At 50.4% G+C, this 142,568-nt stretch overlaps 2 protein-coding genes across 2 annotated transcripts in view; both read right to left on the minus strand.

Annotated features, from left to right (window-relative positions):
* The window catches only part of ALKBH3 (alkB homolog 3, alpha-ketoglutarate dependent dioxygenase), a 30,505-nt gene extending 21,418 nt beyond the window's left edge, over nucleotides 1-9,087 (minus strand). Inside the window, exons 1-5 of the mRNA XM_054400656.1 lie at nucleotides 9,018-9,087; nucleotides 7,623-7,735; nucleotides 4,052-4,086; nucleotides 3,279-3,326; nucleotides 2,333-2,436 (exon numbers count right to left, since the gene is read on the minus strand). Coding sequence (XP_054256631.1) covers nucleotides 2,333-2,436; nucleotides 3,279-3,326; nucleotides 4,052-4,086; nucleotides 7,623-7,735; nucleotides 9,018-9,087 — 370 coding nt within the window. The remainder of the gene's footprint in view (nucleotides 1-2,332; nucleotides 2,437-3,278; nucleotides 3,327-4,051; nucleotides 4,087-7,622; nucleotides 7,736-9,017) is intronic.
* Nucleotides 9,088-13,435: 4,348 nt separating this feature from the next.
* Nucleotides 13,436-112,255, minus strand: HSD17B12 (hydroxysteroid 17-beta dehydrogenase 12). Its single transcript, XM_054400273.1, is given in 12 exon segments — nucleotides 13,436-14,025; nucleotides 16,456-16,605; nucleotides 20,012-20,077; nucleotides 25,675-25,756; nucleotides 33,413-33,447; nucleotides 47,019-47,063; nucleotides 48,399-48,463; nucleotides 55,028-55,138; nucleotides 63,225-63,300; nucleotides 65,039-65,085; nucleotides 111,749-111,922; nucleotides 111,925-112,255. Coding segments are annotated over 12 exon segments (1,287 nt in total). The 3' UTR covers nucleotides 13,436-13,920.
* Nucleotides 112,256-142,568: the final 30,313 nt, after the last annotated feature.

The following is a 142,568-nucleotide window of genomic DNA, read 5'->3' on the forward strand; positions in this document are numbered from 1 at the left end:
GACCTAAGGTGAGCAGCCTCTTCAATTTCTTCAGCCTTTCTGAATGATTCAGGGATCTCCAAGGTCTTTTCCAACCAAAACAATTCTATGCTGAGCTCAAGCAGCATACAGCAAAGACTGGGAGTACCCAAAAGCAAGCTGGGTGGTGTGGTTGACATGCTGGAGGGATAGGAGGTCATCCAGAGGGACCTGAACAGGCTTGAGAAGTAGGCCAAGGAACTCAGGAAGTTCAGCAAAACCAAGCATAAGGTGCTGCAGGTGAGCTGGGGCGATCCCAAGCACAAATCCAGGCTGGGTGGAGAATGAATAGAGAGTGGTGCTGAGGAGACGGACTTGGGGGTGCTGGGTGAGAAGAAGCTCAACATGAGCTGGCACATGCTGGTCCCCAGCAGCCTGGGCAGCAGGTAGAGGGAGAGGATTCTGCCCCCCTGCTCTGCTGAGACCTCACCTGCAGTGCTGGGGCCAGCTCTGGAGTCCTCAGCACAGCACAGACAGGGACCTGTTGGAGCAGGGCCAGAGGAGGCCACAGCAATGCTGGAAGCTCTCTGCTGTGAGGCCAGGCTGAGAGAGTTGGGGTTGTTCAGCCTGGAGAAGAGAAGGCTCCAGGGAGATTTAGGGAAGCCTTCCAGTACCTGAAAGAGGATCCAGAGAACTGGAGAGGGACTTCTTACAAAGGTGTGGAGTGACAGGACGAGGGCTGATGGCTTCAACCTGGGAGAAGCTGGATTTAGATCAGACATCAGGAAGAAATTCTTCCTCATGAGGGTGATGAGAGACTGAAACATTGCCCAGAGAAGAGAAGTTGTGGAGGCTCCAAGCCTGGCAACGTTTGAAGCCAGGCTGGATGAGGCCTTGAGCAACCTGGGCTAGAAGAAGGTGTCCCTGCTTATGGCAGGGGGGCTGGAACTGGATGTCTTTAAGATCCCTTCCAACCCAAACCATTCTGTGATTCTGGTTTGGTTTATATTCTCTTGGCAAGATGTGGATACTGGGAAAGGTGAAGTGGAAAGCACTGCAGCACCCAAGAACATCAGAGAAGCAGAAAGACAGAAGGCTGGACAAAGGAATATTTTGTGTGTGCTCTGTGGTGGAACACAAACACCAAGTTCAAAGCACTTCCCACTTTCTGGAAAAGACCATTTCTCAATGGTCTTATAAACAGAGATGTTGAAGACATTTTCCAGCCCTGTCCCATAACTACCTCTGAAACTTTATCTTCCATCCAGCTGAAGGAGAAAATGAGATGGAACAGGTGCCCCTTAGTGAACAAACCCAGAACAGCAGCCTCTTGCCTTACTGCATGCTGCAAGCAATAAGCAAACCCAAGGGAAAAGAAACAGGATCTGCTGGGATTGGAGGTGAGAGAGGCAAGAAGTATTCCTGGTGACAACAAAAAAAAAAAAAAAAACACCAAGCCTCCAAGAACAGAGAGTTTGGAGCATCACTGGGAGACTGTGTGAAGGGAATGGGGCACAGATGTGGGCTAATAAAAAAAAAAAAAAAAGAGGGAGAAAAGGAACTGGGGGTGACAGGGGCAGTAAAATCAAATGGGTTTAAGACAAGTGTTTAGCAGGAAAGGAAACCTGGAAGGAAATTTGAAAGAGTGGCAATAGAATCAGTCAGGGTTGGAAGGGACCACAAGGATCATCCAGTTCCAACCCCCCTGCCATGGGCAGGGACACCTCACACTAGATCAGGCTGGCCAGAGCCTCATCCAGCCTGGCCTTAAACACCTCCAGGGATGGAGCCTCAACCACCTCCCTGGACAAGCCATTCCAGGCTCTCACCACTCTCATGGGGAAGAACTTCTTCCTTACCTCCAGTCTTAATCTCCCCACTTCCAGCTTTATTCCATTCCCCCTCAGTCCTGTCACTACCTGAGATCAAAAGTCCCTCCCCAGCTTTCTTGGAGCCTCCTTCAGATCCTGGAAGGCCACAAGAAGGTCTCCTGGGAGCCTTCTCCTCTCCAGACTGAACAGCCCCAACTCTCTCAGTCTGTCTCCAGAGCAGAGCAGCTCCAGCCCTCTGCTCATCCTGGTGGCCCTTCTCTGGACACCATGTCCAACATGTCCATATCCCTCTTGTAACAGGGGCTCCAGAACTGGATGCAGTACTCCAGGTGTGGTCTGAGCAGAGTGGAGCAGAGGGGGAGAATCACCTCCCTCAACCTGCTGGCCACACTTCTCTTGATGCAGCTCAGGATAAAAACCAAAACTAAGAAACAAACAAAACAACAACAACAAACCAAAAAAACAATAACAACAAAAAACAAAGGATGGAGATGGAAAAAACCTAGGAATGGGCTGGAGAAGTTGGCCTGCATGCTCCTTACCCTGCCTGATGTGGGTTCGCTGCCCCCAGGGGAGGTCGTGCAGGAGCTGTTCAAACATCCAGTCTGCCTGTTCTGAGTCAAGAAAGCCAGGGATCAAATGAACCCTAAGGAAAAGATCATAGAGTTGTTTGGCTTGGAAAAGACCTCCAAGATCATCCAGTCCAACCATCAACCCCACACCACCATGGCCATCAAACCCTGTCCCACAGTGCCATGGCCACACAAGTCTTGAACACCTCCAGGGATGGGGACTCCACCACCTCCCTGGGCAGCCTCTTCCAATCCCTGACCACTTTTGCAGCCAAGAAATTGTTCCCAATCTCTAACCAAAACCTCCCCTGGCACAATTTCAGACCCTTTCCCCTTATTCTGTCACCTGAAGCTAAGGAGAAAAGACCAATCCCCACCCCACTGCAACCTCCCTTCAGGGAGCTGTAGAGAGCAATGAGGTCTCTCCTCAGCCTCCTCTTCTCCAGTCTAAACACCCCCAGTTCCCTCAGCTGCTCCTCCCCAGCCCTGTTCTCCAGACCCTTCCTCAGCTTCATTGCCCTTCTCTGGACCTGCTCCAGCCTCTCAATGCCCTTCTTGGAGTGAGGAGCCCAAAACTGAACCCTGTACTCAAGGTGCAGCCTCACCAGTGCTGAGTACAGGGGGACAATCCCTGCCCTGGGACTGGCCACCCTATTGCTGATCCATACCAGGATCCTGGTAGCCCTCTTGACAACCTGCTGGCTCACCTTCAGCCAGCTGCAAACCAACTCCCTCAGCTCCTCTTCTGCCAGGCAGCTTTCCAGCCACCCTCCCCCAAGCCTGGAGGGGTCATGGGGTTGTTGTAAGCCAAGTGCAGGAGTCAGCACTTGACTTTGCTGCCCAAACTCTCGGAAGAGACTCAAAAGTGTTACTGTGTGGCTCTGCAACAGCAGACACCAAGCTTCCATCCACTTACCTGGAAATGCCAGAGGGTGTTTTGCTGAGCTCATACACACCAGGCTTGCTGGGGGTGGAGAAAGGAAAGAGCCATCAGAGGGACAAGGAACAAGAGGTTATCTCACACTGAGCAGCATGGAATAGATTTGCTGTGAGCCTTGCTGAGGGAGGGCTGAGGGAGGGGAGGGAGAGCTAAGGGAGGGGAGGGAGGGGTAAGGGAGGGGAGGCAGAGCTGAGGGAGGGGAGGGAGGGGAGGGAGGGGAGGGAGAGCTAAGGGAGGGAGGGCTGAGAGAGGGCTGAGGGAGGGGAGGGAGGGCTAAGGGAGGGCTGAGGGAAGGGAGGGAGAGCTGAGGGAGGGGAGGGAGAGCTGAGGGAGGGGAGGGAGAGCTAAGGGAGGGGAGGGAGAGCTAAGGGAGGGGAGGGAGAGCTAAGGGAGGGGAAGGAGGGCAAGGAAGGGAAGGGAGAAGAGGGGACAAAGTGGACTGATGACAAAGGGGGGATGACAAAGGAGGAGACAACAGAGTTGTGGGGACACAAAAGGGAAAAAAAGGTAGGGGCAGAGTGAGGCAATAATGTTCTGGAGACACAGATCAGAGTAAGGCAGGAAGGGGTGGTAGGAGCATAGGAGTGTGTGTGGCACTTCCTACCTCTCACTCTCCTCTCCCCACAGGCCCCTTTCAAACAGTTTTAGGGCTCTAGGGGTGCCAAGGGGTGTCAGAGGGAAATCTAAAGGAGGCACTAAGCCCCAAGAGGGAGAAACAGGAAGGGCAGTGAAGCTGGCACCACACTCACTCTATCACGCCTGCCTCTGGAACTCTGCGCTCCACCTGCAAGGCAAGGTGGCAAACATTCAACACAGAGCACTGGGCATGCTGGAGTCCAGCAGAATTAGTCTCTAGTGGTTCTACATAAGCACATGCTGCAGGGTCAAGGAGAATAACACAGCTCTGGGCAGCTGGTGAAGACTACCAAACCCACCAGCCCTCTCCATGCCCCAGAAACTCCCAGCTGCAACCACACCACTGCAGCTGCTTTGAACAACCAACTGCCCCCTTCCCCCCTCTAAAGGACATTTGCTTCTAGAGCCTTTGGATTGGGGCACTCCTCCTCAGTCAGCAACTGCAACCGAAAAAAATCTTCTTATTCTGAACAGCCGGAGGTGAAAACAAAACAAAACAAAACAGAAAAAAACCACCAAACACCCAAATCTAGAGCAGATAGGAAAAGGGATGAACAAATCCCAGACAATGAGCAGCCCCAGAGGGGATCTGATCAATGTTCAGCAAGAGCTAAAGGGCAGGAGGATGGGGCCAGATTCTTCTCAGTGGGTACAAACTGGAATCCAGGAGGATCCATCCGAACAGGAGACAAAACTGCTTTGCTGTGAGGGTGCTGGAACCCTAGAGCAGGCTGCCCAGAGAGGTTGTGGAGTCTCCTTGCCTGGAGAGAGCCTGGCCATTGAGATCCTGGGCAAGCTGCTGTGGGTGCCCTGCTTTAGCAGTGGGGGTTGGAGCTAGGCAAGCTCTATAGTTATCAAGGCTCTACCACAAAGAGAACCTTTCCAGACCATCTGCAAGCCTTCCAAACCAAGAAAACAGCCTTTCAAACACTTCTGTCTTAGAAAGTGTTACTTTTTTTTTTTTTTTTACCCAAACAAGGACCTGCAGAGAGCACAAGATGCTTCATCTGCTGAGGAGACACAAAGCAGAAGCTGTAAAGCAAACCCCATGTGACAAATAAGGAGAAAGCAGAGCTCAAATCCTGTTTTGGGACTCTGCATAGTTCTGAATATTGAGGAGAAAATACTCTTCAGGCTTTCTGAAGGGAGGCTGTAGCCAGGTGGGGGTTGGGTTCTTCTCACAGGCAAGCAGGGACAGAAGGAGAGAACACAGTCTCAAGCTGCACCAGGGGAGGTTTGGGCTGGAGGTGAGGAAGAAATTCTTCCCAGACAGAGAGATTGGCCATTGGGATGTGCTGCCCAGGGAAGTGGTGGAGTCAGCATCCCTGGAAGTGTTTAAAACCAGCCTGAATGAGGCACTCAGTGTCATGGTTGAGTTGATTGGATGGTGTTGGGTGATAGGTTGGACTTGATGATCTCTGAGGTCTTTTCCAACCTGGTTAACTCTGTGATTCTGAAAAGCAAAGAACTTGTGACCGAGGACACAGTGAAGACTCAAGAGGCTGAACAATGAGAATGAGAGTTCCTGCTTGCCACACAGGCAAGAGAGTTACAAGCTCTTGCTTGGTGAAAGCCCGAAGTTCAGCTCTGCTGGGTTTTGAGTTTGTTTTAAAGCTATAATCTCCAAGCCTGAACCTCTCTTGTCTTTGATACATGATCTGTGATTCTCAAGAATCAAGAAGGCTGGAGAGACCTCAAGGATCATCGAGTCCAACCTGTCACCCTAAACCTCATGACTATCTAAACCATGGCACCAAGTGCCACGTCCAATCCCCTCTTGAACACCTCCAGGGATGGTGACTCCACCACCTCCCTGGGCAGCCCATTCCAATGGCCAACCACTCTCTCTGGGAGGAACTTTCTCCTCACCTCCAGCCTAAACCTCCCCTGGTGCAGCTTGAGACTGTGTCCTCTTGTTCTGGTGCTGGTTGCCTGGGAGAAGAGCCCAACCCCCTCCTGGCTACAACCTCCCTTCAGGTAGTTGTAGAGAGCAATGAGGTCTGCCCTGAGCCTTCTCTTCTCCAGGCTAAACACCCCCAGCTCCCTCAGCCTCTCCTCATAGGGCTTGTGCTCAAGGCCTCTCCCCAGCCTCGTTGCCCTTCTCTGGACATGCTCCAGCAATTCAACATCTTTCCTAAACTGAGGGGCCCAGAACTGGACACAGTACTCAAGGTGTGGCCTAACCAGTGCTGTGTACAGGGGTACAATGACCTCCCTGCTCCTGCTGGCCACACTATGCCTGATGCAGGCCAGGATGCCATTGGCTCTCTTGGCCACCTGGGCACACTGCTGGCTCATGTTCAGGTGCCTGTCCCCCAGTACCCCCAGGTCCCTTTCTGCCTGGCTGCTCTCCAGCCACTCTGACCCCAGCCTGTAGCTCTGCATGGGGTTGTTGTGGCCGAAGTGCAGCACCTGGCACTTGGACTTGTTGAATGCCATCCTGTTGGACTCTGCCCATCTGTCCAGCCTGGCAAGGTCCCTCTGCAGAGCCCTTCTACCCTCTAACAGATCAACACCTGCTCCCAGCTTGGTGTCATCTGCAAATTTACTGATGATGGACTCAATCCCCTCATCCAGATCATCAATAAAGATATTGAACAGGATGGGGCCCAGCACTGATCCCTGGGGGACACCACTAGTGACAGGCTGCCAGCTGGCATGTGGCACCATTCACCACCACTCTCTGGGCTCGGCCCTCCAGCCAGTTCCTAACCCAGCACAGAGTGCTGCTGTCCAAGCCACAGGCTGACAGCTTGGCCAGGAGTTTGCTGTGGGGGACAGTGTCAAAGGCCTTGCTGAAGTCCAGGTAGACTACATCCACAGCCTTTCCCACGTCCACCAGGCGGGTCACCTGATCATAGAAGGAGATCAGGTTGGTGAGGCAGGACCTGCCCTTCCTAAATCCATGTTGGCTGGGCCTGATTCCTTGGCTATCCTTCAGGTGTGCAGTGATTGCCCCCAAGACAATCTGCTCCATGATTTTCCCTGGCACTGAGGTCAGGCTGACAGGCCTGTAGTTCCCAGGTTCTTCTGTACGTCCCTTCTTGTGGATGGGTGTCACATTGGCCAGTTTCCAGTCTTCTGGGACCTCTCCAGTGAGCCAGGACTGGTGGAAAATGATGGACAGAGGCTTGGCCAGCTCATCTGCCAGCTCTTTCAGCACCCTAGGATGAATCCCGTCAGGTCCCATGGACTTGTGAATATCCAAGTGACTCAACAAGTCTCGAACTAATTCCACATGGATTTCAGGAGTACAACACTGCTCCTTGACCCCATCGACCAGCTCAGGAGGCCAGTTATCCTGAAGTCCTCCTGCCTTACTGTTGAAAATGGAGGCAAAGAAGGTATTTAGAATCTCAGCCTTCTCCTCATCCTTAGTTACAATGTTACCCTCCACGTCCAATAAAGAGTGGAGGCTCCTCTTGCCCCTCTTTTTAGCATTAATATATTTATAAAAATGCTTTTTGTTGTCCTTCACAGAAGCGGCCAGTTTGATTTCTAACTGTGCTTTTGTCTCTCTAATTTTTCTTCTACATGATCTAACAACATCCTTAAACATATCACTAGTTGCCTCCCCCGCTTTCCAAAGGCGATAAACCCTCTTTTTTTCCCTTAAATCCTTGTCATTTGAAGGTTAGTAAAAGATGAGGCACTGCCAGTCACAGTGTCCTTTTTATTTTTTACCTCTGATGGCTTCTCAAAGACAAATTGCTCTTGAGAGTGAGGCTGATCTTTCCTCATCCATGCTGGTGTGGTACCTGCAGGGCAAAGGTTGCTGGTCACTGCTCCCTTAGGTGCTAAAGCAAAAAGAAAAACAAAACCAAACCAAGGATGACATAAAACAGAATTTCACCATAAAAAAAAAAACAAACAACCAAAACCCACAGACCAACACCCCCAAGTCCTTTCCCACCAGGCAGTTTCCAACCACACTTCCCCATGTCTGACACTTTGATCCCAAAGGACAGAATCATAGAATGGTTTGGATTAGAAGTGACCTCCAAAGGTCATCCAGTTCAACCCCCTGCAGTCAGCAGGGACATCCTCCACTAGAGCAGGTTGCTCAGAGCCTTCTTGAACCTGACCTTGAATATCCTCAACTATCTCCCTGGGCAACCCATTGCAGTGTTCCACCAGCCTCGTGGTGCAGAACTTGGTCCTAACATCCAATCTAAATCTTCTCTTTTCTAAGCACAGCATTTAGGATCTTTCCAGTCTACCACAACTCCAGCAGTTCTATCACATGCCAGCAGAAATTTCCACCACAAGCAGCTTAACTTCTGGGTTTTTTTGGGGGAAAGAAAAAGACAATTCTCTGGTCAAAACAAAACAAAACAGCTTGTATTGAAAATACAGCTTGCTGTTCAATATCTTTTCCTGTTCAGTATCTTTATTCCTGTTCAATATCTTTATTGATGATCTGGCTGAGGGGCTTGAGTGCAGCATCAGTAAGTTGGCAGATGACCCCAAGTTGGGGGCAGGAGGTGACCTGTTGGAGAGTAGGAGGCTCTGCAGAGGGACCTTGCCAGGCTGGACAGATGGGCAGAGTCCAACAGGATGGCATTTAACAAGTCCAAGTGCCAGGTGCTGCACTTTGGCTGCAACAACCCCATGCAGTGCTACAGGCTGGGGTCAGAGTGGCTGGAGAGCAGCCAGATGGAAAGGGACCTGGGGGTACTGGGTGACAGCAGCTGAACAGGAGCCAGCAGTGTGCCCAGGGGGCCAAGAAGGCCAATGGCATCCTGGCCTGCATCAGCAAGAGTGTGGCCAGCAGGAGCAGGGAAGTCATTCTGCCCTGTGCTCAGCTCTGGTTAGACCACACCTTGAGTGCTGTGTCCAGTTCTGGGCTCCTCAGTTCAAGAAAGATGTTGAGATGCTGGAACATGTCCAGGGAAGGGCAGCAAGGCTGGGGAGGGGTCTGGAGCACAGCCCTGTGAGGAGAGGCTGAGGGAGCTGAATGCGGCAGCCAGCGGACCCGGCCGGACAGCTTCCCGTTCCCTCCGGGGATGGGCTGCCCAGCACCGGCCCCTCCGGCACGCCGCGGCAGCCCCGCGGGCTGCCGATGCTTACCCGCCGTGCCCGCGGGCCGTGCCGCCGGGGCGTTGGCCCAGCCGCCCTGCACCCGAGCCCGCCGCCGCCTCTCCGCCATGGCGCCGCCTCGGCGCCCGCCCGGACCCTGTGCGCCGCCCGCCCGGTTCCGCCGGCAGCGCGGCCAAGCGCCGCGGGTTCCGCGCCTCTGCCCCTCACGGCGGCCGGTACCGGCTTCTGCACCCCACTGCTCACTGCCCCCCGGGCTCCGTGAGCACCTGAAGGTTAGAGCACAGAATCGATCTGGTTGGCAGAGATGTTTAAATCATCGAGTCTAGCTCTTAGCCCAGCACCGGCCAGGTCACCACTGAGCCATGGCCCTCAGCACCACGGCTTTGAAACACCTCCAGGGATGGGGACTCCACCACAGAATCACAGAATCAACCAGTGTGGACAAGACCTCAGAGATCATCAAGTCCAACCTATTACCTAATACCTAACACCTGACAACTAAACCATGGCTCCAAGGGCCACATCCAAGCTGGTTTTGAACACCTCCAGGGATGGTGACTCCACCACCTCCCTGGGCAGCACATCCCAATGGCCAATTACTCTTTCTGGGAAGAAATTTCTCCTCACCTCCAGCCTAAACTTCCCCTGGTGCAGCTTGAGACTGTGTCCTCTCCTTCTGTCCCTGCTTGCCTGGGAGAAGAGCCCAACCCCCACCTGGCTACAGCCTCCCTTCAGGCAGTTGTAGAGAGCAATGAGGTCTGCCCTGAGCCTCCTCTTCTCCAGGCTAAACACCCCCAGCTCCCTCAGCCTCTCCTCACAGGGCTGTGCTCCAGACCCCTCCCCAGCTTTGTTGCCCTTCTCTGGACACCTTCAAGTATCTCAATGTCCTTCTTGAACTGAGGAGCCCAGAACTGGACACAGTGTGGCCTAACCAGAGCTGAGCACAGGGCAGAATGACTTCCCTGCTCCTGCTGGCCACACTCTTGCTGATGCAGGCCAGGATGCCATTGGCCTTCTTGGCCACCTGGGCACACTGCTGGCTCCTCTTCAGCTGCTCTCACCCAGCAACCCCAGGTCCCTTTCCACCTGGCTGCTCTCCAGCCACTCTGACCCCAGCCTGTAGCACTGCCTGGGGTTGTTGTGGCCAAGTGCAGCACCTGGCACTTGGACTTGTTGAATGCCATCCTGTTAGACCCTGCCCATCTGTCCAGCCTGTCTGCACGGCACTGAGGAACAGGACTTGGAGGGTTATCTCTGGTGTTTCAGAGAAGCAGTCAGCGGCCTGGACCTGGTTTAGGGCTGAGTTACTGCTTGTTACTGGGGAGAAGACACCAACCCCCATCAGGCTGAACAACCCCAGGGCAAAGTATGGGTACATGAATAAATGTGTCATGGAGGAGTTGTGCTGGTCTGAAGCTTCTGTCACGATTTTCCAAGAGTGACCTGAATTTAGTTATTAATGATCACTTAAACCCTTTGCATTTAAGCTGCTCACTTAAAGCATGGTGCCAGCAGAAGCTTAGGGTGCAGGTAGCTGAACAAACAGGAGGAGGAACTCAAGTGTGGAGCTGCAGAAGGTGAGCTGTGTGATGCCTCTCTCTCTCTGCACCAGGCACAGCACAGGCTTGCTCTGTTCAGCTAAGCTGGCTTGGATTTCCTACAGGGTGGAAGAAGCAGCACAAATGAAGCTTCCACTGTGCTGAGCTCTCTGGTAGCACCTTCTAACAGTCTGCTCAGGCCCTAACTGGCCTGAAGCTTTTGAAACTGCTTCTGCTTTCCACCTACCTCTAAATTACATCTCTGGTTCTGTAGATCAGAGCATGCTTTAGGCTGGAAGAGACCTTTAAGAGCAATTTCACCCAGCACTGCCAAGTCCACCACTAAACCATCTCCCTCAGCACCATTTCTACACATTTTAAATCCCTCCAGGGGTTGGGACTCCATCAATTCCCTAGGCAGCCTGTTCCAGGGCTTGACAACCCTTTTGGGAAGAAATTGTTCCTCATGTCCAACCTGTATCTTCCCTGGGGCAACTTGAGGCCATTTCCTCTTATCCTATGGCTTGTCAGTTCAGAGAAGAGCCCAACCCCCACCTCACTGCAACCTCCTTTCAGGGAGCTGCAGAGAGCAATGAGCTTCAGCCTTCTTTTCTCCAGACTAAACACCCCCAGTTCCCTCAGCTGCTCCTCACCAGCCCTGTTCTCCAGACCCTTCCCCAGCTTTGTTGTCCTTCTCTGGACCTGCTGCAGCCCCTCAATGTCCTTCTAGGAGTGAAGGCTCCAAAACTAAACCAGTATTTGAGTTATGGCCTCACCAGTGCTGAGTACAGGGGGATGATCCCTCACCTGGTCCTGCTGGCCACACTCCTACTGATCCAGGCCAGGATGCTTGTGGCCTTCTTGGCCACCTGGGTACACGCTGGTTCATCTTCAGCCAGCTGTTGATGAATACCTCCAGGTCCTTTTCCACCAGGCAGTTTCCAGCCACTTTGCCCCAAGCCTGTAGCATTCATGGGGTTGTTGTGACCCAAGTGCAGGACCTGGCACTTGGCCTGTCATGCCCCTGACTCAAGACAGATTTACAGCTGAAAGTACATTCACATCCACTCATCCCTTTCCTGGTTTCATGGCTGGTTTGGAAGATGCCATGGTTAGAGTGTGGTAAGGATAAGCAGGACTGTCTTTGGCAAATTGAAGGTTTATTGTCAAAATTTGGCTGCTTTGGCCAGGAGGCCTCTTTGAATAACACAGACTCACACAATGGTCCGGGGAGGTGGTTGAGGCCCCATCCATGGAGGTGTTTAAGGCCAGGCTGGATGAGGCTCTGGCCAGCCTGATGTAGTGTGAGGTGTCCCTGCCCATGGCAGGGGGGTTGGAACTGGCTGATCCTTGTGGTCCCTTCCAACCCTGACTGATTCTATGATTCTATGATTCTAATGCCAGGTTGGAAGGGACCCCAAGGATCACCTGTTCCAACCTTTGGAACTTGCTGTGTAAGTCAGATAGCTACTTCCCCACGTGTGCAGAGCAGCAACATGGATTTGCCAAGTCACAGGTAATGAGGGAAACCAGAACTAGCTCCCCTCCAGCTCTCAGCCCAGGCACAGGGTGCAGCACATGGCAGCAGCCCTCAGTGGTGCTGGGCGTTACCCACAGGCACTGTGCTGAGCTGTTTCTCCTTCCTTCAGTCCTAGGCTGTTCCTGGGCGAAGCAGGTGTCACTGGAGTATGGCTGGCCTTGACTCTCTCTCATGGTTGTGGCACAGGGAGGGTCTGTGACTATAAAAGAGATAAACAGCCAGGAAAAGAGGTTAATAAAAGCTTGGGTTTAGCAAGTAAAAGTCCAGCAGTTTTCACTGTGTGATTATATGGGATAAAGGACAATCAGGAGTAGGCAAAGGAAGGAAAAACCCCAACAGATTCAATATATTCAGAGTAAATTCCATTTTATTTGTTTGACAAAGTCAGAAACACACAGGTTTAGTCTGATAGCTTCCACATCAGATCCTGAGCAAACTGAACCAAGTGCTCCTACAGAACTAACACCACTGACTTCACCATCCCTGCTCCAAAACATCAAGAACATGACTGGGATAGGATCTGCCTCTCAGATTTGATCAGCACCATTGCATCGGTATTCAGGTTTTTGTCAATGTACAGAAACATTAGCACCCCCCTCCCCCCCACCTCCCCTAACCCCCCTTTCCTCTAAATCACCTCTTCTGCTTCCAAACCAGAGCTTGAAATGAATTCTTTTGAGGACAGAAAGCAACCTGCCACTCTTCAAGCAGAGGAAGTCACAGCAGAAAACACAGGGAGCTGCTTGCGGTTTGGTTGGTGGACTTTGTGTTGATTAAAAAAAGAAATGTTAGAGACCACAACATTTAATAGGCAAACAGAGACAGCAGCAGCTCAGATTTCTCATGTACTCTTGAGATCCCTGTTCTCCTGGAGCTGAGGAAACTTCTGGAGGACTGCATTTTGGAACAGAACCAAACAAATCAGGTCGAGACATGGAAAAAAACCATCAGTGAAAGATGTTCGAAGTTGGGGTCTCATTTTTAAAGCTGTCTCAAATATTCCTGTTTCAAAGGGCCTCAGCAAAGATAGATACCTCAGCAAGAAGTTTGAGTGACTCATTTCCAGCTCTGCATTTAAAGGGCTCACCACAGTGGCCAGCAAGGTGACACAGAAGGGGTGACATTTATCTACATCGTGGTATCCACCACCTAAGCAAGGAAAAGCAGGCACTGAGCTTGTAAAAACATTATTATTATTACAGACTGTGAAGATTACAGAGGAATGAAAAGTTAGAATCCAGGTACATATTTTTGTGGTGATGTTATTTTATGTAGATATTTATAGATGAGGTTTGGGTTTGGTTTTTTATTTTTTTTGGCCAGTTTGCCCCTCGAGTTCATACCCCCCCCCCAAAAACCACCCTGGGAAAGCACTCATGAGATGCTTGACAAGGCAGGATCCCTGCAGGTAACCCAGGTGGCAAGGTGGGAAGAAGTAATCCTCTGTCAGCAGTGCTGGGTTACCTTGGTGAAGATACTCCCTTCCCACTCCTGCCCAGGAAAGTGAGAAAACTGCCACTTTCCTACCCCTCTCCCACAGGCAGGATGCAGAGATGCGATGGACACTCTACAGGCAAGCTGAGAGCAATGTCTGATCAAAGTCCTTGGTGAGCATTTCTTACAGCAGTGTGATTTTAGCCCAAAGCACTTCACCCCCACCCCCTAACTTGGATTAGCTATGAACAAAGGAAGTCTGTTTTGAAATCACTGTTAGAAGTCAATGGCCTCCTTTCACTTCTATCCTCCTGTTTTGCTTGTTAGAAGGTACACCTATGATTGAAGATGGTTAAAGCATTAGGGTCGACTTGGTGCTGCAGCTCTGCAACTTGCAGGACTCCCAGGAGGCTTCCAAGCTGCCTCCAACTTACTTCTCCTTCTTTTTTTTCAAGTAACGAGCTCGGAGTTGTTTGTTTGTTTTCATGAGTAAGTTAATGGCAGTAGAAGAAGGGAGAAGAGAGAAGATCCAGCCCTGAAAACAAAACAAAAACAACAAAATGAGGAGAGAAAAAGTCTCAGCCTTTTAGAGCCTGTGCTAAGTGAAATTTAACAGTTGGCAGCACACACAAATATTTCCAAGTCACAATTAGAAGAGTTTGAACTGGAGCAGGGGAGATTTAGGCTGGACACCAGGAAGAAGTTCTTCACAATGAAGGTAAGTGAAATACTGCAACAAGGTTGCCCAGAGCTGTGGTGGAGGCCTCACCTCTGGAGACATTCAAGGTCAGGCTTGATGGGGCCCTGAGCAGCCTGATCTAGCTGGAAATGTCCCTGCTCACTGCAGGAAGGTTGGGCAAGATAACTGTCCTGAAGGGTCAAACCCCCAAAGATGCCCTAGCCCCCAATGGGGTTGTTCTGCCTGGAGAAGGCTCCAGGGAGACCCCCTGGTGGCCTTTCAGGACTTAAAGGAGCTGATCAGAAAGCTGGGGACAGACTGCTGAGCATGGCCTGTTGTGACAGACCAGGAGGTGACGGGTTTGAAACTAAAAGAGGGAGAATGAGGCTGGATAGAACAAAGAAATTGCTTGTGCTGAGGGTGGTGAGACCCTGGGGCAGATTGTCCAGAGAGATGGTAGAAGCCCCATCCCTGGAACCATTCCAGGTCAGGCTGTTTGTGGCTCTGAACAACCTGTTCTAGTTGCAGATGTCCCTGCTGACTGCAGAGCTGTGGGACTAGATGACCTTGAAAGGTTCCTTCCCACCCAAACCATTGTAATATTAATACTAAGAATGATTCTTTACTCTTCCCTAACAGACACACCCAAAGGCCACCGTGGCTCCTTGTCATAGTTTGAGGCAGATGTATTAAAAAAAAAAAAAGAAACCCAAAAAATAAAAAACGTAAGAGTTGAGTCCACCAACTGGACCAGAAAGGTCCAGGAGGTGGACCCTGGAAAACTGTAACTTTGTTACTCAATCCCATAATTCTCTTTATAAGCTAGCAGCAAGGCTAACTCACCCTTTAGTCTTCCCTTCCCTTCAGTTCTCTGGGAGGAGTCCCTTATCTGGTAAACCATGGGGGAGGAGGCCTGTCTGTGGCCTGCAGAGGCCTGACTGATTTTCTCCTCCACAATTATGGCCTGCTTAGGCCAGGGAGACAATGAGAAGGGGTAGAAAATGAGCACTAGGGGTTGTGGTTTCCTCTGGTTGGGGAGAAGGCTTTTGGTTGGTTTCCATGTATCCTGTATACCACAGGCTCACAGGATGTTAGGGGTTGGAAGGGACCTTTGAAGATCATCAAGTCCAACCCCCCTGCCAGAGCAGGAGCAGAGAATCCAGCACAGGTCACACAGGAACACATCCAGACAGGGCTGCAAAGGCTCCAGAGAAGGAGACTCCACAACCTCTCTGGGCAGCCTGTTCCAGTGCTCTGGGACCCTCACAGTGAAGAAGTTCCTCCTCATGTTGAGGTGGAACCTCCTGTGCTGTACTATATATATCCACTGCCCTTGTCCTACCCCAGGGTGTAACTGAGCAGAGCCTTTCCTTCCCTCTTGACCCCCAGCCCTCACATATTTATAAACATTTATCAAATGCCCCCTCAGTCTTCTCTTCTCCAGACTGAACAGCCCCAGGGCTTTCAGCCTCTCTTCACCAGGCAGTGCTCCAGTCCCTTCAGCATCCTTGTGGCCCTCCCCTGGACTCTCATGAGTAGGGGAGCTTTGAGTGTGTGTCTACCCTTGAAAAATGACCCTAATCCAGTTGTGATTGGAGCCAAAAGAGTACAGGAGAAGCAGGGAAAGGACATGAGCTAAAACCTGGCCACTCAGTTTGGCTTTTTAGGAGTGGACTCAAATCTGAGTTCAATTCAAATGAGGTCTCTTAAAGATAGGAAAGATACTCCTGGAGTGTGGAACCAGAGGGGGAGAGGACAGGTTAAATGGCTGAGGAACTAGAGATGTCCCTCAATCATCCTGGTAGCTTTCTGTTGGACTCTCTCCAGCAGATCCCTGTCCCTCTTGAAACGGGGAGCCCAGAACTGGATGCAATGCTCCACGTGAGGTCTCAGCAGGGCAGAGGAGAGGGGGAGGAGAACCTCCCTGGCTCTGCTGGACACGCTCCTCTGAATGCACCCCAGGACCCCATTGGCCTTCTTGGCCACCAGGGCACATTGCTGACCCATGGAGAACTTGCTGTCCACCAGCACTCCCAGGTCCTTTCTCCACAGGGCTCTCCTCTCTTTTCCTGTATATTTTTGAATGTAACTCTGTATAGTCATGAGGTTTAAGGTGACAGGTTGGACTTGATGATCTTTGAGGTCTCTTCCAACCTTCTTGATTCCATGATTTCTCTCCAAGTCACCGAGAGCCTCTTAATTTATACTTCCTTTGGGAGTAAAATAATTTCTGTCTGCTCTCCAAACGAAGACAGACTCCTTCCCAGCTTCCCCCTGCTGACTTACCATGAGTGCATGGGGCAGGCACCCGTTGGTCTGGGTCTGCAGGCCCACGGTGCCCAGAGCAGCTCTGACGTAGGTCTCAGCACTGGGCTTGTCGAAGGTCGGCTTGCGGATCTTGGACATCTTTGTGGCCACAAAATAGGGGAGAACACTCTGCAGGGTTGGAAAGGAAAGGTTCACATGAGAGCAAGGAATGCATTCAAACCCCACTTACAGGGCCACCAAGGAACTAGAATCAGATAAGCTGTAGGCTGATTTCAAGCTCAGAGTGGCTGCCTTCTCAGTTCTGATCCGAGGCAACAAAACCACTTCTAAGGGGCGGTGCTTCTCTGCTGCAAGCCCTCAGATTCACCTGGGATGGTGGGGAAGAACCTGAAAGATGGCTGGAGGCAGATGGGGTTTGTTCTCTTCTCCCAGCTATCAAGCTGAGATGATAGGATGAGAGGAAACAGCCTCAGGTTGTACCAAGGAAGGTTTAGGTTGAACATGAGGAACAATTTCTTCCCTGAGAGTCTTGTCCAGTCATGGAAGAGGTTACTCAGGGCAGTGGTGGAGTCCCCATCCCTGCAGGGGTTTCAAAGCCATGCAAGATGTGGTGCTGAGGGACATGGCTTAGTGGTAGACTTGGAAGTGTTGGGTTAATGGCTGGACTGAATGATCTTAAAGGTCTTCAGGTCCTTTCTGCCTTCCACACAGCAGGGCTCTGCAGATATTGGCATGGTGAAAGCTAACTGTTTAAATAGTGATCTCAGCTGGAAGTGCAAAATGAGTGACACTTGTGAAGGTCACAGAGAGGAACTTCAAACAATCCAAGGGGGATGTGAAGGGCTTGAAGGAAATACATCAGCTAGTCTTCACAGGAAGGTACTTGCAATATTCATTAGTGGTTCATAGTGGCTTAGGCTGGAAGAAGCTGCCAAGGACACAGACTGCAGTGAAATTAGCATAACAAATGGAAGCTGTGACAGCTATTGGCCATCAGGCCCACACCACTCAGGGTGGAGAGCCACTGTCCACATTCAGGGGCAAAAAAAAAAAAGCGGTGCTGCCAGGAAGTCAGTACCCACAGCCAGCATGGGCCTTAAAACAAGACAGCCTCTGAACTGTGGGTACAGAATGCCAGATGGCAATCTTGTCTTTTTGACAAGAGCTGGCTTGGTGGCCACACCCAAAGGGTGGCTGTCATTGGGTTCATGGCCAAGTGGAGGCCAGGGACAAGTGGAGTCCTTCAGGAATCAGTCCTGGGACCAGGCTTGTTTAACATCTTTGTTGGTGACATGGACAGTGGCAATGAGGAACCCCCAGCAGGTTTGCTGATGACACCAAGCTGTGTGGTGCAGCTGACAGGCTGGAGGGAAGGGATCCATCCAGAGGGACCTGGACAGGCTGCAGAGGTGAGCCCATGACAACCTCATGAGGTTCAACAAGACCAAGGGCAAGGTCCTGCAGCTGGGTCAGGGCAATCCCAAGCACTGATATAGGCTGGGCAGGGAATGGCTGGGGAGCAGCTCTGAAGAAAAGGCCTTGGGGGTGCTGGGGGAGGAGAAGCTCACCAGGAGCCAGCAGTGAGCACTTGCAGCCCAGAGAGCCAAGCAGAGCCTGGGCTGCAGCAAGAGAAGTGTGGCCAGCAGGGCCAGGGAGGGGATTCTCCCCCTCTGCTCCACTCTGCTCAGACCCCACCTGGAGCTCTGGGTCCAGTTCTGGAGCCTCTGTTCCAGGAAGGATCTGGAGGTACTGGAAGGTGTCCAGAGAAGGGCCATGAGGATGAGCAGAGGGCTGGAGCTGCTCTGCTCTGGAGACAGACTGAGAGAGTTGGGGTTGTTCAGTCTGGAGAAGAGAAGGCTCCCAGGAGACCTTCTTGTGGCCTTCCAGGATCTGAAGGGGGCTCCAAGAAAGCTGGGGAGGGACTTTTGAGGGCATCAGGGAGTGACAGGACTGAGGGGAGTGGAGCAAAACTAGAAGTGGGTAGATTCAGATTGGATGTGAGGAAGAAATTGTTCCCCATGAGGGTGGTGAGAGACTGGCAGAGGTTGCCCAGGGAGGTGGTGGAAGCCTCATCCCTGGAGGTTTTTGCAGCCAGGCTGGATGTGGCTGTGAGCAACCTGCTGTAGTGTGAGGTGTCCCTGCCCATGGCAGGGGGGTTGGAACTGGCTGAGCCTTGAGGTCCCTTCCAGCCCTGCCAATTCTATGATTCTATGACATTTACAAAGAAGTGAAGACACCGAGAACTTATTTCTAGCTTTTCATACCCCAAAAGTAGGAAATCTTTCCCATAGTCTGTAATTTCATACAATGTTTGCAACCAAAGCTGGAGATTCTGGACATGTTCTGGAAGGAAACGTTAAGAGTGGTGATAGTAAAGTAAAATTCCACCAAGCTGGGACTTGGTTTGCTTTTATGCAATCAAAAACACTGGAAGGTAAACAAATGAGAGGGGAAAAAAAGCCCAACAAGACTCATTAGTAATTGGGCTGAAGCCAACAGGATGAAGTTCAACAAGGCCAAGTGCCAGGTCACAACAATCCCATGAAGGCTCCAGGCTTGGGGCAGACGGGCTGGAAGCTGCCCAGTGGAAAAGGAACTGGGTGTGCTGGTTGCCAGCTGGCTGAAAATGAGCCAGCAACATGCCCAGGTTCAGTTTTGGGCTCCTCACTCCAAGAAGGACATTGAGGGACTGGAGCAGGTACAGAGAAGGGCTAACAAAGCTGGGGAAGAGTATGGAGAACAGGGCTGGTGAGGAGCACCTGAAGGAGCTGAGGTTGTTTAGCCTGGGAAAGGCTGAGGGGAGACCTTCTTGCTCTCTCCAACTCCCTGAAAGGAAGCTGGAGCCAGGTGGGGTTGGTGTCTTCTCCCAAGGAATAAGCATAAAAGGAAAAGGCCTCAGCTTGCACCAGGGGGAATTTAAGGTTGGACATTAGGAGAAACTTCCTCACTGAAAGGCTTCTCAAATACTGGACCAAGTTTCCCAGGGAGGTGGTTGAATCCCCATCCCTGGAGATGTTTAAAGACACAGAGACGAGGGCTGTGGTTTAGCACCAGCCATTGGCAGAATGGTTGGGCTTGATGATCTGAAAGGTCTCTTCCAAATGAAAGGATTCTAATGTGGAAACTCAATGCTAAATCAAATGAACTCAAGACCATTACACACAAAGAGGTCTTTGAGGCCTCTGCTGGTTGCTGCTGCGGGGCTTCCACTAGCAGGTGATTCCCTAATGCTGCTGCTGTCCCTCCTCTTTTGGGCAGCCACCTATGGAATCTCTCTGTACAAAACACTCTCCCAAAGTGCATTCCAGCAGTTGGAAGTTGTATAAATACCTGTTCCACAGAGTTGCACACAAGCTTTATGGAGTAATTTCTACTGAAAGGTTCAATTATTCCCCCTCCCACCCCCCAAAAAAAAACCCCACCCCACCAAATTGTGTTTTCTGAGTAGCTTAAGCAAGCTGCTAATGGGATTAGAGGAAATCCTTCAATTTAGCCTGTGTCACACATTCCTAAGTGAAGGTTGCTTTGGTTACCAGGGCACAAATGTTGCTGTGGTAACCAAGACTCTACTCACCTGCACAAAGATGCCTTTGCTCTTGTATTCTGCGTGGAGGCCTCGGGAGAAGTAATCCACAAAAGCCTGGAGAGAAAAGAAAGTGGGAAAGTGGAGTTTGCAGCTTTGGGAAGGGTACTTGAAATAACTCTTCAGAGCTCCAGATTGACGTGAAAAACCTTTACAAGCAACTCTGCACCCCTCACAGCACAGAAAAAGTTTTTCCTCGTGTTCAGATGGAAGCTCCTGGGTTCCAGTTTGTGCCACAGGGGAAGAAAAAGCAACTTGCAGTTTTCCAAATGAGTTTTGATTCATGAGGAATTTCTTTCAAGACAAGTTGGCTTTTCTACCCCCAGATGCTCAAGGTCCTTAACAACCTTTAAACTTGAAGCAGGCTTTAGAATGCTCTCTAAGACTCTAAATTCAGATTATTGCCCCATATAAGCAGAGAAGAAGATAAAGAAAATGTCCTCTCCTTGGCTATCAAATAATAAACCCAGATACTGAAGACATGGGGAGGGAGAGTAATCATAGAATGGGTTAGAAGGGAGCTCTGAAGGTCATCCAGTCCAACCCCCCTACAGGCAGCAGGGACATCCTCAACTAAATCAGAGCCCTGTCGAGCCTGACCTTGAGTATCTCCAAGGTTTGGGCCTCAACCACCTCCCTGAGCAACCTGTTCCAGTGTTCCACCACCCTCCTAATAAAGAACTTGTTCCTCACATCCAATCTCAATCTGCTCTGCTCTCATTTCAAACCATTGTCCCTGGTCCTGTCCCTGCAGGCCTTTGCAAACAGTCTCTCTGCAGCCTTCCTGTAGCCCCCTTCAGGTCCTGGCAGGCTGCTCTTAGGTCTGCCTGGAGCCTTCTCTTCTCCAGGCTGAACACCCCCAGCTCCCTCAGCCTATCCTCCTAGCAGAGCTACTCACAGCTGCTGATCATCTTTGTGCCCCTCCTCTGGAGCCTCTCCATCAGGTCCATGTCTTTCTTGTTTTGAGGGCTCCAGAGGTAGACACAGCACTGCAGGTGAGGTCTCAGCAGGGCAGAGTAGAGGGGCAGGATCCCCCTCCTCTTTCCATCTCTGGCCATGCTGCTCTGGATGCAGCCCAGGCTGCCACTGGCCTTTGGGGCTGCAAGTGCCTATTGCTGGCTCATGTCCAGCTTCTCTCCCACCAGCTCCCTGAAGTCCTGCAGGGCTGCCCTCAGTTTCATCACCCTCCAGCCTATGATATTTCACTTGCCACTGATGTTAATGCAGGGGGATTGGTAAAGCTGTCAATAACCAGGACTGTGATTCCTCTAAGTGTCTTATTTCACAGGGAATTCTCCAGGGGAAGGTTAAAGAGTTGGACTGAGTCTGTTCCTGGTAATTAGCCAAAGCCATTGACCTAGACCTGAAGGATACTATGCTTTAAAACCTCTCTACATAGATGAGGAGAGGGAAAAAAAAAAAATGCCCAACCCTAAAAATTGCAGATCCAGTCTTTCTACAGCTCCATTAGGAGAGTCACTTTCATGCTTACTAACCTTTCTGTGCCAGAAGATGAGCAGTGCTGAATACAGACAGATTATTTTTTACCTGTAACTAAGTTTTCTAGAGGGAGGGGAAGAAATACTTGAGATTCTCACCAAAAAAAAATAGGGGAAAAAAAAAGAAAAGAAAGAAAGACTAAACCAAAGCAGTGTCAGGTGGATTGTCACTAAAATCAAGAGCTCAGTTCATTCCATAAGGGCACCACCACAATAAAGTGACCTTGTGTATTAAAACTAAGAGCCATGCTCCCAGGAAGCAGCTATTCAAGAGCAAATTTGATCAGCTAAAGCAAATTTCAGGCTTTTGGGGCTTCTAAACTGAAATATTCCCTCCTTTAGAGTGAAGCAAAGAGTGTGCATTGATTCTTATCTGGAAAGATGAGGAGACCATGAAGATGATCAGAGGGCTGGGAGAGTTGAGGATGTTCAGCCTAGTGAAGAAAAGGCTCCAGGAGACCTTAAAGCAGCCTTCCAGTATCTGAAGGGGGCTACAGGAGAGCTGGGGAGGGACTTTTGACAAGGGTTTGGAGTGATAGGTCAAGAGGCAATGGCTTTTACCTGGAAGAGGGAAGATTTAGCTTGGAGATTAGGAAGAAATTCTTTACAGTGAGGGTGGTGAGACACTGGGACAGGTTTGCCCAAAGAGGTTGTAGATGTCCCCTCCCTGGAGGTGTTCAAGGCCAGGTTGGATGAGGCCTCGAGTGACCTGGGCTAGTGGAAGGTGTCCCTGCCCACAGCAAGGAGGAGTGGAATTAGATGATCTTTAAGGTCCCTTCCAACCCAACCATTCTATGATTCCATGAATCTATGTCACGGAGAGTCTGGAGGAAATATAGGTCTGTTCTGACATGAATGATACCATGGAAGGTTTCTTCATCCTGGGGAGGTTCTGCTCAGACTCTAAATCCTTGAAATATTTAAAGTAATTAGCTACTGTGACTGAAAAAAAAACAAACTGTAGTGCCACATTACTGTTTTAATTCCACTGTGAATGTCTCTTGCAGTTACTTTTATCCTGTACTTCAGTTCCATCCTCTGCATCTAGACTTTGTCTTTCTGGTGTTAACTGGAAATCCTTTAGGGGAACATCTGAGAAAGATACTCTAAGTATCTTTGGTACAAAAATAAGCTGCAGACAAGACAAAAACTGTCCCAGTGAACTAAAACCACAGCTGCTAAATGTAACATGAAATATATCTAGCTCTAGAGTAGCAACTGATGGGTTGGTATAATAAACCACTCTGTTGTAGAAGCAGACTGGAAACTTCACAAAGTCACAGAATGGTTTAGGTTGGAAAGGACCCTGAAGATCATCTAGTTCCCAACCCCCTGCAAAGGGCAGGGACACCTCCTACCAGAGACCAGGTTGCTCAAGGCCTCATCCAACCTGGCCTTGGACACCTCCAGGGAGGTGGCATCCACAACCTCCCTGGGTAACCTCTTCCAGTGCTTCACCACTCTCACTGGAAAGAATTTCTTCCTAGTATCTAACTTTAGTAAAAGGCTAAGTGGGGAGCATCTTAATGAACTAAAAATGGGCACAGGGGAGAAAGAAGCAAGGACAAGCAGCAAAAGAGAAACACATAAACCATTTCAGGGTACTTGGGAATAAAATCTGAGCTAGGAAAAGACTATCAAGTGGCACTAAGGATCCTACAGTAGCTTCAAGAGGAATTTCAGAGATAATGGAGGTCTGTTGATGGATGAAGAAGACTACCTAGAGATAAGGGATAGGAAGAGGTTAAGCTATTCACTCTGCATGCACCACTTTGGTTTGACCCAAGGGATAGGCAGAGGCAGCACCAAGCGGGCACTGCTCAGAAAAGATGGATGTGTTCAGAGCCATGGAGCCACCATGGATTCACTCAAGAGCACTGCAAGAACTAGTCTGGATGGAAGTCTGCTGCCTGTGATGGCTGAAGAGCTATGGAAGCTAGGGGAGGGCTTGCACAAGTGGAAGAAGGTTAACACAGCCCTCCTTGAAAAGGCCATGATGATCAGTTTCTGGGAAGATTCTGGAAACTTCCCTCTTGGAATTCATTTCCAAGCATGTAAAGGAGAGAACTGGACAAGGTTTGCCCCCAGCAAATTCCTTTCTACCATGGAGTGGACAAGTTTTGTAAGTCAGAATGGTTTGACTTGGAAGGGACCTTAAATGTCACCTAGTACCAACCCCCCTGCCATGGGCAGGGACACCTCCCACCAGCCCAGCTTGCTCAAGGCCTCATCCAAGCTGGCCTTGAACACCTGCAGGGAGGAGGCATCCGCAGCCTCCCTGGGCAACCTGTGCCAGTGTCTCCCCACCCCCACTGTCAAGAATTTCTTCCTAATCTCCAGTCTAAATCTCCCCTCTTTCAGCTCAAAGCCACTATTCTCTTGTCCTATCATCACAAGCCCCTGCCAGAAGTCCCTCCACCCCAGATAAGGCAATCATTTGACAGCCAAGCAGGTACATGCTGAAATGACAAACTACTGGCCAGACTGAAAAGTGGCTGGACCACCAGGCTAAAATGATGAATAGCTTGACATCAAGCAGAGAACCCTACAGATCAACACCAAGGCTCATATTGTTCAGTGTCTCCTCTCAGGCACCTACATGATGACATAAAGCACACCCTCTGCACATCTCAGAGGATGCTGGATGGAGCAGAAGACAGGACAGAGCTTCAGTCCAGAGAGACCCTCATAAATTGCTTAACCATCATGGCATATCTCAGCTGGCACAGGGAGAAGTGGAAAGTTCTACAGAGTGGCACAAGGTCATGTCTTCATTTTGGTTGAGTAGCAGCCCTGCTGCAAAGGACCTGGGATTTGTGGTGGCTGCCAGGGTGAAGAGAAGCCAATAATAGGCTCACTGCAAGCACAACAGTTGACCAACTTGGCTATGGTAGCAGCAGGGTATGCTCAGCAGATGAGAGGAAGTTGGCTTGGTGGCAGTGACAAGGCCCTAGAGCTCCATCCATTCTCTTACCACAAATTAAAGAATCTCAGTGTGGTAAGGGGTTGGAAGAGACCTCTGGAGATCACCCAGTCCAACCCCCCTGCTAAAGCAGGGCACCCACAGCTTGCCCAGGATCACAATGGCCAGGGGGAGTTGGAATCTCTGCAGGGAAGGAGACTCCACAACTTCTCTGGGCAGCCTGCTCCACCAGGGCTCAGCATCTTCAAAGCCTTTTTTTTTTTTTTTTTTTTTTTTACTCTCTCCAGTAGTTCCCTGTCTCTCTTAAACTGGGTCCAGGACTCCAGGTGTGGCTTCACAGGGCAGCAAAGGGGGAAGAAAACCTCCCTTGACCACACTCTTCTTAATGCCAGGAGACCATTGGGCTTTTTGTCCACAAGGGCACATTGATGGCTTGTGGTGAAATCGTTACCCACCAGCACTCCCAGGTCCTTCTCCACACAGCTGCTTCCCAGCAGGTCATCCCTTAACCTGTACTGCTGCAGGGGGTGATTCCTCCCCAGGTGCAGGACTCCATACTTGCCCTTGTCAGACTTCATGAGGTTCCCTCCACCCAGCTCTCCAGCCTGGCCAGGTCTGGCTGAATGGCTACACAACCTGATGGGATGTCAGCCACTCCTCCCAGTTTGGTAGCACCAACAAACTGGCTGAGGGTCCACTCTGTCCCCTCATCCAGGTCACTGATGAAGATGTTGAGTAAGACTAGACCCAGTCTTGACCCCTGGGGAACACAATGCTAAACTTAAAGCAATTCATAAAGAAGGAGGACAAATGTTTGCTGCCAGCAAGCACTAGAAGCATCCTACTTCAATAAATCCACATAGATACAATACTGAAGATCCACAGCTTCAGCAAGATGAGGGGAAAAAAAGGTTTCAAAGTCAGAAAAAGGAAGTGTCTTGAACTCATTTGTCCTTCCTCAGCCTCACACTGAGCTTGCCTGGAACACCACCATCCTTTACCACATCAAAGCAGACTGCACAACACAAAAATATTTGTTTCCATGCCAGTAGAACCCTTGCACTGACTTTTCTCCTGACTTTCCAAATTCCACTACTGGAAAACTTTTAAGCTGGAAGCTGGACTACTTTTAGTTCATGAAAGCACCACTAGATGGACACCAAAACACTTCTTCCTGCGGTGCTGGCTTAAGTGTGCCACTCGATTTCAGCATGGAGAACACCACCCCTTACCTTGGTTGCAGAGTAAAGAGTCAGCAGTGGAGTTGGATACATCCCAGCAGCTGAGGCAATATTCAGGATGACTCCTTTGGATCTGAAAGGCAATGGAGACAACATCAAATCAAGGAAACATCTTGCACGGTCCAGAAAATTACTGCTTGCATGGTCTAGAAAATTACTGCAAGCCTCCAGAATACCCTGAGGAAGAAAACCCAGCTCCATGAAAAAATACACTTGGATATGTAGTGCTGAGGGAGATGGTTCAGTGGTGGACTTGGTGGTGTTGGGTTAAAGGGATCATCCCCCTGTACTCAGCACTGGTGAGGCCATAACTCAAATACTGGTTTAGTTTTGGAGCCTTCACTCCTAGAAGGACATTGAGGGGCTGCAGCAGGTCCAGAGAAGAACAACAAAGCTGGGGAAGGGTCTGGAGAACAGGGCTGGTGAGGAGCAGCTGAGGGAACTGGGGGTGTTTAGTCTGGAGAAAAGAAGGCTGAAGGGAGACCTCATTGCTCTCTGCAGCTCCCTGAAAGGAGGTTGCAGTGAGGTGGGGGTTGGGCTCTTCTCTGAACTGACAAGCCATATGATAAGAGGAAATGGCCTCAAGTTGCCCCAGGGAAGATACAGGTTGGACATGAGGAACAATTTCTTCCCAAAAGGGTTGTCAAGCCCTGGAACAGGCTGCCTAGGGAAGTGATGGAGTCCCAACCCCTGGAGGGATTTAAAATGTGTAGAAATGGTGCTGAGGGAGATGGTTTAGTGGTGGACTTGGCAGTGTTGGGTGAAATTGCTCTTAAAGGTCTCTTCCAGCCTAAAGCATGCTCTGATCTACAGAACCAGAGATGTAATTTAGAGGTAGGTGGAAAGCAGAAGCAGTTTCAAAAGCTTCAGGCCAGTTAGGGGCCTGAGCAGACTGTTAGAAGGTGCTACCAGAGAGCTCAGCACAGTGGAAGCTTCATTTGTGCTGCTTCTTCCACCCTGTAGGAAATCCAAGCCAGCTTAGCTGAACAGAGCAAGCCTGTGCTGTGCCTGGTGCAGAGAGAGAGAGGCATCACACAGCTCACCTTCTGCAGCTCCACACCTGAGTTCCTCCTCCTGTTTGTTCAGCTACCTGCACCCTAAGCTTCTGCTGGCACCATGCTTTAAGTGAGCAGCTTAAATGCAAAGGGTTTAAGTGATCATTAATAACTAAATTCAGGTCACTCTTGGAAAATCATGACAGAAGCTTCAGACCAGCACAGCTCCTGCCCTGACACAAGTGTGAATGAAACATGTGACTGATCCAGCTCTAGAAATGAGATCACAGAAACTGTTTCAGTTGGAAAAGACCTCCAAGATCAAGTCCAGTCATCAAGCCAACACCACCATGGCCACTAAACCATGTCCCAAAGTGCCATGGCCACACATTTCCTGACCACCTCTAGGGATGGTGACTTCACTACCTCCCTGGGCAGCTGGTTGCAAGGGGATAAGGTGACAGAAAAGAATCATTTCAGTCATTGAGGATTTCAAACACTTCTGCCAGAGTGTTGGTTAGGAGTGGTCACAGGTGGTGAAATAAAGCAGCAATGGAGATCAAAATACTTAGTAAGGCAAAAATAAGAGCACCAATTCAGCCTGAAATGTTCACAACAGCAGGCAGTGGGTGCCAGAACCTTTTTTCCTATCAAGGCTGGGGGTGCTTCTGGTTATTTACTGCTGAGCTCAAATGAGGGTTTGCATTGGAATGAGCATTCAAACAGCTTTTAGGAGATCACCAGACTAGAGAGCATTGTAAGGAACTTTTTCATGAGGTCAGACTGCTATGTGAACAGACTACAGTATCTCAGCATGGTGGGGGTTGGAAGGGACCTCTGGATAATCCAGTCCAACCCCCCTGCTAAAGCAGGGCACCCACAGAGCTTGCCCAGCAGCACAATGGCCAGGGGGGGTTGGAATCTCTCCAGACAAGGAGACTCCACAACCTCTCTGGGCAGCCTGCTCCAGGGCTCCAGCACCCTCACAACAAAGAAGTTTCTCCTCATGTTCAGGTGGAACCTCCTTGGTTCCAGTTTGTGCCCAGTGCCCCTTGTCCTGTCACTGGGCACCACTGAAAAGAACCTGGCTCCATCCTTTTGCCCCCTACCCTTTAGCTCTTGCTGAGCATTGAGAAGGTCCCCTCTGGGGCTGCTCTTCTCCAGGGTTCTCAGCCTTTCCTCCTCACAGAGATGCTGCAGTCCCCTTAGCCTCCACTGGACCCTCTCCAATAGTTCCCTGTCTCTCTTCAAACTGGAGAGCCCAGAACTGAGCACAAGACTTGAGATGTGAATGCAGCATGGAATGGCATCCAGAATGCCAGAGGCAGCCTGTTCCAAAGTCTCACCACTCTCCTGCTGAACAACTTTTTCCTCAGATCCAGACCAACCCTACTCTCCCTCAGCCTCAAACCATTCCCCTTTGCCCTGTCTCTAAATACCCTTATGAAAAGTCCTTCTGCAGCCTTACTACACTTTCCCTTCAGGTACTGGAAGGCAGCTATGATGTCCCCCTAGAGGCTTCTCTTCTCCAGACTGAACAACCCCACCTCCCTCAGCCTGTCCTCACAGCAGAGGTGGCTCCAGCCCTTGGATCAACTCCAGACAAAAGGGAAACACTTACAGCTACTCCAGTTACAATTTTCCCTCTTGGAGGAACCACACAAAAACACTTTTTGGGGGGAAGGAGCTAAGGAATGACATGAGCATCAGTGCAGCAGAAAGAAATTTGCATTCCACCTAACTGAACTGTGCAGTTAACAGGGAAAAAAAAAAAACAAAACACCAAACCACATCAAGTTGGTTAAGATGAAGAGATCCAGGCCCACACCCTCACACCTCCCCATCATTCTACCTTAAGTGGTCCAGAGCTGGAGAAGGCTATATTTAGCCATCTCCCTGTTGCTGTGGCAACCAGAGCCTGCTCCAGTTGCACACCAAGTAGAAAGAGGGAGCTTCCTCTCTAATGTCATTATGCACTTGCTACTTCCCTGGCCATAAATACCAGAGTTTGATATCTGTCTAGAAACCATCAACTCATTTGGGTGGTTGTTGTTCCCAAAGATCATAGAATCATAGAATTGTCAGGGTTGGAAGGGACCTCAAGGCTCAGCCAGTTCCAACCCCCCTGCCATGGGCAGGGACACCTCACACTACAGCAGGTTGCTCACAGCCACATCCAGCCTGGCTGCAAAAACCTCCAGGGATGAGGCTTCCACCACCTCCCTGGGCAACCTCTGCCAGTCTCTCACCACCCTCATGGGGAACAACTCTTCCTCTAACATCCAATCTGCATCTACCCATTTCTTTTTTTTTTTCCATCCCCCCAGTCCTATCACTCCCTGACACCCTCAAAAGTCCCTCCCCAGCTTTCTTGTAGACCCCTTCAGATCCTGGAAGGCCACAAGAAGGTCTCCTGGGAGCCTTCTCTTCTCTAGACTGAACAGCCCCAACTCTCTCAGTCTGTCCTCACAGGATCATGAAGCCTGAGGTTTTCTCATTTGGGTGATTCTCCCTTCTTAGACAGACACCAGGAGGCTGAAAACATAGAAAGGAACTGCTGATGGAAGTGGAATAGGGAGCTGCAGGTGATGAACTGTCACTTGAAATGTTCAGAGCAGAGAAGAGGATCCATGGCAGAACATCTAAACAGCATTCCAAGAGGTGGCATTCAGCTAAGGCTGCCATGTTTATGACAAATAAAAACTAAGAGGCACAGCAAGATGCAGGGGTGGCTTCTCCTCACAGACCTGCATGCAAAACACACAAAGTCGGCTCTCCTTCTGTGTGTCTTGTAACATATCATCACCAAACCAGCATTCCAAGAAAGACTACAGCTAGCTGTGCAACACTACAGCGTGCTATAGGTCCCCAGGTGGCCAAGAAGTAAACAACATCCTGGTTTGGATCAGGATTAGTGTGCCCAGCAAGGCCAGAAAAGTGATTGTCCCCTTGTGCTCTGCACTGGTGAGGCCACATCTCAAATACTGTGTTCAGTTTGGGGCCTCTCACTCCAAGAAGGACACTGAGGGACTGGAGCAGGCCTAGAGAAGGGCAACAAAGCTGGGGAAGGGTCTGGAGAACAGGGCTGGAGAGGCACAGCTGAGGGAGCTGGGATTGTTTAGACTGGAGAAGAGGAAGCTGAGGGCAGACCTCATTGCTCTCTAGAGCTCCCTGAAAGGAGGCTGGAGCCTAGGTGGGGGTTGGTCTCTTCTCCCTGTAACAATTGATAGGACAAGAGGAAATGGCCTCAAGTTGCACCAGGGGAGGTTTTGATTGGATATGAGCAAACATTTCTTCACTGAAAGAGTGGTCAAGTCCTGGCCCAGGCTGCCCAGGGCAGTGGTGGATTCCCCATCCCTGGAAGTGTTAAAACAGAACATCTAGAAGCAGTGCTGAGGGACATGACCTAGGCAGTGTTGGGTTAATGGTTGGCCATGATGATCTTAAAGGTCTCTTCCTACTTAAATGATTCTGTGGTTTAGTGGTGGACTTGACAGGGTTAGGTTACCAGTTGGCCATCTTGGCCATCTTTTCCAACCTTGCTAATTCGAGCATCCATCTCCTCAACACTCCTTGAACACATGAGGAGTAAGGACAGCATTCTCAGTCCAGTTTTATTCTCAGAGCCTGGAGCCCTTTTTCTTAACCTAGTCCCAAGGAAGATATTTATGAACTGGCCCAAAGAGCAGCTGAATACAGCAACCATTCATCCACACCCTTGGACCTGCTGGACATCCATGTCCTCCTGTGGTTACAGGCTCTTAGCTGTGTTAATGGGCTGTGAGCTATGACTAGGCAAGAGCTAGCAGCTCCTGGCACTGCAAACCCAACTGACTTCATGAAACCAAACAGAAAGTGGAAGCCATTTCCCTAGGACAGGAACCAAGGTCCTCCTGCAAATGGAAAGGACACTTATAGAGTGGCTCCTTATGCACAGGAAGAAGTTCAGCATCTGTGCTATTTTTATTCTTTTTTTTTAACCACTCTTAATCTTTTCTTTCCAAGCTGCTTCTTGAACATCTGTCCTTGAGATGATTTTGGACAAAGAAGAGACTGAGGTGAGATGTTAGAGCTTCAAGGTTCCAAAAACTGGTAATAAACCAACATCAAAGTCTTGGAAATCAGCATGGCTTTGATCCTATTGACATCTTTAGAGGGTTTCACAAAAAGCAGGTCCCTTTACCTATCAATAAGAGCATATAAGAAAGGAGCAACTTCTGACTTACAAATCATGAGTAGCTACCAGCACTGCACTATAATCCTCTACTCCAGTTTTATTTAGGCATATCACACCCCCACCACAGAGCTCTGTCTTCAGTCACCTTTTCTAAGCCAAGTTTCTTTAGCTGAAATAAACTCATTGTTATCTCCTGATTGTTTAGCTCCCAACCACCCTCATGTGCCAGACACTGACCCTCATACTGCCCACTAGCTCTGACAGGTTGGACTCACAAGGAAACTTTGTTTTAGATGGGAAACATTTCCTCTGCACAGAATCACAGAGTAGGAGGGGGTTGGAAGGGACCTCTGGAACTCATCCAGTCCAACCCCCTGCTAAAGCAGGGCACCCACAGCAGCTTGCCCAGGATCACAATGGCCGGGGGGGGTTGGAATCTCTGTAGACAAGGAGACTTCACAACCTCTCTGGGCAGCCTGCTCCAGGCCTCCAGCACCTTCATGCCAAAGAATTTTCTCTTCCTGTTCAGATAGAACCTCCTGGGTTCCAGTTTGTGTCTACTGCCCCTTGTCCTGTCTCTGGGCACCACTGAAAAGAGCCTGGCTCCAGCCTCTTGCCCCCCACCCTTTATCTCTTGCTGAGCATTGCTCAGATCCCCTCTGGGGCTGCTCTTCTCCAGGCTCACCAGCCCCAGGGCTCTCAGCCTTTCCTGCTCACAGAGATGCTCCAGGCCCCTCAGCACCTCTGCACCCTCCACTGGAGTCTCTCCAGTAGTTCCCTGTCTCTCTTGAAACTGGGGAGCCCAGAACTGAGGAAAGGATTTCAGATGTGAACGGAGTATGGAATGGCATCCAGAATGCCGGATGAAAATGCAGTGTCAAAGCAGAGAGAATTAATCACAAACCTCACAGGGCTCTAAACCAGCTACTGGCTCCCTGGAAAACCTGACCTTCAACCTAAGATCACCCAAAGTGGTCCCAAAGTTCCATGTTCTATACAGCATTTCAAGCAGAGCAATGGGGTTTGCTCCACAAGAGGAGATGGACAGAAGTCTGGATAGTTAACACAGAAGGAGGACACAGAAGTGATGGAGCATGTCCAGAAAAGGACAAGCCTCATGAAGGGTCAAGAGCACAAGTCTTATGCAGAGCAGCTGAAGGAGCTGGGGGTGTTCAGTCTGGAGAAAAGGAGGTTGAGGGGAGACCTTCTGGCTCTCTACAGCTCCCTGAAGGGAGGCTGGAGTGAGGAGGGGGCAGCCTCTTCTCCCTGGTACCAAGTGACAGGAGCAGAGGAAATGGATGCAAGCTGCACCAGGGCAGGTTTAGGCTGAATATTAGGACATATTTCTTCACTGAAAGGGTTCTCAAACATTGGAATGGTCTGCCCAGGGCAGTGGTGGAGTCACCATCCCCAGGGGTGTTCAAACAACCTGTGGACCTGGTGCTTAGGGACATGGAGCTTTCCTGTGAAGAGAGGCTGAGAGACCTGCTGTTTAGTCTGGAGAAGACAAGGCTGAGAGGGGATTTTATTAATGTCTGCAAACATCTGAGGGGTGGGTGTCAAGATGAAGGTGCCAATCTCTTTTTGGTGGTGCCCAGTGATAGGACAAGGAGCAATAGCTATAAACTGAAACACAGCAAGCTCTACCTCAACCTGAGGAGAGATCTCTTCACTGTGAGGGTGACAGAGCCCTGGAGCAGGCTGCCCAGAGGGGCTGTGAAGTCTCCTTCCCTGGAGACTTTCAAGACCCACCTGGACATGTTCCTGTGTGTCCTGCCCTAGGTGATCCTGCTTTGGCAGATAGGTTGAACTTGATTTCCAGAGGTCCCTTCCAACCCCTAACATTCTATGGTTTAGCAGTGACCTTGCAGTGCTGGGTCAAAGGCTGGATTAGATGATCTTGAAGGTCTCTTCCACCCAAAGATATTCTGTGATTCTTTGACATCAGCTAGAAACCAGCCTGCAGAGAGCACATGGAACCTCTGCAGCACTTTTTCACCTGGGAGCTAGCCAGGAATCCAGCACACATCTTGTGAGGCGACAGCAGCGTGTATTTATTTTGAAGAGCTGGTCTCTGCTTCTGCAAGCCACCACAGACTTTTCCTCACTATACCTCCTACTGTCTAATGAGAAGAGAATCTTTTGCATCCATTTTCCCTTCCCCTGACTTAGAGGAATAGCCTTCAGAAGGTTATTCCCAGGCACTGTAACCACCCCCTCAGAATAGCAGGTTGTTCAGTTAGCACCGATGAGTCAGACAGGCTTTTTAATTCTCTTCTAAAAGGAATCACCACAACAGTGGGGAAAGGGAGAGGAGGGGGGGGAGTGGAAAGAGAAAAAGGGAATCGAGTGGAAGAAGGCTTCCACCGGCTGATGATTCATGCACCAGCAGCGTGACTCACCCAGCATTACCCTGCCACTAAAAGATGGGAGACTGGGCTGATTAGTCAGAGTAATGAATTTTTCAAGAAAGGATTCTCCCCTATAAATAATGATGACTTTGTCTGGGGGGGGAGGTGGTGGTGATGGTGATGGTGGTGGTGGTGGTGTGACTCACCTTTCCAGCATGCCGGGCAGCACCAATCGTGTCATCTGCAAAACAAAACAAAACAAAACAAAAAAAAAAAGAGAAAAAAACATTAAAAATAAAAAAAAGCCAAAAAAAAAAAATACAACCAGAAAACATTGACAATGGCTGAGAAGGCAGTGAGCAGACAGAAGGGAGGGAAGCCTCCCTTTCCTCCCAGGAGCAGCTGCCGCCCCCTCGGCCGCAGCCCAGGCTCAGGGAAGCAGAGCCCATACTTTGCGTGGGCAGTTTATTTTTATTCTACCTGGATAGCTGGGCTCTGTCAAGTGCTGTGTGAGCTCAGTGTGGGGAGCCCAGCCAGCTCCTGCAGCAGCTACAAGGAGAGGAAATAAAGAAGCACCTCTGAGGAACACCAAAACATCAGAGTACTATGGTCTGAGCATGATCCTTCTCTCCCCGCAATGAGAAGGCTGCCTCCTTCTAGGGGCTGCTTCCCCACGAGGCCTTGCTCAGGCCAGCCTAGGCAGGAACCCTCGCCCAGGGCCACCTCAGGGCCACCTAGGCAGGAACCCTCGCCCAGGGCCACCTAGGCAGGAAGCCTCGCCCAGGGCCACCTAGGCAGGAAGCCTCGCCCAGGGCCACCTAGGCAGGAAGCCTCGCCCAGGGCCACCTAGGCAGGAAGCCTCGCCCAGGGCCACCTAGGCAGGAAGCCTTGCTCAGGGCAGCCTAAGTGCCACCTAGGCAGGAGGCCTTGCTCAGGGCAGCCTAAGTGCCACCTAGGCAGGAGGCCTTGCTCAGGGCAGCCTAAGGGCCACCTAGGCAGGAGGCCTTGCTCAGGGCAGCCTAAGGGCCACCTAGGCAGGAGGCCTTGCTCAGGGCAGCCTAAGGGCCACCTAGGCGGGAGGCCTTGCTCAGGGCAGCCTAAGGGCCACCTAGGCGGGAGGCCTTGCTCAGGGCAGCCTAAGGGCCACCTAGGCGGGAGCCTTGCTCAGGGCAGCCTAAGGGCCACCTTGGCAAGAAGCCTTGCTCAGGGCCGCCTAAGGGCCACCTTGGCAAGAAGCCTTGCTCAGGGCCACCTAGACAGGAAGCCTTGCTCAAGGCCACCTAAGGGCCACCTAGACAGGAAGCCTTGCTCAAGGCCACCTAAGGGCCACCTAGACAGGAAGCCTTGCTCAAGGCCACCTAAGGGCCACCTAGACAGGAAGCCTTGCTCAAGGCCACCTAAGGGCCACCTAGACAGGAAGCCTTGCTCAAGGCCACCTAAGGGCCACCTAGACAGGAAGCCTTGCTCAAGGCCACCTAAGGGCCACCTAGACAGGAAGCCTTGCTCAAGGCCACCTAAGGGCCACCTAGACAGGAAGCCTTGCTCAAGGCCACCTAAGGGCCACCTAGACAGGAAGCCTTGCTCAGGGCTGACTAAATTTACCACCTTTGCCAAGGCTCAAGACAACATCCAAGACATTTCAGTTAAGCCAAGCTGCTGATTTTAAGCTAGAAATAAATGGTGGAGCAAGAAGAGCACTGAACAGAAGGAGTGAAGATCAGTTTCCTATAGTGTATTACCTACAGAATACTTTAAAGAGCCCAAAACATTTTTTTGCTCATTGCACAGATGTTTTCACACTGAAGAATCACAGACTTGGGGAGGGAAGTGGGTGGGTTTGGAAGGGACCTCTGGAGCTCACCCAGTCCAACCCTCCTGCTAAAGCAGAGCACCCACAGCAACTTGCCCAGGATCACAAGGGCCAGGTGAGTTTGGAGACTCTGCAGGGAAGGAGACTTCACCTCTCTGGGCAGGCTGCTCCAGGGCTCCAGCACCTTCACAGAAAACAAGTTTCTCTTCATGTTTAGGTGGAACTTCTTGTGCTCCAGTTCATGCCCACTGCCCTTTGTCCTGTCACTGGGCACCACTGAAGAGTCTGGCCCCATCCTCTTGACCCCACCCTTTAGCTTGATAAGCAAGGTAAGAACCTACATGAAGAAAGCAGCCTAGCAAACCTCCTCACAGCTCTGAAAGCTCCTGCTTTAATTTCAACTTCGGATAACCTAATTTACAAGCTGGTTGAGGGATTCTCCAGAGCAAAAAATCCTCAAACAAGCTTCCCAGTTGCACAGAGAGCAGCTCTGATAACAGAAACACATTAAGCACTGCTCTGAACTCTGGCAAATTGCATCACAGAATCACAGAATGTGAGGGGTTGGAAGGGACCTCTGGAGATCATCAAGTCCAATCCCCCTGCCAAGGCAGGATCACCTAGAGAAGGTTGCACAGGAACACATCCAGGCAGCTTTTCAATGTCTCTAGGGATGGAGATGTTATTAGCTTGTTAATTAGTGCACAATTAGTGCATTAATTTTCCTACTACTAATTACAGTCTCACAGAAGCATTCAGTTTGGAAAAGCCCCTCAGGATCACCAAGTCCAACTGATAACCCTACACCATAACCCCAAGCACCACATCCAAACCGCCTTTAAACACAGCCAGGATTGGGGACTCTACCACCTCCCTGGGCAGCACATTTCGATTCCTGACCACCCTTCCCCTGAAATTTTTTTTCCTATTGTCCAGTCTAAACCTCCCCTGGTACAGCTTGAGGCCATTCCCTCTTGTTCTATCACTAGCTACCCTGTGAGAAGAGATCAGCACCAACCTCTCTACAATGTCCTTTTCAGGTAGTTGTAGATGCCAGGAGGTCTCCCCTCAGCCTCCTCTGTTTCACACTAACCATCCCCAGCTCCTTCAGTCTCTCTCCATCAGATTTCTTCTCCAGGCCCTTCCCAGCTTCCTTGCCCTCCTCTGCCCTGGCTCCAGCACCTCCACATCTCTCTTGGATTGAGGTGCCCAAACCTGGACACAATACTTGAGGTGTGGCCTCCCCAGAGCTGAGTACAAGAGGACAATCCCCTCCCTGTTAGTACCACCCTAAAATACAGTTTAAATCCCAAAGAGCTTGTGTTATCACCCTGCCCCAGACCAAATCTGTTAAGAAATGTCACACCACTGACACCAATGACAGATCAGAGAAGGAAAAGAAATTATTTCATGGTGTTCGAAAGCAGATTTGAGAGCACAGTGAGAAGGGTCCCAAAATGATATGGGACTGATCCCACATGACCTGGAGAGCCTAATGAGACTAGCACGGGAGTTAAAAAATCTCACTGCCCAAAATGAGCAGATTCCCAGTCAGGGTTTGGCTTCTTTGGTTTGTTTTTGTTTTCTTTTAAGACTAAGAAGTCAAATTCAGTATTCAGAGTTGGTAACTATCAGCAACACGAAGAGATCTGAAGCAACTTCAAGGACCCCACTGATGTTCAAGTCTAAGGATGCCTGAGCTTTTTCATAGAATCAAAGAACCATTTTGGTTGGAAGAGATCTTTAAGATCTTCAAGTCCAACCACTAACCCAACAGTGCCAGGTCACCACCAAAACCCTCAGCATCACATCAACATAGTTTTAGAAATCCCTCCAGGGATGGTGACTCTACCACTGTCCTGGGTAGCCTGGGCCAGGGCTTGACAACCCTCTCAGGGAAGAAATTGTTCCTCATGTCCAACTTAAAACACTTTTTTGGGGCTAGTTAGTCTTGAGAAGAGCAGACTGAGAGGGGATCTGATCCATGTGTATAAATATCTGAGGGGTGGGTGTCAAGTGGAGGGGGCCAGGCTCTTTCAGGTGGTTCACACTGATAAGCCAAGGAACAGGTTAAAACTTGAATGTAGAAGATTTCAGCTCAACATGAGGAGAAACTTCTTCACTGTGAGGGTGACAGAGCACTGGAACAGGCTGCCTAGGGAGGTTGTGGAGTCTCCTTCTCTTGGAGAAGAGACCAACCTCCACCTGGCTCCAACCTCCTTCAGGGAGTTCTAGAGAGCAACGAAGTCATCCCTCAGCATCCTTTTGTCCAGACTAAACAACCCCAGTTCCCTCAGCCACTCTTTACAGGACTTGATCTCCAGATCCTTTACCAGCTTCACTGCCTTTCTCTGGACCTGCTCCAGCACCTCAATGTCCTTCTTGGAGTGAGGGGCCCAAAGCTGAACCCAGGATTCAAGGTGTGGCCTCAAAAGTGCTGCATAAAGGAGAAAAGGTCATTTTCCTGGTCCTGCTGGCCACACTATTGCTGATCCAAGCCAGGATGCTGGTGGCCTTCTTGGCCACCCAGGCACATCCTGGCTCATCTTCAGCTGACTGTTGATCAACACAGGTCAACTTTCCAGCCACTGTGCCCCAGAACTGCAGTGTTCATGGAGTTGTTCTGACCCAAGTGCAGCTCCCAGCACTTTACCTTGTTGAACTTCATCCCATCGATCCAGGTCCCTCTACAGAGCCTCTAAACTCTCCAGCAGAGCAACACTCCCCACCAAATTGGTGTCATAAGCAAACTAGCTGAGGAAGCCTTTGATCCCACAAACTATCAGTAAAGACATGAAAGAGCACTGGCCCCAGCACTGAATCCTGGGGAACACTCCTGGGGACCTGTCACCAACTGGATTTAACTGCATTCCCCACCACTCTTTGGACCCAGACATTTCTTTACCCACCCGAGTATCCCTGTTGTGATATGCACTCAGACTCACAGTTCCAAAAGGTATCACCTGTAATTAAAGCTCTCCAAGTACAACAAAGGATGAAGCTAGAGAACTTGGACGAGGTTTCTGCTTTGTGATGCCACTGAGAAGCTTCTTTCAGATCTCATTCATGGATCTGGGGTGAAATTCTAACAACTGCCAACAAGCTGCCTTTTAAAGGTCAGCAATTCCCTGTGGTGCAGCCACTCAGGTACAAACCCATCACTGCTTCTCTCAGCTAACTCACAGTGCCTGGGCAGAGGACTGGCACAAGTTCACAGCTAGTTTAACAATTAGTTAACTCACACCCTGCCCACTCACAGAATCACAGAATCAACCAGGTTGGAAGAGACCTCCAAGATCATCAAGTCCAACCAATCACCCAACCCTATCTAGTCAACCAGTCCATGGCACTGAGTGCCTCATCCAGGCTTTTCTTAAACACCTCCAGGGACGTCGACCCCACCACCTCCCTGGGCAGCACATTCCAGTGGCCAATCTCTCTTTCTGGGAAGAACTTCTTAAGATCAAGCCTAAACCTCCCACTGCACACTTGCAACAGTCCCTGGTTGCCTGGGAGAAGAGCCCAACCCCCACCTGGCTACAACCTCCCTTCAGGCAGTTGTAGAGAGCAATGAGGTCTGCCCTGAGCCTCCTCTTCTCCAGGCTAAACACCCCCAGCTCCCTCAGCCTCTCCTCACAGGGCTGTGCTCCAGACCCCTCCCCAGCCTTGCTGCCCTTCTCTGGACACCTGCCAGCATCTCATCATCTTTCTTGAATTGAGGGGCCCAGAACTGGACACAGCACTCAAGGTGAGGCCTAGCCAGAGCTGAGCACAGGGCAGAATGACTTCCCTGCTCCTGCTGGCCACACTCTTGCTGATGCAGGCCAGGATGCCATTGGCCTTCTTGGCCACCTGGGCACACTGCTGGCTCCTCTTCAGCTGCTGTCCACCAGTACCCCCAGGTCCCTCTCTGCCTGGCTGCTCTCCAGCCACTCTGTCCCCAGCCTGTAGCACTGCCTGGGGTTGTTGTGGCCAAGTGCAGAACCTGGCACTTGGACTTGTTGAATGCCATCATGTTGGACTCTGCCCATCTGTCCAGCCTGTCAAGGTCCCTCTGCAGAGCCCTCCTAACCTCTAACAGATCACCTCCTGCCCCCAACTTGGTGTCATCTGCAAATTCACTGATGATGGACTCAATCCCCTCATCCAGCTCATCAATAAAGATATTGAACAGGATGGGGCCCAGCACTGATCCCTGGGGGACACCACCAGTGACAGGCTGCCAGCTGGATGTGGCACCATTCACCACCACTCTCTGGGCTCGGCCCTCCAACCAGTTCCTAACCCAGCGCAGAGTGCTCCGGTCCAGGCCATGGGCTGATAGCTTGGCCAGGAGTTACGGGGGACGGTGTCAAAGGCCTTGCTGAAGTCCAGGTAGACTACATCCACAGCCTGAAGACCTTACTTGAGAAGAACTAAGGAGCTGGACTCACTCACTGGTAGTTAAACTGATGCTGAAACCTCTTCTCAGCCTCTGTTATTAAGCTTTTTTTTTTTTTTTTTAAAGCATCTCTCCTGAAACAGTAACCTCAGGCAGCTCATACTCCAAGATCACAGAATCACAGATTCATAGAATGGTTTGGGATGTAAGGGACCTTAAAGATCACCTAGTTCCAACCTCCCCACCATGGGCCCTAGGAACACCTACCACTAGACCAGGTTGCTCAAGGCCTTGTCCAGCCTGGAAAGGTAGGAGCTGGAAGCGACCTCCAGAGATCGAGTTGAACCCCCCTGTCAAAGCAGGTCACACAGGAACACATCCAGACAGGTCTTGGAAGTCTCCAGAGAAGGAGACTCCACAACCTCCCTGGGCAGCCTGCTCCAGGCATCTAGCAGCCTCACAGTGAAGAAGTTTTTCCTCATACTGAGGTGGAACTTCCTGGGTTCCAGTTTCTGCCCATTGCCCCTTGTCCTATCACAGGACACCATTAAAAAGAGACTGGCAACTTCTTCTTGACACAAGATGATCAAGAAGGATAGACAGCTGTAAAAACTGGCCTGATGTCAACTAAACAGACAAATCATCCAGAGTAATCCCTGAGGCAAGGTCAGTAACCAGAATGGGACACAAGGGATACAGAGGAAGCTCCAAAGGTAGTGTCCTGCAAGCCCTGCTCATTGTCAGTGACTAGGAACAGGCTGCCCAGGTTGGTGGTGGAGTCCCCATCCCTGGAGGTGTTCAAGAAACCTGAGACCATGGCACTTTGGGACATGGTTTGATGGCCATGGTGGTGTTGGGTTGATGGTTGGACTGGATGATCTTAGAGGTCTTTTCCATCATTCTATGATTCTCCTTGGAACAACAGCTTCAGGGAAGGAAGTTTTTCCCATTTAGAACTGCAAACTTCTGGAGTTACAAAGGAAAGCACCCAAAATAAGCATCTTTCCCCCACCCTGCCCTTTACCTAGGAAAAAGACTACACAAATAAATCTGAACTCTCCTCCCAAGGTGTGGAATACAGATTTGTCTCAAGCACCAAACTACACAATTCCACAAAAACTCCACCATTCCCCAAACTTCCCCAAGCCTCTTTAATACCAATGCCCTGACTACTGCTGCAAAAGATTTCACAGAATCACAGAATCAACCAGCTTGGAAAAAAACCTTAGAGACCATTAAGTCCAACCTATTACCTAATACCTCCTGACAACTAAATCATGGCTCCAAGTGCCACATCCAAGCTTTTTTTTGAACATCTGGATGTGCTGGAAGGTGTCCAGAGAAGGGCCATGAGGATGAGCAGAGGGCTGGAACACCTCTCGTATGAGGACAGACTAAAAGAGTTGGGGCTGTGCAGTCTGGAGAAGGCTCCCAGGAGGCCTTCTTGTGGCCTTCCAGGATCTGAAGGGGACTCCAAGAAAGCTGGGGAGGGACTTTTGAGGGTGTCAGGGAGTGATAGGACTGGGGGGATGGAGCAAAACTAGAAGTGGGGAGATTCAGATTGGATGTTAGGAAGAAATTGTTCCCCATGAGGGTGGTGAGAGACTGGCAGAGGTTGCCCAGGGAGGTGGTGGAAGCCTCATCCCTGGATGTTTTTGCAGCCAGGCTGGATGTGGCTCTGAGCAACCTGATGAAGTGTGAGGTGTCCCTGCCCATGGCCGGGGGGTTGGAGCTGGATGATCCTTGAGGTCCCTTCCAGCCCTGCCAAATCTATGATTCTGTGACCTCCAGGGATGGTGACTCTACCACCTCCCTGGGCAGCACATCCCAATGGCCAATTACTCTTTCTGGGAAGAACTTCCTCCTCACCTCCAGCCTAAACCTCCCCTGGTGCAGCTTGAGACTGTGTCCTCTCCTTCTGCTGCTGGTTGCCTGGGAGCAGGTCCCAACCCCCACCTGGCTACAACCTCCCTTCAGGCAGTTGTAGAGAGCAATGAGGTCTGCCCTGAGCCTCCTCCTCTCCAGGCTAAACACCCCCAGCTCCCTCAGCCTCTCCTCACAGGGCTGTGCTCCAGACCCCTCCCCAGCCTCGTTGCCCTTCTCTGAACACATTCAAGTATTTCTCACAGCTACACTCTCCTTGTCCCGGCTTCCCACGGCTGCATATTCTTGGGTTCAAAGTCAGCAAGGTGGGAAACAGCAGCATTTAATTTCTCCCTCTGGACCATCTGAGTGATGATCATGACCACCTTCACAGAACACTTGCTTCTCTTCCAAGCATTGCCAACTGTCCTTCTCTGTTATAAACTCTGATTATGTACTTTGCTAAATCATCACCCCCTTTAGCTTAGGACTTTGGATGGAAAGAAACCTCCTGAGCAGATTGGAATGCACCTATGGAGTGATCTCTTCTCCAAGACCCAGAGAATTATGTTCCACTTACTGTGGCCCTCCCCAGTACACAGCAACTACAAAAATTCACATAGGGTTCTAGGAGGACACAAGACCTATCACCTGATTTCTGGTCAGGGACCTTCACAAATGAAGGAAGGTGCTCAGGGCATTTCCTACCGGGTCCTGGTCAGAGCTTGGACAGAACTAATCCTGCCCAGAGATTTGACTTCTCAGCTCAGGCTCTGCTCACTGAGGGCACTTGCTGAAGCTCAGGGCAGCTTTGCACAGCCAGGAGCTGCTTCTAGCAGGGAGAAGCTGATGAGGAGAGCTCCTGCCAAGGGCTGGGCTGCAGAAAGGCTCTGCCTGAGCCTTGCTCCTCTGCAGACCAAGGGCACTGCCACAGCTTGGGATGCAGGAAGGCAGAGGTGGCAGCTGTGGGGAGGAGCAGACAGAAGAGGTGACCCTGAACTGCCCACCAAGGGATTGCATCCATGGATGGCATCTTCAGGAGAAAGCTGAGGGATCACCAGGGTCAGGTCTCTTCTTCACTAGCTGATGTCCCTGGAGGACTCTCTTGATCCATGGCCCTATATTCCTAAATTCAACTCCATATTCCAGCTCCTGAATTGAGCCCCCATCTGCTCCTGATTCTGGTCTGGGACTTCCCCAGTGCCTGCCCCCAGCATCAGTGGTGCCAGTAGTGACATCATTGCCATCAGAGGTTGGGTTCCATGTTGGTTTGTGTCTCTTTGTCTCTGTGCCATTGGATCGTTCTCATTTCCATCCCAGCTGATTCAGTTTCTTTCCCAGCCCATCAGTCTCTATCCCTCCTTCCCTTTCTCTTCCCATTGGGAAGGCAGAGGGAGTCACAGAGAGCCTCTGGCACTTGTTTGGTGGCCAGCCCAGCCCTGATCTTTGACATACTGGCTTTCAGGATTACTGCTACTCAGGGTTTTCACAGAGTCCCAGCATGGTGGGGGGCTAGAAGGTACCTCTGGAGATCATCCAGTCCAGCCCCCCTGCTAAAGCAGGGCACCCACAGCAGCTTGCCCAGGACCACAATGTCCAGGTGGGCTTGAAACCTCTCCAGAGAAGGAGACTCCACAACCTGCTCCAGGGTTCCAGCACCCCCAAACCAAAGTTTTTTCTCAGACACTTTTCCCCTTTCTATGCAGAGGTGTGCCAAAAATATCTCCTCTGTTTCTCAAACACTAATTTCTTGTCCCCCTTTCAATTTTATATCAGCTGTGGGGTTTTTTTGTTGTAGGGTTTTGGGATGTTTTCTCCTGAACTCACAGGTTCATACTCTATAGGTGGAGTTTCCTCTTGCCCTGCCTGTGATTGACAACTCAGTATAATTCACCTCAGAGGACAGCTGACACTGGATCTCTCAGTTCACCATGAAGTATTTCTGTATTTTGGAGTCCTAAGCAACTTAGAAGCTGCTCAAACAGGATGATGATGAAAATCCTTGACCTTGCAGGTCTATTATCCCTTCCTATTTGACATTCAGTACATGGTTAAGTAAGGTGATCCAAGATGAAGACTGGCACAGACACAAAGCATGTACATGTGTGTCACTCACTGTCCCCTTCCCACTCTTAATGCCAGTTTCCAACACAAGCCTGCTCTGAAAGCCTGAAGTTTACATCCTCCCACAAGAAAAAAAGCTTGCAAACCACTTCAGCTCCTTGCTTAATCAACTGCTAAGCCAACACTCCCTCAACTATTAAGCCCTACTCCTTCTTCAGCAGAACACAGGTCTATGCCTCCCTCCCAATGCAGTCAGCAGATGGTGATGCTGCAGACAGGAACAAGGTACTTGTGGTCCTCATAGCCCAAGGACCTCCTGCAGCCTCCAAAAGAGAAAGAAAGGCTTCCAGAAGTTGGTGAAACTATTCCCTGTGCTCATTTCCTGCCCATTTTTTTCTCCCAGACATCATAAACTCATGGAATGGGTTTGGGTTGGAAAGGACCTTGAAAGCTCATCTAGTCCAACCCACACACACACACAAGCCAAATCCTGGGCTTTCAGGACATTAATCCAACAACCAAATCAAGTTTAATTGCTTTCCAGAGTGAAATCAAAGGCTGTAGCATAGAGAGGAGAAAGGATACAAGAAGATGCAGTTGATTGCCACAGTACCATAGTACATTAGAGGTTGGAAGGGACCTCCAGAGGTAATCCAGTCCAAGCCCCCCTGCCAGAGCAGGAGCACCCAGGGCAGTCTGCACAGGAATGCATCCAGGTGGGGTTGGAAAGGCTCCAGAGAAGGAGACTTCACAACCCCCCTGGGCAGCCTGCTCCAGGGCTCTGGCACCCTCACTGGAAAGAAGTTTCTCCTCATGTTGAGCTGAAACCTTCTCTGTTCCAGTTTGTCTCCATTATTCCTTGGCTTATTGCTGTGCACCACCCACAGGAGCCTGGCCCCCTCCACTTGCCCCCCAGCCCTCAGCTCTTGATAGACATTGATCAGATCCCTCTCAGCCTTCTCTTCTCCACACTAAACAGCCCCAGGGCTCTCAGGCTCTCTTCCCAGGGGAGATGCTCAAGTCCCCTAAGCATCCTCCTGCCTCTCCCTTGGACTCTCTCCAGCAGGTCTCTGTCTCTCTTGAACTGGGGAGCCCAAAACTGGACACAGGATTGCAGGTGAGGTCTCAGCAGGGTAGAGTAGAGGGGGAGAAAAACCTCCCTAGCCCTGCTGGCCACACTTTTCTTGATTAAGGAACTACAGATGGAAACTATAAAGAGCAATGAGAATTTGGGCTCTTCAACACTTGCTGGTTAGTGACAAACCCCAGAGCTTTTGACCTGGTTCTTTATTCCATCTCAGAAATATGTTTAGTTTGTGTCTTAAAATGAGACATCAACAAAAGGAACTGTAACACAAAGCCACATTACCTCAGCTGTCACTAAGAAAAGTTCTGCTTTTCAAATCCCTCCAGAAGCATAAGATGAGATTCTGACAGGAACCATGACACTTCCCCATCCTACCTCGTCTTCTTCCTCATTTATCTGTCAACTCAGGCCTTACATAAGGCTCTAATAACTCTCAAGCTTCCCTGAGAAGACACCACCACAAACTCTTCATTGTATTTATGGCATTATCAAGACCCAAGGCACTTCTTGGTTTGTGGATTGCATGAAGTTGGGGTCTTACCTCTCAGTGCATCCCTTCTGACATGCTCATAGCCCCTAGGAAATCCAAGGAGCTGACCAGACAAAGGATCAGAGAATCACAGAATGGTTTGGGCAGGAAGGGACCTTTAAAAAGGTCATCTAGTCCACCCCCTGTGCAGTCAGCAGAGACATCTGCAACTAGAGCAGGTTGCTCAGAGCCCCTGACAACATCACTTGAAATGGTTCCAGGGATGGGGCTTCTACCACCTCTCTGGGCAACCAGGGCCATGGTCTCACCAACCTCAGCATAAAACATTTCTTCCTTCTCTCTAGCCTGAATCTCCTTCTTCTAGTTTAAAACCATCACCCCTTATCCTGTCATGACACATCCTCCTATAAAGTCTATCCCCATATTTCTGATCAGCCTCTTGAAGCAGTGAAAGGCCACCAGAAGGTCTCCCTGAAGCCTTCTTTGTACTCCATGCTGAACAACCCCAACTCTCCCAGCCTGGCCTCACAGAAGAAGGGTTCCATGTAAGAGCAGACAGAGGAGCTGGAGGTACTGTGAGCAAAGCCAGAATGGGCACTTGCAAAACCAGCTGCTGCCTCTCCTCTGCCTTCACCTTTTCAGCAGACCTTCATCCCCTTTGTTTAAGAAATCCCTGCTGTCTTCCTTCCCAAACTTTACAGTTTTCATCAGGTCAGAAAGAAGAATATTACTATTAAAGAGAGAGAGCATAAGAGATGCTATCAACCTAAAATACTGAACTAAATACAGGTTTATACCACAAAAAGAACAGAATTCCAGCATGGTGAGGGTTGGAAGAGACCTCAGGAGATCATCCAGTCCTGCTATAGAGCAGGGGCACCCACAGCAGCTTGCCCAGGATCACACTGTACAGGTGGATTTGGAATCCCTCCAGCCAAGGAGATTCCACTACCTCTCTGGGCAGCCTTCTGCAGGGCTCCAGCACCCTCAGAGCAAAAGATTTTCTCTCATGTTTAGGTAGCAATTTATGTGGGAAAAAAAAAGACCAAAACAAAACAAACCACCAAACACCATACAGCCTTTCCCTAAAATTATTTGTTTCCTCTCATGACTTGCAGATGGCACATCCCTCTAATGTGTTCCTCTCCCCAAACCAGCAAGCATCTGGCACATTGACTGTTTAATTACACAACAGGCTTGTGCAGGAGGAAACATTTTCAAGCCAGGAAAAGCTTCTGCTCAACCTCTTGATTGTACCCAGCAGCATGAACTGCTCAGGGTCATGAAAGTTTTCAAGCAAAAGGAAAAAAAAAAAAAAAAACCAACCAGACAAAAAAACCCAAAACCTCACTATTAACAGCCACTGAGAAGATCACCCCTAAGTTTTTGTGTGCATCTGTGGAACTTTTGGTGCACACCCAGTTAAAGCAGACCTCAAATGTTACTCTACTGTACCATGTTCAGAAGCAGGTATTTAAGTAGCTCACCTGTAACTTTCCTGTCCTAAGCAAATGCTCCCAGGCAGACTGACACCCCCAAGCCCTCCCAAAATTCTTTCATCACCGACTGGTGCACTCCCTCTGCTGGCACAGCACAGATGTGGCACCTAGGCAGAGGCATTCTGGTAACACTCATCACAGAATCTCAGAACCTTAAGGCTAGGAAGGCACCTCCAGAGATCAGCCAGTCCAAGCCCCCTGCCACAGCAGGGGCACCCAGGGGCAGGTCACAGAGGAACACATCCAGGCAGAGAAGGAGACTCCACAACCTCTCTGGGCAGCCTGCCCCAGGGCTGCAGCACCCTCACAAAAAAGAGGGCTTGCCTCATGTGTTCAGATGGAACCTCCTGGGTTCCAGTTAGTGCCCATGTTCAGGTGAAACCTCCTGACTTCCAGTTTGTGCTCATTGCTCCTTGTCCTGGTGCTGGGCACCACTGAAAAAGAGTCTGGTCCCCATCCTCTTGTCCCCTGCCATAACCTCTGGGTTACTCTACAACAACAGAAAAATGAACCTAAGGTCCAACAGAAAAAAGTAATTCTTTCAGAAAATTAAATATTAATTGCTTACTGGTTTGGAATTAAGACAAGAAGAATAAGTGTTGGTAACAAGGTGCTTACCTTACAAACAGACATGATGTTTATGTTGATCATCTGGTCAATTGTCTGCAAGAAAATGAAATTTCAAGGGTTATTTATCAGGATTTACCTATACCTTTTGGGCTTAAGTGCCAGGAAAAACTCAGCCTGGCACTAAGACAACCACCTTGACTCCTCCTCTTACTGCTTAAGTACCAGGAACAGTGACAGAGCTTCAAAGCAAAGTCTGTGAACTGCTCTGGGCTAAGTTCTATCTCTGATGAGGGACCCACACTAAGGACAGCACAGATGTATCACAAAGACACTGGATTTCCTAACACTATTTGGAGTATTTAAACCTGGATAAATTCTGATCCTTCAGGAATATTTAATTGAATGCCTGTATTTTGCTCTTCAGTTTGTAACTCGTTTAACGAGTTTATTCATCATGTGGGTTTGTTTGTTTTTTTTTTTTTTTTTTTTTGCTAGATATTAAAGCTTAAAGGTGAAGAAAAATCCCATCACATTTATCAACATTTTAGCAGAAAGCAGGGGGTTTGGAAATGAACTCATGATGGAAACGGTCCATCACCAGAAAAAAAACACAAAACCACAGTGGACCCAGGGATCTACAGGGGGTATGGAAAGAACCTCATGCAGTGAGAAATGGTTCATCATCAAAAACCACAAAAGCACAGAGGATCCAGTGAGCTACAGAGGGTATGGAAAGAACCTCATGCAGTGAAATGGTTCATCATCAGAAAACACAAAACCACCATGGATCCAGTGAGCTACAAGGGTTTGGAAATAACTTCATGTAGTGAAAAGGTTCATCATCAGAAAAAAAAAAAAAAAACAACACAGTGGACCCAGTGAGCTAGAAGGGTTTGGAAACAACTTCATGCAGTGAAATGGTTCAACCTCATGCAGTGAAATGGTTCATCAACAGAGTTTTCAGTGTACACAATGCAACCAAGTTTGTCCTTACATCACAAGCTCCCTAAAATGGTCATATTTCTGTTTCACAACAACGATATGCAGCTTCTCTCCATGAACTTGCTTCCTCCCTTCCCTTTAGTCATTTCAAAACCCCCTCCATAAGCTAAAGCTGGCAGTGAACAACCAGATGAGATCATGGACAGGGATGGAATTCAGATAGCGACTGCCTGAAACAGAAATATAAAACGAAGAGGCAGGGAAGAGCAGGTAAAAAAAACCACCCAAAAAGATAAAGCCAAGACTGCCCTCACCTGCACTGTGTTATATTGGTTGTGTAAAGCCCTCAGGCTTTTGGAACCCTCATTCTAACCAGCAAACCCTGTTGTGTGGGTACATTAAACACACCTAAACACTTTTCCCATCTTCATTAAGTATTTAGTGCTGACAATGAGGACACAACAAGTTACCAGATAAAGCACTTACCTTATCCAGGTCTGGAACATCAAGAAAATATTCAGGATAGCCATAGGATATTCCCACATTGTTGACTGAAAGGAAAAGCACATTTTAGTTAGATCAATTTGGATGCCACCTCATTTCTCATCTTCTGATTAAGGACAGTTTTCAAGCCATACTCTTATAATGGGGATTTAAAATATTAACCCCTTCAGCCAAGTTTCTTTAACTGGTGTAATACTCAGGGGTGGAAGGGGAGAATACACAAAATATTTTAAATGTGTAAATGTTGATTCTGAAGTGGTTAAAAGCTGACAGATTGGGCACATCTTATCCATCTCTGTAGAGACAGAATTGTTGTGGTTGGAAAAGACCTTTCTAACATCATCGAGTCCAACCATCCACCCAACACCACCATGACCATTAAACCATGTACCCCAGTGCCATGTCCACACTTTTCTTGAATACCTCCAGGGATGGAGACTTCACCACCTTCCTGGGCAGCCTGTTCCTCATCTCCAACCTAAACCTCCCTGGCACAATTTCAGGCTATTTTCTGTTGTACTCTCACCTGATACTAGGGAGAAGAGACCAACCCCACCTCACTGTAAGCTCCTTTCAGGATGTGGTAGAGAGCAATGAGGCTCCTCACAGCCTCTTCTCCCTCTTTCAGAGCTGCCAGTAAACACCTTGCCAGCGTATGGGCAGCACTGCTGCAGCACCAAGCTCTACAACCCTGCAGAAATCAGGTGTGAAACCAAAGAGCAGACCTCGGTGCCTGGCAGGACATGACACGAAACTAACGTTTCTTTTGGGGTTTGATAAATAAAGTGCAAAAATAAGATACAAAAAACCCTACAAACAAGCAGAAAACAAACAAACAAACAAACAAACAAAAAAAAAACCCAAACAAACAACCACCACCAAATAATCTTCTGGTAAGTCTTCCCCATATTCCTCCAGTCCAGTCACTCCCTTCCCTGGGTGTATGGAAGACTGCAAGTCACCAGTGGCTTCGGGACAAGCCCCACGACTCTGTTGCTCAGCACCGACAGAGGAAAGCAACAAGCTTCAGGGAAGTGGAGGAGGCTGCGAGCCCGACCCGCCCGCCCGAAGGCTGCGAGGGGCCCAGCAAGGCCAGCGGAGCGGCCTAGGCGGCGGCTGGCAAGGGAAGAAGCCCAGAAGAGCCTGCCGTGCCGTGGGGAGGGCAGAGGAGAAGAGAGGAGCGGAGCGGAGGAGCCTGTCCCGCCCAGAGGAGAGGAGCGGAGCGGCTCGGAGGCGCCTGGCTCGACCCGCCTGGCCCGCCGAGAGGAGAAGAGAGGAATGACCCAGAGGGGTCTGGTCCCATAGTGGGGACAGGAGCGGCCCGGAGAGGTCTGTCCCATCGAGGGGAGAGGAGAGGAATGACCCAGAGGGGTCTGGTCCCATAGTGGGGACAGGAGCGGCCCGGAGAGGTCTGTCCCATCGAGGGGACAGGAGCTGCTCGGAGGAGCCCGTCCCACCGAGGGGAGAGGAGAGGAATGACCCAGAGGGGTCTGGTCCCATCGAGGGGTCTGGTCCCATCGAGGGGACAGGAGCGGCCCGGAGAGGTCTGTCCCATCGAGGGGAGAGGAGCTGCTCGGAGGAGCCCGTCCCGCCGAGGGGAGAGGAGCTGCTCGGAGGGGAGGGGTCTGGCCCGGCGCGGCAGTGGGGAAAGGAGCAGCCCGGGCCGCCGGTCGGTCGGTAGATGGCAGCAGGAGCCCGGTGCTCGGCGGCTCGGTGCGGGAGGGAGCCCTGGCGAGGCTGGCTCCCCGCAGCACGGAGCCGGTGCTAGAAGGAGATGCTGCTCTGCTCCCAGGCACCGGGCACAGGGAGCTCCACCTGCGCTCCTCTGCCACCAACCCCACCTCGGCAAAAATCTTTCCCCCTTGTCGGCGGGGAAAATGAAGCGGGGAGAACGAATTAATCACTTAAACCTCCTGTTTTTTGAAGAAGGTTTTGTTTCTCAGCCATAAAACCCATCCTCAAATCCCAACACAAGTTAAGGGAAAACTTCCAAACCCGTCAGAAAACGGCCTCAAACTTGATAAAGCATCTTGAGACGGAGGCAAAAAAAAACAAAACCAAACCCCAAACAATAAAATAAAAGGCAAGCAAATGGGATCTCCGTTTCCTAAGTGTCTGTTGTTCATCTTACGCAAGTGAATCGTGTGACATTTGGTTGCTGTGGCAACATTTTACATTTATATAGTGTCTTACACCCCAGAGAATCCCAAAAGTGCAGCTCAGCCTCACTGCACACCTTCAGGGCAGGAGTCTGTCTCCACTGGGGTAAAAAAAAAAAAAAAAAACAAAACAAAACACAAACCCCAAAATCACACCCTCAGAGGATCCTTGATGCCTTTAAATAAACCCAATCAAGTAGCCCCTACACCTGTGCCTAAAAGTCGCTTTAGCACCCAGCCTGAAAGGTATTTTGCTATCAATGGAGATGGAGGAACAGGCAGGAGAGAATTGAGCCAAGTGCAGCAACTTCATGCAAGAGATTCCCTCGAACCGACAGGTCCTTTAAGTCCAGATCTTCGTGTATTTATGGAAGCAGTTCATTAGTCATGTTATGTGCTTGCAGCTTGCTTTTTTTTTTTTTTTTTTTTTTTTTTTTTTTTTTTTACTTTTAGATAACCTTTAAAAATGCAGGAATGGAGGGGAACGGGGAGCTGGCAAATCCCCAGCAGACATTTGCTACATTTAATAAGTTTTAAAGTGCCAGAGCAAGCCAGATTTTCTTTCTTTTCATCCTACAAAAAACTTTTTTTTTTTTTTTTTAAAGTCTCTCTCTCTGGAAAGGATTCTGGCTATGAGCTGTGGTTTAGGATCAACTTTGGTTATTCTTTTCCAAATGTAGAATCTTTCTATGACTCAAAGGGACTATCAGAATACTCCCAGCCCTTCCTCCAGGCTGGGTCTCAGGTATGTTACCCTTCCACTTTCAGCAATCAGATTATATTTTGCAGCATCTTGGACATGAAAAGAAAACAAACAGAAAAAGGCATTTTCAGTTTGCACAGAACTGGAGAAGACCTCTACGATCCTCAAGTCCAACCTTTAGGCACATTTTAACTAGAGAAAAAAAGAAGGCAAAACAGTCTGGATAACAACAAGGTAAGAGACTGTCCAGCTCAAAACTCCTTGGGAGAATTCCCAGTGATTTGGAGAAGCAAACCAAGCAAGAGGGAGAGTTCCCACCTCTGCTTGTTTAACATATTGCTGTAGCTAGCACATGTTGGAAGTCACTGACAGACGCTGTTTTGAACACACAGCAAAACATTATGCAAACTCTTTTAGCCTTCCTACGTGGGTGAGAAGCAGCTTCCAAATAAGAAGTTTACAAGGATTTCAATCTGTAAGTACTTTAGCCAGACTCTCTGCAATTATAGCACCAGAAGCTCAAATCTGCAGCAGTACACATGGAGACTTCTGTGGCTCCTAAGTTTAAACACCAAACAATAGGCATCCGTCACTGGCTGTGCTACCAACATTTCTCACACCTCTTCTACATGAGACCCCAAAAAAGAGCATTTAGTGAAACCTGAGACTTCACCCCTGTCATATTAACACTTCTCAAAAGGAAAAAGCTTTTTTTCACTGTGTGAGGGTGTGAGAGCACTGGAGCAGGCTGCCCAGAGCAGTTGTGGCATCTCCTTCTCTGGAGACATTCAAAACCTGCCTGGACTGCATTCCTGTGTGATCCTGCTCCAGCAGGGGTGGGTTGGACTAGATGATCATTCAAGATCCCTTCCAACCCTAGCATTCTTTGATTCTCATACTTACTGTTCCAGATGAGACAAAGAACACTTAATGGAACCTGAGACCTCATCCCTTATGGCTGCTCTTAGGCTGGACAAGGCCTTGAGCAACTTGATCTAGTGGAAGGTGTCCCTGCCTTCCAGGAAGGGAGGGAGGAGGGCTGGACCTAGGCAGGGAAGGAGGGCTGGACCTAGGTGATCTTTAAGGTCCCTTCCAGACCAAACCATTCTATGATTCCATGATTTTGAACCCATGTTTTCCCCTCACAACAGACAAGAAAAAAAAAAAAAACAAAACAGATCAGCAAAAGCAGTATTCTGGATTGCAACAAATTAATTAAAAAAAATTACAATTTAAGGCAATTAATTTCATTCTTTACTGCCTTAAAAAAATATCAAATAAAGATAGAGCCTTTCTGGAGTAGGCATAGAATGGTTTGGGTTGGAAGGGACCTCCAAAGCTCATCCAGTCTGACCTCCCTGCACTCAGCAGAGACAGCCCCAACTAACTAGCTCAGGTTGCCCAGGGCCTCATTGAGCTTCACCTTGAATATCTCAAGGGATGGAGCTTCAACCACCTCCTCTGTGTTGAAACATTCCATTGGCAAGTGGTTTCTATGAACAGAGCTAGAACTGGGGGAAAGAAAACAACCCAGGCAGCATGTCACCTGATGACATAGAGCATGAGATTTCCTAAAACTCTGAGTGCTAAGTCAGAAAAAAGACTTCTGCAAACCTTGCACTGGCTGCAAGGAGGGGGCTCAGCTAGCAAACAAACAACTCCAGAGCATTTGGTTGCTATTTTTACCCTGGTTTTAGTCAGGGTGCTCACGTAAATGAAAAGCAAGAGCTAGGCTGTGCCTGAGGAATGTGCTCCTTTCCCTGTAATCAGCTTAGGCAAAAACTGGAGACACCTTTGCTGCTTTAAGCACCCACTTTGAGTAGAGCCAGGCTGTTGTGACTTGGTTCACCATCACCCTCTCACAAGCTACGAAATAACAGTACCCAGTCCACTTTGGATACATCCCTCACCCAGTAAGAAGGTCCCAGGCTCACAGGATGTTAGGGGTTGGAAGGGATCTGTGGAGATCATCAAGTTCAACCCCCCTGCGAAAGCAGGACCAGAGAATCCAGCACAGGTCACACAGGAATGCATCCAGACGGGGCTTGAAAATCTCCAGAGGAGGCTCCACAACCTCTCTGGGCAGCCTGTTCCAGTGCTTTGTGACCCTCACAGTGAAGAAGTTCCTCCTCATGTTGAGGTGGAACCTCCTGTACTGTAATTTATATCCACTGCCCCTTGTCCTATCCCAGAGTGCAACTGAGCAGAGCCTTTCCTTTCCTCTTGACACCCAGCCCTCAGATATTTATAAACATTTAATAAAATCCCCTCTCAGTCTTCTCTTCTCCAGACTAAGGTGTTTTGAGACATTTGAGTGTTACTCCATCCTGCATTGATCTCTCTGTGGCAGGCAGCTTGCAAGTCTCACATTCCTTGAGCTGATTTTACCAGGACAGGTTACAGTGGGTGCTCATTTTTAATAGCTCAACATCTGGGGAATTTATTCCCTTCAAAAATAAGGAAGCATCTTTTGTCACAACCACTCTTACCCCAAACACCTTCTTGGCACTTGGGGTTACTTCCAACTGAGCTGAATTTTTAGAGCACTTAAATACTGGAAGTAATGGGAGTTGTACAGACCCCAAACTGTGATATTTATTAGAGAACAGTTTGAGCTTTATCCTTTTTATGTTATTTCTTGAGCTGAGTTTTCAATAGACACTGTTTCCTCAGGCATTATGTGCAGACATCATGCAAGATTTACCTATTAGCAATATTCATGTCAGCATGTGGATAACAAATCTGAGTTCTGGCTCCAATTACTGTACTTTAGGTGAGCAAGGTGAGTTTTGCAGTGAGAAATACTTCATCAGATGATAGCAGATGTCTGAGCAGCTCTGTAATTTCACACCTTATGTTTAGCCATCACAGGTGAAGGTGGTGAGAGAGTGGAATGTCCTGGATGTGGATGCCCCCTCCCTGGAGGTGTTCAAGGCCAGGTTGGATGAGGCATTGAGCAACCTGGACTAGTGGCAGGGGATGGAACTGGATGATCTTTAAGGTCCCTTCCAACCCAACCCCATTCTATAATTCTATGAAAGCAGCAGAAAACTGCTAAGCAACTGCCTTTACCCCACTGTGCAGTAACAGAGTCAGGTTTTTACGACTCAGGTAAGTGGCTGTTAGGTTTTTAAACTCTCCCTTCAAGACCTTTGGAAATCACCTCAGTTTTGCATTCAACAAAGAAACTGCATGGATCACCTCGTGCCCTCTCCACACCAGCTCCATACACTCCTGTGGCATCGCATCCTCAAGCACATCACATAGCTCCCACCTCAGCTTACCACCACCACCAGAACACACCCAAACCTGGGCAAAGCAGGAGCCAGTTCCTCAATGCTGCATCACAATGATTCAATTTCAACTGCTCTGTAATTAAAAGTTAATGGTTTTCCCACAGGGCTCTACTCTGCTAAACTGGATCTAAGTGTCTGGAGCTTGCTCAAGGTTCTGAGACAGCATTAGGTCATAAACTAAAGAGCCTTTAGCAATCACAGGACAACACATTGAAAGCAGTCATCACGATTCCTAGAGCGCAGGCACACACAAGCTCTATCCTGCGTGGGGCCATCAATGACAACAACAACAAAAACCTCACATTGAGCTAAAAAAAACCCAAAACTGAGCATGCAGCAAGATGGCTTTAGCCAGGCCAAGTGTTCACCTTTGTGAATTGCTTCTGATAAACTTCAAGCTGGGCAAAAGTTGATGGACCATGAGAAAAAGGTCTAGAAAGATCAGCTACCAACCTAACACACCGATCTCCAGGCCTTCCAGTCCTGCTTTGATTCTGCTGTAAATGTCTCCTCTCTCCCCAAAGTCTGCCACGATCACTTTGGTCTCCACTTTGTACTTCTCCCCTAGAAAACAAAACCAAAATCCAAGTTTTTTGATGGTTTCAAAGAGCTGAATTATCATTCCAGACATTAAAGACAGATCAGTCATGGAATCATAGGTTCTATGGGTCAAGGAAAATAGTTGAATTATCAGTCAGAAGCTAAGAATACTTCAGTTATTAGTTTACAAAACATTAAGTAGCTGATGTTACACCTTAAGATTTCCACCTTTGTGAGAGGAATCCCTGAATTTTCAACTTAACTTGCACCAGAAGGTTGTGGTATTAAGCTGCTTGGTTGTGGTATTAAGCTGCTTCTGGTGAGAACAAACTCTCAAGTGATTGAAAACATTTTGTTTAGCCTGGAGAAGAGCAGCCCCAGAGGGGATCTGATCAATGCTCAGCAAGAGATAAAGGGTGGGGAGCAAGAAAATGGGGCCAGATTCTTGTCAGTGCTGCCCAGCAACAGGACAAGGGGCAAGGGGAACCAACTGGAACCCAGGAGGTTCCATCTGAACATCAGGAGAGACAGTGAGGGTGCTGGAGCCCTGGAGCAGGCTGCCCAGGGAGGTTGTGGAGTCTCCTTCTCTGAAGAGATTCCAAACACCCCCTGGCCATTGTGATCCTGGGCAAAGGTGCTGTGGGTGCCCTGCTGTAGCAGGAGGGTTAGACTGGATGATCTCCAGAAGTCCCTCCCAACACCTCCCATCCCATGCTGTGGGGTACGCAAAACAATTCCTTGTTGCCCTCTTTTTCCCTGGCACCTTCTCACTCCTGGTGCCAGAAAACTATTTTGAATATTTAGCATTTGCAACATAAAAAAAAAAACCAAGAAGGGAACACGTGGGGGAAGAAGAGGAGCAGAGCTTCAAGTTTAATCATGCCAAAACCATTCTGACGTGCTGTCATCTCCATCCTCAACAGCAAAGCTACACCGAGCCAACTGCATTTTGAAGTAGGAAGCCAGCTTTTAAAAATACTTCGTGCAAGAAGCAAATTCTGCTTCCAGGATGCTAAATTCACAGATTCACAGCTTAATTACAACCAACTCAAACCAGCACAAAGTCCCCTCAGACTTCAAAGGAGCAGAAGGGCAGCTCAGCATCGAAGCGTATCTGTTGTGGCAGGGTGGGAGGTGAGCGCGGCACTCCTCAGGGCACCTCTAGGCAGCCCAAGGAGGATTTCACAGCACTTTGCCCCCTTGCTTTTCCCCCACAACCCCCTGAGCCATTCATAAAAACCAGTGCAAGGAGAAAGAATCATTCACAAAAAAAGATCAGAAGCAGCCTGATTCCCATGATGCTCCTTCCCATTCAAGGCAAAGCCGCGACTCCCATGATCCCGCCATCCATTCATGCAGAATCATGAATCCGCTGTGAACTCGCTGCCTCCCTTCCCCCCCCTTTAATGGCAGAGGAAATTAGTTCTCCTCTTTTTTTTTTTTTATCTCCCACCCCCCAACCTCTCCCCCTCCTCCTTCTCCTCATCTCTCCTGAACAGCTGCATTGTTTCCAAATCCCCCCGAGAGATGTTGCTATGTCAAACCACGACGTAAATAGCATTAAGCCCCTACTGCAGCAGCCAGCCTTGTGATCGCGTCAGAAGAAAATCAAGTTCAACGTGGAGAGGAGAGGAGAGGGAGGGAGGAGGGGGTTTGAGTTGAAACAGTCTATTTTTGGCCACAGCTGCTCTAATATTTAACATCCACACTCGAGTTCTTACAGGACAGCGAATTAAAGGCAGCCTTAGAGGCATAACTAATACGCGTGAGCGGGCTGGGCGGGCAGAGCCCGGGTTGCACACTGCCACACACGTGCTGGGTTTGAGGCATTTTGGGGCTTTTTTTTTTTTTTTTTTTTAGAGGGGGAAGAGGGGAGGGACCCACACACAAATCTGCAGATTTCTCCTTGCCACACAGATGCCTGGGGAAATGGGAGTTGGTGTAAAGATCCAAACTCCATCCTGACAGCTATGCTCAGGCACTTTTAGAACCCAGCGCTCCTCATGGAATCATAGAATCGTTAGGGTTGGAAGGGACCTCAAGGCTCAGCCAGTTCCAACCCCCCTGCCATGGTGGTCAGGGACACCTCACACTACAGCAGGTTGCTCACAGCCACATCCAGCCTGGCTGCAAAAACCTCCAGGGATGAGGCTTCCACCACCTCCCTGGGAAACCTCTGCCAGTCTCTCACCACCCTCATGGGAAACAACTTCTTCCTCACATCCAGTCTGAATCTCCCCACTTCTACTTTTGCTCCATTCCCCCCAGTCCTATCACTCCTTGACACCCTCAAAAGTCCCTCCCCAGCTTTCTTGGAACCCCTTTCAGATCCTGGAAGGCCACAGGAAGGTCTCCTGGGAGCCTTCTCTTCTCCAGACTGAACCATCTCAACTCTCTCAGTCTCTCCTCACAGCAGAGGAGCTCCAGCCCTCTGCTCATCCTCATGGCCCTTCTCTGGACACCTGCCAGCACCTCCAGATCCTTCCTGGAACAGAGGCTCCAGAACTGGACCCAGAGCTCCAGGTGGGGTCTGAGCAGAGTGGAGCAGAGGGGGAGAATCCCCTCCCTGGCCCTGCTGGCCACACTTCTCTTGCTGCAGCCCAGGCTCTGCTTGGCTCTCTGGGCTGCAAGTGCTCACTGCTGGCTCCTGGTGAGCTTCTCCTCCACCAGCAGCCCCAAGGCCTTTTCTTCAGGGCTGCTCTGAAGCCAGTCCCTGCCCTTCATTAAGGCTGTTAGCAATCGATCCCTCAAAGCCTTCTGAAATCACCACAGGGATGCAGAAAGGACAAGGACAGGGAGGAAAAAAAAAAATAACAAACCAAGAAGATAAACCCTAATACTATAAAGAGATACAAACCACAAAGCCCTCACATCACTGTTCATATAAAACCCTCCTTGAAGGGTTTTTACCCTTCAGAGCAGTGAAAACACAAGAGATCCCAAGTCTAAACATGACAGCTACCAGTTTATCATGTATTATAAAATGGTTTGGAGTTTGGAAGGAACCACAAGGATAATCCAGTTCCAACTCCCCTGCCAGGGACACCTCACACCAGACCAGGTTTCTCAAGACCTGGAAGCCTTAGCAGAGAGCTGTCACATTTCATAGAATCATTAAGATTGGGCAAGATCTTTAAGGGCATCGAGTCCAACCATAACCCAACTGCCACCACCACTAAACTATATCCTGAAGCACCACATCTACAGACTTCTTGAACACCTCCAGAGATGCTGACTTACCCCAGCAGATGCCACTTGCTGCCCAAACCCTTCCTCTCAATTTCACAGAATCATTGTGGTTGGAAGGGACCTCCAGAGCTCATCCAGTCCAACCCCCCTGCCAGAGCAGGAGCACCTAGAGCAGATCACACAGGAACACAGCCAGGTGAGTTTGGAATATCTCCAGGGAAGGAGATTCCACAACCTCCCTGGGCAGCCTCTTCCAGGCTTCTGTCACCCTCACAGGGAAAAGGTTTTCCCTCCTGTTTCCATGGAACTTCCTCTGTCTCAGCTTCCACCACTGCCCCTTATACTGGCATTGGGCATCACCCAGCAGAGCCTGGCTCCAGCCTCTGGGCACTCCCCCTGCACATCTTCATCACCAGCAATGAGGTCACCCTCAGGCTCCTCCTCTCCAAGCTACAGAGCCCTCAGCTCCCTCAGGCTCTCCTCCTAAGGAAGATCTTCCACTCCCTTCAGCATCTTTGTGGCTCTGTGCTGGACTCTCTCAAGCAGTTCCCTGAGGTCCTTCTTGAACTGAGGGGCCCAGAACTGGACACAATACTCCAGATGAGACCACACTGAAAAAGTCTTCTGAGGTCTTGGACAACTTTTAATTCATCTGCTAAACTTTGTTGCTCAAACTGAGCAGCAAGTTCAGAGCACCTGCCCTCCCTCCAGCATCACTGCAGCCAGGACCATGTGCACACACACAAAAATCCCAGATCCAGGTCAGCTGGCACCAAGCATTCCAAAGCATTCCACCAGCATCTCAGTGCTGTCCTTGTGATGGTGGTTATGCAACTGGCAGTTTGTGCATAGATACCACTCCTAGCACAAGCACATCCTAGGAGCACAGGACAGGCTTCTTCTGAAACACAATGACCATGCCAGTGCTGTGTGTGACTGCATCTGCAGGGCTTTGAAAAACTCGCTCCAAACCTCATGGTTTTCCTGATGAAAACAGGAAAATGGCTGGACTGGAATGAATTTGTAGCTCGAAGAGGCCAGTAGAGAACACACTGTGACAGTTGTTAGCTTCTGGAGCCCTCAACACAGGAAGGACTTGGATATCAGGTAGTGATAGAACTAGGGGGAACGGGACAAAGCTGGAAGTGGGGAGATTCAGACAGGATGTGAGGAAGAAGTTCTTCCCCATGAGAGTGGTGAGAACCTGGAATGGGTTGTCCAGGAAGGTGGGTGAGGCTCCATCCCTGGAGGGGTTTAAGGCCAGGCTGGATGAGGCTCTGGCCAGCCTGATCTAGTGTGAGGTGTCCCTGCCCATGGCAGGGGGGGTTGGAACTGGCTGATCCTTGTGGTCCCTTCCAACCCTGACTGATTCTATGGGTCTATCTGATGGAGCAGGTCCAGACAAGGGCCAAGAAAACCATCAGGGGGTTGGAGCAGCTCTGCTAGGAGGACAGGCTGAGGGAGCTGGGGGTGTTCAGCCTGGAGAAGAGAAGGCTCCAGGCAGACCTAAGAGCAGCCTGCCAGGACCTGAAGGGGGCTACAGGAAGGCTGCAGAGAGACTGTTTGCAAAGGGCTGCAGGGACAGGACAAGGGACAATGGCTTCAAACTAGAGCAGAGCAGATTGAGATTGGATGTGAGGAACCAGTTCTGCACCATGAGGGTGCTGGAACACTGCAACAGGCTGCCCAGGGAGGTAGCTGAGGCTACATCCACAGAGATATTCAAGCTCAGTTTGACAGGGCTCTGAGCAGCCTGATCTAGTTGGGGATGTCCCTGCTGACTGCAGGGGGGTTGGACTGGATGAGCTTTGGAGGTCCCTTCCAACTCAAACCAGTCTGTGATCACAGGTGGATTTCTTGTGAGTTGTGGTTCTACTGTGCTCTTACTGGTCAGCATGAGACCTGAGGAAACTTTCTACATGCTGATTCCCTGTACAAAGATCTCATTTACATTGCTGCTTGGAATATTTGATTTTCACACTTGAAATACTCCTTTCTTTCAGCATTACAGCCATTTACTAGACCCTTACTGAAGAAAGAATCCCTAATACAGGTTCTTAAAGGAACAGCTCACTGCTTAGGACTACGTAATGGAAGACCTTAGAGCTCCCAATTCTGATCCAAGCAGGTTATCCAAACAAAACCAAAAACAAAAGGGGAGAGGAGAAGGACAAAGCTACCCACAATAAATTTCTATACTTGGTAACACAAGGAGTAACCTAGGAACCTCAACAACTGTGAGTTTCAAGGATTCCTACATCAGGGTCAGGGCAATCCCAAGAACCAGTATAGGCTGGGCAGGGACTGGCTTGAGAGCAGCCCTGAAGAAAAGGGACTTGAGGGTGCTGGTGGAGGAGAAGCTCACCAGGAGCCAGCAGTGAGCACTTGCAGCCCAGAGAGCCAAGCAGAGCCTGGGCTGCAGCAAGAGAAGTGTGGCCAGCAGGGCCAGGGAGGGGATTCTCCCCCTCTGCTCCACTCTGCTCAGACCCCACCTGGAGCTCTGGGTCCAGTTCTGGAGCCTCTGTTCCAGGAAGGATCTGGAGGTGCTGGAAGGTGTCCAGAGAAGGGCCATGAGGATGAGCAGAGGGCTGGAGCTGCTCTGCTCTGGAGACAGACTGAGAGAGTTGGGGTTGTGCAGTCTGGAGAAGAGAAGGCTCCCAGGAGACCTTCTTGTGGCCTTCCAGGATCTGAAGGGGGCTACATGAAAGCTGGGGAGGGACTTTTGAGGGTGTCAGGGAGTGATAGGACTGAGGGGAATGGAGCAAAAGTAGAAGTGGGGAGATTCAGATTGGATGTTAGGAAGAAGTTCTTCCCCATGAGGGTGGTGAGAGACTGGCAGAGGTTGCCCAGGGAGGTGGTGGAAGTTTCATCCCTGGAGATTTTTGCAGCCAGGCTGGATGTGGCTGTGAGCAACCTGCTGTAGTCTATGATTCTCAGAATCCCAACATGGTGAGGTCTTGGGAAGGGATGACCTCTAGAGATTTAGTCCAACCCTCTTGCTAAAGCATCTTGCCCAGGATCTCAGTGTCCAGGCAGTTTTAGACTCTCTCCAGACAAGGAGACTCCACAACGTCTCTGGGCAGCCTGCTCCAGGGCTCCAGCACTCTCACAACAAAGAAGCTTCTCCTCATGTTCAGATGGAACCTCCTGGGTTCCCATTTGTGTCTGTGACAGCAATGGCACCACTGACAAGACTCTGGCCTCAGCCTCTTGCCCCCCACAGATCCTTTATCTCTTGCTGAGCATTGCTCAGCTCCCCTCTGGGGCTGCTCTTCTCCAGGCTCAACAGCCCCAGGGCTCTCAGCCTCACAGAGATGCTCCAGGCCCTTCAGCATGTCTGTAGCTCTCCAACCATCCTTGTGGCTGAAGCTCACAAAAATCAAACTTGCTTCAAGCATCAGATGAAGTTAACAGCTACGTAGTTTATCATGTTACGATGGTTTTAGACAGCTCCTCTGGGGCTAGGGGGACTTTTGGTCTGACCTGGTAAACTGTTCTTACAGAAGCCCAACAGTTTTAGAAGTTCTCATTTCAGAACGCAGCCACATTGTTCTCAGGAGTTCAAAGTGAACCTCTGCTAGGCCTTTATCACTGACAGTGATGGTAGAGCAGTGGCTGTGGTTTGATTCCAGTCAAGCATTTGACACTGCCTGCCACAGCATCCTCCCAGCTGAACTGAGGCAGTGTGGTCTGGAGGATCAGGGAGTGAGGTGGATGGGAACTGGTGGAAGGAAAGAAGTCAGAGTTTGGTCAATGGGATGGAGTCTAGCTGGAGGCCTGTGTCTAGTGGAGTCCCTCAGGGGTCAGGACTGGGACCAGAGCTGTTCAATCTATTCATCAATGACCTGGGTGAGGGCACAGAGGGCACTGCCAGCAAGATTGCTGCTGGCACCAAACTGGGTGGAGTGGCTGCCACAGGAGGGTTGTGCTGCCATTCAGCCTGACTGAGACAGGCTGAGAGCTGGGCAGGGAGAAATGGAAGAAAATTCAACAAGGGCAAGGGGAGAGGCTTGCACCTGGGAAAGAACAACCTCATGGAGCAGGAGAGGTTGGGGACTGAGCTGCTGGAGAGCAGGGAAGGGGAAAAGGCCCTGGGGGTGCTGGTGGATGGGAGGTTGCCCATGAGCCAGCAATGTGCTCTGGTGGCCAAGAAGGCCAATGGCATCCTGGGGGGGATTAGAAGGGCTGTGGTGAGTAGGTGGAGAGAGGTTCTCCTGCCCCTCTACTCTGCCCTGCTGAGGCCACATCTGGAATATTGTGTCCAGTTCTGGGCCCCTCAGCTCAGGAAGGACCTCAGGGAACTGCTTGAGAGAGTCCAGCACAGAGCCACAAAGATGATTAAAGGAGTGGAAGATCTTCCTTAGGAGGAGAGCCTGAGGGAGCTGAGGGCTTTGTAGCTTGGAGAGGAGGAGCCTGAGGGTGACCTCATTGCTGGTGCTCAAGATGCGCAGGGGGAATGCCCAGAGGCTGGAGCCAGGCTCTGCTGGGTGATGCCCAATGCCAGCACAAGGGGCAGTGGTGGAAGCTGAGACAGAGGAAGTTCCATGGAAACAGGAGGAAGAATTATTTCCCTGTGAGGGTGACAGAAGCCTGGAAGAGGCTGCCCAGGGGGGTTGTGGAGTCTCCCTCTCTGGAGATATTGAAGCCCTGCCTGTCTGTGTTCCTGTGTGATCTGCTCTAGGTGCTCCTGCTCTGGCAGGGGCGTTGGACTGGATGAGCTCTGGAGGTCCCTTCCAGCCCCTGGCATTCTGTGACTCTGTGATTTCCTTCACCACTTGTATCTGTTACATGTGGAAGGAGCACAAGAGCAAATCTGTCTCAGAACAAGAGCTGTATAGAAGAGCAGGGATGAAATCCCTCTGCAGCTGCATTTAGTTCACAAGCATGCCTCTGAAGGTTAGGGAAGAAGTTTCCTACTCACTTATTTCGCCAGCAACCTGGTCCAGCTTGTCTTTCGACCTACTGATTAGAACCACCTTCATTCCACGTCTTGCTAACTGCAACAAAACAAAGCAGGACATGTTAAGAACACCCATAAATCACCTCCCAAATTAGCATCACAGCCAGAGAATCCCCACACTGGTGACATCCCTCCATCATTTGCTGGTGCCCACGAGAGTCTTGGCACGAGGCAGTTCTCAACGCGTCGTTACCTCTCTCACAAACTCCTCCATGGAGGAGGAAGGAAAATGGTTATGAGCACAGCCACCAGTGCCCAGCTGCATCCTCAGCACTATGGGAAGAAGGGGCAGGAAGGGTTTCTGCCCCTCTGCTCTGCTGAGACCCCACCTGCAGTGCTGGGGCCAGCTCTGGAGTCCTCAGCACAGCACAGACAGGGACCTGTTGGAGCAGGGCCAGAGGAGGCCACAGCAGTGCTGGGAGGGCTGGAAGCCCTCTGCTGTGAGGCCAGGCTGAGAGAGTTGGGGTTGTTCAGTCTGGAGAAGAGAAAGTTCCAGGGAGAACTTCTTGTGGCCTTGCAGTGCTTCAAGAGGCTGATCAGAAAGCTGGGGATAGACTTTTACGAGCCAGGCTTGTTGTGACAGGACAAGGGGTGATGGTTTGAACTCAAAGAAGGAGATTTAGACTGGATAGGACAAAAGTTTGTTATACTGAGGGGGGTGAAACACTGGCCCAGGTTGCACAGAGGTGGTAGAAGCCCCATCCCTAGAACCAATTCAGGTCAGGTTGGATGGGGCTCTGAGCAACCTGCTCTAGTTGCAGATGTCCCTGCTCCCTGCAGGGAGGTTGGACTAGATGACCTTTAAAGGTCCCTTCCCACTCTAAGCATAATCATATGATCACATGAATCATCTATGATTCTATTTTTTGCAGAGCAAAAAAGAATTTGGGGGCAAGGGGTTGCAGGTGGCAGGGCATAGAGGTAGGAAGGGAAAGCTGAGGGATGAGAAATGTTTCCTTCCCTGGGGGCTCTGCAGAACAACAACAACAACAAAATTTTAAATAGGGAATCTCTCAGAGCTGATCTCAGCCAATGTGGTGCTGGTGTTGCAGAGACCACAGCAGTGAGGCCAGCCAGGCTCTCTCTGACACTGAATGCCGGAGCTGGAAGTTCTTTTTGCTCTAAAGTGTTGTACTCAGCACCATTTGTCATGATGTTCTCTGGGCTTAAAGGCTAAATTGCCCCACACTAACAGGCATTTGCTGTCTTAAGCAAGACATTCCCTTACTATATTTGGTGCCCACCTATCCATCAAGAGCAGAATAACTGGAAACCACTGCAGGCAGCTAGGAATGCCCCTTAGTCAGTGCCTGGAAACACCAAGGGTTGAGAAAGTGAAAATAATTAAGAACTGATTAAAAAAAGAAAAGTTAAGAATAAAATCTGAAGGACAAGGTAAGGGCTGGAAAGAGAATTAACAAAAGAAGGGAAGCTAAAAAAAAGGGATACAATGTCTGGCTGGTCAGAAGAGAGAAGAGGTAAGGATTGAGATGAAGCCTTGAGCAACCTGGTCTAGAGGAAGGTGTCCCTGCACATGGTAGGCAGGTTGGAACTGGATGAGACCTTGAGCAACCTGGGCTAAGGAAAAGTCTCCCTACCCTATGGCAGGGAGGTTGGAAGTAGTTGATCTTTAAGGTCCCTTCCAACCCATTCTATGGTCTCTTCTCTACAGAGATCTCCATTAAGCTAAGGTGAGGAGCTATGACCTGCTGCTTGACAGAGTTGAGACAATGTGACATCTAGCCAAGGACTGAGATCAGTTAAGTGATCCTCACCTCTTCGGCATAGGCTTTTCCAATCCCATCAGTAGCTCCTGTGACCACTGAAAGAAAAAATAAAGAGAGAGAAAGAACATTAGTTGCTTCACAGAAATAACTGTGATAGGTCTTCATTAACAGAGGCATGGTGGTGTGGGCTTGGTGGTTGGACTTGATGACCTTCTGTGACATTCAAGTCCTCATTCCAGTCAAGAGACACATCAAAAGTCTCTGCAATAGGAGCACAGCTCAACACAGGGACTTGGATAAGGCGTGGAGGGACAGGATGAGGGCTAATGGCTTCAAGACTGGAAGGAGCTGGATTTAGGGGAGACATTAGGAAGAAATTCTTCCCCATGAGGGTGTGGAGGCACTGGAACAGATTTGTCCAGAGAAAGGCAACCAAGCCTGGCAGCGTTCAAAGCCAGGTTGGTCAGACCCTTGAAGAACCTGAGCGAGTGTGAGGTGTCCCTGCCCATGGCAGGGGGGTTGGAACTGGATGATCTTTAAGGTCCCTTCCAACAGAAACTACTCTATGATACTGTGAACTGTTACTAAGTCTCTTGGACTTGCACAAAAGCCATTCCACACCCAAGGAAAGGAGAGGAGGAGATGGAGTTGCAAGCCTCACAGTTGCATCAGGTTGAGGACTGCTACTCATGCCAGTCCTCTGGCTCACTGTGCTTCTGCAGAAGCTGCATGGACTAAGAGAGACTTTGAAGCCATTCAACTAAAAAAAAAAAAAGAAAAAACATCAACACCCCCCCAAAAAAGCTCAGTTTTAACTATTAAACCAGCTCTCCACTTCCTGTTGAGTAGACAGCAAAAGAAGTTGTGTGAAAGCCTGTAAGCATCCAAGAAAACCAACATCTGAGGGCACAGGCAACAGGTAGTTTAAGAAACAAAACTTCTTTGTTGTGAGGGTGCTGGAGGCCTGGAGCAGGCTGCCCTGAGAGGTTGTGGAGTCTCCTTGTCTGCAGAGATCTCAACCCCACCTGGCCATTGTGACCCTGGGCAAACTGCTGTGGCTGTGGGTGCCTCTGCTTTAGCAGGGAGGGTGAAATTGATGATCTCCAGAGGTCCCCTCCAGCTCTCTACCATTCTGTGATCCTGTATTGATTACAGCTCAGACCACCAGCCCACACACAGACTGTCCAGTATAAACTGGGGAGAGGCAGACCTTGAGATGTGTGTTTGCATTTATTTTTAGATGCTTTTAACTGCCACCTGGTTCTTCTGACTTGTGTAGTGCTGCCAGCTTGGAGATCCCCAAGAATAATCCCATTTAAATAAATTTAAAAAATGTCAAATAAATAAAATTAAGGAAAAAGAAAAAAAGGGGGAGGGGGGAGAAATGTGATCCTGGGCAAGCTGCTGTGGGTGCCTCTGGTTTACAGAATCACAGAATCAACCAGGCTAGAAAAGACCTCAGAGATCACCAAGTCCAACCTCTCACCCAACACCATCCAATCAACTCAACCATGGCACTGAGTGCCTCAGCCAGGATGGTTTGAAACACTTCCAGGGCAGCACCTCCCTGGGCAGCACATCCCAATGGCCAATCTCTCTGTCTGGGAAGAATTTCTTCCTCACCTCCAGCCCAAACCTCCCCTGGTGCAGCTTGAGACTGTGTCCTCTCCTTCTGCCACTGGCTGCCTGGGAGCAGAGCCCAACCCCCACCTGGCTACAACCTCCCTTCAGGTAGTTGTAGAGAGCAATGAGGTCTGCCCTGAGCCTCCTCTTCTCCAGGCTAAACACCCCCAGCTCCCTCAGCCTCTCCTCACAGGGCTGTGCTCCAGACCCCTCCTCATCTTTGTTGCCCTTTAGCAAGGGGGTTGGACTGGATAAACTCCAGAGGCCCCTTCCAGCCCCCCAACCATGCTGGGATTCAGAATCCTGTGACCACTGTGGTATGCACCACCAGGGCAGCCATCAGTTGCACACTGGGCTGCCAGGGCTTGAAGCTTTTCACCCTTTGGCTGCCTGGGATCTGTGTCAAATCTTAAGTCCTTCTAGGAGTCTTTTCCACATGCTGAGAAGCAAGGAGTGACTCAACATGCTATTAGCTTGATAGATGATCCCAGAGCTCTCACCACACCAGTAGCTGATCACCTCAGCTGGCTTGCTAAGCAGCACCTCCTCCACCCAGAAGCTGCTTTTCCAACTACCTTTTAAGCAGGCATGTTCACCACTACTGCCTCCTTCTTTCAGCTCTCCCTTCTCATCAAACATAGTGCTCACACCTCAACAGCCTCATTCGTTCACTTCTCCACTCCCTCTATGCCCCCTCCCTGGAGGTGTTCAAAGCCAGGTTGGACAAAGCCTTGAGCAACCTGGACTAGTGGAAGGTGGCCCTGCCCACAGCAGGGGGCTTGGGGGCTTGGAACCAGATGAGCTTTTAAGGCCCCTTGCAACCCCAAACCATTCTATGAATCTCTGCTCTCACTCTCCAAGTGGCCACTGAATGGAGAGTGCTGGGCAACCTCTCCCCCTCTTCCTGCTCCTGCCGGTCCACCTCTCCCCCTCTTCCTGCTCCTGCCGGTCCACCTCTCCCCCTCTTCCTGCTCCTGCCGGTCCACCTCTCCCCCTCTTCCTGCTCCTGCCGGTCCACCTCTCCCCCTCTTCCTGCTCCTGCCGGTCCACCTCTCCCCCTCTTCCTGCTCCTGCCGGTCCACCTCTCCCCCTCTTCCTGCTCCTGCCGGTCCACCTCTCCCCCTCTTCCTGCTCCTGCCGGTCCACCTCTCCCCCTCTTCCTGCTCCTGCCGGTCCACCTCTCCCCCTCTTCCTGCTCCTGCCGGTCCACCTCTCCCCCTCTTCCTGCTCCTGCCGGTCCACCTCTCCCCCTCTTCCTGCTCCTGCCGGTCCACCTCTCCCCCTCTTCCTGCTCCTGCCGGTCCACCTCTCCCCCTCCTCCTGCTGCTGCCGGTCAACCTCTCCCCCTCCTCCTGCTGCTGCCGGTCAACCTCTCCCCCTCCTCCTGCTGCTGCCGGTCAACCTCTCCCCATCCTCCTGCTGCTGCCTGTCAACCTCTCTCCATCCTCCTGCTGGTCAACCTCTCCCTGAGCAAAACTCACAGCAGACAGAGGTGTTGGCCAGTGCTGGGATTCAGCCATATCTTCCCTGGAAGACACCAGAAGGAGATGTGTTTGATTAGTCACTGCCTGCAGATGACCCAGAACCACTGGCATGCAAGCAGCAGCCAGAATATTTCTGTTGGAGTAATAAGAGCTAGGAAATGCTGTCACCACTTCAGTTGCTGGGCCTGCCAGCTGAGAACAAGCAGGCATAATACCAAGGTGATGAAACCACCAGCAAAGGTCTCCTCTTTGACCCTGAATGGCCCACAAGTGCAAAACCACACCAAGGAGCCAGTCATCGAATTGGTTTGGTTGGAGAAGCCCTTTAAGATCAAGTCCAACCATTCTCTAACTTTACCAAGGCTGGTGGTTAAACCATGTCCCTCAGCACCACATCTTTTGAACATCTCCAGGGATGGGGATTCAAACACCTCCCCAGGCTTTTCTCAAGTGCCTCAGAAGATAGAATCATAGGGTTGTTTTGGATGGAAAAGACCTGCAAGCTCATTGAGTCCAACCATCAACCCAACACCACCATGGCCATTAAACCACAGTGCCCTTCTTGAACACTTCCAGGGATGGGGACCTCCACCACCTCCCTGGGCAGCCTCTTCCAATCCCTGACCACTCTTGCAGCAAAGAAATTGTTTCTAACCTCCAACCTTACTCTCCTCTGGCACAATTTCAGGCCATTTTCTCATTCTATCACTTGATACTAGGGAGAAGAGACCAACCCCCACCTCACTGCAACCTCCCTTCAGGGACTTGTAGAGAGCAATGAGGTCTCCCCTCAGCCTCCTTTACTCCAGGCTAAACAATTCCAGTTCCATCATAAGACCTGTTTGTTATCCAGACCCTTCAACTGGAGCAGGTTGCTCAGAGCCCCAAACAACCTCACCTGGAACGGCTCCAGGGATGGAGCTTCTACCACCTCTCTGGCCTAACACACACCTGTGAGAGCAATACTTAGATCCTGGGCTGTAAAAGCCAGGAAAAGAGGTAGGGTGAAGGCAACTAATTGGAGCAACATCACCAAAGTCAAGATTCAGCCACTGTCTCTTCCTTCATTCTTTTGATGTCTATATGGTATGGCATGTAGAAAGAGAGGAGAGAGAAAAAAGAGGCTTGGTAAGAGCTGGGGATGAGGAAGGCAGCTCACAGCTTCCCCTAAAGCCTAGTCCAGTCCTGGCAGTGGCAGAGTCCCCAACCCTAGAGGGGTTTCAAAGCTGTGTAGAAGTGGTGCTGAGCAACATGGTTCAGTGCTGACCTGGCAGTGCTGGGTTGATGGTTGGCCTTGATGATCTCAAAGGTCTCTGCCAACCAAAAGAATTCTATGTTTCTACAGCTTCCATGCTGATGATGTTCACCTCCAGTTTCCACTCTGGTGCCAAGGGTTGCAACTACTCTAAAGCTGCCTCAGCTTCACTAAGTTTTTACTCTCAACTTGACATCCTGAAGCTAATTTAGCTCCAAGTGTAGATGAAGCTTGGAAATTCTGTTTCTTCCACAGCCTGCCTCCAACTGAAATTACAAACTGACTTCAGCTGGCAGAGCTCAAAGGAGGCAAAGCAAGCAGGGGAGGAGTAAGTTATTGTCTGTAGAAGAAAGCTGCACCATCTTGCAAGTGTGATTATAACATTTACTCACTAGTCAGACTAACTGTAGTAGCTTCCCACTTTAGCCATCTGCTGTCTCCACAAGAGTGCCCAGGCAGCTCATCAAATAAAAGTTTGCCTGAATCATAGAGTGGTTTGGGTTGGAAGGGACCTTAAAGATCATCTAGTTCTACCCCCCCTGCCATGTGCATGGACACCTCCTAGTAGGCCTGGCTGCTCAAGACCCCATCCATCTTGGCTTTGCACACTGCCAGGGTTGGAGCCTTCACAGCTTCCCTGGGCAACCTGTTCCAGTGCCTCACCACCCTGATGGTGAAGAATTTCCTCCTAATATCTCACCTAAATGTGGCTATTTCTAGGTCTCCCTGAAGCTTTCTCTTCTCCAAGGTGAACAACCCAAACTCTCTCACTCCGTCCTCATAGAAGATGTGCCCCAGCCCTTGAATCATCTCCATAGAAGCTCCTGTTGAAGCACTGGCTGATCTTAGGCAAAGAAATCCAGCATCCAGCTTCCCCTGACTTCTAGGGATGCAGAGGAAAAGGGGAAGAAAAATAAGGAAAGGCATCTAGTAAAGTGACAGACTGAGAAGAGCTCAAATCACCACAGCAGGTGGAGATGTTCCACCCAAGAAAGTTACTACTAGGCAGAGCTCAGCAGCTCTGGACACAAGGTACTCCACAAAATAAGATGGGAATCCAGATGAGATTGCCATCTAAAGGCATGCTGTATGGACAGGAGCACAGAGCTGGCACAGCCAAGACCACAACACAGAATCATAGAATTGTAAGGGTTGGAAGGGACCTCAAGGATCTGCCAGCTCCAACCCCCCTGCCATGGCCAGGGACACCTCACACTACAGCAGGTTGCTCACAGCCACATCCAGCCTGGCTGCAAAAACCTCCAGGGATGAGGCTTCCACCACCTCCCTGGGCAACCTCTGCCAGTCTCTCACCACCCTCATGGGGAACAACTTCTTCCTAACATCCAATCTGAATCTCCCCACTTCTAGTTTTGCTCCATCCCCCCCAGTCCTATCACTCCCTGATGCCCTCAAAAGTCCCTCCCCAGCTTTTTTGTAGCTTCCTTCAGATACTGGAAGGCCACAAGAAGGTCCCCACAGAGCCAGCAATGTGCCAAGAAGGCCAATGGCATCCTAGGGTGGATTAGAAGGGGTTAATAGGTCAAGAAAGGTTCTCCTCCCCCTCTACTCTGCCTTGCTGAGGTCACATCTGCAATATTGTGGCCAGTTCTGGGCCCTTCAGTTCAAGAAAGGCCTCAGGGAACTGCTTGAGAGAGTCCAGCCCAGAGGCACAAAGCTGCTGCAGGCAGTGGAACATCTCCCTGTGAGGACAGGCTGAGGGAGCTTGGGGCTCTGGAGCTTGGAGCAGAGGAGCCTGAGGGCTGCCCTCATTGCTGGGGATGAAGATGTGCAGGGCAGTGAGGGGAGGACAGAGCCAGGCTCTGCTCAGGGATGTCCCAAGGACAGCACAAGGGGCACTGGGGGCAAGCTGGAGCAGAGGAGGTGCCACGGGAACAGAAGGGAAAACTTTGTGACTGTGAGGGTGCTGGAGCCCTGGAGCAGGCTGCCCAGAGAGGTTGTGGAGTCTCCTCTGGGGGACATTCAAAACCCACCTGGATGTGTTCCTTTGTGACCTGCCCTGGGTGCTCCTGCTCTGGCAGGGGGTTGGACTGACTGAGCTCTAGAGGTCCCTTCCAACCCCTAACACTCCGTGGTTCTGTGATCTTGTTTCATTTCTGGAAACTCCTATTCTGAGTCCAAGTCCACACGGCCTGGCCCTACTGAGCGCAGCACACTGCAAGGACCACCTCTTGCTCTTCTGTACAATGCCACTTTCTTAACTGGGTCAGACTGGCATGGTCATTGTCATAAAGAGGCTACCCTCTAGTCCCCAGCACTCATTTCACACAATCAGAGAATTGTTTTGGTTAGAAGAGACCTTTAAGATCATTGAGTCCAATTGCCAGGTCACCACTAAACCAATCCCTTAGCACCACATCTACACAGCTTTTAAATCCCTCCAGGGATGGGCTTGAGAACATGTTCAGTAAAGAAATTATTCTCAATGTCCAACCTAAGTCTCCCCTGGTGCAACTTGAGGCCATTCCCTCTCATTCTATCACTTGTTACTAAGGAGAAGAGACCAACCCCCACCTCACTGCAACCTACTTTCAGGGAGCTGTAGGGAACAATGAGGTCTCCTCTCAGCCTCCTCTTCTCCAGGCTGAACACCCTCAGCTCCCTCAGCTGCACCTCCCCAGCCCTGTTCTCCAGACCCTTCCCCAGCTTTGTTGCCCCTCTTGGGACATTTCAGTTGTGCATGAGGAGCCCAACAGACCTCATGCTGTTAGACATGGTAGACAAGGAGTGCAAAAGCTGGTCAAGCACTTCAGTGAGCACCATTCATGCTAACCACTGGTGCACACCACATGAGCAAAAGTGGCTTTGAATCCACCAAGGCTTTGGATTCAGCCCTATTGAAGCTTAAGAGCACAAAGAGAAGCTTCCAGGGTAGTAGCACCAAGGTCACCAAAGACAGAAAGCACCATGGAGCACCTCAAACCTTTTCAGCTCTCACTCTGAGTCTCGTCACACATCTTTGACCTCTTCCAATGATTAAGATACAGCTGCACAAGAACCCCCTACAGCAGGTAGACAGGAACCCAGCACAGCCTCTACTACTGCACCCCATGGGGAGAGGCTGAGAGCCCTGGGGCTGCTCAGTCTGGAGAAGAGAAGGCTGAGAGGGGATCTGATCAATGTCTATCAACAGCTGAGGGCTGGGGGGCAAGAGGGAGGGGACAGACTCTGCTCAGTTGTGCCCTGGGATAGGACAAGGGGCAATGGATGGGAACTCCAGCACAGGAGGTTCCATCTCAACATGAGGAAGAACTTCTTCACTGGGAGGGTCACAGAGCACTGGAACAGGCTGCCCAGAGAGATTGTGGAGTCTCCTTCTCTGGAGCCTTTGCAGCCCTGTCTGGATGTGTTCCTGTGTGACCTGTGCTGGATTCTCTGGTCCTGCTCTGGCAGGGGGGTTGGACTGGAAGATCTCCAGAGGTCCCTTCCACCCCCTAACATCCTGTGAGCCTGTGTGCACTAGATACCAGCAGACAGAATCACAGACTGTTGGAAGGGATCTCTGGAGATCATCTAGTCCAACCCCACTGCTAACATAGCTACATCAGGCTGCACAGGAACATGTCCAGATGGATTCTGAATGTCTTCAGAGAAGGAGACTCCACAACCTCTCTGGGCAGTCTCTGCTCCAGTTCTCCATCATCCCCACAGTGAAACAAGTTTCTCCTTAAGTTTAAGTGAAATCTGTGTTCTAGTTGGTAGCCATTGCCCCTTATCCTGTCACTGGACAAACTGGAGGCAACCTTTGGCAAGCAGGGCACAGTTCAATGAACGCAGCTGCTGGTGAGAGTCTTGCACTGGAAAGGAACAACTTTCCTGTTATTAACAAAGCCATGGACCAAGCCCATCAAACATGGTGTAACCACCCAGTGCCTTCAGTCTAGAAGATTAATATGCCCCAGTGGTACATGTCCTGGAAGCTGGTGAAGGGTCTGGAGAACAGGTCTGGTGAGGAGTGGCTGAGGGAACTGAGGTAGTTCAGCCTGGAGAAGAGGAGGCTGAGAGAAGACCTCATTGCTCTCTACAGCACCCTGAATGGCTGGAGCCAGGTGGGGGTTGGTCTCTTCTCACAAGGAACAAGCAACAAGCAACAGGACAAGAGGAAAATGACCTCAAGTTGCACCACAGGAGATTTAGGTTGGACACAAGGAACAATTTCTTCCCCAAAAGGGTTTGCCAAGCCCTGGAGGCTGCCCAGGGCAGTGGTGGAATCCCCATCCTCAGAGATGTGGTGCTGAGGACCATGGTTTAGTGGAGACCTGGCAGTGGTGGGTTAATGCTTAATCTTAAAGGTCTTCTCTAACTTAATGCTTCTATGACTTTAGGGGCTAAAAATGTAGACTTCTCCAGAAGGAAAGAGAATTTGTCTTTCTAAGGAAGAGGTCACCTAGAAAACATCCAACACCTCCCAAGAGGCACTAGAGAAACATTCCCTGCTGTTAAAAAGGTTCTACCCTTCTGAAGCCAGGCAAAAGCAGCACCCAGCAGACCACAGCAGTCTCCTTTGTGCATGAAGTGAACACTCCAAGCCCAGAAAGAAGATTTTCATCTACTTCTTATGCAGCCAGGACATCTTAAAAGAGCAGAATGGTGCAGCACAGCATGAGGCAGGCGTGGAGAAATCCTCTTGCCTCACGACAGGAGCAAGGACCATAGTTGACACAGGGAGAGGGGGAGAGAGAGAGAGAGAGGGAGGGAACAACAGCAAGCAGAGAAAAAAAATTCTCCTGCAGCTCTGCAGAGCAATCAGGCTGAAACAAGATTATGGATTCGTGACTCCCCAATTCAAGGTTAGACACAGCGAAGACAAAGCTTAAAGAGATCAAGCCTGCCTTCAGACACAGACACAGCCTCCTCTCCCTGGCAAAATCACCTTCTGAGATGCCTGATGGAGATAAGGCATGGAATGCTTGGAGCCCTCCTGCTGCTAGCAAAACAGCACCTGGCATCCTCCTCGCCCTGTTGGGACTCCCTGTGCCATGAATCACAGGATGGGTTAGGTTGGAAGGGACCTCCAAAGCTCATCCAGTCCAGCTCCCCTGCAGTCAGCAGGGACATCCTCCACTACAGAGGGTTGCTCATAGCCTTCTCCAGCCTCACCTTGAATATCTCCAGGGATGGGGCCTCAACTACCTCCCTGTGCAACCTGTTCCAGTGTTCCAGCACCCTCATGGTGCAGAACTGGTTCCTAACATTCAACCTCTTCTCTCATTTCAAACCACTGCTCCTTGTCCTGTCCCTGCAGGCCTTTGCAAACAGTCCCTCTGCAGCCTTCTTGTAGCCCTCTTCAGGTACTGGAAAGCTGCTCTGAGGTCTCCCTGGAGCCTTCTCCTCTCCAGGCTGGACACCCCCAGCTCCCTCAGCCTGTCCTGGTAGGAGAACTGCTCCAACCCCCATGATCATTTTGGTGGCCCTTGTCTGGACCCTCTCCATCAGGTCCAAGTCCTTCCTGTGTTGAGGGCTCCAGAAGCTAACAACTGTCACAGTGTGTTCTCTGCTGGCCTCTTCAAGCTACAAATTCATTCCAGTCCAGCCATTTTCCTGTTTACACCATTTGGGGTGATTTTTTCAAAGCCCTGCAGATGCACTCACAGCACTGCCTAGGAAGGAGAACTCAAGACACTAATGATCTTATTCCCCCTAGAAAGATGTGGGTCCAGCAACTCTTGCCAAAAAAAAAAAAAAACCAACCCAAACAAATCTAAGCTAACAAATAGATCTCAAAGAGGACAAGCTCTGTGACATTGCTGATCCCCTAAGAGGATTTTTTTATGTGTTAATGTGGGGTCAGGCTCTTGGCTTGTTGCTGGGCATCACTGAAAACAGGCAGTAGGCACAAACTGGAACCCAGGAGGTTCCACCTGAACAGGAGGAGAAACATTTTTGTTGTGAGGGTGCTGGAGCCATGGAGCAGGCTGCCCAGAGAGGTTGTGGAGTCTCCTTGTCTGCAGAGATCCCAACCCCCCCTGGCCATTGTGATCCTGGGCAGGCTGCTGTGGGTGCCCTGCTTTAAGCAGGGGGATCGGACTGGATGATCTCCAGAGGTCCCTTCCAACCCTCACACGATGCTGTGAGTCCCTGAGTGTTGTGAAAATGCCCACTGCAGAGCCACTCTCAGAGACGTCCTCCTCATACACAACTCATTCCTGTCCTGCAAAACCAAGGAGCCACAGAACTGCTTTGACTGGAAAAGACCATGAACATCACCCAGTTCAACCCTTCTCCGACTCCACCAAGCCTGGCACTAAACCTTGTCCCTCAGCACCGCATCTCTGCATCCTTTAAACCCTCCAGGGATGGTGATTCATCCACCTCCCCGGGGACCCTGTTCCAGTGTTTGAGAACCCTTTCATGGAGAAGTTTCCTCTAATATCCAACCTAAACCTCCCTTGCTGCAACTCGAGGCTGTTCCCTCTCCTCCTACCTCTCTTGCTCCTTGGGAGAAGTAACTGACCCCCACACCTGGTTCCACCCTCCTCTCAGGGAGTTGTAAAGAGCAAGGGTCCACCATGAGACAGCCACAGAGCTGCAGCAGATGCCACATGTAAAGAACGAGGCAGGAAGCCATGGTGGCTCGTTAAAAGCCAAGAGAGACAAAGAGAGAGAGAGCAAGCAGCTTTCTGAGCACAGCTAACCTTAGCAGAGGTTTAAAGTACAGCACATAAATAACTGAAGAGTCGAGATCCTTCTGCTACGAAACACGGAGGCTATATTAAGATGATGACAGCTCCTGGGGAAAACAAAAGCTGGCAAGGGGAGAAAAGACTATCCCTGCTTGGCATCAAGCAGTGCTTCATTTATTACAGATTTATATAAATCACTGGCATTTGACCAATACCAAGCTTCTAGATTATCTCTCCAGCCAACAACAAAATTAAAAAAAAAAATAAAAGGACTTGAGTTTCTCTGCTGGTTTAAAAATATGCTTTTTTTCTTTTTTTTTGTCCTCAGCTTGCTAGGAACAGGCTATTTTTAGGAAGAGCCCAATCAACCTTATCAAAAACCAAGCATCAAAAAATAGACTGGAGAAACACTGGAAGCCAAAAAGGAGAAAAAAAAAGAGAAAGAAAAAAAAAAAAGCTATTTTTAGCTCTTCTGTCTATCCCTGCCTGCTCCACCACAAATCCCAACTGCACCGACCGGGCAGGAGCGTTCAAAGTTATTCTAGGCAGCAGCAGCTCCTTGTTGTGACCCTTTCCATTTCCACCACCACCACCACCACCACCTCCTCCTCCTCCTGGAACACCTGAATGCAAGCAACCACTCGACTCCAAGCCTTCTCATTCTGTGATTCTGTGTGATTAAAGATTAACACAGCCGCAACCTGCCACAGCTGAGTGCTTTTGGAGGGGGGGGGAGGTTTGGGGTGCGGAAAGAGGTAGGGAGGGGGGAAGGAAGGAGGCATGACAGAGAGCTTGCATCAGTATTCCTCTTGGGGATCTGTTACAGAGGGAAGAAAATTGCTTATTTCAATTCCCCTTTTGTTGCTAAAAATAGCAGCTCCCAACTGATTCGAGCAAACAGGGCACCCGGGCTCGAGCGGTGCCAAATTTAGCAAGCGCTGAAAAGTCCCAAGGAGTGAATGCTAACGCAGTCTAACACATGCCAGCTCATATTTAACCAAGACCAAAGAAGGGAAAGCATGCTGCCTGCAAGTTAATAAGACAGCAGCAACTCCCCTTGCATTTTTATCCTAGCAAAACATCGCCCCAATCCCCCCCCCCCCGCCCCCCAAAAACCCCACTCCAGAAAACGCCATGTAAAAAAAAAAAAAAAGAAACTTCACTTCCAAGCTGGATTTTTCCTGCTGCAGAAGGGAAAGCTCAGCTCTGTCACGAAGAGCAGCTGAAATCCTAGAAATTCTGGTTTATTTTTATATAAGGGTGCTTTTTTTGCTGTTCAGAGGAGCCAAAAACACCCCCCAAAAAAACCACCCCACCCCAGAAAACTCCATGTAAAGGAAACCCAAGACAAGATTCACTTCCAAGCTGGATTTTTCTTGCTGCAGGAGGGAAAGCTCAGCTGTGACAAAGAGCAGCTGAAATCGTAGAAATTCTGTTTTATTTTTATATAAGGGTGCTTTTTGTGGGTTTTTTTTTGTTTTTTTGCTATTCAAAGGAGCTAAAAACACTTAATGGTGAGGCTTGGCAAAGACTGCAGGAAAAGGTTCAATTCCCAGATGCAGGCACTGAGTGTGTCTAGGAAAAAAAAAAAAAAAAAAAGCAAACCAAACCAACAAAACCCAGCCTATAAATACTGTGGCACTGACAAGTTCCCATTTCACCCAGAACTACAGCAAGGGGCACTCTCAAGATGTCCTTAAGACTTTCTTGAGAGCCAGAAGCAATCCAGAAAGCCCCTAGCATGAAAACCACACAGAAAAAGCCCACGAAAGCCACAGGCAATGCTTGTGCAACATCACTTCATAGAATGGTTTAGGTTGGAAGGGACCTCAAAGATCATCTTGTTCCTACTACACCCCTGTTGTGGGCAGAGACACTTTCACCAGCCCAGGTTGCTCAGGGCCTCATCCTGCCTGGCCTTGAACACCTCCAGGGAGGGGGCAGCCACAACCTCCCAGGGCAACCTGTTCCAGTGTCTCCCCACCCTCACTGCAAAGAATTTCTTCCTCATCTGCAGCATCAAGCTCCCCTCCTCAAGCTTCAATGCATTCCCTCTCATCCTATCACTACAAGTCCTTGTCAAAAGTCCCTTCCCAGCTTTCTTGTAGCCCCCTTCAGACACTGGAAGGCTGCTCTAAGGTCTCCCTGGAGCCTTCTCTTCTCCAGGCTGAACAGCCTCAACTCTCTCAGCCTGTCCCCATAGGGGAGGTTCTCCAGCCCTCTGATCATCCTCATGGCCTCCTCTGGACTCCTTCATGTCCCTCTTGTGCTGAGGGGCACCAGAACTGGAAGCAGTACTCCAGGTGGGGTCTCAGCAGAGCAGAGGGGCAGAATCCCCTCCCTGTGCTGCTCTCTCCCTGCTCTGGATGCAGCCCAGCACACAGCTGCCTGCTGGGCTGCCAGCAACCATCACTGGCTCCTGGGGAGTTGGTCACCAACCACTCCTCGCCCATCCTGGATTTTTGCTTGGGATTGCCCCAACTCAGGTGTAGGACCTTGCACTTTGCCTTGTTGAATTTCACAAGGCTGGCTTGGGCCCACCCTTCAAGCCTGTCCAAGTCCCTCTGGATGGATCCCTTCCCTCCAGCATGGCAACCACACCCCACAGCTTGGTGTCATCTGCAAACTCTCTGAGGGTGCCTTCATCCCACTGACAAAGGTGTTACACAGCACTGGTCCCAGTACAGAGCCCCTGAGGGACACCACTGGTCTCCACTTGGACACTGTGCCATTGATCTCAACTATCTGAGTGCAGCCATCCAGTTTCAGTTGTCTCTGTGAATTCTCCCAACTGCAGGCTGCTTGTCTCCTACGTGCTGCCACTCAACACTTCACCACAAGTTTTTTTTCTCCTGTTAACCATGGATGCTGTGTCACGGATGTGGGGATCTGTCTCCTGCATTGAGAAGCCCATCCCACTGCAAATAGAGGAACTTTGCTCTTTCAAGGCTTTTGACCCAGAAAAGGTCAGGTGAAGCCAGCAGTGCCTTAACTTCTGCAATAGCAAAGAAGTTGTTCAGGTCATATCCTTAGCAGTGACCCCAACAAAGGGATCAAGGGCACCCTCAGGAAGTTTAGGCATGAGATCAAGTTGAGTGGGAGCACTGATCTACCAGAGGGTAAGGAGGGACCTGGACAGGCTGGATAGAACAGCCAAGGCCAACAAGATTAGGTTCAACAAGGCCAAGTACTGGGTCCTGCACTTGGGTCACAACAACCCCATGAAGGCTCCAGGCTTGGGGCTGAGTGCCTGGAAACTGCCCAGTGGAAAAGGACCTGGGGTTGCTGGTTGACAGACAGCTGAAAATGAGACAGGTGGCCAAGAAGGCCAACATCAGCCTGGCTTGGATGAGCAATAGTGTGGCCAGCAGGACCAGGGGAGGGATCATCCCCCTGCACTCAGCACCAGTGAGGCCACATTGAATCATAGAACAGCTTAGGTTGGAAGGGACCTGAGAGATCATCTGCTCCAACTTCCCTGCCACCTCTCAACCACACTTGGTCAAACAAAGCCTCATCCAGCCTGGCCTTGAACAACTCCAGGGAGGAAGCATGCACAACCTCCCTGGGCAGCATCTTCTGGTCTCACCACCTTCATACCAAAGAGCTTCTTCCTCAGCTCCAGTCTAACCCTGCTCTCCCTCAGCTCAAACCATTCCCCCTTGGCCTGTCTCTAGACACCCTCATGAAAAGTCCCTCTGCAGCCTTCCTGTAGGATCCCTTCAGCTATTGGAAGGCAGCTCTGAGGTCGCCTGGAGTCTTCTCATCTCCAGGCTGAACACCCCCAGCTCTCTCAGCCTGTCCTCACAGCAGAGCTGCTCCAGCCCTTGGATCATCTTTGTGGCCCTCCTCTGGATTTGCTCCAACAGTTCTATGTCATTCTTATGATGGGGACACCAGAACTGGTGTTCCATCCATCCTTATTTGCTGCTTTCCTCCCTTTTTGACATCTCATCCTTGCAGCTCTCCCATCATCTCAAATACTGGGTTCAGTTTTGGGCCCCTCACTCTCAGAAGGATGTTGAGGTGCTGGAGCATGTCCCAAGAAGGGCAATGAAGCTGGGGAAGGGTTTGGAGAACAGGGCTGGTGAGGAGCAGCAGAGGGAGCTGGGGGTGTTTAGCCTGGAGAAAAGGAGGCTGAGGGCAGACCTCATTGCTCTCTACAGCTCCCTGAAAGAAGGCTGGAGTGAGGTGGGGGTTGGTCTCTCTTCCCCAGTAACAACTAATGGGATGTGAAGAAACAACCTTTGGGCTTAGAGCTTGCAAAGCTGAAAGAAGGCTCTACCCACTAGAAGAAAGTAGAGATTTCTTCCCCCCTCTTTCACTAGTAACAGGCAGAAAAATAAACTCAAGGCAGTGACAGGGTGACAAAAACCCAACACCTGGGAACAGGTAAGCAGTGATCTTGGCAAGCTATGGGAGGGAGAATTCAAGTCAAAGCTATGCAAGGTGTCAGAAGAATCACAAGCTGGGGCGGGTGGAGAGAGAAGCGGAGATTGAGACAAAACCCAGCACTAGACACATCCATTTTTAATCAAAAGGCAAACTCTGTCAAACTTTTAAAGAGCAGGAGCAGTTTTGACAAGAACAGCCCTGCAGAAGTAGGAGGCAAGAGACAAGCATTTGGTATGATGATCCTAAGAAAGTAGGACTGTGAAAGGCAACTAGAATATCCTCAACAGCTACCTGAGGAAGTTGTCTACAGAGGTTCAGACCAAAAATAAAGAAATAAATGGGATTTTATGAGGATAAAACTCAAATGCCTAATTACACTCTTCAGGGACTGATCTCAGCACAAATCCTGCTCAGCGCTGGTACAGAATCCCAGCATGGTGGGAGATGGAAGGGACCTCTGGAGATCATCCAGCCCAACTCCCCTGCTAAACCAGGATCACCCACAGCAGCTTGCCCAGCAGCGCAATGGCCAGGAGGGGTTAGAATCTCCCCAAGCAAGGAGACTCCACAACCTCTCTGGGCAGCCTGCTCCAGACCTCCAGCACCCTCACAACAAAGAAGTTTCTGCTCATGTTCAGATAGAACCTCCTGGGTTCCAGTTTGTGCCCATTGCTCCTTGTCCTGTTGCTGGGCACCACTGACAAGAGTCTGGCCCCAGCCTCTTGCCCCCCACAGGTCCTTTAGCTGCTGCTGAGCCTTGCTCAGATCCCCTCTGGGGCTGCTCTTCTCCAGGCTCACCAGCCCCAGGGCTCTCAGCCTTTCCTCCTCACAGAGATGCTCCAGGCCCCTCAGCACCTTTGTAGCCCCCACTGGACTCTCTCCAGTAATTCCCTGTCTGGTCCTAGTGACCACCACACAAAGAAGGGAATGCTTTGAGAACTTCACAGAGAACCTAGCTACTGACAAGGCTGATGGTGCCACACTGCAGAGAATGAGATGGTTTTATAGAGCAGATGTCTTCACATCTGGTACCACCATGTCACCAATTTGCTTGGAGCTGAGGGGACTGTTGCAAGCAGTGAAAGAAAGGTACCAGGGGGTGCAGTGGCTGGATCTCAAATGGACATTTTGCCATTCTGGTCTCCAGCACAAGCCCTACGACGAGAGGCTGAGGGAGCTGGGGGTGCTCAGCCTGGAGAAGAGGAGGCTCAGGGCAGACCTCATTGCTCTCTACAACTACCTGAAGGGAGGTTGTAGTCAGGTGGGGATTGGTCTCTTCTCCCAGGTAACCAGCACCAGAACAATAAGACACAGTCTCAAGCTGCACCAGGGGAAGTTTAGGCTCGAGGTGAGAAGAAACTTCTTCATGGAAAGAATAATTGGCCATTGGGATGTGCTGCCCAGGGAGGTGGTGGAGTCACCATCCCTGGAGGTATTAAAAAACAGATCAGATGTGGCACTTGGAGGTGTTCACTTGTCCTAACAAGTGTTCACTTGTTAGGAGGTGTTAGGTATTAGGTATTGGACTTGATGATCTCTGAGGTCTTGTCCAACCTGACTGATTCTGTGATGTAGCTCTGAAGACAACTTCTCTAACCTGATTGCATCCATGGAGGTGCTCCCCATGATGGTAGAAAGCAATGAACTGATTTGAAGGAGAGCAGCTGCAGACAAAAAAGGGGCTAAGATGGTGAAGAGTTTACCTGCTTTGGGAGAGGAGTTCCAAAAGGAGTTTGTCTGCTCTTCAGAAGTTCATGGAGTGTAAAGGAACCACCAGAAGCTTAGGTTAACATGGGGAAGAAAATAGAACCTGGTCACAGTATGACTGGAAATTGGGATACCTCAAAGAGGTCAACAGCCAAAAAGGCCAGTGGCATCCTGGGGTGTGGCCAGCAGGTCAAGGGAGGTTCTCCTGCCCCTCAGCTCTGCTCTGGTGAGGTCTCATCTGCAATACTGTGCCCAGTTCTGGGCTCTTCAGTTCATGGACAGGGACTTGCTGAAGAGGGTACAGAAAAGGGCTACAAAGACTCTGAGGGGCCTGAAACATCTCTGTGATGAAGAGAGACTGAAATTGTGGCATTTTAGTCTGGAGAAGAGCAGCCTGAGTGGGGGAATCTCATCAATGCTGATCAATACTTCCAGGGTGGGTGTCAGGAAAATGGCACCAGGCTTTGTCCACCGACAGGACAAGGGTTAACAGCCACAAACCTGAACATCAGAAGTTCCATCTAAACATGAGGAGGAGCTTCTGTAATTTAAGGGTGACAGGACCAAGCTGCCCAGAGAGGTGGTGGTCTCTGCCTCTGTATACATTCAAACCCCATCTGGACACGGCCCTGTATGACCTTTAGGTGACCCTGCTTTGCAAAGGGCTCAATGATCTCCAGAGGTCTCCTCCAACCCCTATTGTTCTGTGATTCTGTAAAGAAGGGGAAAAAAATTGTTTCCAACTGAGGAGCACAGTAAGGGTTAGGAGAACTATAAACATGCACCAAGGATTTGTCCATTACTCTTAATTGAACAGAAGGAGAATGAGGATTGGGTTTGATGCTTCTAGGCTTCCTCAGGTTATCAGAGGGCATCACAGAAATGCTCCTTTTTTTTTTCCCCTTCCCATTTCAAGATACAGTTTGAAATTTCAGGGCATCTCTGCTCATCTCTTCATGATAGAGAAGCTAACTGCAGCCAGAGATATGAGAGAAATTCTATGAGAAGGCTCTGGGGACACCTTATAGCAGCCTTTCAGTACCTGAAGGGGCCTGCAGGAAAGCAGGGGAAGAACTTTGGACAATGGCTTGTGGTGACAGAACAAAGGGCAAAGGCTTTGAGCTGGAAGAGGGGAGATGGAGAGTGGAAATTAGGAAGAAATTCTTTGCAGTGAGGGTGGTGAGACACTGGAACAGGTTGCCCAGAGAAGCTGCAGACAGCTTATTTCTGGAAGTGTTTAAGACCAGGCCTTGAGCAGTGTGGTCTAGTGGAATGTGTCCCCTGCTGATGGCAGGGGGTTGGACCTGGATTATCTTTAAGGTTCCTTCTAACCTAACCCATTCAATGATACATCACAAACTGACAGCTGTCATGTTTAGGCTCTGTGTTCACACTGCTCTGGCATGGTTTAGGAGTTCAGGAAAGGAAAGAGATGTGGTGTCAGACCCAGGAATGCTCCTTCTCCATTTCCTGAGCAGTTGGGTTTTTCTTCCTCTGATCTGCCTGGTAACAAGACATCAGGGAATACACTGAAGCAGACCTGATGCTCACCACCATGCTCATGCCTCAGCTCTTCGCGTGTCCTACTGCCAAGTGGCCAATGCCCTCCTCCATGGCAGATGTGTCCCTTGCATATGCTTGGCCACATCCACCTCAGAGCACTTTGCCCCTTAAACTCTGGCTTCTCAGTTGCACAGAATTTAGAAGATCAGAAATTCAGGCAACCCTTTGATAGAAGCCTGGATCAGAAACTCTTTGGCCTACAGCTTTGCAAATAGCAAATAAAAAGTCAAATACATTTAAACCCCCTCCCCAGTTACCTAAATATATTCTATTTATTAGGAAAACCATGCTCCTTCCCTGTCACCTGGATTCAAACCTTCATCTCCTCTGGACCTGGCTCCAGCAGGTGCATGTCCTTCCTGTGTGGTGCTCCCACCACTTCAGATGTTATAAATAAATCACAACTCACCAGGACAGGGTTGACTCAGACCTTCAACCACTCATAGGAGTGCTTGCACCATTTTCACTCATTCCTCTCCATCCTCTTTCAGCATTTGAGACCCTGCATCTCCCATCATTTGGGTAAAAGCTAAGCAGGCAGCTAGAACAGCATGGGACCCCCATCACCCTCTTAGGCAAGTCATAGAATGGTCTGGGCCAGAAAGGACCTCTGAAGGTCATCCACTCCAACCTCCCTGCACTCAGCAGGGACATCCCCAACTAGATCAGGCTGCTCAGAGCCCTGTTGAGCCTCACCTTGAATATCTCCAGGGATGGAGCCTCAACCACCTCCCTGGGCAACTGTTCCAATGTTTCACCATCCTCACAGTAAAGAACTTGTTCCTCACATCCACTCTCAATCTGCTCTGCTCTAGATTGAAGCCATTGTCCCTTGTCCTGTCCCTGCAGGCCTTTGCAAACAGTCTCTCTGCAGCCTTCCTGTGGCCCCCTTCAGGTACTGGAAGGTCTACCTGAAGCCTTCTCTTCTCCAGGCTGAACACCCCCAGCTCCCTCAGCCTGTCCTCACAGCAGAGCTGCTCCAACCCCCTGAGCATTTTCATGGCCTCCCCTGGACCTGCTCCCTCAGGGCTCCAGACCTGTACACACTACTTGGGCTGGGAGCTAACTCAGCCTCAGCAGCAAGCTGCTCGTGGGTGCTGCTTCTAAAGCCACAACTCCTCCCCTCAAACCAGCAGAAGTAACTAAGAGTCATCTAAAAGCAAGCACCCACCACAGCTCCAGCAAGATCCCTGCCTTTGGGTTGAGGGGCAAAAAGGAAGGGGCCAGCAGCACCACCAATTGCTCTGGTGACAGAAGTCCAAGCTGAGATCCCTACCAGCATAGAAGACTCCTTCAGGAGTTAACTCTGGAGGAAAGCTTCAGGCTTTCCACATACAGGTCCAAGAGGTCTAGAGTTAATTCTCTCCCTCTATTCAGCCCTGCTGAGACCACAGCTGCAATCCTGTGTACAGGTTTTGGGCTCCCCAGGTCAAGAGAGACAGAGATCTGCTGGAGAGAGTCCGAGGGAGAGGCAGGAGGATGCTTAGGGGACTTGAGCATCTCCCCTGGGAAGAGAGCCTGAGAGCCCTGGGGCTCTTTAGTGTGGAGAAGAGAAGGCTGAGAGGGATCTGATCAATGTCTATCAATAGCTGAGGGCTGGGGGGCAAGTGGAGGGGGCCAGGCTCTTCTCAGTTGTGTGCAGTCATAAGCTGAGGAACAATGGACACAAACTTGAACACAGAAGATTTCAGCTCAACATGAGGAGAAACTTCTTTCCAGTGAGGGTGACAGAGCCCTGGAGCAGGCTGCCCAGAGAGATTGTGGATTCTCCTTCCCTGGACACATTCCAAACTCACCTGGATGCATTCCTGTGCAGACCACCCTGGGTTGATCCTGCAGGGGGGTTGGACTGGATGATCTCTGGAGGTTCCTTCCAACCTCTAATGTTCTGTGATACAAAATCACAGAATGGCTTAGGTTGGAAAAGACCTTTTAAGATCATCAACAGCCCTGCCATGTCCACCACTGAACCGTCTCCTCAAGAACCACATCTACATGTCTCCTAGACAGCTGCACTCTGGAGGTTCTGAAGTCCAGCATCCTAGAAAGCAACTGCAACATGAAGCACTCTTGCCATGAAGAGAAATCTCTGCCACAGCTTCATGCTTCCTCAGCACCTCATCCTAACCACCACGCTGCTTGGAGTCCCTCCTGCCATGCACTGCCCACACCTCAATATCCCAGACCAGAAATGTGTTCTCCACTTCTGTTTTTAGAAGTCAGCTGACCTACACAGATTTATTGCAAAGAGAATTCCACAGAATCATGAAATGCTTCATGTTGGAAGGCTTCTTTAAAGGTCATCTAACCCAATCCCCCTGCAGCCAGCAGGGACATCTGCAACTCAAACAGGTTGCTTAGTGCCCCAAACAACCTCACCTGGAATGGTTCCAGGGATGGGACAACTACTACCTCTCTAAGCAACCTGCCCAAGGGCCTCACCACCCTCAGGCACAAGCAATTTCTTCTTTCTCTCCAGTCTGAATCTCCCTCTGAGTTTAAAGCCAACACTTCTTGTCCTGTCACTACACCACCAGACAGAGTCCCTTCCTCATCTTTCATGTAGGTCCCCTTTGAGCACTGAAAGGAACAGCAGAAGGTCTTCCTGGAGCCTTCGCCTCTCCAAGCTGAACAACCCCAACTCTCACAGCCTATCACAGAATGTTGGGGGTTGACAGTGACCTCAGGAGATCAACTCTAACTCCCCTGCCAGAGCAGGGTCACACAGGAATGCACTCAGGTGGGTTTTAAAAGCCTCCACAGTAGCAGAGACCACAACCTCTCTGGGCAGCCTGCTCCAGGGCTCCTGCACCCTCACACCAAAGAATTCTTTCCCTGATGTTGAGGTGGAACTTCCTGGGTTCCTGTTTGTATCTATTGTCCCTCGTCCTAACACAGGACACCACTGGAAAGAGCCTGGCCCCTTCTTGTTGACATCTACACAAACATTAGTAAGATCTCCTCTCAGTCTTCTCTGTCCTCACAGCAGAGGTGCTCCAGCCCCTTGGATCACTGTTGTCACCCTACAACAGGGTTACAGCAGCTTCCCCAAGGATCGTAGAATGGCTTAGGTTGGAAAGGACCTCGGAGATCATCTACTCCAACCTCCCTGCCCCTGGCCATGATGATGACCTCCGAGGTCCTTTCCAACATAAGCCATTCTATGATTCCCATGGGCAGGGACACCTCTCAACTGCACTTAGTCAAACAAGGCCTCATATAGTTTGGTCTTGAGTGCCTCCAGGGAGGAGGCATCCACAACCTCCCTGCACAACCCCTTCCTGAGCATCACCACCCTTGTACTGGAGAACTTCTTCCTCAGCTCCAGTCTAACCCTGATCTCCCTCAGTTCAAACCATTCCCCCTTGACCTGTCTCTAGACACCCTCATGACAAGTCCCTCTCCAGCCTTCCTGTAGCTCCCTTCAGGTACTGGAAGGCAGCTTTAAGGTCTCCCCTTGAGTCTTCGCTTCTCCAGGCTGACCAACCCCACCTGCCTCATCCTAACCTCATAGCAAAGCCCTTGGATCATCCTTGTGGCCCTCCTCTGGACTCACTCCAACAGCTCTGTGTCCTTTCCATGCTGGGGACACCAGAACTGGATGCAGCATTCGAGGTGGGGAGCATTCCCAAAAGCCTTCCTGTAGGTTGCCTTCAAGCACCCCCACAGGAAGCCATGTCACCCCAGGGTATTTTGAGGGTGAGCAAAGAGAGGGGCATCAAAGGTGATCAGAGCCCCAGTTTCCCCTCCCCATGCCTCCTCCATCTGGCTGCACCATGGCAGACAACAAAGCAAAAGCTACGTAAGCGCAGAAGATGAATGAACCCTTGTGACGCTCAAGAGCTGTGAATTGAAAAGAATCTAATGCATGAATTAAAAACCTGCACCCCTCCCCTCCTTCTCCTTTCTCTCTCCAACCTACCCCACCAAAAAAAAAACCAAACCCTCCACACATAATAATAATTAAAAAAAAAATAATGGATACAGGCAGGACATAAAAGGAGAAGGGAAGAGAGAGAGAGGGGTGGAAAAAACATGGTCTGACACATTTATAAAAGCTGATGGCCTGTCACCCAGACACTGATGAATAATTTTTTTTTTTTTTTAAACCAGGATAAAAATGGCAACCCAGAGTCTAAAAATAAAACACTGTGCTGCAGACCTGTCTGGTTCAGCAACGCCACTGGAATACAAACAGGCTCCCTTGCTGCTACCTCTTGACTAAGGTTTCAGAGTAAGACAAAGTGAAGCAGAAAAAAAAAAGAACCACCACCTCCACTGCAGAAGATAGCTTTGGATTATAAAAAGGAAGGGATCTGGGGGTTTGGAGAGGGTGTGAGGCAGGGGGAGGGAGTTTAGTAAGAATTTAAAACAGCATTTACACTTTTGCTTCCTTTGCACAACTGCAATTTAAAACACAACAGTCCTAAATTGATTGATCAGAAAAGAAATTACCTCATGCTGCACACCACCACTTTGTCCCCCCTTCCCCAATTCATAGATTCACAGAATGGTTTAGGTTGGAAAGGAACCTTTAAAGATCATCCAGTTCCAACCCCCACTGCCACAGGCAGGGACACCCTCCACTTAGACCAGGTAGCTGAAAGGCCTCATCTAACCTGGCCTTAAACACCTCCAGGGAGGGGACAATTACAACCTAAGAAGACATTTCTCAGTGTCTTCAAACTGTGCTTCCCCCCTTCAGCTTCCAAGTCTATTTTTAGCATCAGGCTGCAGACAGAACTGTGGACGCTGCTACTTCTTTGCCCGACTCCACCAGAGACAAGAAAACAAACCCTTTTGCTGCCTCTTGCCTCTCAACTCAAGCTGGATTTGGCTTTGCTGAGAAGCAGAAAGGGCTGCACATCACTCACTCCCCAGGCAGCACTCATTCCTCAAGCCCATCCACACTGCAGACGGGCTGCCTGATGCGGTAGAGGGAGGCTATTTTTGGCAAGTGATGCAATAGCTGCAAGGGCTCTCCCAGAAGCTGTCAGTTAAAAGCTCAAGCCATATAAAAAAAAAAAAAAAAAAACAAACCACCTAAAAAAAAAAAAAAAAAAAAAAAAAAAAAAAAAAGGTGTTACCAGACACCCAAAAACCCTGCATTGGCACCTTCTCCTTCTCTGCACCAGTGGAGTCAACCCTTTTTCAGGCTGGATCTTCCAAGAAAAGCAGCAGATTTTGCAGCTAAAAATATAAACCCCTCAGTCAAGAACATCTGCCCTGCACTGGGGGGGGACACAAAGTTACACAACGCTGGATGGGGGCTTTCTGACCTCTTGATTATGGAACATGGAATAGGAAGCAGCTGGGTTTCCTTCCTGAACCTTTGTGAGTACTCTGAAAAGTCCACAAAGCCAATGAGAGAAGCATTAAGGGTTGGAAGAGGGCACCTCCAACATCATTGAGTCCAACCATTATCCCAGCACTGCCAGGTCACCACTGAACCATGTCCCTCAGCACCATACCTCCCTGGCTTTTAAACTCCTCCAGGGATGGGGACCCAGCACTGCCAGGTCACCACTGAACCATGTCCCTCAGCACCATACCTCCCTGGCTTTTAAACTCCTCCAGGGATGGGGACCCAGCACTGCCAGGTCACCACTGAACCATGTCCCTCAGCACCATACCTCCCTGGCTTTTAAACTCCTCCAGGGATGGGGACCCAGCACTGCCAGGTCACCACTGAACCATGTCCCTCAGTACCATGTCTACACATTTTAAATCCCTTCAGGGATGGCAACTCCACCACTGCCCTGAGCATCCTCTTCCAGGGCTTGACAACCCTTTCAGGGAAGAAACTGTTCCTCGTGTCTGGTCTAAAATTCCTCTGGTGCAACTTGAAGCCATTTCCTCTCATCCTGTCACCTGCTACTTGGGAGAAGAGACCAACTTCCACCTGGCTCCAATCGCCTTTCAGGGAGTTGTAGAGAGTGAGAAGGTCTTCTCTCAGCCTCCTTTTCTCCAAGCTGAACAACCCCAGCTCCCTCAGCTGCTTGTTCTCTAGATCCTAATAGAACATCGAATCATTCCCCAAGCTATTTCCATTCTTGGAGATCTTTTTAAAAGTTCATGTGTCTGACTGACAACTGTTAAGACACATTTCTGCTACATGACTGTTTCAAGAGTCTAAAAATGAGAAGAGTTTCAGAAGTTCTAGGGCTTTTTTGGAATTATTTTTCAACTGGAATAAGGATTTTTCAGCTTTTTGGAGCTGTGGATCTTAGACATTTTGCAACAGCCATGTGGACCTCCATGTTCCAGATCTGGAGTACCAGGACCAGTTCTGAGCTCCCCAGTTCAAGAAAGACTGGGAACTACTGGAGAGAGTCCTATGGTGGGCCACGGAGGTGCTGAGGGGCCTGGGGCACCTCTGTGAGGAGGAAAGGCTGAGAGCCCTGGGGCTGGTGAGCCTGGAGAAGAAGCAGCCCCAGAGGGGATCTGAGCAATGCTCAGCAAGAACTAAACGGTGGGGGGCAAGAGAATGAGGTTGGGCTTCTCTCAGTAGTGCCTAGTGACAGGACAAGGGACAATGGGCACAAACTGGAACTGAAGTTCCATCTGAACACGAGAAGAAACTTCTCTGTGAAGGTGCTGGAGCCTTGGAGCAGGCTGCCCAGAGAGATTGCAGAGTCTCTCCTTGTCTGGGGAGACTCTTCAGTGGTGTCCACAGACATGACAAGGGGTGACGGGCACAAAGTGGATCCCAGGAGGTTCAGAGCCAGCATTTAGGGCTCAGGAGGAATTCCCTTGCATGAAACAACTCAGATTTGGCCTGGGTTTGTATTTCCAAACCTTTGGCGATATATTTAAACCCTGCAGATTAAGTTCCAGGCTTAGGTTCAGTTTGTTTTGAAGCCACCATCAAACAAAGCCCAACTCGAGCATGGGTCCACTTCCATCTCTCCTTCCTCTCAGGCCAGGCTGCAGAGCCTGCAGTCAGCTTGAGTAGCATCAATACCTGTTTGAAGTTCTACACCCTCAGCTCCTACAGCATGTAACGGAGGAGGTGAAGAGATGTAAAGATGGATCTGAGCACAGCAAAAGTATTTGCTCTGCTTTAGGGTATTTCCAAGCTCTTCCCCCTCTTCCTGAGTTCTCATCATGGCATGCACCATGCAAGAAAGAAAAAGAGCTTGAAAAGGGCTTGAAAAGAGCCTTTACTAATTTCTACTACTACTTTTTCTACTCATCCAGTTCTGCCTTCCCACCACCCACACAACCTATTGACTTCCTCCCCCTCCAACACAAGCATGGGGGAAGCCAATGGAGGTAGAACTTTGTAACATCTTCCAGGCTGGATGGGGAGGGACAAAAAAAAAAAAAAAAGAAATAAGGAACCCAGATGCAAAGCTTGGAGAGATTCCATTCAGGAGCTGGAGAAGAGGGAATTAAACCTCTCCTGGAGATCCTGACTGCTCAGAATTAGAACAGAAATCAAGGCAGGAAGACACCCAGGGATATTTTATTCATTTTGGCTCGAAGCAAAGACTAAAACAAAGCTGTACACTGAGAAGTTAGTGCTTGCTCTAGGGACACTGAGGTATGAAAAGAAGGACGCTGCAGAACAGCTGAAGTGGCAACAAGACTCATGCCTGAACTGTATAACCTGCTTCCAAGTCAGGAAGTTGAAGCACAGAGACTTCCAGACCTGAAGCCCCAAAACAGCATCACAAGGAGGATTTTACAGAGCAGCTTTGTGCAGACAGCAGGAGGACAACCATGGAAAGCAAGCTCAGATCCTTTATGTAAAGCAGGAAGAGTGAGTACATCTGCTTCACTCCTGCCCCCACAGAATCACAGCATGCTTTGGGTTGGAATGGACCTTTTCAAAGGTCATCTAGTCCAACCTCCTTGCAGTGAACAGAGGCGTCAGCTTACTCAGGAGCAATGACAAGCCTGGAGATGGGGCCAGTCCCCAGAACCAGCTCCCAGTGGTTTTACCGAGACAAAGGATGAGCAGGGCAGCAACATGAATTGTGTTAGGTGTAGGGGTGAGGAACACTCACCAGAATCATGAGAGCCTGAAAGAGCTGCTGCCCTCCACCCAGCCCACCACTCCTCATGTGAGGCTGCAGAGCTATGGGACTGCAAGACAGTCACAGCCTCAAGTAAGCAGATCAACCTACATCCTTAGTACATCTATCTGTGGCTTGTCTAGGGTAAAAATGACTTATGTGACCACTATGGCCTCCCAGCACTTAAATTAAATAATAGAGTGGAAAGGTTTAGCACATTAATTAGCCTAGATGGCTTCTGAAAGTCATAGACATCAAGAAATAAGAGGTATCTGCTTCTTTAGAGACATTATTGTGCACTCTAGTAAAAGGTCCTGCTTCTCTTCTCACCAAATGGAAAGAACCAACATTTCACCCCAACCTTCATTTCAAGTACAACAAAAGGTGGGCTAGACCATTCAAGCTGCCTTTTGCTACCCAAGACCCAAACCAACATGAGATAAGACTCTTCTTCCCTTATTCCCCACAAGTTTGAAACCAAGTGTCCATGCAATCTTGCTCAAGCCAACTTCTAAAGCAGCATTTCTGGGGAAAAGAAGAAAACACCCCTCTGGGTACCCCCTCAAGAAGTTTCAAGCATGACTGTGGGCACTCCAAGGTCCACAACGAGCTGCTGAGCATGATGATGGTGAGCACCACTTTTCCCTGCCCATGGCAGCAGGGTTGGAACTGAATGATCCTTGAGGTCCCTTCCAACCCTAACAATTCCTGTGCCAGGAATGACTAAAACCTGTGACAACCTCTCTCACTAAATAAGGCCATTCTTTCTGCTGAAAGCAGAGTCCTCCTGGTCACACTGGAAAGAGCTGCTGAGAGACAAGGGTGGTTTCAGGAGTATACTGAATAGGTAATGTGCTGTTAAAAAGATGCAAAGACAAGCAGGGAGAAGAGCTGGCAAGTCCTCCTTAGAGCTGCTGCCACGTTACAAAGGCAACCCATAGCTAGATTTCTGGAGTCTTTAGGAGTCACCTAATCATGAAGAGGGGACAAGAGGGTTCCTACAGAAAGAGACAAATCTTAAGTTGCTGAAAAGCCATTAAACTTCTCTTCCAAAGACAGCCTGCCTAATGTGTGAGGTACTCTGCAATACTTTTTTTGTTTAAAGCCTGCATTATCCTCCTGAATCTACACACCAGAAGTCGACAGACAAGTGCAATTTTTGCCTAAAAACGAGAAGCAATCCCATCATTTGGTTTTGTGCACTGCAGCTCCTGGAAGAGCAGCTTTGCCAAGCTAAAACCACACCTTTCACAGAAGCGGAAAAAAAAAAAAAAAAAAAGTCCTTCTCCGCATCCTCGGGAAGGTTTGGTGAGCGCTCAGCAGCACCCTCTAGCCCTCAGATCCGAAGGAAGAACGGAGAAGCATCGCCTCCACTGAGCAAAACCCTACCATTCATAAAAAAAAAGAAAGGAAGGAAGGAAGGGCTCGCTTGGAGCTGAAAGACAACGACGCAGAGCTAGAAACCTAGCCTGGCTGAAGAGCTGCTGCCTGCATTTTTAAGCCTGAGGAAAAAAGAAAACCAACAAAACACAACATAGAGATCTTGTTTCAGTCAAAAATGAGAATATTTGGTAATTACTGTTCCACGGAAGTCCCCTTCTCATCCCACGCTCTTAATTACATTTGCTTTAATTATTTCTATCCACGGCGGGGGGGGGAATGATGTTAAGACACCCAAGTTAATCAATTTGGAAGGCTGCCTCATGAGAAATGCCCTCGGATAAATTAAAAGCAAGCGTCAGGGAGATCTTCTCGATGCTAAAAACGCCCTTTGGAAACCCCTGGTTGATTTCGACCGGCCCTGTTTTTGCCATAGGTGTTTGTGTGAGGGATTGAAGGGGAAAAGGCTCCGGCAAGGGCTGCCTCTGCCTTCCCAGCCCTAAACAACCGCACAGGCGCCGACGCCTTCTGCGCTCCGCTCGGAGCCTTTGCAAACTTCGCAGGAATTTTCCCAGTGGAAAACTCCCCAGATTTCCTAGGGAAGCGAGGTTCACATGGAGGCTCCCTTAAATCTGTCAGCTACAGCGGGTTCCGTGCACTTTCTTCTCCCTGGGACGGCGGGGAAGCCCCTGCGGGCACTCCTGAGCTGGCGCAGTCCCTGTTCTCTCGGCCCCGGTGTCCCTGGCCCCTGGCGTGGCAGCGGAACCCCCACCCCAGCTCGGTGCCACCCAGGCAGGCAGGGCTCGGGCTGGCAGCTCCCAGAGGGGCTGAAGGGCTCAGCCCTTCCCCTTCACCCCTGGCAAGCCGCCGGATGAAACTTCGGGAGAACTCCTCATCCTCCGCGGCCAGCCCTGAGGGACCGGGTGGCCCCCCGGGAGTACCGGGAGTGCGGGGAGGAGGAGGAACCGGGCCCTGCAGGGTCTGCCAACCTGCCCGGGGCGTTTCGTAAGCGGAGCGGAGGGAGTGCGTTATGTCACCGGTTAGGTAACGGGCGCGGGAGCCGCCGTCACTGCGGCGCTTCTCCTCCTCCCTCCTTCCCGCCCGCCGCGGCCGGGGCGGCTGAGGTGAGGCGGCCTTAACCCTTGGCGGGGGCGGCCTTTCCCCGCCGGGGAGACCCCCGCCCGCAGGGAGCGGGACGGGCTTTATACCCCACCGCATCTCCCTACCAGAGACAGCGAGAAGCGAAGCGGGTTCCCGCCGAGAGGAGAGGAGCGGAACGGGGCCGTAGCGGCGGCACCGGCTCCGACCCAGCACCAGCGAACAGCGGCAGCGCGGCGGGCCGGGTGGACCGGCAGAGGGCGCTGCGGCGCCGCGGCGAGGCGAGGCGGGAACGGGGGAGCGCAGCACAGGGACACAGAGACGCGCAGAGGGGACACAGGCAGGCCGGGGGAGACACACAGCGACACCGGCACAGAGGGGTGCGACCCCCTGCGCCCTGAGGCCCCCGCCTGACGCCTCCGCCCCTCCCAGTCCGGGCTGTCCCACGGAAGCCCCTCAGCCACAGCTCTGCTGGCAAGTCTGGCCTGAGGCTCTGGGGTCCACAGGTATGAGAAGCACCTTGTAGGCAGAGAGCCACAGAAGGGTTTGGGTGGGAAAGGACCTTTCAAGGCCATCTGGTCCCACATCCCTGCAGCCAGCAGGAACATCTGCAACTAGGAGTAGGTTACTCAGAGCCCCAAACAACCTCACCTGGAATGGTTCCAGGTATCTATCACCTCCCTGGGCAACCTTGGATAGGGCCTCACCATCCTCAGGATAAACAATTTCTTCCTTCTCTCCAGTCTCAATCTCCCTCTTGAGTTCAAACCATCCCCCCTTGTCCTGTCACCACAGGCCCTGCTCAAAAGTCTGTCCCCAGCCTTCTGACCAGCCTCTTGAAGCACTGCAAGGCCACCAGGAGGTCTCCCTGGAGCCTTCTCTTCTCCAGGCTGAACAACCCCAAGTCTCTCAGCCTGGCCTCACAGCAGAGGGCTTCCAGTCCTCCCAGCACTGCTGTGGCCTCCTCTCTTCCCATTCCAACAGGTCCCTGTCTGTGCTGTGCTGAGGACTCCAGAGCTGGCCCCAGAGCTGCAGGTGGGGTCTCAGCAGAGCAGAGGGGCAGAACCCTCTCCCTACAAGAAGTCTGTGTGTGCTAAGCACACATTGCCAGCTCATATCTAGCATTTTATCCACCAGCACCCAGAGACACGGCCAAGGCCAGCAACTGGCACTTCCAGAGAGCCTTAGCTTCCAGCAGGCTGGCCCAGGGCTACCAGCACTTTCTTGGCAGCCCAGCCCACATCAGCAGACAGAAAAAGGTGACACAACTGAGAGCCTCTCTTGCAATCCTGTGTGCTGACCTGCCACACTGCTCTCCCCAGCTGCCTTTCAGAGACAACCATGCAGGCAGCTTGAATTTAACTTGATCCCTGCATAGAATGGTTTGGGTTGGAAAGGATCTTAAAGATCATGCAGTTTCAACCCCCCTGCCATGGGCAGGGACACCTCCCACCAGCCCAGGGTGCTTAAGGTCTCATCCAACCTGGCCTTGAATACCTCCAGGGAGGTCCAAAGCCTCCCTGGGCAACCTGTTCCAGTGTCTCTCCACCCTCACTGTCAAGAATTTCTTCCTAATCTCCAGCCTAAACACTCCAGCCCCACATCCAAGGCAGCATGGTGCACACCCTCCTCACAGGGGACGACTCCCAGGGCAGCCCTCACTCCACAGGAATTTCAGGTCCCACTGAGCCCTGGCTCTGTCACAGCACAGCACTCTTCATCACATCCTCAACACCTCTACAGATACCTACACCAAGAATGCAGCACCTCCCCATCAAGATCCACCACAACCTTCTTCCAAGATCTTCAATACAGTCTCCTCAATGCCCTTTCCATTTAGAGTCCTCCACTCAGCCACGTGGTGATAGGACTCCTCTCAGCTCATCCTGAGCAAGCTGAGCAGCTTGCTTAAAAAGGAACCTCAGAGGAATTTCCAGCAACAGCCTTTGTCAAGATATGCAGTGCTCTGAAGAGAGAAGAGCACCCACCAACTGCCTAGATGCTCTGGGGCACAGCACTCCTCTTGAATCACAGATTAGCTTAGGTTGCAAGGGACCTCAGAGACCATTTACTCCAACCTCCCTGCCATGGACTGGGATACCTCTTAACTACACTTGGTCAAACAAGGCCTCATCCAACACTGTCTTGAACACCTCTCGGGAGGAGGCATCCACAACCTCCCTGGGCAGCCTGTTCCAGTGTCTCACTACCCTCATACTGAGGAGCTTCTTCCTCAGCTCCAGTCTAACCCTGCTCTCCCTCAGCTTCAAACCATTCCCTCCTTGGCGTGTCTCTAGACACCCTCAGCAAAAGTCCCTCTCCAGCCTTTCTGTAGGATCCCTTCAGCTACTGGAAGGCAGCTCTAAGGTCTCCCTGAAGCCTTCTCTTCTCCAGGATGACCAATCCCATCTGTCTCAGCCTAATCTCATAGCAGACGTGCTCCAGCCCTGGGATCATGCTTGTGGCCCTCCTCTTGACTTGCTCCAACAGTTCTGTGTCAATGGGGACACCAGAACTGGTGTTCCATCCATCCCTCCCTATTTGCTGCTTTCCTCCCTTTTAGACATCTCCTCCTTACAGCTCTCCTATCCTATCATCTCCAGGACTTGTTGATTTAGAAAGTTTGAAGATGGGGGAACAAACACAAGTTTCCAGCAATGCTCCTACAAATTCCTCTCCAAGTGGGACTTGGGAGGCATTTGTTTTCATGTGTTGGCAAGGCAATGTTTCAGATCAGAACTTCTTCACTTTGATTTTAACCACAACCAGCAACAGCACAGAATCCAGCTGTGATGAGATCTTACCACAACCCTGCTTAGCTGGCAGCTTGGGAGAAATAAAATAAAAAAAAAAATCTAACTCTATTTCAAGCCAAGAAATTTCAGTCAAAGTGACTTCTGGATGAACAGATTTCTGTCACACTTCCTCCCCACCCCTCCAACCTTGTTCTCTCCCCATTTTAAAACATTGTAAAAATTATTTTAGTTACCAGAACTGGAGAATCATTCAATCACTTAGGTTGGAAAAGACCTTGAAGATCATCCAGTGCAACCATTAACCCAGCACTGCCAGGTCACCACTACACCATGTACCTCAGCACCACATCTAGATGGTTTTTCACTCCCTCCAGGGATGGAGACTCCACCACTGCCCTGGGCAACCTGTTCCAGGCCTTGACAACCCTTTTGGGGCAGAAATCGTTCCTCATGTCCAACCTAAATCACTGCTGGTACAATTTGAGGCCGTGTCCTCTTGTCCTATCATTTGTTATTTGCTCCAAGCTCCTTACAGGTAGTTAAGAGAGTTTTAAACACAGCCAAAGAGAACTGGCCTGTCCCCAAGGATAAGGTCTGAGAAATAACACAGTACTCAAACTGCTGCATAAGTAGGACCCACGAAGAACCAAGCAAAACAAGCCTTTGGAAGAGACCATCAAGAGACCAAGCAACAGAACTGCCAACAGGCTCCTCCTGCAATCTTACCCAACAAATCCATTCCTTCCTGCTTCCTCAGGATCTGCTCACCAACTGCTCACCTCCCAGCTGGTCATTCCCACAGAGATATTTGCCAGCCATGCCAGAGAGAAGACCTCACCCCACAGCACCACCATACATCGACGACAGGGAAGCAGTCAGAGCTCACAGCCAGCAATTAGAGCAGAAGCAATTCTTTTGGCAGCAGCCTGGTCTTGGAGCAACTCAAGCTTAGCTCTCTCTTCAACATATAGTTCCATGATACTGCTGAGTTTCCCTTCTGCTGCACCAGCACTGGAACTCGTCTGACCCACAGCAAAGCAGTCTAGGGAGCACAAAGAGCCAAAAGTGACTCATTTTTGGCAGGGCAGATTCCTTAACCAGATCACTGCAGAATGAGACAAGCCCCAGTATCAGCACAAGGAGAGGAAAAAAGCAGCAGGAGAAGAGCTGTCCATCTGCCACCCTCCTCCCTCACACCAAACACTGAGATCAGGAAGCCAGGATGTGAAGCCACACCAGCTTCTCAGGACCCACGGTATGTAGTCTACAAATGGACATCCCAGGAGAGAGGCAGGAAACTGACTCCAGCAGCAATGTGAATGAGGCCCTGGATGGAGATTGGAGACCCAAACCACAGCTAGAAACAGCAAAAAAATAGCAAAGGTCTTCACCAGTCCAGAAAATGGAGGATGTTTAGGTCAGAATCTAGGAACCAACACAAAGCTGCAGAGCCCCACAAGCGTTGGCATAAATGCAAAGACAGAACTGGGCCTCGTGGGACAAAGAAAGAGGTAATGAGTTTGTATCAGGACTCTGTGCCTTTCAGCACAGCTGGATGCTGAGCAGCACACACATCCCTTTCTGCCACACAAAACACTGGGTGGGACATGCCGGCCACCTGAGGCTAGGGATGAACACCACGACACCCCAGCTCAAAGCCCTTGGCTGGAATGCCAACAGGGCAGAGGCTTCTTCCAAGCAGATCCTCTGTCTCTCCTCCTCCTGGCTGCTGCTTCTCCCCCTCCTGTTAGAGATCTGACTCGTGAGCTGTGCTGAATCACCTCTCCTCAGTCACGCTCTGGAGATGGAAAGCTCCTCTGGCAGATGGGACTCAGACACCAGGAATCCTGGGCATATAAACCTCTGTCAATTTGTGAAGGCTCTTGGTGAATAACAAGTTTATGCATCAAACATTTTTGCTGGCAGGCTAAGAATTCCTGGGAAGGAAGCAGAGGAGACGAAGCCCATGGACAAAAGGTCAACTAGAGGCTTCAGAAGAGAGCCAAGGGAAGAGTTTTGGAGGAACAGAAAGGCTGGGCACAGACAGGGAGTGTGAAACTGGGACTTTGGGGCCAGATTCTGTGTCAGTGGTGCCATGTATGTGACAGAACAAGGGGCCAACAGGCATAAACTGGAACCCAGGAGGTTCCAGCTGAACATGAGGAGAAAATTCCTGCGTGTGAGGGTGCTGGAGGCCCGGAGCAGGCTGCCCAGAGATGTTGTGTAGTCTCCTTGTCTGCAGAGATTCCAAACCCTGGCCATTGTGACCCGGAACAAGCTGCTGTGGGTGATGCTGCTTTAAGAAGGACTAGATAATCTCCAGAGGTCCCTTCCAACCCCTACCATGCCAGGACTCTGTGACTTGTTGGAACAAGGATCCAGTGATGAAGCAGATTAAGAAGAGCAGCTTGCAAGTGTTGATGGGGGGGAGCAGTCACACCATGGATAGCTCACTGCCTTCTCCTTCCCATACCTACACGCATCCTTGCACACTTCCACAAACCTCTGCACCTAAAAGAGGACTAGAGGCTCTGGAAGGAGACCTCTTCAGTCTCTGCACAACAGTTTCTTTCCCTCAACAGCAAAAAACTGAGCTTATCCCATACTACCCATTCCACCTCTCCCATTACAGCTTTTCTACCTTCCCTGCTTTGAACACAGGTGGGAACCCTTCAGGAAACCTTGTGATGAACATTCCTAGAGCTGAGTTCCTCACCTCCTGCTCTGCCTTACCCACTGAGTATGGAGATCCTCAAGAAGTGGGAGTGCAGCTGTCCCTCCTAGGGCACCACAGCTCACAATTACTTAGGAGGAGAATAGGAAGGAGGTAGAAAAAAACAGATGGAAAAAAAGCCAAGCAACCAAAAATGAATCTTAGATAACCAAGTAGACAGGAAGTACAGCACTTACACTGACCATGCCTCAACCTGAGCCACACAGCTTCTTCCCACCCTCTCTGAGACAGCCAGCTGAGGCAGGAGAGAAACACAAGTGAAGGAGCAGGGAATCACAGAATGGCTTAGGTTGGAAAAGATTTCAGAGATCATCTACTCCAACCCCCCTGCCATGGGCAGGGACACCTCTCAACTACACTTGGTCAAACAAGACCTCATCCAATCTGGCCTTAAAACACTTCCAGGGAGGAGGCATCCACAATCTCTCTGGGCAGCCTGTTCCAGACCCACCAACCCTCATCTCATACTGAAGAACTTCCTCCTCAGATCCAGTCTAACCCTGCTCTCCCTCAGCTCAAACCATTCCCCCTTGGCCTGTCTCTAGACACCCTCATGAAAAGTCCCTCTGCAGCCTTCCTGTAGGATCCCTTCAGCTATTGGAAGGCAGCTCTGAGGTCGCCTGGAGTCTTCTCATCTCCAGGCTGAACACCCCCAGCTCCCTCTGCCTGTCCTCACAACAGAGCTGCTCCAGCCTTTGGATCATCTTTGTGGCCTCCTCTGGACTCTCTCCTTCAGCTCTGTGTCCTTTTCATGCTGGGGACACCAGAACTGGAGGCAGGATTGGAGGTGAGGTCTCAGCAGAGCAGAGTCAAGGGGCAGAATCCCCTCTCTTGTTCTGCTGGCCACACTCCTCTGGCTGCAGCCTAGGACTGGAAGGTGATAAAAATTGCCCAGAGTTGTGGTCAGGGCCCCATCCCTGGAGACATTCAAGACCAAACATGATGCGGCTCTGAGCAACCTGATCTACCTGGAGATGCCCCTGCAGACTGCAGGAGGGCTTAGCCTAGGTGGCCTTCAAGGGTCCCTTCCACCTGGATGCATTCTGCAATTCTCTGATAGGAACAGAAAAAGAAGTAGAAGAAACTAAAGGACAGGAACCATTTTCCCTGAAGCTCAGCTTCTGTACATCTCACCTTCAATTTTCAGAGCTGCAGCACAAAAGGTTTCTGCCAAAAATCTATAACCAAACCCCAGGATTTTGGGTGTCACCAAAATGCACTGAGGTTAAATAACCAGGAGTCAAAACCCAGCAGATTTAAGGTAGAATCCTTTTGAGCAGAAGTCAGCCAGCAGATAATGATGCATTTGATGACAACACTGCTTTGCTCTACTCTAGAAACCCAGGTTTCCTAAAGCCTATCAAGAAATGAGCAACAGAAGTCATCTAGAAGCTACAAAAGCAGCAACCCTAACTCTTAATTAGGCAAGTGATTAAACTGTGTAAGCCCAACACAGGATGCTTCACCCACATTTGTGTCACACACAAGCCTAAAGAATCACACTTGGCATTTCTGTTGGAATAATTAGGGAAGAGCTCTTGTAACCATCATCCCTCCTGTTGCAGAGATTGCTGGCCCAACCCTATGGATACAGGATGAAAAGCTTCATGGGACCAGGAATGACAGTGTGTCACCCACCTACCAAAAACCGCCTCCCCAGTGACAAATTTGTAGAATCACAGAATGGTTTGGGTTGGAAGGGACCTTACAGACCATCTAGTTCCAACCACCCAGCAGGGACACCCTCTACTAGACCAGGCCTCTCAAGGCCTCATCCAGCCTGGCCTTGAACACCTGCAGCAGTTATCCCCAAACCTTAAGCTCAGCTTCATAGCCCCAGGACCTCCTGCTAGCTCCCTTGTTCCTTACACAAGAGCACATTGACCCAACAAGCTCTAAGACTCAGGGCAGTTACAGAGTCCCAGCATGGTGGGAGTTGAAAGGGACCTCTGGAGATCATTAGTCCAAACCCCATTGTGGAACAGGATCACCCACAGCAGCTTGCCCAGGGTCACAAAGGTCAGGGGGGGTTGGAATCTCTCCAGACAAGGAGACTCCACAACCTCTCTGGGCAGCCTGCTCCAGGGCTCCAGCACCCTCACAACAAAGAAGTTTCTCCTCATGTTCAGATGGAACCTCCTGGGTTCCAGTTAGTGCTCATTGTCCTTTGTCCTGTTGCTGGGCACCACTGACAAGAGTCTGGCCCCAGCCTCTTGCCCCTCACAGGTCCTTTAGCTCTTGCTGAGCATTGCTCAGCTCCCCTCTGGGGCTGCTCTTCTCCAGGCTCACCAGCCCCAGGGCTCTCAGCCTTTCCTCCTCACAGAGATGCTCCAGGCCCCTCAGCAGCTTTGTAGCCTCTGCTGGACTCTCTCCAGCAGTTCCCTGCCTCTCTTGAACTGGGGAGCCCAAAACTGGGCACAACACCCCAGTTCCATCTAGATTTCTTTACTAGAGACACTTCTATGCTCCTCACTTCCACAGAATACCTTAAAATACCACAGCTGCTTATCCTTCATTGCTTGTCAAGGTCTCAGTTTCCCTTTCAAGCTGTTCATCAGCAATGTGTTTTCCTTCCACCTTAATGCAACCAGTATCTGTCCTTCGCTCTCTTGTTTCTTGGAGTTGGAGAGACCATCCTTTGAAGTCTGCTTCACATGAATCCATGTCTCTGCACTTAAACACAGCAAAGACTCCACACATTCAGATCCAAGGTCGTCCAAGAACCTTTCCACCCACAATTTCACTTGGAAAAAAAAACAAACAAACCAAAACAAACAAACAAACCAACCCCCAACAAAACAAACTAAAAGCATCTCTCAAAAAAAGACCCCAGGAGGATGGAAGTGTTCACAGCAAATCAAACTTCAGAGCTGGAGATGCTGAGCTTGGCTGCTGGTGAGCTTGGTGGTGCTCACACCCCCACATTAATTCTCAACAAGCCAGAAGTGGAGTGTTGAAGCCTAGCAGCAGAGGCAGGACACTGGACTTCCAGGCTCTAAGCATTTGCTCTCCCCCTCCCTCCACTTTTCTGACCAAAATGTGGAAGAAAGAGGCCTCAAGGCAACAAGGGTTGAGCAATCCTACTGAGCATGCCTTTTAAACTGGTAGTAACCTCATATGCAAATGAAAACACCTAAAAGAAGCCACCAAAAAGCAGAAAGGTAACAAAATTGCAGAAAACTGTAGAGCATAGTTTACTCCTTTGGACTGTCCAGGAAGCAAAGCTCAGTTTAGGACATGTTAGAAGCAGCAGCTATGCAAAAATAATACTGGAGGAACCTCCCTCTCTTCTCAAGTAACAAGGGATAGGCCAAGAAGAAATGGCCTCAAGTTGCACCAAGGAAGGTTTAGGTTGGACATCAGAAGAAATTTCTTCACTGAAAGGGTTCTCAAACACCGGAACAGGCTGCCCAGGGAGGTGGTGGAATGCCCATCCCTGGAGGTGTAGAGGGACGTGGTTTCATCTCCAGAGCTGGAGCTAGGTAATGGCTGGACTTGATAATCTCAAAGGTCTTTCCCAACCAAAATGACTCTGTGATTCTAGTCTACAATTCTACCTTTCTGCTTGGCCCCCTAAGCACTGAAAGGCCACCAGGAGGTCTCCCTGGAGCTTTCTCTTCTCCAGGCTGAACAACCCCTAACTCTCTCACAGCCTGGCCTTGCAGCAGAGGCTTTCCAGCCCTGCCAGCATTGCTGTGGCCTCCTCTGGCTCTGCTCCAACAGTCTCTGCTCTACTGAGGAGTCCAGAGCTGTCCCCAACACTACAGCAGAGCAGTGCTAGAAGTGGAAACTCCCTTTGTTCCCCCCCTAACTAGACCCTCTTCACCCACAGCACTAGGCTGGATGTTCTGATCTGCAACAGTGATTTGTGACCTGGGCTGTTCAACTCTCACTGCACACTGCCCAGCACCTGCAGAAAAAGATTGTCCTCAGCTGAGTGATATGGGCTGACCCTCCCTTGTGGAAAACAAATCAAGGTAACCAGCAATGGACTCGGTGCTGAGGAGCAGGAGAAACCACCTTGCTTGTCAAAGCTGCTCAAAGACACCAACATGTTACTACCAGGTCAGTGCTGGAGTGTATATCCTGTCTGTGGAGTTTTTAGGTTGTCATTAACCATCTGACTTACTTCCCGCTCCACCAAAGACTTTCAGGTGATGCAGCAGGTACAGAGAAGAGCAATGAAGGTGGTGAAGGGTCTGGAGCACAGGGCTGGTGAGGAGCAGCTGAGGGAGCTGGGGATGTTTAGTCTGGAGAAGAGGAGGCTGAGGGCAGACCTCATTGCTCTCTACAGCTCCCTGAAAGTAGGTTGGAGCCAGGTGGGGGTTGGTCTCTTTTGCCAAGTAACAAGTGATAGGACAAGAGGAAATGACCTCAAGTTGTACCAGGACAGGTTTAGGTTGGACATGAGCAACTATTTCTTCCCTAAAAGGGTTGTCAAGGCCTGGAATAGGCTGTCCAGGGCAGAGGCGGGGTCACCAGAATCACAGAATGTTAGGGGCTGGAAGGGACCTCCAAAGCTCATCCAGTCCAACCCCCTGCCAGAGCAGGAGCACCTAGAGCAGATCACACAGGAACACAGCCAGGCAGGGCTTGAATGTCTCCAGAGAAGGAGATTCCACAACCTCTCCGGGCAGCCTGTTCCAGTCACCCTCACAGAAGGTGACCCTGGAGGGGTCCCAAAGCCATGTAGACAGATGTGATGCTGAGAGCATGCTTTAGGGTGGTGACCTGCTGGTGTTGGGTTCATTGTTGAACTTGATGACCTTGAAGATCTTCACCAGCCGGAACGATTCTGTGATTAAAGAACTCCACAAGAACTTTGGGTTCCAAGAGTGGACCATAGAGAACTTCACAAACCCAGAGCTTCCCAAGGATCTGGGTCTGTTTTGTAAGCCACTGTTTCCAGGGACCACTGGCAGCATGATCTTACAGATGGAACCCAACTCAAAACAGCTACAAGCACTAAGCCCAGCTTGTCACCTCTTCCTCTTCACATCAGCATCACATCTTAGCAACCTGATCATTGTTAAGATCTGATGCAGAGCTTGTAATTACCTCAATTCCTGGTCAATAGGTTTGGGAATCATCCTGTATATTCTTAGCCTGTCCTGGGCTGCATCCAGAGGAGTGTGTCCAGCAAGGCAAGAGAGGGGATGTCCCTTTACTATACTCTTGTGAGACCCCCACCTCCAATACTACATCCAGTTCTAGTGTCCACAGCATAAGAAGGACACAGAGCAGAGGGAAAGAGCCAAGAGGAAGCCACAAAGATGGTCCAAGGGCTGAAGCACCTCTGCCATGAGGATATAGGCTGAGGGAGCTGGGGGTGTTCAGCCTGGAAACGACTCTGGGGGGGATCTTAGAGCTGCCTTCCAATACCTGAAAGGATCATATAGGGAGGCTGCAGAGGGACCTTTCCTAAGGGTGTCTAGAGACAGGACAAGGGGGAATGGTTTTAAACTGAAAGAGAGCAGGGTTAGACTGGAGCTGAGGAAGTTGTTCTTTGGTATGATGGTAGCGAGGCTCCAGAATAGGTTGCCCAGGGAGGTTGTGGATGCCCCATGCCTGGAGTTATTCAAGGCCAGGCTGGATGAGGCCTTGAGCAACCAAGTGTAGTTGAGAGGCACTCCTGTCCATGGCAGGGAGGTTGGAGCAAATTATCTCTGAGGTCCCTTCCAACCTAAGCCATTCTGTGATTCAAGAGGGGTGGCTGTATGAAGGGGGGTCTGGTCTAAAACCCAGATGACAGAAATTATGGAGAGCCCCATCTCAGTTAGCAACCTCTGAGAGAGTCTTCTTGAAGAAAGCAGGAGCAACCTGTCCACAAGTGGCTATATTTGGATGGTAAGGAAGCTTAAGGTGAATTCATCTCCACAAAGCTTTGCTGGCCCCAGTACAACTGTAGAGCTGAGGTCACCACACGAGGAAGCATCATCACCATGGGACACTCTTGTCATCACTAAGCATGGGATGGCCCAGCCAGGCCTTCATCAGAGGAGCTGAGGGAATCTGTGGATGCTTCTCCAAGTCACTGTGAGGTCTGAAGGAAAACAAAACTTTTCTCTGAGGGTCATGTGGACAATCAGAGAGTCAGAAGGAACTCTGTTTCCAGTGAACACACCTCTTGAGTTACAGCAAATCAGACAAGTGAAGTATTTCACCTCACAACAGAGGGGAGGAGGAGGATGGTGACAGACTGCTTTCAGTGGTGTCCAGTAACAGGGCATAGGACAACATCAAGGCCTTCTGTGGAAGTGAGGGCCATAGAAGTGTCTCCAGTAAAGAAGTCTAGATGGAACTGGAGTGTTGTGCCCAGCTCTGGGATCCCCAGTTCCACACAGATAGTGAATTACTGGGAGAGAGTTCAGTGGAGTCTACAGAGATGCTGAGGGGCCTGGAGCATCTCCGTGAGGAGGAAAGGTTGAGAGCCCTGGGGGTGGTGAGCCTGGAGAAGAGCAGCTCCAGAGGGGAGCTGAGCAATGCTCAGCAAGAGGCTGGGGCCAGGCTCTTTCCAGTGGTGCCCAGGGACAGGACAAGGGGCAATGGGCACAAAGTAGAACCCAGGAAGATCCATCTGAACATGAGGAGAAACTTATTTGTTGTGAGGGTGCTGGAGGCCTGGAATAGGCTGCCCAGAAAGATTGTGGAGTCTCCTTGTTTGGAGAGATTCCAAACCCACCTGAACATTGTGACCCTGGGCATGCTGCTGTGGGTGATCCTGTTCTAGCAGTGAGGGTTGGACTAATGATCTCCAAAGATCCCTTCCAACCATTCTGTGAAAATATTGGGGATTTGGAGGAAGGAAAAAAAAATAAAATGGAAGTTTAAATATCTGAGATGACCAAGATTCTGGAAGTTTGAGAGCTGCAGATCACTCCAATCTGCAGCCTTGATGTATCTTGAAGACACAAAGTTGAGTCTCTGCGCAGACCAGTCTGGTCTGATCTCACAGCTGAGCAGGAGGTTGGGTTAGACATCTCCTGAAGTCCACTGGAGAGCAGGGAAGGGGAAAAAGACCTGGGGGGCCTGGTGGATGGGAGGTTAACCATGAGCCAGCAATGTGCTCTGGTGGCCAAGAAGGCCAATGGCATCCTGGGAAGGGCTGTGGTCAAGAGAGGTTCTCCTTCCTCTCTACTATGCCCTGGTGAGGCCACATCTGGAAGATTGTGTCCAGTTCTGGGCCCTTCAGTTCAGGAAGGACCTCAGGAAGAACTGCTTGAAAGAGTCCAGCACAGAGCCACAAAAATACTAAAGGGAATGGAAGATCTTCCTTAGGAAGAGAGACAGAGAGCTGAGGGCTCTGTAGCTTGGAAGAGAGGAGCCTGAGGGTGACCTCATTGCTGGTGATGAAGATGTGCAGGGGGAGTGCCCAGAGGCTGGAGCCAGGCTCTGCTGGGGGATGCCCAATGCCAGCACAAGGGGCAGTGGTGGAAGCTGAGGCAGAGGAAGTTCCATGGAAACAGGAGGAAGAATTATTTCCCTGTGAGGGTGACAGAACCGTGGAACAGACTGCCCAGGGGGGTTGTGGAGTCTCCCTCTCTGAAGACATTCCAAACCCACCTGGCTGTGTTCCTGTGTGATCTGCTCTAGGTGCTCCTGCTCTGGCAGGGGGGTTGGACTGGATGAGCTTTGGAGGTCCCTTCCAGCCCCTAACATTCTGTGACTCAGTCCTGCCCATCCTCAACCACCACTGGATTTTGTCTTCATTTCACCAATTACTAAAGGGAAGGGGCACAAATAAAGGGAAAAAAAAAAAAAAAAAAAAAAGGAGAAGCCATTCCCTGTTTGCCACAGAAAAGAGGCAGCTTCCCAAAACAGGAGACAAGGCACAGCTCCAAGCAGGAGCTGCGACAGCAGCAGACAGTTCCCTGCTCCAGACGCTCTGCACTCCAGAATACACCCAACTGTCAATGGCAGGGAAGCAAGGTGGCTGCCTGCCACAACTGCCACCACCACCACCACCAGGAGAAGAAGAGGACACTCTCAGCTGACCCAGGGGAAACACCATCATGGATCACAGCTACCAGCGCTGCCAACAGCCCTGCCACAGCCACAGGAAGGCAGGGGAACAACCACGTCTTGGCGGGGGGGTTTCAGACTCCCTGGCACCTTGCTCCTCTCAAGGCTGTGCCTTGTGTAGCTAAAGCTGCTCTCCAAGCAAGGGAGCTCTGAGTCCTACCTTTGGTTAGCAGATCCTGAGGCATGGCAGAGCTACGCTCAGCGCAGGAGTCCTTGTGTCCTGTGCCCAGAGGAGGGCAAGAAAGGTGCTGGAGAATAGGTCTGGTGAGGAGTGGCTGATGGAATTGGGGTTGTTTGGCCTGGAGAAGAGGTTGCTCTCTACAACTGCCTGAAAGGAGGTTGGAGTGAGGTGGGGGTTGGTCTCTCCTTCCTTGTATCAGGTGGTAGAATGAGAGGAAATGGACTGAAATCGTGCCAGGGGAGGATTAGGTATGGGATTAGAAAAAATTTCTTTGATGCAAGAGTGGTCAGGCTTTGGAACAGGCTGCTCAGGGAGGTGGTGGAATCACCACCCCTGGAACTGTTCAAGAAACCTGTGGCCATGGCACTTTGGGGCATGGTTTAGTTGTCATAGAATGGTTTGAGTTGGAAGGGACCTTCAAAGGTTATCTAGTCCAAGCCCCTTGCAGTCAGCAGGGACATTCTCAACTAGAGCAGGTTTCTCAGAACATTTTCAAGCCTGAGCTTGGATATCTACAGGCATGGGGACTCAGCTACCTACGTGGGCAACCTGTTGCAGTGTCCCACCACCCTCAAGGTGCAGAACTTGTTGCTCACATCCAACCTAAATCTGCTCTGCTCTCATTTCGAACCATTGCCTCTCATCCTGTCCCTGCAGCCCTTTGCAACCAGTCCCTCTGCAACCTTATTGTAGCCCCCTTCAAGTGCTCTTGGGTTGATGGTTGGACTCCATGATCTTGGAGGTCTTTTCCAACCAAAACACCTGCAGGATTCTATGATCCTCTCAGGATGCACCCAGAAGGCCCATGCCAAGAAAACCTCCACCCAACCTGCACTGCTGCAGCCAAAACCAAGCCAGATGTGAGTTCTGGGCCGGGAAAGCCACAAAAGCTGCATCTGGACCTTCACAGCTGAGAGTGAGCACAGGAAAACCACCTCCTGTCCACACTGTTGCTGTTCCCAGTGGGAAACACCCAACTGTTGGTATTCCTCCTCCTCCTATACCATCCTAAATGCCAGCAACCTAGAGCATAGGCAGCAGCAGCTGCACTTAATGCAACCAAACCCCCACTGAGAAAGCAAGGAGAGAACCTGCAACTCAATTTCTGATCCACAAGGAGAGTTATAGGGCACTGAGGAGCCTTTTCCAAAGGGCTTGGAAGGGTCTTCCAGCTTCTGTAGAGTTGTGAAGCAGAAAGGATGCATGGACCCAGGAATGATAGAAGCCAGCTGGCATCAAACCCAGCTGGCTGTTTACAGAAGACCAGGAGAGGAGGAGATGCACTTTCTCCTACAGCATGATATAGTAGTTGACTAATCTTCAAGGTGACAAAAAACTCCAGTGGAGGCTACAAAGGTGCTAAGGGGCCTGGAGCTTCTCTGTGAGGAGGAAAGGCTAAGAGCCCTGGGGCTGGTGAGCTTGGAGAAGAGCAGCCCCAGAAGGGAGCTGAGCAATGCTCAGCAAGAGATAAAGGGTGGGGGGCAAGAGGATGGAGCCAGACTCTTTGACAGTGGTGCCCAGGGACAGGACAAGGGGCAGTGAGCACAAAGTGGAACCCAGAAGGTTCCATCTGAACCTGAGGAGAAAATTCTTTGTTGTGAGGGTGCTGGAGCCCTGAAACAGGCTGCCCAAAGAGGTTGTGGAGTCTCCTTGTCTGGAGAGAGAACCAGGCAGAACAACCCTAACTCTCTCAGCCTGGTGCTGGGCTGGTGGAGTCACTCTTACAGTAGATATGGCACTTGAGGACACAGTCTGATGGGCATGGAGGTGTTGGGTAAAAGGTTGGACCTGATGATCTTGGAGGTCTTTCCCAACCTTGCTGATCTTGCAGGCATTGCTCCAACCTGCCCCAAGCCCTGTGGCTGCATTTCAAGCCCAGGCATGCCGCACCCACAGCCCACTCCAGGACTCCTCTTGTGCTCCCAGCTGCATTGCTGCTTTCCTGGTGCCTCACACAGCAAAGGTTCAATTGCTCAACCACACCTTCATGTGAAAGCTGTGTGTTGGCTGCTGTAGGGCTTCTGGAGAACCACATTCATCCAACCTACAAAGGACCAGCTCCTCCTAGGGCTGCTGTTGCTACAGCTCTGCCATCTAGAAGCAGCTGCAGCATCGAAACACTTGATGCCTTCCTCCTACCTCAAGGGGTGGAAGGACCTTCTACAGCTTTCTAAACCATCATCTCATCAAACTCACAGTTGGTACAGGTTGCAGTTGTTCTTATGGCCCACACCTTCTCCATTCCCAACCACAGAAGGGACTTTCCTTTCTCTTCCCTCTCCTCCTGGTAGGAATGGATTCCACAGTTCTCTTGGCCTGATGGGTTAACACAGGCAGAGAAGCCTCATCGCTACCTAAAAGCCACCACAGCAGATTCAGAGAAAGGTGGAAGAAATGCTCCTTTTCCCAGCAAGTGACTAGGATTTGGAGAAGTGGGGGGGAAATCACAACCTAGTTTTGATAGTTCCCTGGTGATACCACAGGCTGCTCTGGGTGAGAGGGACCTTTCAAGGTCATCCAGTCCAACCCCCCTGCAGTCGGCAGGGACATCTGCAACAGGAGCAGATTGCTCACAGCTCCCAACAACCTCACCTGGAATGGTTACAGGAATGGGGCTTCTACCACCTCTTTGGGCAATCTGGGATAGAGCCTCATCACCTCCACTGTAAATAATTCCTTCCTTCTCTCCAATCCCAGTCTCCCTCTTTGAGTTCAAACCATCACCCCTCATCCTGTCACAACAGGCTCTGCTCAAAAGTCTGTCCCCAGCTTTCTGATCAATCCCTTGAAGCACTGAAAGGCCACCAGAAGGTCTCCCTGGAACTGTCTCTTCTCCAGGCTGAACAACCCCAACTCTCTCAGCCTGGCCTCACAGCAGAGGGCTTCCAGCCCTCCCAGCATTGCTGTGACCTCCTCTCTCCCCGCTCCAACAGGTCCCTGTCTGTGCTGAGGATTCCAGAGCAGAGCACTGCAGGCAGAATCACGGCAGAGAGGTAGAATCACGGCAGAGGGGCAGAATCCCCTCCCTGACCTTTCTGCCCACGCTGGACACGGCTGGGAGCGCAGGGTGCCGGCTCACGTCCAGGTCTTCACCCGCCAGTTCCCTCTGCTAAACTTCCACCGCGCTCCTACATCCCGGGATGCCGGTTCCACGCTGCAGCCACCCGCTGCTGGCCTCACTGCCGGCAGCACGGCCACATCCTTCCCTTCTTTGCCCCGCACGGCCGCACTGCTCCCGGCGGGCCGCTCCGCACCGCCCAAGCTGTCGGGGTGGCCGTCCCACGGCTCCGCCGTTCCCCGGTCTGCCCCCGCGCTCCAGAGCGCTCGGCAGCGGCCACAGCACCCCGCGCCTGGGCTCCGGCACCGAGAAAGCGACACACTCCGCTCCGCCCGCTCCCGGCCGGTAACGGGGTGCCTGCAGCCCCAACCGCGCCGGGAGCCGGGCCGAGGCTGGGGACGGGGGGAGGAACAGCTCCGCTCCGCTCCTCCGGGGGCGGCGGGGCGGGCGTGACGTCAGCGATGAGGTGCGGGGCCGGCGCTCGGAGCCACCCGCCAGCGCCGGCACCGAGGGGGCGGCCGCGCACCGCCCGCCGCCGCTGCGCCGCTGCCCGCCGCCCCCACTCTGCCGGCAGCGGGCCGAAGTTCACCCAGCCCGCGGTCACCTCCTCCTCAGGCCCCGCACCGACGGAGGCAGCCCAAGCCCGGTTGACGGGGACGCGCCCGGCAGAGTCGCAACACCTCCGTACCCCTCAGCCGCTGTCCGGGGGAGGCAGACACCCACTCAGCCGCTCCGCTCCAATTCCCACTCCACGCCCTGCCCGCCCCGCTCCCCGCCGGGCACCGGAGAACGAACGGGAGCAAGAAAAGCCGGCGGCCGCAAGGGACGCGCACTCACCTGCCCAGGCGCCCAGCGCCGGTCCCACAGCGGTCTTGCCACTTCCCAGAAACCAGAGACGGAGGCCGGTCAGAAAGCGGTAAGAGGTCAGCACCGCCGCGTAGGCAGCACCCAGGGCACCCACCCAGTAGAAGAGGCCAGCGGCCGGGAGCACGGCAGGACCCACCATGCTGCGGAGGCGGCCACAGCCGGACTGAGCCCTCCCGGCCACCACCGGCCCGCAGCCGTCACGGCGCCCGCCCCCGCCGCGCCGCCATTGGCTGAGAGGCGGGTCAATCACTGCATTGCCAGGCAACGCGCGGGGGCTCCGCCCGCCTCCGGGCCGCGCGGCCGCGCCAGGCCGGGAGGGAGGGGGGCGGGTGGCGCGCGGCCACACGCCCCCGTACTACTTGCGGCCTGCGCCCCACGTGGTCGGCACCGCGAGCCTGCCACCATTGGCCGCAAGGGGTGGCAGTCACCCGAAGACTGCACTCCCATTGGCTGAGAGGCTAAGAGGTGTATCGGCATTGGTGAATGTTGGGGCCCCTCTGCCCGCCCCCGTTGACGTCATATGAGCCCATTCATAAAATGCTCAGGCCCCGCCTCACACCTCAATCTCTCCCCCGGCTCCCCCCGCCCCCGGGGCGCCTATGCCTTGGCCCGGGCAGGGCTATAGGGACCCCCCGGCAGGGCTGTGCGTACCCAGCCACAGAGCCTGGCACCGAGAAAGTCCAAACCTGGGGCGTCCCAACGCAGCTGCCGGCCCGGCCCGGCCTGCGCCGGCGGGACCCATGGAGAGGGGACCACCGGAGGTACCGGCTCTGAGCTACCACCGGCAGCGTATTGTGCCCTTTTTTGAGTACTGGTGAAACTGCACCTCGGATCCTGGGTTCAGTTTTGGAGCCCTCACTACAAGAAGGGCATTTTGGGGCTGGAGCGAGTCCAGAGAAGGGCAACGAAGCTGATGGAGGGTCTGAAGAACAGGGCTGGTGCGGAGCAGCTGAGGGAACTGGGGCTGTTTAGCCTAGAGGAGGCCGAGGGGAGACTTCATTGCTCTCTACAGCTCCCTGAAAGGAGGTTGGAACAAGGTGGGGGATTGGTCTCTTCTCCCAAGGAACAAGCCATAGGACAAGAGGAAACGTCCTCAGATTGCACCAGGGGAGGTTTAGGTTGGACTTGATGAACAATTTCTTCCCCCAAAGGGTTGCCAAGCCCTGAACCAACCTGCCCAGGGCAGTGATGGACTCCCCATCCCTGGAGAGGTCTCGAAGTCATGTAGATAAGCTGCTGAGGGCCATGGCTTAGTGGTGGACTTGGTAATGCTGGGTTAACAGTTGGACTCCCTGATCTCAAAGTTCATTTCCAATCAATATGATAACGTGGCGTCCAGTGACAGCAGAAGGGCCAAAGGGTACAGAGGGTTTCATTTAAATATAAGAAAAAACTTCACTTTGAGGGTGCTGGAGCCCTGAAGCAGGCTGCCCAGAGAGGTTGTGGAGCTTCCCTCTTTGGAGAGGGGACTATTTATAAGGGTCTGTGGCAATAGAAGGGGCAATGGTTTTAAACTAGAGCTGGGTAACTTTAGATTGGACAGGAGGAAGACCTTTACCATTGAGGGTGGTGAGACACTGGAATAGGTTGTCCAGCAAAGTTTTGGATACCTCATCCCTGGATGTTTCAGACCAGGCTGGGTGAGGCTTTGGGCAACCTGGTCTAGTGGAAGGTGTCCCTGCCCTTGGCAGAGGGGTTGGAACTGGATGATTTTGAAGGTCCCTTCCAACCCAAACCATTCCATGTTTCCAAACACACCTGGACATAAGGATCCTGGGCAAGCTGCTGGGGTGCCCTGCTTTAGCAGGGGGTTGGACTGGATGATCTCCAGTGGTCCCTTCCCACCCCCACCACGCTGGGATTCCCTGCGGCACTGCCAGCTCCCATCACCCACCCTTTTGTGTTACCGTGTGCCACCTTCATGCTGGATGCAGCCCACAGGAGGTCATCTGCCAAGCCCTGGCAGCTTCAAATCCACCCACTTTCCACAGACCCTTCTCCTGCAGACTGTAAGCTGGATGGATGTCCAAGCTCTGGTTCATTTCTCTCTCCTTGTCCCCACTCCATGTTTCCTCAACCTTTTGCCTTGTTCACAGCACAGAAGCTCCTCAATGTTTTTCAGCATTTGGGAAGATCTTGCTTTAGGTGCCCTGCTAAACCCAACAGGTTAGTACCCAGAGTGCTGCACCTTGAAGTTCCTCAATGGGATCTTCTAAGACTGCAATGGGAACCTCAAGGTGCAGCTCTCAGGATTGCTCATATTGAGCAACAAGATGCTTTGATGTGACATCAACCACTTGAAGCAATGTCCTGAGACACACCAAGACTGCACTCCATGACCTTTCACCTATCCCAAGGGAAAGGAGACTGAAGAAGTTCAGTGAGAACAGGACTTGAGAAGTTTCTCTGCTTTATTAGTCTAATAAATATTGGTTACATTTGCTGTTATTAAATACAAATAGACAGACCAGCCCTGAACAATCAAAGGGTTCACGCTAAGTGTCTTCTCCTAAGTACCAAGCTACAGGACAAGAGGAAGTGGCCCCAAGTTGCATCAGGGGAGGTTGAAGTTGGACATGAGAAACAATTTCTGCCCCAAAAGGGTTGTCCAGTCCTGGAGCAGGCTGCCCAGGGCAGTGGTGGAGTCCCCATTCCTGGAGGGGTTTCAAAGCTGTGGAGTTGTGGTGTGGAGGGCCATGGGTCAGTGATGACCTGGCAGTGCTGGGTTAAGGATTGGGTTCAATGATCTCCAACCAAAACAATTCCATCGCTCTATGATTCCATGACACGCTGCTGATCCTCACTCTTCTGTTTTCCAGGACCAGGCAACAGAGACAGGACCCAGCAAAAGCACCTGAAAGGACAAAAGGAACCAGTTTGAGAGAGAGTCAAGAGACCTGCTACAAGTCAAAGCCAAAGCAAGGGCTGAGGTGAGGGATGGGAGCTCACAGTGCAGCCACCAGGGGTGGAGAACAGCAGCAGACTGGGCAGCTGCACAGCTCATGCAGAGGCTGGAGGAAAGAAGATGGTGCTGGGCAACCTGCTGAAGGCAGCAAGCAACTTCTCCCTGGCTGTCCATGAGGCCACACTGCAGCTGGCACAGGGGTGCTGCCAGTTAGAAACAGGGTGAGAGGCACCTGGGAAGGATTTGTTGGCCTTGATCCAAGCTGCCTACTTTTGATAGAACATCTACTGCCCACAGCACTGCACCTCTCAGCTGCACCACCTTCTCAGGGTGGGTCAGGACAGAAGCTGCCCTGCTCTTGTCTCAAGAGAAGCAGAAAATCAATCCCTTAGTGCAGAAGCAGGGTGAAGAAATTTTGGTGTTAAAAGGCTGCTTCTAGAAGATGAGTCACAGGCAGGGAAAGGGACTGGTTGGAAGGGGAAAAATGATGCAAAGCTCAGGAGAGGGGTTTGGAACCTCTTCCTTATGGTCATCACACACTCCTGGACTAAGGGTTCCATGCTGGTCTTCTCACAAGCTTTGGAGGTTTGTTTCCATGTCCTCCTGCAAAGCCCAAAGCAGCAGGAGGGTGTTTGGCTTACACAATCAGACCCCAGCATGCACACACATGTCTAGGAGGTACCTTGCTCCAGAGATCCATGGAATTTCCACAGCCACCTCTTGTCACTCCAGCTGATGCAAGCCTAGGTCAACCCATGGCTCAGCTGCCTTGCTCCATCACAGGAAAGGTGGCCAAGCTGCAAGGACAGACCACAAGAGACAAAAGGAGAAGGACTTAGGAAAGCTAAAAGAGTCAAAACCCAACAGTCAGTAAAGATGAGGAACTACACAGAGGAAGACCTCAAAAGGAGACATAAAGGAAGGAAAACCATAGCAGAGAGCAGAAATAAAAGACAAGAGGATAAAAGTGCATCCAGCAAGAGAAGACCTTTAGCTGTGGAGCTCTGCCTTGCTGCCACAAGTCCATGAGAAGCAGGAGCACATGGCAGCAAGAACACAAGCCACAGCTCAGTTTGGGTTGCAAAAGACCTTCTGGATTATCTAGTCCAACCATTCTCTAACTCTACCGAGCCTGCTGCTAACCCATGGCCCTCAGCACCCCACCTCTGCAGCTCTGAAACACCTCCAGGCATGGGGACTCAACCACCTCCCTGGGCTGAGGGAGTGTCTGTTGGCCCAGTGTTTGTTGTGCAGTGTTTCAGAAGCCTTTCAGTGAAGAAGCTTCTTCTAAAGCCCAACCTAAACCTCCCTTGGTGCAAGGTGAGGCCATTTCCTCTCATCCTATTACTTGTTACTAGGCAGAAGAGACCAACCCCTGTGTCACTCCCACCTCCTTTCAGGGAGTTGTAAAGAACCAGAAAGTCTCCCCTCAGTCTCCTCTTCTGCAGTCTGAACACCCCCAGCTCCCTCAGCTGCTCCACACCAGCCCTGTTCTCCAGACCCTTCCCCAGCTTCCTTGCTCTTCTCTGGACCTACTCCAGGACCTCAATGTCCTTCTTGGATTGAGTAGCACACTACACACCCTCCTGCCCAGCTCTCCCAGTACCTGAAGACATCTCTTGCCACAAGCCTACAGATAAGAACTCCTCAGTCACTTGCTGTCCATGCAAGGAACGTGACCTTCTCTGCTAGAGGGAGAGATCTACAGGAGCCAGCCAGACATGCCAATAAATCTCTCAAGACAACTCAAATTCAAGTGAATCCTAACACTGGGGTGAGCACCAGCCTGAGCTCTGCAACTCAAGTCACCAGGGCACTTTAGGTTGCCAGGCTGCACCACAGCTCTGCACTCCTGCAACTCTCTTCAGTAAACCCCAGGCAGGAGTAAACCTGTCCCAACTTTCCCCTTTCCAGGGTTTTCCACAGGGGTTTCTCACTTTCTTCTACTATGGATTAAGAGGTGGGGCTGTTGTCAGACCACAAAATGTCCCTCTTGGTTGCCTTCTCCAGTCTAAAGTTCTCAGAAGGGATTCCCAAGGGGAGCTCCAGATCCTGCCACCAGACAAATGAAGCCAACCCTGGAGCCCATCAGGACATGCTTCTGAAGTTGGTGGTGTTTCAGCACCAGCAACACTGGAGATCAAGTAGCTCTCCACAAAATCATTCCAATCCTTGAGCATGCTGCAAATCCAGGCACAGCACCTTTCATGTCTTCATCAGTGACCTGGATGAGGACACTAAGGGCACCCTCAGCAAGTTTGCAGATGGCACCCAGTTGGGCAAAGAGAGTTGATGTGCTGGAGGACTAGGGAGGCTCTACAGAGGGTCCTGGACAGGCTGGATCCATGGGCTGAGGGCAATGAGATGAAGGTCAACAAGGCCAAGACCTGGTGGTCTTGCACTTGGGTGACAATAACCCCATGAAGGCTCCAGGCTTGGGGCAGAGTGGGAAAGCACCTGGCAGGAAAGGACCTGGGGGTGTTGGTCAGCAACAACCTGAAGATGAGCCAAGGTGTGCCCAGGTGGCCAAGGCCACCAGCACCACCAGCATCCTGGCCTGGATCAGCAATGGTGTGGCCAGAAAAAGCAGGGAAGTAATCATGGCCCTGTGCTCAGCACCAGTGAGGCCACACCTCAAACAATGGGTTCAGGTTTGGGCTCCTCACTCCAAGAAGGACATTGAGAGGCTGGAGTGTCCCCAGAGAAGGGCAATGAAGCTGGGGAAGGGTCTGAAGAACAGGGCTGGTGAGGAGCAGCTGAGGGAGCTGAGGGTGTTTAGTGTGGAGAAGAGGAGACTGAGGGCAGACCTCATTGCTCTCTACAGCTCCCTGACAGGAGGCTGGAGCCAGGTGGGGGTTGGTCTCACTTGTAACAAGTGACAGGGTGAGAGGAAATGGCCTCAAGCTGCAGCAGGGGAGGTTTAGTTTGGGTCACAGAAGAAACCTCTTCACTGAAAGGGCTCTCAAACACTGGAACTGCCCAGGCTGCTCAGAGAATGGGTGGAATCCCCAGCCCTGGAGGTCTTCCAAAGAGGCAGAGCTGTGGTGCTGAGGGCCATGATTTAGCCCCAGCCTTGGCAGAGTTAGAGAATGGTTGGACTGGGTGAGTTTGAAGGCTTTATCCAACGAAACAACTCTATGACTCCATGTGTTTAGTGAAGAGACACAACATGGGCCATGGTAACAGAAGATCAACCTTTTCCTACCCTCCAGCCCAGTGAAAGGGATTGGTTTGGAGCTGCAAGCATCCACAGTGGACACAAACCACAACACTCTCACAGTTTAATCCTTGCTGTCTCTGCTGCCTGCTTGCGTAACTGTAGATAAGAGACTCAGATCCCTGTGTACAGAAGGTGATCAAAGGTCAGGAGCCCACATCCCTCACCCCACTGCCAGCACTCACTCTCACCTCACCTGTCACCTTCCCTTTCACACCCAGAGGATGGACTACACTTGATAACCATCCTCTGTCTCCTCACCTAGAACCCACTGCTCCCCCACTGCACCGTAGAGCAGACACTCGACCCCCCTCCAGCGCATCCTTCCCTGGAGTGTATCGGACACCAGGTTGTGTCTCCAGCCCTTCCTCCTCCTCCTCTGCACCTATGGCCCCTGCCAGAGCCCACCTGGCACAAGCTGGCTCATGGCCATGGGGCAGGGATCACACAACATCTCCTCCTCTCTTCCCCAGGACTACTACAGGATTATCTTTGCCAGAGGGCTGGAGCACCTCTGCTGTGAGGCCAGGCTGAGAGAGTTGGGGTTGTTCAGCCTGGGGAAAAGAAGGCTCCAGGGAGACCTTCTGGTGGCCTTTCAATGCATCAAGAGGCTGATCACAAAAGGTAGGGACAGATTTTTTAGCAGGGCCTGATATGATAGGACAAAGGGTGCTGGTTTGAACAAAAAGAGAGAGATTGAGACTGGAGAGGAAGAAGAAATTGTTTGCACTGAGGGTGGTAGGACTCTGCCCCCGGTTGCCCAGAGGTGGTAGAAGCCCCATCCCTGGAACCATTCCAGGTGAGGCTGTTGGGGGCTCTGAGCAACCTGCTGTAGTTGCAGATGTCCCTGTTCACTGCAGAGGGGATTGGACTGGATGACTTTAAAGGGCCCTACCCACCCAAAACATTCCCTGGTTCCATAAAAGACCCAAGACACCACCATAACATCCCCATCCAGAAAGTCATCTAGTCAAGGGATGTAAATCATTATCCCTCTAGAGACTTCAGTGAAAACTTGATGATCCTCCAGCAGAGATGTTCTGGCTCCAAAACCTCTCTAACAAATAATAATTAAAGGCAACCAACCACCACCATCACCAATTAAAACTGCTGCTTCAGGCTGCACACAAGCAAACGCATCCATATGAGTGTCCATATGAACACATCCCTGCTGGGCTTGTTGGGATCAAACCAGCAAAAGGAGGGACTTGTCCCACTCCTAAAACCAGCACCAACACCTTGGGTTTGTTTCCTGTTACAACCCTGGCTGGTTTGCTTTTGTCAGTGACTCATGGCCCTAGAACTATCAACCCCAGCACACGAAGGCTGCTCACAGCCATCCGCTTGCTGCTCCACTCAGTAGCATCTCAAGTGGCGTAACAAAGCACAAGAGGATGAAGAACTGGTGACACTTGTGGAAGTGCCTCTTGGATGGAACCTCCTGGGTTCCAGTTTGTGCCCACTGCCCCTTGTCCTGTCTCTGGGCACCACTGAAAACAGCCTGGCTTCGTCCTCTTGGCCCCCATCCTTTAGCTCTTGCTGAGCATTGCTCAGATCCCCTCTGGGGCTGCTCTTCTCCAGGCTCACCAGCCCCAGGGCTCTCAGCCTTTCCTCCTCACAGAGATGGTCCAGGCCCCTCAGCAGCTTTGGAGCCTCTGCTGGACTCTCTCCAGCAGTTCCCTTCCTCTCTTGAACTGGGGAGGCCAGAACAGGCCCCAGAACTCCAGCTATGGCCTCCCTAGAGCAGAGTGGAGGGAGAAGAAAACCTTCTTCATGCACTCCAGGATCCCATTGGCCTTCCTGGCCATGGGGGGCACACTGCTGGCTTGTGGTGGACTTGTTGTCCACCAGCACTTCCAGCTCCTTCTCCATGGAGCAGGAGAGAACCAGAAAGTCTGGCAGAGTCTGCTTAAACTCTCCTGCATTTCATCCCACCACTGCTGCTGGAAGGAGTGAACCCAGCAAAGTTCATTTCCTGTTGGGAGAACTGGAAAAGGAAGGGATCCTTTCAGAGGTGGACAGAGGAGCCACAGGCTTACCGAGTTGAAAAACACTTCATGAGTCCTTAGCCACATTTCCCTTCTTCTTCAACTTGGGTATCTCAGTTTGCTCTGGATTTGCTGGTTGCTGTCTCAAGTCATCTTCCCCAGCTCAACTCTGCAAGGCTTTGTAGAGCAGCCACTTCCACACTTTGCCCTTTTGTCTTCCCAACAACTTCTTTTAGAAGCAAAATAACATTTGCCTTTTTTTTTTCCCTCCCTCCACTAGAACGATGCTTCCCTTAAAAAAAAAAAAGAAAAAAAAAATCAAACGCATTTAATTCCTTTCCCTTTCTTTCTCCCAAGAACTGACACTCATCTGGGTATACCTTAAGGACTCTGTTTCAGGTGACGATCACCGGCAGAAGAAGCTGAGCTCCTTTCTGACACAAAGCCGAACAAGTTGGAAGAGCTCCTCCCAGCCTTCCACTCTAAGCTGAGCTGTAACAGATGCGACACAAAACAAACCTACACTCTGGGATATTCCCTCCCTCTCCCCTCTCCATTCCCCCCCCCCTTACTTTTTTGGTTGGTGGTCGGTGGAGCTCACGGCCTCACTTTCTGTGCACCTCTTCATCGCTTAGTTAACAAATAAATTATGTTTTCCCCGCTGCATTTCGAGAGGATTTATAATTAGCAAGTAAAAACAGAAGCTGCCCAGAACTGTTCCATTGCATGAAGTTTCAGCCCCACGTCCACCCAACTCCTGAGGCTTGGCTTCCGAAGAGTTAAGGAAGGGAGCGGAGGAGGAAGGGAAAAAAAAAAAAAACACAACAAACCAAAACAACCAAAATCTAACAAATTCCCTCCAGCCTGAATGATTTCAGGTGCTGCAAGTTGTCATTCCTTTCGCACACAAACTCGGCCACCTCCAGCTTGTTCCTCCGCCTGCCTCACTCCAGCAGAACGCTTAACCAGAAGCCAATTTCGTACGTCGGGCCCAAATGAACACCTCTAACATTTTCCCTTCTCCTCCTTCCTTCCCCGCACCGTGCTCAGAGGACGGTACCTGTAGAGCGGGTCCCAGGGCAAAGCCGGCTGAGTGGCAAGCGCCTGCCGGCTCCCAGGGCTGCTCCCTCCTTCACTCCGGCACCTTCCCGCCTCTTCCTTCTTCCCCTCTCACGTTAAAAGCAGCCCCCGAGCGGCAGCCGAGCCCCGACCTCCGTCTCCTGCCAGCTCCCAGCGAGTCGGCTGCGGGAGCAGACGCGGGCAGGCCGCCACGGGGCTCCGCAGGCAGCGCCAGCGCCGGGGCAGGCCCAGGCCGGAGTTCGGCGAGGGGCAGCTCCGTTCCCGAGCGGACGCCGGTCCGCAGGGAGCGAAGGGTGAAGCCGTCACGGCAGGAAGAGGAGGGAGGAGGGCAGGGGGCCCGGGCCGGGCGGCGAGAGGCGGCCCCGCCATGTCGCGCCGTGCCGCGGCGGCGCTTCCCACCGCTGCCGGCACCGCGCCGCGCCTACAACTCCCGGCCTGCCCGGGCCCGCCGCCGGAACCCTCTGCGGGGCACAGCCCGCTCCGACGCCGGCCTGGCTCCCTCCCTCTTCCTCCGCCGCCACACGGACGCCGGCGCGCCTCAGTTCCTCCGCGGAGCTGCCCTCGGCTCGGCCTGGCCCGGCCCGGCCGTGCCTGCTGCGAGCGACCCGACCCCGGGGCCCTGGGTCCCGGCGTGGTTGTGGTCCCAGCTGCTGGATGTTAGTGAGAGCAGTGTCCGGGCCGGGGGGTTTAATTATCCGCTGCCTGGCAGGGGGGTTTAATGTTTGAGGTTCAGCAAAACTGTTGTTCGGGGTTTAACAAAACAACAACAGCAAAAAAAAAAAGACAGTTTTTGGTGGGAAGGGCAAATTGTATTAAATGGATTAAGTAAAAAAATAGCCCTAGGGGTTAGCCCTAAAAAAAAAAAAAAAAAACCAAAAAACCAAAAAGAACAAACAACAGGCAACCCTTTGGGACACGGTAAGGAGGAAAGGCAGGGTTACCCTGCAGGGACAGCTGTGTGACAGCCCAGCCAAAGCTGCCCTGCTCTCTGCTCCTGCCATGCAGTCCTCACGCAGGTGCCCAGCACAGCACCTTGCCAGCTTCTCTCTTCCAACAAACAGCGAAATTCTGTGCATACAGCGATCTAAAAACAGCCCCGAGAGCCAGGATCCGTTCTGGGAAGTGGCGAGGGGGAGGGAGAGAGGGGTGAGGGATGGAGGAGTTAATGGCACAAGTCCCCGCAGGAGTAGCACAGGGAGTAAAAACCAGCAGGGTCTGCCCCAGATCCCCTCCCTGAGACAGCCCTGGCAGGCTGAGCTCCAACCCCTTACATCTATATTTTTTTTTTCTTTCCCTGGGTGATATTTGGTAATGAGTCAAACAGCTCTTAATTTGTGGTGCCACACAAAACCGTAACATGCCCAGAGCTGGGAACTGCCTGACAGACTTTGCACAGAGGATCTTGGCTTCTGCTTCAGGCTCGGCAGCAAACACTCATCAAGATACTGTTTTGGTTTTGGTGATGAGAAAAGGTTGGGGAGGGCAGTTGGTTGTGTTTTGGATTTTTTTCTTTTTTTAATTCACATTTTTTTTCCCCTTCCAGAGTGAAAAACCTAAAGTCAGACAAACCCACTGCCCGATTATTTCACATAAATACTTCCTTTAACAACAACAACAAAATCTGTAAGAAATAAATCACCACAAGTCTCTTCTTGATTCCAGACTATAAACAACACAGAGGAAAGAAACAGACGTTTTCCTTCTTTTGAATAGAAACCTTATCAATAACAAAAGCTGATCTAAAGCTCTTATTTTTTTTTTAAGTCTATTTTTTAAATACTTCTTCAGCAGCTTCACACAACTGGAAAGCCTCTTTTCTCTTTTTTTTTTTCCTTCCTTCCTTTTTTTTTTTTTCCTTCCCCCCTCCTCCCTTTTTATTTTTTTCTCTCCCACCGTGGCACTGTTTTTGTTCAGACACTCCCAAGGAGGTGGGAAGGTTTTTCAAGCCAATTCACAGCCACTCTTCTTCCATAACGGCACCAAATACAACTCATTGCAATTCATTCCTCGCCCTGACAATTCCTTTGTTTGTTTGTTTGGTTTTTTTTTTTTCTTTTTCCTTTGGTGCTTTTGCCCAAATTTCCTGGGGGAAACACAAATCAACTGCCAGCTACCTTCAGCTACCGACACCCTCACCTCTTTCTCTCCCCTCTTCCAAATCAAGCACAAAACATTTCACAAGCCTCTTAACAAACCTCTAAGAAAGCCTTAAAGACAACCTCCCCTCCCCAAACTTAAAGGTGTCAATGACCACACGTTTCCAGATGTACCTCCCAAAAATCCTTGCTCACTGCTACAGGATTCTACATTCCATCAGGACCTTGCCTCTCTTTTTTTTTTTTCTTTTTTAACACCCCTAAATTTATAGATTTAAGTTTCATTTTATTTTTTTCAACTGGCACCTTAAAAGAGTTTGATTGAAGGGTTTCAAATTAAGAGAGTGTTCTCTTTGGTCCTATTACCATAATCCTTCTTATTATTAGCTTGTTTTGGTTTGGTTTGATTTTTAAATCACTTAGAATTTCAGTAGAAACCTAATTAAGTAAATTTTAAGTCAGTTTTAACCCAAGTACAGAGGTCTAATAATAAAATAACAACAACATAATAAGATAACAATAATAATAATAAAGAATAACAACAACAATGATAGAATAACAACAACAATGATAAAATAACAACAACAATGATAAAATAACAACAACAATGATAAAATAACAACAACAATGATAAAATAACAACAACAATGATAAAATAACAACAACAATGATAAAATAACAACAACAATGATAAAATAACAACAACAATAATAAAGTAACAACAACTAAAAAAAATGTAGTTGGTAAACAGGGACTTCTAAAATGGATTCCTCAGGTAAGGAAAGAAAGATGCTGAAACATTTTCCTTCCCCACAAACTTTTTTTTTTTTTTGAGCTCTGAACACAGCACTTAAGATTTACAAACCCAATGTGCTCCTCAGGAAACAAATTTCACCTGATGCCAAGCATCCTGCCCTCGGTCCAATTTTTTTTTTTTTTTTTTACAATTAGAAGAAATCTTTCCTTTTTCCCTGCACACCCCCCCCAAAGAAAAAAAAATAAGAAGAAGGAGACTAAGGGAAGAAAAATGCTGCAAAATCCTGGCTCCTTAGCCTCACAGATTGCCTATTTCCAAGCCCTCCTAAACAGCAGCTTGTATTGGGGTTTAGTTATTGTATATTATTTTGCCAGTGGAAATATTGGGATGTTTGGGGTTTGTTTTTTGGTTTTTTTTTCCTTTTAAAAGGCTACAAAACAACATTAGAGAATTTTAGAGCCATTTAAGCATTTTTTATTCTTTTTTTTCCCCCCTCTTTTTAAATTATTCACTACTCCAACCATCCCAATTTGGTAAATGGAATTTTACATTCCTCTCCTTGTCGAAGTTCGGTTCAGACCAGAAAGGATGTGCCGGAACGTAACAGCCAGCCCAACGCTTAAGCACAGCTCCAATCTCTCTCCCTCTCTTGGTACGCAAGAAAGCTCACACAAAAACACTTAAAATCCTCCCCAAAACACAACCTCATCAGAAAATGTCACTTCTTGACTACCTCGACCCCCAGGAACTGCGTTTTCTCCCAGACGTCCTACCTAGAGCTTTCTGACTCGTGCTGGATTCACACCAGCCTGCTTAAAAAAAAAACAACTATTGTGCCTTCCACCTAATCAAACCAGACTCGTTTTTAATTGCTCCCACATCAGATATGTCACTCCAACAAAGCCACAGACAATTAGAGCTCTTTGGGGTTGGTTTTTCTTTTTTGGTTGTTTTATTTTTTCCCCCAGCCCTGTCTTTGACCAGCCACAAACGACAGCACCCAGCTCCAATTTCCTTTGCTATTCTAACACCAGGGGAAACTGAAGCACACGGCCTGGCTGTGCACAAACCTCTCTCTTTTTGTACCCTCCTGATCTTTGCACCTTGGAGTGAGAAAAATCCAGCCCCAGCACTGCTGCTCTCTTCCAGCCCACCAGACTTGGGAAGGACTTGGCAGTCGCCTTCCCTCCCTCTCAACGCTTTGCCTCCAAATACGCCCAAAACAGTTGCGTTCGTCTCAAAGGTCAATCAACTCCAAGCACGAGGGAGCCAAAAGGTCAGGGGTTATTTAATCCCACCAGAAAAGTTCTTTCCTCTCTCTTTTGCAAGCTGTGAGTAAGAGCACATTACCTGAGGAGTGATGCTCGCTCCCCAGGGCTGGCTGTCCATCCTCCTGCCCAGAGCAGGGGCTACACCGCGCTCCTTGCAACACGAGAGAGAGCAGATTCAACTCAGTACATCCTTAGACCCCTGGCTTTCATGCTCACATTTTCTGGCCCTCACTTCTTGGTCTGAAAAACCTTTTTAAAATCTCCTAGGACCCTCTAACCAGAGCCCTCAGAATTATTTTTTTTGTTTTGGTAGGGGGGAATCAGGTGCCAGTAAAAAACCACCCCCAGCTCCCTACGTGGTCAAGCCAAGTGCCAGACTCTCTCCAGAGCTGCTTTTCAATTTTCAGAGGCCCGTGTCCTGCTACATGCTCTGCTCATTGAACACATTTCATCTGATGTTATATTAAAACAAGGGGAGGGAGGGGAGGAGGAAATAATAAATAATTTCTTTTACAAATATTGAAATGTAATTCTTTTTTTTCTTCTTCTTTTAAAGCCATTTCCATGAGGGACAGCGTCCTGAGCAATTCACTTCCCCCAGTAACTTTGCCCTCCCCTGCTTTCAAAGCTGAAAAGCTCCTTGGAGAAATACAGTGCTGCTTTTTTCTTTGCTTTATTCTGATTTAATTTTTTTTCTTCTTTTTGTTTTGTTTTGGTTTTGTCTACTTATTTGTGAAGCTGCAGAATTTAACCACGCCTGGAATTTTTGAGCCTTCTATCCCCTCCCTTCACCTGTGAGGAAGATACCAGCTCAAATCACTGTCCAGACACCATTCTAAGTGCTCTTTTTTTTCCCCCTCTCCTACCCTTTTTCAAACACACTTAAGGGGGGAGGGGGGGAAGTGAAGATATTGAGTACAAATTCCTTTCCCCAACTTCCTCCTTTCAGTTTGTCATTTAATAAGCATTATCAATGCAAGTCATGGTCAGAAAGCTTCAGCTCTCTAGAGTGTAGGATTTATGACTAAACTGTCCCTTTTTTTTTGTTGTTGTTGTTAAAATAACAAAAGAGGGCCTGCCTGTGCTGAAATCTTTCCTTCCCTCTTTTACGTTCCTCCTTCCACACATTTTACCCCCCACAACACGCTGCAAGGATCCCAGCAATCTGCTCCCACGCTCGGTTTCCTGGACTCTGAGAAATGCAAACCAAGGAAGATTTTTTTTGCACACTGTTACTTTCTCTAACTCAATTTCCCACCCCCCTCTCTTTTTTTCCTCCCCCAGCACCTAGTGCTGTTTTTTGTCTCTCTGCTCTTCCTTTCTTTGGGCTTTGCCCACTTTTCCCCAACCTTTGTCTCCTGTTGATCCTTTCAGCCTGAGCAGGACCAGCTGAATATCTGTCTCTCCCATTTGCTACACCAGCTCTCACTGTTTGTTTTTTTTTTCTTTTTCTTTTTTTTTTCAGTCTTTTACACATCAAACACATTCTAACAGCATTTTCTTATCTTTTTAAAGGTGCTAATTTATTATTATTATTATTCCTTCACCAGGATCTGGCTGATTAAAGTCATTGATACTTCTGCAAAGCAAGGGGATCCCTGTCTTACTCCTATCAGCATCCCAAGTGGAAACAACTTAATGTAAACTACAAAAAAACCCCAAAAGGCAATGCCCCTTAACATCATACAACAAAAGCTAGACATTTTTAACCAATTCTGGCTTTTTTTTTTAAAGCCATACCATCAAGGGGGCAGGGGGGAATACAACAAAAAACAACCAAACCAAAACACCTCTCTTAGGGGGAAATCCTCCTGGAAATCACTAGCACCACTACACCGTGCTAATAAAAAGAAAGCAAACGTTTAACCCCAAATTTCCTTCCTGGGAATGACTTTTTCCTGCATTTCCCCTCAAGCCTGGTGGAGTGAGAGGTGCCTGTTGGTTTCACTTTTGTTCTCAGCCCAGTTTCACTTTCATGCCCTGGCAGAATCTTTGCTGTTTACAGTACAGCAGCCTTAAAAGAGGACATTTACATTTTAAAACAACCCTCCTCACACTTCTAACACGAACAGTTTGTGCCCCCCTCTCTTTCCCAGGACGTTAAGAGAAAGGAATAATAAAAATATGGATATAAAATCGTTTGGGGGTGTGAATGTGCTGGGCAGCATCCCTAAAGGAGCAGCTCTCAAGTGGCTGATGTTAGGTGGTGTTCTGCTCCTCCAGTGCCTGAAATCGGTAGGAAATGTGCCCTTCATCTCACTCTGGGTCTGTCCTCTGGGGAGGGGGGGGAAAAAAAAAAAGCCCTCTGCAGAGCACTCTAACCCCTTACAACATGCAACATTTCCCTCCAGGAGAAGTAAAAAGAAAAAAGAAAATCCACAAAATACCAGCAAACCCCAACACAAAGAGCTTCTGCATTTGCCTTCCTCTATGCTTTTAAATTAGTGATAAATCCCCTTCTTGACACAGGGTCAAAATTACAGGGGGGGATCCATTCACTGGGCTTTGCCTGGGGAGGAGGGAAACACTTTTATTTCCCTGCTACCAACTGCAAAGAACTATTTCTCCTCCTCCTGCCACTCCAGCCCATACAGAACCACTCTTGCCCTGCACCAGGACCTTCTTTCATCCCAGTTTCCAAACCACACCACTTGGGTCACCCTCATTTTATTTTGTTTTAATTGATATGACCACCCTGCTTTTAGAAGCCAGAACAATGGGGCAGCAGAACAACCAAAAAATGGCTTCCATTTGTCTTCTCAAAGCCTTCCCTTCTCTGCTACCTTCTCCTCTCCGCAGCAGGGACCCCAAAACTCAGCCATGACCTCACACACACTTGGGCACATCTCCATCCAGCACAACCCTTCCTCTAGCTGCCTCAAATTTCTCTCTGAGTAGGGATAAGGGTTTGTGAGACATCAAGGCTCTGTGGAAAGACTTGAGGGTCTACAGCAGCTGAGCAACGTTCCATTTTCAACAGCTTTCCTAGGAATTCTGTGTCCCACCGTGTCCCTGGCCATGCACAGAAGTTATTCTCCTGGTTGCAGACTAAAAGCTAAATCTGAAAAGCTTTTGGGCATGCAGCTCCCAGGATAACACCCATATCTCCATTTCTCCCCCTACCCCCCACCTTACTGGTTTAGTTCCCACTAGGAAATAGGAATACAACTGGGGAGTTGCTTTGTGATCCTGTCCCCATCCCCTTCACGGCCACACACTTCTATCCAAGCAGCCTGTGCTGACTTCTTGTCACATCAGGCCACCAGCAGCTTCCACAGAACCATGACATAGATTCATAGAATGGGTTGGGGTGGAAGGGACCTTGAAAATCATCCAGTTCCAACCCCCCTGCCATGGGCAGGGACACCTCCCACCAGCCCAGCTTGCTCAGGGCCCTGTACAACCTGGACTTGAAGACCTCCAGGTTGGGGCCATCCACAACCTCCCTGGGCAACCTGTTCCAGTGTCTCCCCACCCTCACTGGAAAGAATTTCTTCCTAATCTCCAGTCTAAATCTCTCCTCCTCAAGCTTCAATCCATTCCTTCTCATCCTGTCACTACAAGTCCTTGTAAAAAGTCCCTTCCCAGCCCCATTTTCCTGGATGTGTCTCACACAGCATCACAGAATCACAGAATCACCCAGGTTGGAAAAAGACCTCAGAGATCATCAAGTCCAACCTATTACCTAACACCTCCTGACAACTAAACCATGGCTCCAAGAGCCACATCCAAGCTGGTTGTGAACACCTCCAGGGATGGGGACTCCACCACCTCTCCCTGGGCAGCACATCCCAATGGCCAATTACTCTTTCTGGGAAGAACTTTCTCCTCACCTCCAGCCTAAACCTCCCCTGGTGCAGCTTGAGGCTGTGTCCTCTCCTTCTGCCACTGTTTGCATGAGAGAAGAGCCCAACCCCCACCTGGCTACAACCTCCCTTCAGGCAGTTGTAGAGAGCAATAAAGTGTGCCCTGAGCCTCCTCTTCTCCAGGCTAAACACCCCCAGGTTGTTCTCAATGCAGAAGAGGAGGAACCACCACCTTTCTCAAAGAATTTCCTTCCACCTTCTTTCCCTACCTCCACCTCTCCTCTCCAGTCTCCAGAAAACACCACCTGTGTTTCCAAGGCCAGTTCAAGGTGAGGCTTACACACAGGCTTAATTTCAAGCATAGCTGCACCCCCAGAGGGGTTACTCAGCCACCTTGGTCAACAATGCTTTGCTTCAGTGCCAGGCAAAGACCACTGTCATCACCAGGGCCCCCAGAAAACTCTGCTGACCACAAAGCAGGATCACAGCAAGGACTTTGACAAGACTCCCAACACGTCCCAGTGTAGCCACACCCCTCTGAGTGCCAAAATTCACTCTTTCCTGCAGTCTCTGACCGTGATTTTCCTCCTTTCCATCGAGCTGCTGAGACAGTGTTTTGCTGGGATGCAGCTGTCACATGGATTTCACATCAGGCTTTCACTCAGGGCTCCATCCCCCACAGTGATCAAGTGTCTTGGGTGAAAGCCTTTGCTCCTGCTACCTTCCCCCCTGTCAGCTTTTAGGGCAAAGACCCCCAAATTGTACCAATCTCTGGAAGATTGATTGTGCCAAGGGAGGTTTGGGTTGGATATTAGGAACAGTTTCTTCACAGAAAGGGTTGCCAAGCCCTGGAAAAGGCTTCCCATGGAAGTGGTGGAGTCTCCATCCTGGGAGGTGTTTGAAAGGTGCTTGGAAGTGGTGCTAAGGGATGTGGTTTAGTGGTAGTAACTTGGTAGTGGTGGGATTATGAGCTCTGGGCTGGCAGTTGGACTCAGTGATCTCAAAGGTCTCTTCTAACCTCAACACTTCTATGATTCTGAGATCTGACTGAAGCTTAAATTCAGCAGACCCTGGTGAAACCAGCAAATATCCATCCATTAATGACAATGGGTCAGGAGCAGTGAGAGAAAGAATTAGAGGGCAATCCCATGGTTTGTTCCAAAAATCACAGAATTGTCAGGGATGGAAGGGAGCTTAAGGTCATCCAGTTCCAACCCCCCTGCCATGAGGCAGGGACACCTCACACTACAGCAGGTGGCTCACAGCCACATCCAGCCTGGCTGCAAAAACCTCCAGGGATGAGGCTTCCACCACCTCCATGGGCAACCTCTGCCAGTCTCTCACCACCCTCATGGGGAACAACTTCTTCCTCACATCCAATCTGAATCTCCCCACTTCTAGTTTTGTTCCATTCCCCCCAGTCCTACCACTCCCTGACACCCTCAAAAGTCCCTCCCCAGCTTTCTTGTAGCCCCCTTCAGATACTGGAAGGCCACAAAAAGGTCTCCTCAGAGTTCTTTCTTTTAGAGGCAGTGCTTCAGGACTTTGCTTTGCTCTCAACTGCTGCTCTTCACAGCCTCACAGAATGATTAGGGGTTGGAAGGGACATCTGAAGATCATCTTGGTGGTGCACTTGTAGAAACCATTTTCTTCTGCAGCATCCCACCCCTGGATCTCCTCCTCCCCCCTGTTTTTATTACCACAAAATATTCACTCCACATTTTGGTTTTACTTGGACTAAGCAGATAATTTCAGCTATTTCCCTTTTGTCATCTCATATTTAAGGATATTAAGACCTCCCAGCCCAGTGTTGTCAATGAAGCCTTGGAGACAGTGTGAGTGTGGCAGAGGGGCAGGAGGCAGCTGCATGACTAAGGTGATGGAAAGAGCTTTGGTGCTCTTTGGGGAAGGTGACACAAAGAGGGTTGCTGTTCTCTCAAAGATCCTTAATGCCATTCCTGAAGTACAAAGAATGGCAACTGCCCTGCCCAGCCACACCAGCAGTCTTGAAGGGCTCTGCAGTCTCTCCCTGGGCTTCCTAATGGTCCACAACCCTTCTCCTGCAAGGTCCTGCTGCAGCACAAGAGGTTATCTCGGGGGCAGCCTGCCCCTCTCTCCTCTTCCCCTCGGGAAACAAGGAGCTGAGCAACTATTAACAAGTCCTTGTTAATGTCTTTGGTTTGGAAGGCATCAGGTGTAACCTCTGGTGCTGTGAGATGCTCACACTCCTGCTAATTGTGGTGTAGAGTCACTGTCATGACAGATAGGTTGAACCTCCTGGGGAACAGAGGGCTGAGCAGGTCAAAGAGTATGGGTGGCAGGGTTGGGGAGCACAGTCCAGGGTCACCGGGCTTGTCACCTCTTTCTCACTCTAGTTCCACCTCAAACACACCAAACTGGAGCTCTCTTGACTCATTCCTGATCTCTTACACAGGGCCCCGATCCTAACTCACACAGGAGACACCAAGATGAGCACAGCAACAGCCAGGCTAGCTGCTGGGGCTGTGTGGAGAGCATCCCAACCACACTGAGGACCTCTCCTTGTGCCTGGGAGCCAACAGCATCTTCCTGTTTGCTTGAGGGGCTGACAGAGGTACAGTGAATGTTCCACCACAGGCATCAGAGATTTCACCTGGCCTCATTTGAAACAACCAATGTCATGCAAGCCCACAGATTCCCAGTGCCACCTTCTCCAACTTCTAACTCAAGACCAGCTGACCAAGAGGTCTAAACCAACATGGACACAACACAGGGAGGGAAAAAAAAAAGAACAGCCAAACAACAGCTCCATATTTTCCTTTAAGCAAATAGACCAACATCCAACCTCCTTTCTCTCAGCCAAACATCTCACCAAGAATTGTTGGAAGGGATCATCCAGTTCAAATCCCTTGCTAGGGGCAGGGACACCTCCCACTAGACCAGGTTGCTCAAAGCCTCATCCAGCCTGGCCTTGAAAACAATTTTATTTGAAGAGGAAGATGAGAGAAGGATGGCTGTAGCTCAGACAGGGACTTGAGGTCCTCTGCCACTTACCCACAGACCTTCTCTGTGTCCAGGTTCAACAAAGCTGGTATCTGTCACCTTCTAAATCTCTGCTGCTAAGGAACTCAACCCTAGATGGGACCTCCACCTCTGCTAAGGAAATGTTTCCTCAACCTATGGGTTTCCAAAGGACATGATGAGATTCACCATGAATGTCCATTACAACCATGGCAGGAAAACCAAAGCTCAGCAGCAGTGTTTGACAGCAAGGGACTGAGGAGTTCCTCCAGGTATCTAAGTAGCCACCAGCTGCTAACTCCCTTGGCTTGCTGGCAGCAAGGTGAATTTTCAGTCAGATGACAGAGTCTCAGACTCTGTCATGGGAAAAGGAGGAGAATTCAAGAGAGTGGCAGAGTGAGGGGGAGCCAAAGGAGGTCATGGACTCAGGAAGTTTGATAAGGAGACCTTGTGGCCTTCCAGGATCTGAAGGGGGCTACAAGAAAGCTGGGGAGGGACTTTTGAGGGTGTCAGGGAGTGATAGGACTGGGGGGAATGGAACAAAACTAGAAGTGGGGAGATTCAGATTGGATGTTAGGAAGAAGTTGTTCCCCATGAGGGTGGTGAGAGACTGGCAGAGGTTGCCCAGGGAGGTGGTGGAAGCCTCATCCCTGGAGGTTTTTGCAGCCAGGCTGGATGTGGCTGTGAGCAACCTGCTGTAGTGTGAGGTGTCCCTGCCCATGGCCGGGGGGTTGGAACTGGATGAGCCTTGAGGTCCCTTCCAAGCTTAACAATTCTATGATTCTATGACAAATCCTGCACCTGAACCCCCCAAAAAAGGAAGGAAGACATTGCCTAGTGATGGGCTGACTGGCAGAAGATGGCTCAGACTTGATGACCTAGCAGCACCATATGTAGTGATGACCTTTTGGGGCATGATCCTCACAGACCACAAGTGTCAGTCCCTCTGAACGCTGGGGAGGACCTGCACACCTCTTGTCTCAGCTTCAAGAAGTGCTCAGCATGGCCAAAAGATCCCCAAGTGCTTCAACCTGCATCACCAACTTTGGTACCTGACATTTCTTGTCATGGAGTCATGGAATGGTTTAGGTTGGAAAGGACCTCAAGGATCATCCAGTTCCAACCCCCTGCCATGGGCAGGGACACCTCACACTACAGCAGGTTGCTGACAGCCACATCCAGCCTGGCTGCAAAAACCTCCAGGGATGAGGCTTCCACCACCTCTAACCTCTTCCACTGTCTCACCACTCTCGACTGGACCTGGTTGCTCAAGACCTTGACTTGCAAGGTGACAGCTGATGAGCTTGCCCCACTGAAGAAGCTTTTTCAAGGGCTTTAGCCATGAAAACAACTTACTGCCCAGCAGCCCTTCTGTTTTGTTGTCCTCAGCCCAGCTTGTTGGAATCTGTGCTGGTTTGAGGCCAGCCAGAACATCTCTTGCCCCAAAAGGGACAAAAGAATGACACACACAAACGGATTGGAGAGTGATGGAGAGTTTAAGTGGAAAAGCGATTGGTGAAAAATACAGAAAAAAAACCTACAAAGCATAGTGGAAAAGAACATCCTAAAGCATACAGAACCCCCTCACAGAATTCCCAAAAGCTTCCCAGTCCTCCCTTTCTCCCACCTGAGGGTCTACCCAATCCCTCAGGGCTCTTCCTTCCCCCCCCTCCCACTGCTAGGCAAGTCTCAAGCTGGCCAGGTCTGAGACTGCCCCCCCCCTCCATTCTTCTCCTGGCATTAGGCTTTCAGGGGGCACCCAGCCTAAACTGCCACAGAATCCCAAGGCCCTTGCCCAGGTGTAGCTGGTGGTGGCATGGCATTTCTCCTACAGCAAGCTTGACAGGAACAGACTTGATTCATATCTACCTTTCCTTTGGCATTCCAGGACACCCAGGCAAAAGGCAGAATGTTCACCTCACCCTACAAAATTAAACTGCTTGGAAAAAAAAATCCAACCAAATTAGAATACCCCTTTTTTACCCTGCTCTTTTAACCAGCTGGCATAATAATTAACACCTTCTGGTCCAAAAAGGTTGGATAGAAAGCTTGCTTTCTATCATGGACTCCTTGACCTTGGAGATGTTTTCCACCCTTAATGATTTTATGCTAAAGAAGGTCAGAAACTATCTACTAACAGAGGATGACCAAAATAGCCATTTCTATCCTCAGGAGGACCATCTGAAAACAGAGAATGGTCTGGGTTGGAAGGAGTCATCCAGTCCAACCCCTCAGCAGCCAGCAGGGACATTCTCCACTAGATCAGGTTGTTCAGAGCCTTATCCAGCCTGATCTTGAATATCTCCAGGCATGGGGCCTCAACTACCACCCTGGGCAACCTGTTGCAGTGTTCCACCAGCCTCCTGGAGCAGAACTTGTTCTCACATCCAATCTCAATCTCCTCTGCTCTCATTTCAGACCCATTGCCCCTCGTCCTGCCCCTGCTGGCCCTGGCAAGCAGTCCCTCTGCAGCCATACTCTAGTCCCTAAGAATGCAACATTCATGGGTTGTAAACCAAGCTGGGCCCAACTAAACCTGGACACATGATAAAGCCACCCCTTTCCTGGCTACCAAGTCCAGCCATTCCCAATCAGCCAAGCACACTTAGCATCACTGAACATCTTGAGGGCCTTTCTGGACATGACTTAATTGGAAGGCAACAACATCCAGCAGGCTTAAACGGAAGGCAAAAACAAAACAACCAGCAGGCTTAAAGGGAAGGCAACAACTACCAGCAGGCTTAAAGGGAAGGCAACAACTACCAGCAGGCTTAAAGGGAAGGCAACAACTACCAGCAGGCTTAAAGGGAAGGCAACAACTACCAGCAGGCTTAAAGGGAAGGCAACAACTACCAGCAGGCTTAAAGGGAAGGCAACAACTACCAGCAGGCTTAAAGGGAAGGCAACAACTACCAGCAGGCTTAAAGGGAAGGCAACAACAACCAGCAGGCTTAAAGGGAAGGCAACAACAACCAGCAGGCTTAAAGGGAAGGCAACAACTACCAGCAGGCTTAAACGGAAGGCAACAACAACCAGCAGGCTTCAAACGAAGGCAACAACTACCAGCAGGCTTCAAAGGGAAGGCAACAACTACCAGCAGGCTTCAAAGGAAGGCAACAACTACCAGCAGGCTTAAAGGGAAGGCAACAACAACCAGCAGGCTTAAAGGGAAGGCAACAACTACCAGCAGGCTTAAACGGGAGGCAACAACTACCAGCAGGCTTCAAAGGAAGGCAACAACTACCAGCAGGCTTCAAAGGAAGGCAACAACTACCAGCAGGCTTAAAGGGAAGGCAACAACAACCAGCAGGCTTAAACGGAAGGCAACAACTACCAGCAGGCTTCAAAGGAAGGCAACAACAACCAGCAGGCTTAAACGGAAGGCAACAACTACCAGCAGGCTTCAAGGGAAGGCAACAACAACCAGCAGGCTTAAACGGAAGGCAACAACTACCAGCAGGCTTAAACGGGAGGCAACAACTACCAGCAGGCTTAAAGGGAAGGCAACAACTACCAGCAGGCTTAAAGGGAAGGCAACAACAACCAGCAGGCTTAAACGGGAGGCAACAACTACCAGCAGGCTTAAAGGGAAGGCAACAACTACCAGCAGGCTTCAAAGGAAGGCAACAACAACCAGCAGGCTTCAAAGGAAGGCAACAACAACCAGCAGGCTTAAACGGGAGGCAACAACAACCAGCAGGCTTCAAAGGAAGGCAACAACTACCAGCAGGCTTAAACGGGAGGCAACAACTACCAGCAGGCTTAAAGGGAAGGCAACAACTACCAGCAGGCTTCAAAGGAAGGCAACAACAACCAGCAGGCTTCAAAGGAAGGCAACAACTACCAGCAGGCTTCAAAGGAAGGCAACAACTACCAGCAGGCTTAAAGGGAAGGCAACAACTACCAGCAGGCTTAAAGGGAAGGCAACAACTACCAGCAGGCTTCAAAGGAAGGCAACAACTACCAGCAGGCTTAAAGGGAAGGCAACAACTACCAGCAGGCTTCAAAGGAAGGCAACAACTACCAGCAGGCTTAAAGGGAAGGCAACAACAACCAGCAGGCTTCAAAGGAAGGCAACAACTACCAGCAGGCTTAAAGGGAAGGCAACAACTACCAGCAGGCTTCAAAGGAAGGCAACAACAACCAGCAGGCTTCAAAGGAAGGCAACAACAACCAGCAGGCTTAAACGGAAGGCAACAACAACCAGCAGGCTTCAAAGGAAGGCAACAACTACCAGCAGGCTTAAACGGGAGGCAACAACTACCAGCAGGCTTAAAGGGAAGGCAACAACTACCAGCAGGCTTCAAAGGAAGGCAACAACAACCAGCAGGCTTCAAAGGAAGGCAACAACTACCAGCAGGCTTCAAAGGAAGGCAACAACTACCAGCAGGCTTAAAGGGAAGGCAACAACTACCAGCAGGCTTAAAGGGAAGGCAACAACTACCAGCAGGCTTCAAAGGAAGGCAACAACTACCAGCAGGCTTAAAGGGAAGGCAACAACTACCAGCAGGCTTCAAAGGAAGGCAACAACTACCAGCAGGCTTAAAGGGAAGGCAACAACAACCAGCAGGCTTCAAAGGAAGGCAACAACTACCAGCAGGCTTAAAGGGAAGGCAACAACTACCAGCAGGCTTCAAAGGAAGGCAACAACAACCAGCAGGCTTCAAAGGAAGGCAACAACTACCAGCAGGCTTCAAAGGAAGGCAACAACTACCAGCAGGCTTAAAGGGAAGGCAACAACTACCAGCAGGCTTCAAAGGAAGGCAACAACTACCAGCAGGCTTAAAGGGAAGGCAACAACTACCAGCAGGCTTCAAAGGAAGGCAACAACTACCAGCAGGCTTAAAGGGAAGGCAACAACTACCAGCAGGCTTCAAAGGAAGGCAACAACAACCAGCAGGCTTAAACGGGAGGCAACAACTACCAGCAGGCTTAAAGGGAAGGCAACAACTACCAGCAGGCTTCAAAGGAAGGCAACAACAACCAGCAGGCTTCAAAGGAAGGCAACAACTACCAGCAGGCTTCAAAGGAAGGCAACAACTACCAGCAGGCTTAAAGGGAAGGCAACAACTACCAGCAGGCTTCAAAGGAAGGCAACAACTACCAGCAGGCTTAAAGGGAAGGCAACAACTACCAGCAGGCTTAAAGGGAAGGCAACAACTACCAGCAGGCTTAAAGGGAAGGCAACAACAACCAGCAGGCTTAAAGGGAAGGCAACAACAACCAGCAGGCTTAAAGGGAAGGCAACAACTACCAGCAGGCTTCAAACGAAGGCAACAACAACCAGCAGGCTTAAAGGGAAGGCAACAACTACCAGCAGGCTTAAAGGGAAGGCAACAACTACCAGCAGGCTTAAAGGGAAGGCAACAACTACCAGCAGGCTTAAACGGGAGGCAACAACTACCAGCAGGCTTCAAAGGAAGGCAACAACTACCAGCAGGCTTCAAAGGGAAGGCAACAACTACCAGCAGGCTTCAAAGGGAAGGCAACAACTACCAGCAGGCTTCAAAGGGAAGGCAACAACTACCAGCAGGCTTAAAGGGAAGGCAACAACAACCAGCAGGCTTAAACGGGAGGCAACAACTACCAGCAGGCTTCAAAGGAAGGCAACAACTACCAGCAGGCTTCAAAGGAAGGCAACAACTACCAGCAGGCTTAAAGGGAAGGCAACAACAACCAGCAGGCTTAAACGGGAGGCAACAACTACCAGCAGGCTTAAAGGGAAGGCAACAACTACCAGCAGGCTTCAAAGGAAGGCAACAACTACCAGCAGGCTTCAAAGGAAGGCAACAACTACCAGCAGGCTTCAAAGGAAGGCAACAACTACCAGCAGGCTTAAAGGGAAGGCAACAACTACCAGCAGGCTTAAAGGGAAGGCAACAACTACCAGCAGGCTTCAAAGGAAGGCAACAACTACCAGCAGGCTTAAAGGGAAGGCAACAACTACCAGCAGGCTTAAAGGGAAGGCAACAACAACCAGCAGGCTTAAAGGGAAGGCAACAACAACCAGCAGGCTTAAAGGGAAGGCAACAACAACCAGCAGGCTTAAAGGGAAGGCAACAACAACCAGCAGGCTTAAAGGGAAGGCAACAACAACCAGCAGGCTTAAAGGGAAGGCAACAACTACCAGCAGGCTTAAAGGGAAGGCAACAACAACCAGCAGGCTTAAAGGGAAGGCAACAACAACCAGCAGGCTTAAAGGGAAGGCAACAACTACCAGCAGGCTTAAACGGGAGGCAACAACTACCAGCAGGCTTCAAAGGAAGGCAACAACTACCAGCAGGCTTCAAAGGGAAGGCAACAACTACCAGCAGGCTTCAAAGGAAGGCAACAACTACCAGCAGGCTTCAAAGGGAAGGCAACAACTACCAGCAGGCTTAAAGGGAAGGCAAGAACTACCAGCAGGCTTCAAAGGGAAGGCAACAACAACCAGCAGGCTTCAAAGGAAGGCAACAACAACCAGCAGGCTTCAAAGGAAGGCAACAACAACCAGCAGGCTTCAAAGGAAGGCAACAACAACCAGCAGGCTTCAAAGGAAGGCAACAACAACCAGCAGGCTTCAAAGGAAGGCAACAACTACCAGCAGGCTTCAAAGGGAAGGCAACAACTACCAGCAGGCTTCAAAGGAAGGCAACAACTACCAGCAGGCTTCAAAGGAAGGCAACAACTACCAGCAGGCTTAAAGGGAAGGCAACAACTACCAGCAGGCTTAAAGGGAAGGCAACAACTACCAGCAGGCTTCAAAGGGAAGGCAACAACAACCAGCAGGCTTCAAACGGAAGGCATCAAACAACCAGCAGGCTTAAACGGGAGGCAACAACTACCAGCAGGCTTCAAACGAAGGCAACAACTACCAGCAGGCTTCAAACGAAGGCAACAACTACCAGCAGGCTTCAAACGAAGGCAACAACTACCAGCAGGCTTAAAGGGAAGGCAACAACTACCAGCAGGCTTAAAGGGAAGGCAACAACTACCAGCAGGCTTAAAGGGAAGGCAACAACTACCAGCAGGCTTCAAAGGAAGGCAACAACTACCAGCAGGCTTCAAAGGAAGGCAACAACTACCAGCAGGCTTCAAAGGAAGGCAACAACTACCAGCAGGCTTAAAGGGAAGGCAACAACTACCAGCAGGCTTCAAAGGAAGGCAACAACTACCAGCAGGCTTAAACGGAAGGCAACAACTACCAGCAGGCTTCAAAGGAAGGCAACAACTACCAGCAGGCTTAAAGGGAAGGCAACAACTACCAGCAGGCTTCAAAGGAAGGCAACAACAACCAGCAGGCTTAAAGGGAAGGCAACAACTACCAGCAGGCTTAAAGGGAAGGCAACAACTACCAGCAGGCTTCAAAGGAAGGCAACAACAACCAGCAGGCTTCAAAGGAAGGCAACAACTACCAGCAGGCTTCAAAGGAAGGCAACAACTACCAGCAGGCTTAAAGGGAAGGCAACAACTACCAGCAGGCTTCAAAGGAAGGCAACAACTACCAGCAGGCTTAAAGGGAAGGCAACAACTACCAGCAGGCTTAAAGGGAAGGCAACAACTACCAGCAGGCTTAAAGGGAAGGCAACAACTACCAGCAGGCTTAAAGGGAAGGCAACAACTACCAGCAGGCTTCAAAGGGAAGGCAACAACTACCAGCAGGCTTCAAAGGAAGGCAACAACTACCAGCAGGCTTCAAAGGGAAGGCAACAACTACCAGCAGGCTTAAAGGGAAGGCAACAACTACCAGCAGGCTTAAAGGGAAGGCAACAACTACCAGCAGGCTTAAAGGAGGCAACAACTACCAGCAGGCTTCAAAGGAAGGCAACAACTACCAGCAGGCTTCAAAGGAAGGCAACAACTACCAGCAGGCTTCAAAGGGAAGGCAACAACTACCAGCAGGCTTAAAGGGAAGGCAACAACTACCAGCAGGCTTCAAAGGGAAGGCAACAACTACCAGCAGGCTTCAAAGGGAAGGCAACAACTACCAGCAGGCTTCAAAGGAAGGCAACAACTACCAGCAGGCTTCAAAGGAAGGCAACAACTACCAGCAGGCTTAAAGGGAAGGCAACAACTACCAGCAGGCTTAAAGGGAAGGCAACAACTACCAGCAGGCTTAAAGGAAGGCAACAACTACCAGCAGGCTTAAAGGAAGGCAACAACTACCAGCAGGCTTCAAAGGAAGGCAACAACTACCAGCAGGCTTCAAAGGAAGGCAACAACTACCAGCAGGCTTAAAGGGAAGGCAACAACTACCAGCAGGCTTAAAGGGAAGGCAACAACTACCAGCAGGCTTAAAGGGAAGGCAACAACTACCAGCAGGCTTAAAGGGAAGGCAACAACTACCAGCAGGCTTAAAGGGAAGGCAACAACTACCAGCAGGCTTAAAGGGAAGGCAACAACTACCAGCAGGCTTAAAGGGAAGGCAACAACTACCAGCAGGCTTAAAGGGAAGGCAACAACTACCAGCAGGCTTAAAGGGAAGGCAACAACTACCAGCAGGCTTAAAGGGAAGGCAACAACTACCAGCAGGCTTCAAAGGAAGGCAACAACTACCAGCAGGCTTCAAAGGGAAGGCAACAACTACCAGCAGGCTTCAAAGGAAGGCAACAACTACCAGCAGGCTTCAAAGGGAAGGCAACAACTACCAGCAGGCTTAAAGGGAAGGCAACAACTACCAGCAGGCTTCAAAGGGAAGGCAACAACTACCAGCAGGCTTCAAAGGAAGGCAACAACTACCAGCAGGCTTCAAAGGAAGGCAACAACAACCAGCAGGCTTCAAAGGAAGGCAACAACTACCAGCAGGCTTCAAAGGAAGGCAACAACTACCAGCAGGCTTCAAAGGAAGGCAACAACTACCAGCAGGCTTCAAAGGGAAGGCAACAACTACCAGCAGGCTTCAAAGGAAGGCAACAACTACCAGCAGGCTTCAAAGGAAGGCAACAACTACCAGCAGGCTTCAAAGGAAGGCAACAACTACCAGCAGGCTTAAAGGGAAGGCAACAACTACCAGCAGGCTTCAAAGGAAGGCAACAACTACCAGCAGGCTTCAAAGGAAGGCAACAACTACCAGCAGGCTTCAAACGGAAGGCAACAACTACCAGCAGGCTTAAAGGGAAGGCAACAACTACCAGCAGGCTTAAAGGGAAGGCAACAACTACCAGCAGGCTTAAAGGGAAGGCAACAACTACCAGCAGGCTTCAAAGGAAGGCAACAACTACCAGCAGGCTTAAAGGAAGGCAACAACTACCAGCAGGCTTAAAGGGAAGGCAACAACTACCAGCAGGCTTAAAGGGAAGGCAACAACTACCAGCAGGCTTAAAGGAAGGCAACAACTACCAGCAGGCTTAAACGGGAGGCAACAACTACCAGCAGGCTTCAAAGGAAGGCAACAACTACCAGCAGGCTTAAACGGAAGGCAACAACTACCAGCAGGCTTCAAAGGAAGGCAACAACTACCAGCAGGCTTCAAAGGGAAGGCAACAACTACCAGCAGGCTTAAAGGGAAGGCAACAACAACCAGCAGGCTTAAAGGGAAGGCAACAACTACCAGCAGGCTTCAAAGGAAGGCAACAACTACCAGCAGGCTTCAAAGGAAGGCAACAACTACCAGCAGGCTTCAAAGGAAGGCAACAACTACCAGCAGGCTTCAAAGGAAGGCAACAACTACCAGCAGGCTTCAAAGGAAGGCAACAACTACCAGCAGGCTTCAAAGGGAAGGCAACAACTACCAGCAGGCTTCAAAGGAAGGCAACAACTACCAGCAGGCTTAAAGGGAAGGCAACAACTACCAGCAGGCTTAAAGGGAAGGCAACAACTACCAGCAGGCTTAAAGGGAAGGCAACAACTACCAGCAGGCTTCAAAGGGAAGGCAACAACAACCAGCAGGCTTCAAACGAAGGCAACAACAACCAGCAGGCTTCAAACGAAGGCAACAACTACCAGCAGGCTTCAAACGAAGGCAACAACTACCAGCAGGCTTAAAGGGAAGGCAACAACAACCAGCAGGCTTAAAGGGAAGGCAACAACTACCAGCAGGCTTCAAAGGAAGGCAACAACTACCAGCAGGCTTAAACGGGAGGCAACAACTACCAGCAGGCTTAAAGGGAAGGCAACAACAACCAGCAGGCTTAAAGGGAAGGCAACAACAACCAGCAGGCTTAAAGGGAAGGCAACAACTACCAGCAGGCTTAAACGGGAGGCAACAACTACCAGCAGGCTTCAAAGGAAGGCAACAACTACCAGCAGGCTTCAAAGTGAAGGCAACAACTACCAGCAGGCTTCAAAGGAAGGCAACAACTACCAGCAGGCTTAAAGGGAAGGCAACAACAACCAGCAGGCTTAAACGGGAGGCAACAACTACCAGCAGGCTTAAACGGGAGGCAACAACTACCAGCAGGCTTCAAAGGAAGGCAACAACTACCAGCAGGCTTCAAAGGAAGGCAACAACTACCAGCAGGCTTCAAAGGGAAGGCAACAACAACCAGCAGGCTTAAACGGGAGGCAACAACTACCAGCAGGCTTAAAGGGAAGGCAACAACTACCAGCAGGCTTCAAAGGAAGGCAACAACAACCAGCAGGCTTCAAAGGAAGGCAACAACTACCAGCAGGCTTCAAAGGAAGGCAACAACTACCAGCAGGCTTCAAAGGAAGGCAACAACTACCAGCAGGCTTCAAGGGAAGGCAACAAC

The sequence above is a fragment of the Indicator indicator genome, chromosome 4, assembly GCF_027791375.1.
Source record: "Indicator indicator isolate 239-I01 chromosome 4, UM_Iind_1.1, whole genome shotgun sequence".
Taxonomy (NCBI): domain Eukaryota; kingdom Metazoa; phylum Chordata; class Aves; order Piciformes; family Indicatoridae; genus Indicator; species Indicator indicator.